The following is a 144,179-nucleotide window of genomic DNA, read 5'->3' on the forward strand; positions in this document are numbered from 1 at the left end:
CTAGGAGTTTGGCGACGGTGGGGATGTTAGAGATAGGGTGGAAGTTGTTGAGGTCAGTGCTGTCTGTGGTAGGTTTTTTAAATACGGGTGTTACCTGAGCTGCTTTTAGGCACTCCGGGATCATGCCTTGTGACAGAGACGCGTTGACAATCTTTGTCCAGATGGGAGAGACGACATCCTGGATTTCTTTGAAGTTGGAAGGTGGCAACGGGTCACTGAAATGATTAGAAGGGTTGATACTCTGAAGAACCTTTTTAATGTCTCTTTCACTGAGGGGGTAAAGGTGACCCAGGAGGCATTGTTCTTAATGCCCAGGCTCAACGGTTCGTTCGTGTCCGTTATGGCCGGGCGGGGAGTAGACCCATTGGATAGCAGTAGGGCCTACTTGGTATCCAGATCAATATTGATGAGTCTTGATTTCTCAGTAAAGAAAGCAGCCAGATCATCACATGAGGGGGGATGATTTCCGAATCAGGGTGGTTTGGTGCTTCCACCGATTGTTGTTTAACCAGTTCAAAAAGTTTATTTGGGCGGTTTGTGGATTCATTAAGTTGGGATCTGAAATAGTCCGCCTTAGCTCTCTTGATTTGCTTGAGCCCCTAACCGATCTAAGGATTTTTAGCTGGTCCGTGAATGGTTTGGATCTCAAGGATCATTCGATAGCCCTAAGGTTGCAAAGTTCCGAGTTTAAGTTGCAGTTGAATGATGGTTTGGATGTTTTTGTTGAGGCGTTTTTTTGTTGGAGAGGAGCAACGGAATCCATTGCGCTAAAGATAGTAGAGTTGTAGAAGTCGGTGAGTACATGAACCTCAGACATGTCGACTTGGGAAGAGAGGACAACTATACAGTGAGATGCTCGATTGGCTGTGTTGATATCTCTGAGGTCCCTTTTCCAGATCTTCGATTTCGTGGGTTGGCCCTTCTTTAGAGACACATCCAAGTTAATATGGAAGAAGATGCTGTGGTGGTCGGACCAATCACACGGGGTGGTGGTATCCATTGTGATGATGTGTCCTTTGGTGATGATGAGGTCCAGAGTTTCACCTTTATTATGGATTGGCCGGTCACAATGTTGAATCAGCTCGTGAACACTCAAGAAAGATTTGAGGCATGTTACAGCTTGGTCATTAGGGTTAGAACAGTGCAGGTTGAAGTCACCGAGGTTGATATGGGACAGAACGGAATCGACATTGGCAGAGATGATTTCCATTGATTGTTCGATGAAGGGGAGGTTGTCCCCAGGGCGGTGATAGAATGTGTGTAATTTGCATACTGGATGATTGTTCCTGGAGATGTTGAGACAAAGGTATTCGCAAGATGATAGCATTGAAGACTCCAAGAGGGAGACCGCGAGAGTGCTCCTATGTATGCAGGCTAAACCACCTCCCAGCTTTAAAGCTCTGTTTAGATGAATTATGTCATGAGTAGGGGGCACTAGGAGGTCTAGGATAGGAGTGGAAGAGGGATTGAGACCAAGTTTCAGTGAGGATGATGATGTCTATCTAGTTGTGTTGGATGAGGTCGAAGATATCAGAGGCGTGTTTGCTGGCTGACCTGCAGTTGAGTAGTATGCATTCAAGTTGTACTGGAGAAAGGGGGGGAGGAGTCTGTATGGTGTTCGCTCTCATGAGGTTGTCGTTGTTTATGACTCTAATGTTGTGGGGGGCTTCTCTTTTCGAGTTTGCGTGAATGACTTGGATTTGTCCTGTAGGGATCTTGTTGGTGTCTAGGATAAGCGAGTAAGAGTTGAGCAAGTTGATATCATTGGGCACAAGAGTGGCCAACGATCTTCTGGGGTGGGAGGGTGCGTTAGGTAGGGGTACGATTTTAGGGATATAGAGGGGAGAGATGTGGTCAAGGCGAGCTCTAACACTAGCACTAGCTGGGGCTCTGGGCCGATTCATACCAGTGAGGAGGGAGCTTATGCGGGGCAGGTGTTCCAATGAGAGGGATTTCAGATCATGAAGTTCGAGGGTGAGAAGGTGCAGCTGGAGGGATAGATCATCCTGGCGAAACACCATGTCTGGGTGCTGGGGTGGGGGTAGAAGTTGTGTAGGGAGAACTGGCGGGGAGGAAGGGTCTCGTTTAATGCCCGGTGGGTCAGGGGCGGTATTGAGAGGTTCCAGAGGGGGGAGTTTGTCTAACCATGCCATCAAGTCTGGGTGCTGGGGATGGGGTAGAAGTTGTGTGGGGAAAACTGGCTGGGAGGAAGGGTCTTGATGAGTGCCAGATGGATCAGTGGTGGTATTGAGGGGTTCCAGAGGGGAGAGTTGGTTACATGAGGATTTGCGGTGTACCAGGGTGCCTTGATAAAGAGGTTAGTAACGGTGAAAGGGTTACTGGTGGTGCAATGGAAGGAGAATTCGACCTGCCACCCATCAGGGACGAAGGTCGATAGGAGGGCGAAGAGGGAGGTATATCTGAAGAGGAACTGAGAACAACGCTTTGGGGTACCCTTGAGGTTGCTAGCGCTAGATCTTGTCGCAAAGATGTTGTATTGTTAGCTAATGAGTTTTTTATCTCCATAAAGAGTTTGTCGAACTGCTCTAGATTTCGATCCGATGATTGAGTCAGAACGATCCCATTGCTGTAAATGGTAATGGTGAGATCGTCTTTGAAGAATTGGGAGGAAGTAACGGAAATCCTGAAACCATGAGGTGTTTTCTTTGTCTGTTTGATCTGAAATAAAGATAAGAGGGATTTCCTCCATTGGGCTCTTCTGTTCGTGAAAAAGATTAAGTCGTTCAGGATGTTGCCATTAGATAGACAGAAATAAGTATCAGAAATAAGCAGTTCTGGGTTTCTTTTGATTATATTGTGTTTGAATTTTTTAGCGGCATTTTTAGTCAGGTTAGGGGGATAAGTAATCTTAAAACGCATTGAAACCGCCTGGGGAAATTGAGCCTTCAGTATAACTTGTGATAGATGTACCCATGGTGGGTGAAGGGCAGAGTGCTAGGGGAGGGTGAGATCTTGGGTCGGTTCTAGTACCTAATAGGGTAAGGTCTGTTAAGACTACTGAACTGTATGAGTAGACTGGGCCCAAAAGATTTGACCTATGTGTTGTAAATTGAAACGACGATGTGATTAAGCATTTACTAAAGACATTAATTCCCCTTTTATAGATCGTGTTTTCTCTGTTATGTTGACTGAAGCTTGGACTCCATTTTGTATTGTCATGCTTCCACGTGTTCCACACGAGAAGAGTCCAACCTCTGTGTTAGTTGCTCTTGCGATCTGCCTAGTAACAGTCTATAAAAAGCTCCTTTGTCCATCTGGCACATGCCCAGACCTGACCACATCTGTTATCAGTTAGCCTTGCTTGACCATGTTTTCGCGGGCTCAAGGAGTGCGTTAGCTCCGCCCACATATTGATTCAGTATCGAAAATGACCATAAATGGTAATGTTCCTCGACTTCATGTTGTATCCACCCACTTATGAGCCCCTCTATTGTGTATAAAAGGGGACCATGTACGTAAGTTCTTTGTGCTACTCTATGCAATACTGAAGAGTGTTGTGTGGATTGTAGGACCACCCTTAAGGGTTAATAAATGCTGTCTTTGTACTTTGCAGTTTCCGTGCCAACTTCCTTATAGATTCCATTACAGGAGAGCGAACCCTTGTGTCCTGCGGGCCTAGCTGGGGCCTGTATTCATCAATTGGCGCCCGTCACGTGGGGCTCATCGGCGACTCGGATGCTCGAAAGACTGGTCGCGACGAAGGTGAGGAATTTGGCCGGGGACGTGATCACTGCCAGCGGCGTCTTAGCCCTGGCATCCCGAGGTTTTTTCTTCCTTCCCTTCCGAGCTGACCGTCTGGGTGGCGCCGGTCCTCGACTGAGACCTCTTCTGTCGGTCTTGCCGTGAAAGCCGTTTGGGCGATTGTGGAGCTTGGCAGTTGGAATCTGGACTCTTGATTGGTAAGAACCGGTGTACGGTACTTGCTCCGAGTTTTTGAAGCCTGATCTGGCTATTTGAGTTTGATTTGTGATGACTAGTCATATTTTGTATTTGTCTTTGTGAATATATATGCGTTGCAACACATATAGGCAGGTAATGTGGAGAGATTTCTCCGGAGCTGTGTAACTTTGAACGGCGCAACGATTAAGTGCCATTTTTCTATAATATTGCATATTTTGCATTATTTCTGAGCATGCCTGCTTTCAGCGCACTCCGTAAGTGGTGTTGCTGTTTTGGGAACCGGTTGAACCTCGAGGAATCTGCTCCAGCTCCCCCAGAGGGGACTCCTAATAGGGATATGTATGTGAAGCATGGTCTTTCTTCCATAATGTACAGCACAGTATGGAGGAAATATACAAAAAAAGATCCTGAGTTGCGATGGCCTTTGTATGGATCGTTTGATATACGTAAGATTGAGTATGTGGAACAGTGTATGTGTAAGCGGCGTGCTCGTCAGGATATGTTTGAGTGTGTGCGGTTGTGGGTGAAGGAGGTGCGTGAGCGAGAGAAGCGTGAGAAAGCGCTGTTTGATAAAGAACAACGGAAGAATGATCATGTGCGAGCACAGGAAGCGAAGCGTCGGGAGGACAGAGAGCAGACGGACAGGCAAGAGAAGGAGCGTAGGCTACAAGTTTCGGGACAATACGCTGTTCGGCAGCCACTTTATCCTGTCCTTAATAATCTTGATGATGATTTTTATTTACTAGATCGCTCTCCGCCCCCTTATGTCGGCGCATCTGCTCCGAGGCCGCAAGATTCTGTCCCGGGTACGGGTAAGGTAGATACGCGGTCCATGTTATCAGCCGAGCAAATGGCTGAGCTTCGGCAAATTTCCTTCCGTGCACTTAACGGCAAGATATCCATAGAGGAATTATTCCATACTTGGGGGCCGTGGCAGGAGAGAGATAAATTGTATTTTCTGGGTCATTTTGCGGAGGAAGTGATTGATGCTTTCCGGAAACGTTCTGGTGTTTTTGAGCCCGACGAAGTGTCATCGGATGCTAAAACATTGCGTAATGGTGTTTTCTCTTTTTCTAAGGCTCCAGATACGGCTCGGCGGCTGTTCGCCTTGCGGGACGAGGTGCTGGTCTTTAAAGAGAAAGCGCGCCAGCGAGCAGGGGAGGAGAAGCAGTCGGATTCGTGCACAATAGAGGGCCACTCATCCACCTCCCAGTCAGATAAGGATGACATAGTGCATGTTAAACCAATGCGAGAGGCGGCGCCTTTGTATGTTCCTCCTAAAGGAGCGGGGACTAGCTCGGACATTACCTCCGCCGATGCTAAGGGATATTTTGTGTATAATTGGGTTTACACTCCATGGCATAGGGCTGATGTTATGGCATTGAAGAATGCGCTGCCCGACCCCCGCAAGAATCCAGCGGCCTTCTATGAAGAAGTCGAGGGGGCCTTGAATTCTTGCGTTATGACTTTAGCAGATATAGATTTGTTCTTTGGGCTTATTCTACCACCAGATATGTGGCGATCTGTGCGAAAGGTAGATGATGTTGCCACTTTTAAGGCTCGATGGTCTGAACTGGAAGATGAGGATAGGGAGAGGAAGCCTGCGCAGAAACCGCCCCAGAATATTTTAGATCTCCCTGCTGCTATTGTGGCTAAGTTGAAGACAATTATCCCCCCTAAAAAGATTGACTGGAATATGTTAGCTGCATGTAAACAGAAAGTTGACGAGTCAGTTGCGGACTTCTTTACGCGCTTTGAGGAGACGTTTCATGATTTTAGTGGACAGTCGCTTACCGACGATACGGGACGCCACCTTTTTGCGGATAAATATGTGGCTAATCTGCTGCCGGCAGTTGCGGCCCGTCTAAAAGCGAGTGAAAGTTCTTGGTCCTCCGCTACACCGACGGCCCTCCTGACTATCGCCCAGTATTATGAGCGTCAGGAGCAAGAAGCGAAGGGCCAGGAGGAAAAGAAATCGAAAGATTTGAAAACAAAGGTGATGTTGGCGCAAGTCAATGGCCCGCCTCGACGGGGTAGTAATAGAGGCAGGGGAGGATCTTATGGTCCTCCCTCGGGCCGGTCTGATTTGAATAGGAATCAATGTGCGTATTGTAAGCAATTGGGTCATTGGGCTAGGGACTGCCCGGTGTTGCATGCATCGCGTCAGGGGCATACCCACGGTGGCCCGCGAGGTAGAGGGGGTTTCTCGAACTTTCGAGGAAATTCTAACGAACAGGCTCGTTTTGATTCTGCTGGGCAGCACCGAGATAGATCAAATGTTTTTGATCGCCAGCATCAGTATCAAGCGTCAGGGGTTGACCGGTCGGGGTACCATGACTCTCAGCATGCATAGGAATGCGTTGGATGGGGGTTAGAATCAGTTGAGGTGCCGGTCGATCAGAAGGGCCCTTATGTATCGGCTGAGGTTTTGGGCTCTACTGATCAGTTCCTAGTGGATACTGGAGCGACACGTAGTGCGCTATCTAAGCAATTGGTTCCGGGGGCTCCCCCATCCGGCTTAATGGTCACATCAGTAGGGTTTGACGGTACACTCTCCCGAAGCCCTCTTTCACAGCCCCTTATGTTTAAGGTTGATTCTTTTTCTGCACCCTGTCCGTTTCTGCTTGCCCCGTACACACCGGACAATATTATGGGTCTTGATATGTTAAAGCATTTTAGGGCTACTATCCGCTGCTCCCCTGCTGGTGTGCGGGTAATATTGAATGACAATTACCCCCGATCTGAACGGATGTGTACGATGTCAGAGGATGCGCTGTTATCTACCCTCCCTCATGCTTTGTGGGCAACTTCGGATACTGATGTGGGACAAATGGTGATTCCACCGGTCCACATTAGCGTCCAGGAGGGGGCGGTGTTACCACGCCTCCCACAGTACCGTATTTCCCAGGAGGGTGAGGAGGCTCTCATACAGATAGTGCAGGATTTGATAGCGGTAGGGGTAGTGGAGGAAGTCCCCTATAACATTTGTAACAGTCCGATTCTTCCCATTCTGAAAAAGGATACGGATGCCAGAGTTTATCGGTTTATAATTGATTTGAGAGAAGTGAACAAGATCGTGATACCCCAATACCCAGTGGTTTCTGATATCACGACATTGCTTACCTTGGTCCCGCCTACGGCGACCATGTTCTCAGTGATTGATTTGAAAAATGCCTTCTTTTCCATTCCCATTCACCCTGATAGCCGATATCTTTTTGGGTTTACATTAAATAATAGATCTTATCGTTTCTGTAGGATTCCTCAGGGCTATACAGAAAGCCCTAGCATTTACAGTCAGGCTTTGAAACGACAATTGGATTCCTTTGTTCTGCTCGAGGGGGTCGCCCTCATTCAATATGTTGATGACATCTTGCTGGCGGCTGACACCCTGGAGTTGTGTGAAAAAAGTACGTTATCCTTACTTTCCTTTTTAGCGTCCCACAATCATAAGGTATCTAGGAAGAAATTGCAATTCTGTAGACCAAAGGTGACTTATTTGGGTCACCTTTTGTCTAAGGAGGGACGTGCACTCACACCGGATCGTATCCAAGTAATTTTGGATACACCGAGACCGTCCACATAGAAGGATGTGCGTGCATTTTTGGGCCTTGTTTCTTTTTGTAGACAGTGGATACTGGGGTTTTCGCACATAGCTAAGCCATTGTTAGCCCTCTTGACAAAGGACACGCCTATCCCAATCCCTTGGTCAGATGAGTGTGATACTGCTTTTCAGCAACTACGACAGGCCCTTTGTTCAGCACCAGTGTTAGGGACCCCTGATTATGCAAAACCCTTTTCGTTGTATGTGCATGAGAAAGATGGATGTGCATTGTCAGTTTTAGTGCAGATGCATGGCGATAAGCAGCGCCCATGTGCATATTTTTCGGCTGTACTGGATCCTGTCGCCCGAGCATTACCAGGGTGTTTTCGCTCGGTTGCGGCGACAGCTGTGTCAATACGCCAAAGCGAGGGAATTGTGTTATCTCATAAGCTGTTGGTATTAGTCCCCCATGCTGTCGATGCCCTGCTTAATCAAACAAAGACGCAGCATTTGACCAGTGCCCGTTTAACGGGATATGAGTTGACGCTTTTGGCTCCTCATATTACGTTGAAAAGGTGCGTAACGCTAAACCCGGCAACATTGTTGCCATACCCCGAAACCCAGCCTGAGGCGCGGAAAGCGCATGATTGTATTCTCGTGACTGAGGAACAAACAAAGGGTCGTATTGATCTCCAGGATACGCCCTTTCCAGATGTAGATGGAGAACTGTGGGTGGATGGATCCTGTCTGAAGCTACCAGATGGTACGACTTCAGCAGCATATGCAATTACCACATTACAAACGATAGTGGAGACAGCACGCATACCACAGAAATCAGCTCAAGCAGCGGAACTGATAGCATTAACACGAGCATGTGAGCTCAGTACAGGACTGTGTGTGAATGTTTATACAGATAGCCGCTATGCCTTCGGAGTAGCGCATGACTTCGGCCTACTCTGGAAGGAGAGAGGGTTTTTAACGTCACATGGAGTACAGATAATGCATGGAGAGTTAGTTCATAACCTTTTAACTGCATTGACATACCCAAAGAAAATTGCCATCGTTAAGTGTAGCGCCCATAGGAAAGTGGTTGATAAAGTTGGAGAAGGGAATGCGTTAGCGGATCGAGTAGCACGGGAGACTGCGATGCAGCCCGGTACTACTGCCATGTATGTAGTGAAGTCACAGGTGGAGAGATGGCATGATGCGAAGGAGGAAGTGCGAGAAATGCAAAGGACCGCTTCTGACAAAGAGCGGGAACAATGGGCTAGCGAGGGAGAACTGGATGACGAGGGTTGCTGGAGAAATAAACAGATGGATAGATGGAAATTACCCACGGCCTTTGTACAACCTATGGTTCAGATGGCACATGGGCTAGCACATGTTGGAGCTTCCGCAATTGTAAAATTGCTTACCCAAGTCTGGGAGCATCCAGAGATTGCTAGCACAGCGAAGAGGGTGGTGCAGACCTGTATGATCTGCCTGAGGTATAACCCAGGGAAAGGTACTCGAACTCCAGCAGGAGGATTTGTGACACCCACTGCACCCTTTGAGGTTTTGCAGATGGATTACATCCAGCTTGAGCGCTGTAACAATTTGAAGTATGTTCTAGTAGTGGTCTGCGCTTTCAGCAAATGGGATGAAGCGTACCCTACGAAAGACAATACTGCAATGACTACTGCGAAGATGCTGCTGAAAGAGTTCTTCCCTCGATATGGCGTTTGTAGACTTCTGTGGAGCGATAATGGCCCTCACTTTGTAGCGGATGTTATAAAGTATGTCTTGAAGGGTCTAGGCATCACCCAGAAGTTCCACGCCGTGTTTCACCCTCAGTCTGCAGGCCTAGTTGAGAAGTATAATGGTACACTGAAGCTTAAGATCGCCAAAATTCAAGCTTCGACGTCTTTGACTTGGCCAGACGCTCTGCCACTGGCGTTATTGTCAATTAGATCAGTACCACACTCTCGAACTGGCCTTACGCCATATGAGATTGTTTTTGGACGCCCAATGAATATTTGGGGTCCACCAAGACCTAAGGCTGTGTATGATGTACCTTGTGTAATGATGAGCGATTATCTGGCACAGTTAACGGATAACTTGGTTTCTATCCATCAACAGGTCCGAGAGGCGCTCCCTGATCGGTCTACTGGCGAAGGACATGGTCTCCGGCCTGGTGACCATGTCATGGTGAAAGTCTTCGACAGAACGAACAGTTTGGAGCCGAGATGGGTGGGCCCTGAGCAGGTCCTCCTCGCAACGAGGACGGCTGTGCGAGTCTCCAACCGAAAGAATTGGATCCACTCTCTGCACTGTAGGAAGGTGCCGCCCGGATTGGTGGAACCTGCCGTGCTGACCGATCAACGAGAAATTTTGGCTGCAGAGACAGGCCGTGCTGCGGAGCCAAATGCCACTGAGGAGCTCTTTCCGGACCACGCGACTCCTGGAGGAAGGCGATATCATCTTCGAGCAAGGAAGTGAGTTTTCCAGTACCGGGACATACTGTCAGAACGGCCCTTGGGTTAGTGAAACGGAGAGCCGATGAGGCAAGGGGGGGGGGGATCAGCCCTGCATTAGTGTAGCGACACCCGTCTTGGCCCGCTGGTGAAGAAATCAACCGCTGCCCAAGGGGAAGAGTTCTGACAGACTTTTAGTTTCAGGAAGATATTGGGTTTTATTTTGTTTTTGATATGGAGAAAAAGAAAATCCTTTGTGCATTAGGGTTCATGTTGACAGTAGCCATTGTTGGGATAACCACATGGTTCGTGGAGGATGTAACTCCCGCTCGGAAGATTCTTGTGTTGACAACTCCGGTGCCTGAGGAGCACTACTTTTATACATTACCGTATCAAGAGTTGAAGCATCGACAATCTTACTTGAATAACACTTTCATCCAGATGTTGCATCATACCCACGTTGCTACGAATGCTACGAACTGTTGGATATGTGGGATGATGCCAGCTCATCAGAAGAAAGGAGGAACGCCATTTATACCACTTCCTTTCTCTCATAATGGCTCTTGTAGAGCATGGTATACTTTGCTTTTTGCCACTCGGAAACCGACAGTGGGACGATTGCTTTTTAGACTTAATAAAGAATGCCATCAAGACAAAAATGGGTATCCACAAGCGAATGGGACAATTTGGGAGTGGGAAGAGTACCGACCAGACAATGAATCCATTCCCTACATCTTCACGAACACAAGAGACACTGTGGGAAAAGACAAATTTGTGATCCAAGTAGCACAAGCTCAAGCGGACCTGTGTGTCCAGAGTGTGGGTTTCATCCCTGTTGGTGTTAGTGATTGCATTACTGTTTTGAATATTGATGGGTTGAACAATAGTACCTTCTTAGCCTCCCATAATACGTACTTTGTGTGTGGAAATAAAGGTTATTACCGTCTGCCGGCTGGGTGGTCTGGGGTATGCTATGTATCATTTCTATTACCTCCTGTATTCCTAGCACCCGCATCATATCATAAGGATCTGAAATTATTGAATAATGTGACTGTAAATAGGTATAAACGTACTTTATCAATTGATGATGTAGATCAGACTGATACCAGTCTGCAGCAGTATATTGATTTTAACTTAGGACTGTTTTTCTTTGTTGGAGCTGCCCTGAACAGTAGGAAGATCCGAAGATTAACAAGAGTGGTAGAAGCTGTGACAAATCAGACTGCTGCTGCTCTTGGGAATCTTACGGAGGAATTGCAGATTACTAGAATTGTTGCATTGCAGAATCGTATGGTATTAGACGTTATGCTAGCTGACAGAGGAGGAGCATGTAAAATTATTGGAAGTAGCTGTTGTGTGTTTATTCCTGATCATACGCCATCAGTTTATAATGCCATCAATAAACTGCATAAAATTGCAGCTGAGATCCATACAGAAAACGGCACTTGGTCCTTTTCTGGATGGTTTTGGGCGTTAATTACCGCCTGGGGATGGAAGGTTCTAACTGGTCTCTGCATTATTGTAGCGGTTCTGTTTTCATGCTGTATCTGTATTCAATGTGGTCCCTTGCTCTGCTCATTATGTGTATCATTTTGTATCCCTGATAAGAAAGCTATTGCCGATGTTGCTCACCAGAAACGTTTAGCTAAAGAAGTTGAAGAAATGATGACAATTGACATATATGATGATTATCCTAACAAACCGGATGTCTTCAGTAAATGCTGAAAGGGTCGTCTGTTGTAAATTGAAACGACGATGTGATTAAGCATTTACTAAAGACATTAATTCCCCTTTTATAGATCGTGTTTTCTCTGTTATGTTGACTGAAGCTTGGACTCCATTTTGTATTGTCATGCTTCCACGTGTTCCACACGAGAAGAGTCCAACCTCTGTGTTAGTTGCTCTTGCGATCTGCCTAGTAACAGTCTATAAAAAGCTCCTTTGTCCATCTGGCACATGCCCAGACCTGACCACATCTGTTATCAGTTAGCCTTGCTTGACCATGTTTTCACGGGCTCAAGGAGTGCGTTAGCTCCGCCCACATATTGATTCAGTATCGAAAATGACCATAAATGGTAATGTTCCTCGACTTCATGTTGTATCCACCCACTTATGAGCCCCTCTATTGTGTATAAAAGGGGACCATGTACGTAAGTTCTTTGTGCTACTCTATGCAATACTGAAGAGTGTTGTGTGGATTGTAGGACCACCCTTAAGGGTTAATAAATGCTGTCTTTGTACTTTGCAGTTTCCGTGCCAACTTCCTTATAGATTCCATTACAGGAGAGCGAACCCTTGTGTCCTGCGGGCCTAGCTGGGGCCTGTATTCATCATATGGGCAAGGCCTACTAAAAGAAAGAGCTATAGCGCCATTGTAAATAGACCTTGAGATGTGGAAGATTTAAGTGGCGTCATTGCAATAGATGATGGCTTGCCCCCTCTTAAATGATCATCAATATAGCCATAGAAAATTAAAATCACTTCAAATAAAATTACGCCATCCAGTTGTACAGTGGGGATTATCGGGTCTCCTTCAGCCAAAACTATTTGAGAAGGTTGTCTCTATACAACAACATGGATTCATACCTGGGCGGGGTATGACGGACCACATCAGAAGGGTCATTTCACTTCTGGATGCTGCAAACATCTCTAAGGACCCAATCGCATTAATTTTGCTTGATGCAGAAAATGCCTTTGACAATGTCTCCTGGCCTTTCCTATGGGAGACCCTGTCAAGGGATGGAATTGGAAAGGGACTCTTACAGGCTTTTAAAATGCTTTATTATCACCCTACTGCAAGACTCTTTGTAAATGGTGTACTCACTGACACTTTTAAAATAACTAGAGGTACCCGACAGGGTTGCCCAAGTTCTCTGCTTCTATTTGAAATTTATATAGACCCCTTCTTACGCCAATTGGAAAACAACAAAGTTATTAGGACAATTGTAACTCATGGCTGGGAAACCAAAGTTCTTGCATATGCCGACGAAATCGCCCTAGTGACTCCCAACCCTGGAACCGCTATAGTTGAGATTGAGGTAGTGGCGGCAAGATTTGGGTCATTATCAGGTTATTCCCTTAATCGCAGTAAAACCCAAATCGTGTGCAATGAAAACTTAACGCTTAATGACACTCGAGCAGTCAAAAAGGTAACATACCTCGGATATTTCTGCTAATATCAACAACATTGTTAATGATAATATCGAGCCTTTAGTCGCAAAAACGAAACCGGAATTGGTGAGATTACATAACTTACATCTATCGATTATCGTCAGATGCAATATTATTAAAATTATGTTCTTCCCTAAATTTTTATACCTGCTGCTGGCAATCCGATTGGAGTTCACCCCTAACTGCCTAAAAGAATTGAAGATTTATTTTCCCGCTTTATCTGGGCATATGCGAAGCCGAGAAGGGCATGTAAATATCTATCTTTATCAAGGGAAAGGGGAGGACTGGCCCTACCAAATATAAGACTGTACTATTGGGCCACTACTCCACTATGTAATCTAGCTCTTATGCAAGAGAAGCCAAGAGACAGTGCTACTGAAGAAGTACCAACCCCGATAGACCTTATAATTGGGGGTAGAAGCGTGGGGTTGGGTTAGGCGATTCTTGTAAAATAATCTTTACAAGAAAGTTTGTTATAAAATTTGCAAGGGGGGCATAGAATTATGAAGGCAGTTCGTAAATTGATTGGTCTGGGCCGCCTGAACCATTATACACCACTCTGCAATAACCCCAACTTCCTGGAAATTTTCATTGATTCAGTCATTAATAGATGGGCGATGTGGGTCTGACTAAGCTCAGAGACTTCTTTTCTCCAACTGGCATGGCCTCTTTAAAAAATCTTAAAGAGTGGTACAAACTAGATCGGAGGGATTTTTATAAATATTTGCAAATTAGGGATTTTCTAAACAAGAAAGGAGGGGGTCCAATTGGATTTTCTAACAACAATATAATAAATACCTTAAGAAAGAAAAAATATATATCTATTGGAGTCGTGTATAATCTTATTAATTCACTAATGTTGGATGACATGGATGATCGGGCATTAAAATGGAAAGCAGAGACAGGAATCCCAGAAAGTCAAGTTTTTCATTCAGTTAAATTAGCATAAAATATTTTAATCCCGACCTGACTCCAGCCTAATATTATAAATCTTGTTTCTCGCTATACTACACCCCAAAAAAGATCGCCAAATTGGGGAGTGGGAGAGGAACCCTTTACCCCAGGTGTGCATTATTTCAGGCAGATCTAAGTCATATCTTTGCCTCCTGTGATGCGCTAAGTAAACTAAAACAAGAGATTACAAGCTTTCTCAAGGAGGTTCTAGAAGTTGACTGCTTCCTCTCTCCGACCCTGATCGGATATAGGGAAGACCAGGATATGCATGGGAAACCAGGAGAAGAATTTGTATTTATCGGCATGGCGATTCTTCATTTATGCCTTGCATCTGCCTGGTTGGATCCGAACCCCCACTGGGTTTCAGCAGTGACTTTCTCGTCTATTATCAAATTATAATCGTGAAAAAGCTATTTATGCAAGAAGGGGACTGCGCTCTCGAACTAAGGGCTTAAAAATCTGGGCACCATTGACTAGATGGATTGAGAGGAATGGGTAAGCTTTAAAGCCTATATAAATTTTAAAACTCAAACTTAAGATAACAGAGTGAGGCCAACTCTTAGGGGGTGGTTTGGGAGAGAGGGATGGGCTTTTTGGGTAGGTTGAAAAAAAGTGTGGAACAAAAAGTGCATAACTTTCCTTGCATTCTCCCTTTTGTTTTAATTTTGTTAGCTGTTTTGTGATAATGAATTGTAATTGTTCTATATATTATTGTTCTTTATGCATTAATAAAAAGAAGGGGAAAAAAGGAAGGAAGGGGTACTAGAAAGGGGTGCCCTCTCTCCCCATTGTTGTTCAATCTTTATATAGATCTTCTAGCAAATGCCTTCAGATCAAATCACCAGATAACCTCTGTCAAGTATAAGGAATTGGGTAAGAAGGTTGCACTCTATGCGGATGATTTAATGCTATTTAATTTTATGGATGACCTGACAGGTTCACTTCCAAGAATTATAGAGTGACTTGAGCAGTTCGAGAAAATCTCAGTTTATCAGAGAAACCAACAGAAGACTGAGATTACAGAGTGGAACACCCAGAGCAACAATCCTATGGTAAAGCAACAGATAAGGTAACTGGGTATCCAGATAGTGGGAGAAAAAGTGTAAATTGGCCAAGTACATTTCAACACAGTTCTAGCAGAAACCAGAAACCTCCTTAATGCATGGAAACGTCTCCCTTTATCTTTCCTGGGTCGCTACAATATAGCAAAGATGATGTTACTCCCTAAATGTACTTATATTTTCAACTCATACCTTTAGAATTTAGAAGAGAGTTATTTAATAGAGTTCATGGAGACATCAGCACTTTTATCTGGGCTTCAAGAGGGATCAGAATTGTTTGGAAGAAGATAAGGAGGAAGGAAGAACATGGCGAGATTGCCAGCCTGGACTTGTTCGAATTCTACAGGGCTTTTCACTTTAAATACATCAGAGTGTTATTCAAAGAACATTGGCTATACCCACTTTACTTACAAGCCATGACTGTCTCACAAGGAAGCTACTTTCTTTAAAAATGTGGCCATCCAAATTTATTTTTAAAGGTGAAATTAAAGATACCAGATTCTACTGCTAGACTATAGTATCAAATGAGGCGCTTGTGAAAAAATCCCTTATTACTGTGCCAAAGCCCCAATCAGGAATTCACCAGAAATGCCGGAATGTTTAGCAGATACATTATCGACTCCTCTGAGAGAAGGAGGGTTAACAAAGTGGGGTCAACTAATAACAGAGAATTTAATAGTCGGTTAGGACCATCTATTGTTACTAACCAACAGGGCACTCTCTAAGTTTAAATACTATCAACTGATAAGCTGGACAAGATCTCTAGGGAAGGATGGCATAGGAAACAGGGACTTAGAGAAGAAAATTCAAGTGTAAGCTTTGAAAATAGAAGTAGCACATTGGTATTGGTTGCTCATATCAGAAGGAGAGGAGGAAATTAGCCTTCCCAATTGAGATCTGGGGGAAAGACCTGCCGACCCTGGATGTGCCGAATTTATGGCAAGTATCAATGTCTACATGTTGGTATATAATCAAGTCTTCACCTCTCAAAAATAATCATTTGTTCAACCTCTTTAGAGCCTATAGGTCACCAAAGAAATTGTCCACATTGAAAAGAGGAGTGGTGAAAAAGTGTCCCAAATGTGGTGAGGCGAGAGCGGATGATATCCACATGTTTTGACGGTGCCCCCAACTACAGGTCTTTTGGGAAGATGTGGGTAAGATCTTCTCAGAAGTATTACATCACGAAATAGAGGTAAGCCTTCAGTTAGTCATGTTTGGGGTAGAGGTGGAAGTAACAATTGGGGAGGATCCAGGTTAAATAAAAAGCAGAACAATCTTCTCTTCCTTTTGATATTACTGTCCAGGCGGGAAGTCTGCATTAAATGGATTAATCATAATTCGCCGGCTCAAGCTGAATGGCTGGAATCAGTTCACAGGATAAACAAGTTAGACCAGGTGGGAACACGAAGTAAGAAGCAAGAGTTTTGGGATATATGGGAACAACATTAAGAGTGTAGAAATGTTAGAATGGAATGTGTTTACGAAAATCGAAAAGTCCAATGATTAAGCATAACAGCAATAAGAATAAGTGGGAAATCCTGATGCAGGTATTACTCCCAACAATGGAAGAGTGCGACTAGGTGCGCAAGGGGGGCCTAGTGGCCATTAGGATACCCTCATATACCAAGACTTCCAACTGAAGGTCTATGTTCCGGGCAAGGCCAGAGCAGTAAAGCATGGTGGTGATGGTCACCCAACCGCAAACACCTGTTATCTTATCTCAACCTGTTTATTACACAATGAGGACAAAAAAAACTTAAAATCTCATATTTTTCTCAGCTCAACTTCAAATGATTATGGTGCATCCCATAAATAACTCCATGTAGCAAGAACTGAAAAGGACACCATCTCATTGAGGATTTATATTTATTAGTAATGATTCTGCATAAGTGTAACAAGGGAAACCATGTTAGTTGATTTGCTGGACAAGCAAAATAAAGTACAGATTGCAGAGTGTAGGAGTAAGAAAGTCATCTTTTTTGCACTAATCACCCCCATTGTTTGACTAATACATGTAGTTACTGACTGATTATGCCCAGGGATCTGCTAACCAGCACTCTATTAAAAGGGTATATGGTAATTAGGTGTAATTACAATTGGTACTGATAACCTTCCTGTAAGTCCCTAGTATATGGAAGGGCATGTAGGTTTAAGGGCCCAGCAGACTTAATGCACTTAAGTGTGCACGGCTGTGGTGCCTGCTGTCATTTTAAAAGCTAGTTCTGCTTTGCAGGCTGCTTTTAAAATACCACTTTGTCCAAATCGTACATTAGCTCTATAGGCTAACATGGGAAGGCTTTATTTATTATTAATAAAGTTTTGTAGTGAAGGCAGCGATTTAGATACATACATTGCTATGTTAGCATAAGCGCGTTAGACGTAGAACGCCATCTTGCCACTCTTGCCACTTTTGCTGCTTTTGCACACGACACTGCAGATACATGTTATTATTTGAAAACTGCTTGCTTGCCTTTTCTTCGCATGAGAACTGTCTGTTGTTCACATCCCTAGACGTGCACTGCGACCTTGGTCTGAACATTGTGTGCAATAACAGTCTGAGCCACCAAACAATGTATGTTTTTGAGTTCAGGTTGATCGGCCCACTCTCTAGCCATAACACGCACACAGCTGCAAATACCTGAAAGTCGAGAGCCTTTAATAATGCAGTTTGCATGCATTAGAAACACATTCTGGAGAAGAACGTTTCCAGGCGCAGAGCAAAGCTGATCCTGTGATGTGATTCACCTAAGCTGATCTTTATGGTATGGGGTTCCCCATTCAAACCTAGAGACCTTCTATTAGTATAATAATACTAGCCTATTAGCGAAGGGAAGGTGGTTGTATTCCACTGTCATTTGTAACATGATTTCTCCCTTCATTTTCTATGGTATTGTAACAATGCTTAATCATTTGTCTGCTTATGTTAGCCAAAGTACTGCATCTTAGGACACGTAGTTTATAAAAATAAACATTTTAAACTTTACCGTGTCTCTGATTACTTTTGTTGTGGACTGATATGAGAATAATAACGAACAAGTATTTCAGATTCCCACCATTCCTGAGAGTACTCTAAGTCGCTTGTTCTGGGTTGTCTATACATTGGGAGCTCCGAGAGAATACGGATAACGAATGGGACACTGATTCTAGTCGGATTGGGGTTCTGGGTACTGAGGTGAGTTTTTGGTACACCGCAAGTCACTGAGGTCCTGGTTTCCTGCGCATAGTTCTGTGCATGAGCAGAATCCATGCAACATGGCGCACCTAACGTTTGGTCTTTCGATTTGAAACGCCTTAGTAGTGCTTGTATTAGTCTACGACACCCTCACTTTTGTTTCCGGATAACGGGAGTGACGGTTTTAGCCTACCTATTGGTTCAATAGGTTCTCTCAAGCTTGATTACTTAAAAAGGAATTTCTGACCCCTTGTGCTACTGTGTAATCCATTGTTGTTCTTCTCTGTGTCCTTATGGCGATCGACATTGCAGCGCATAGCCGTACGCCTCTGCGGCGTCATTTGACGCAGTATGGGATGCCGGACAATGGGATGGCCGTTATTTTTGTGGTGAGTGCTGATGCGTCTTACCCCTACGAGTTGTTTTACTCTTGGGTGACACTGCCGGCAGTGAATGCAGATGATAATACGTTTGACTCCTATACTCACACACGGGTCCCAGCAAATTATACGCCGTATAGGATGCAGGAGATTCCCCTTTCGGCCTGGCAGCATCGCATTTGGTTTATTGGCGCCCTTCCTCATGCAGTTACACCGGCTAGAATGGACACTTTGTCAATTCCAGGGGCCACATGGCCGGTGCTGGCTGGATTTATGCCTCATCCCCGCTATCTGACTGTTGAGGTGGATGAGTTGCGTGTACTCCATACAGCCCTTATTACAGTATATAGGGCTTTAGTGCAATACGTTTCACGCAACGTGCAGGTAGGGGCACCTGCTGTTGCGGGACAACCACCTGGCCAAGCCGCGGTTGTTATTAGTCCCGTCATGTTTAATTCGGTAATGGGCAAGCGCCCCCAGAATAAGGATGATTTGCCTTATTGGCTTGCTGAGAAATTTGACCAACTGGAAGTGGTATTTCCGCATTCTACCCCTGTGGAGAAACACAGGATCCTCAACATTAGTTTGCAGAAGGACTTAGTCCCAGAGGTGTCCGATTGTGACAACTGGGGTAAGGTCTTTGCCGCAGTCTACCCAAAGTGCTTTGGCACCCCGTCTATGGCTGTGCTTCCCTCCGTCATTAAACGTGTTCAAGATAACCACAGTGCGGAGGCGGCTGTAGAGTTGGGAATGCGGCTTGTCGGTGTGTTCGACGTAGTTGCCTCTCTCGTCCTTGGTAATCTCCAGGGAGATGCGGTGCAATTCCAAGTGGTTAATGGCTTAGCCCACGTCGGTGAGCTCGACAAGCCTAAAGAGTTGCCTAAAATTTTTGCGGAAGCTTATAGAACTATTGGCCGCAGTAGCTTAGGGATTGAACTGACTATAGTAATTCCTGACTTAATACAGCAAACTAAGGTGAGCTTGTCTGTTAAAGACGATCGTTCAACTTTTCCAAAGCAAAATTGGCGAACAAAGAAACAGGGGAAGCAGCAACAGAAACAGGGGTCTCGTCCTGCCTCTCACGTACAGGCGACTGGTGAACGCACATACGATTTGTGCGATCGCACCTCATTCTTCACAGGAAACATCGGCCTCACAGTCCGGTGGCGGAGAACGTGGCAAAGGTGGGGTGCCCAAGAAGGACGTGAGCAACCCCGTCAGACTGACGGTAAAGGCAAGCAGGACGAGTTTGCACGTCAACGTCCCCTGTTTCAGAAGAAGAAGGTTGCTGCGCTAACAGTAGTGCGGCAAGCACTGCGTCCATATCTGGAGGCGACAGCAACTGACACGCTCATTACTGTTGAAACTGCTGACACTAGAGTGGCTCCCCCTGACAGACTTTATGACATAGTCCTTTTAATTGAAGGTGACATACAACGTACAATACAAGGAATTTTTGGGGATAATCTGACCTCTTCCTATGACAGTGTCTTAGCTGAGGCGGACTGGCCCCCGACTTTCATTTGGATGCTCCGAGAGGGGAGGAGGTAATCCTCCTGTCCTTTGCACACACTGTGCCAAAGGAGCACGCTGAAAGGTTTGCCGAGGAGTGGGCTCAGGGGCTTGCTCCGGCGTTGTACTGTACTCAGGTTGGGTGGGATCAATTGTCTCCAAGATTCCTTTACGGTCCATGCTACAGCCACAGCCCCAGTATCCCTTGCGCCGCGAAGCTAGATCTCACATCGCGGAAATCCTTGATCAATTGGAATATCAGGGTGTTATTGAAACATGTGTGTCACCAATGAATAACCCTTTATTCACTGTAATGAAGCCTGATGGGTCGTACCGCCTAGTTTTGGATTACCGGCATTTGAACTATCATTGCCGGACGTGTGCGGTACAGAATACCCACAGTTCTGCTCTCGTTGATAGTCTCGTAAGAAAAAGGTTTAAAACACACTTGACATTTCCAATGGCTCCTATAGCCATAACCTGTCCTCTATTAGTAGTCAGTGAACAAATGCAGTTTAAGAGATTGGCCATGGGCTATAAAAACAGCCCTGGCGTCTTTGCCGCGCGTGTAGTCTCTCTGTTAGAGAGCATTGACCCTGATGTGTACTCGTATATTGATATCTATCTCATAGACGACGAGTTGTGGCCGCATCTGTGTCGCGTTGATCGCATCATTGTTATGTTTGCAGACTTCGGTTACAAATTCAACTTTGCGAAGTCTCACATTGCAGAGTATACAGTGCTGTTCTTGGGCTACGAGCTCAACAATGAAGGTCGAGGGTTAGCTCCTCACTTCCTAGAGAAGTGCGCATGTCTGCATGCTCCAACAACACTGAAAAAATGACAATCTTTGCTGGGCTTTCTGAATTTTGATCGTACTTACATTCCCGATTATGCCCAGCATATCAAGCCGCTTTATGCCTTGGTACAACGTACTTTTTCCAAATAGAGCTGGCTGCCAGAGCATTCAGCTAGTTTGCAATCTTTGCAGGCTGATCTTCTTGCTTCGAAATACTTACTGACACGTGATAACCACACCAACCTGGTAATAAGAATTGTGCCAGGCGCAGTGGGTTTCACGTACTTAAACGTTCAATGAGGGCGACACAGTCTGCTTTGCCTACAAATCACACCTGTACACTTCAGCTGAACTGCGCTTTTCCTCAGTCAAAAAAGTTTTGACTGCAGTACAGATGGCGATTCTTAAAGAACGGGCACTGTCGCAAGGAAAACGCATGTTGGTGGTCACACCGTATCCTGCCCTAGAGGCAGTGACGAAAGCCAGTGTACCCAATTCAAAAGCTTTGCATCCACGTTGGATACAATGGGCCACTTCTCTGACATCGCTAGATGTCACCTATATCTTTGATGCCTCATTGCAGATGCAGGAATACTTGCAATATGAATTCGTTCATCCTGCTCCTCTGTCTTTGCACCCGCTCAAAGATTACCATTGTGTCATTTATACTGACGGTTCGGCGCAACCGGCGACGGAATCGAAGCTTGCCTATTCGGCGGCCTGCGCAATTGTGGCGGGTACTTTCGTGAATGGTGAATTCCAATCTGATGTTGTGCATACGCAGTCATTAGGTGATTTAACCACACAGTTGGCAGAGCGCCGTGCTCTGGTGCTTGCACTGGAGTTTGCTGATCCTCGGGTTACTACTCTTATAGTGAGTGACTCATTTTACTGTGTTCAGTCTTTTAACGACAATCTATTCTTTTGGTCTCAAAATGAATATCGTGATTCCAAAGGTAGCACAATTAAGCATAAAATGCTTTGGGTTCGAGTGGCAGAGCTTAAAGAACATCTGCCTCTCGTGAATGAAATTCACACTCTTGGTCACCAGAGAGTTGGTGACCACGCAGTCGGCAACAGCTTGGCTGACGAGGCAGCGAAAACAGCAGTGGTGACATATCTAGTAGCAGCAGTTACAAGATCCAAAAGTAAGATCGATGATGACATCTTGGCAGCTATTGCTGCTACAGAGAAGGGAGGTAATTACCCGAGAGGTTTCCCTTCTCGTTACCATTATCACTTAAGTCCTGATAACGTCCCATAAGTGAGAATTAACGACGTTGGTGACAGATTGATTCCCAACGCGGACTGCAGACCATCCTTGATAACAGCGGCTCATGAGATTATGGCCTCTGCCCATGCCGGCGTTGCAGCAACTGTTACTCTGTTACAACAACGTTACTGGTGGCGCAGGTTATATGAACAGGCTCGCACCTATGTTCTTGATTGTGACATTTGCCAGCAGATTAAACCTTCAACTGCTGCGCGCCCACCACAAACTCAGTTGTACATATCTAATAAGCCACTTGTTTGTGTTTATCTAGATCACTGCAGTCCTTTCTCCTCTGATACTGCGTACAAGTATATCTTAGTTGCAGTGGATTCATGCACACATTTTCTTTGGGTATGGCCACAAAGAAGTGCTGATGCCCGTACTGTCATCAGGGATTTGCGTGTCTTTGTGGGAAGTTTTGCGTGTGGTACCCTTCATTCTGATCAGGGCCCTGCGTTTGCCTCTAAGGCGTACAAAGAAGCCATGAAATCATAGGGGGTCCAAGTCAAATTTTCGTCTCCATACCACCCTGAGGGTAATAGTGTAGTGGAGCGAATGAACCGTGACTTAAAGCAATCCTTGACAGCCAGGGTTTTAGGCACTGGCCGGAACTGGTTTGCCCATCTGTATAATGTTCAACGTGCACTTAATAATCTCCCTAGAAGGTCTCAGGGTGGGCGGACCCCATACATGATGCTCTTTTGCATAATGATGGTCTAGACATGGCGGCGTCTGCTGCACCCTTTGACGTAGATGATCACTGTGCTGTGTTACAGAGTCTACAAGAGACAGTCTTGCGAAGGATCACTTGCCCTCCACATGTGATGCTGCGCTTCAGATTCCGGTAGTCGGCTGGCTACCTCGAGTTGGTGAGCTGCTCCGTGAGAAGGTGGAGAACAAGAAGGAGTTTGGCCCTCTTATCATGCCCCGGTTCCAGTGCTTGGCGTGCAGGGTAGGTACAAGAACAGTCATTTTACCTCCACTTCCTGGTCGAAAGGATAACAGGTACATCTCCATTGACAATGTCAAACTACAGCGAGTGGCCGATTCTTCTTAGCATGACTCCAGCGGTCTCTTGCCCTGCGATGCTGAGAAATTCTGTTTTGGCTCCGGCTTCTACCACCATGCCTGATATTGCTATCGAGATGCATACAGTTACTGCTCCTTTGTTGCTACCACCAGCTGGGGATCTATCTAAAGATACTGAGTATGCTTATCCTGCAGATGTAACATTGCCTGTTTTACAATCAACCGCAGTTACCCAGTCACGTTTCTCCTTTGATACTAACTCTAAGACTTCCAAAGCCCCATCAAAGGTTTCTATTTTTGCTGTTTGGTTTAAAAGACATTTTTTGATTCCCCCTTGGACTTACATTTGGCTGATACTCATATGTGTTTTTTTGTTTACGTCCATCGGATTTGTGGTGGTATTTTCTCGTCTTGTGAATGGACACTACCTGAAAGAAAGATCGACAATTAGACTAATTGATGGAACTTTGGCCCCTCCCTCCTCATCACACATCATGAAGAGAGCCTGGCCTGTGTTTGATGGGATTGCGTGGGATGCTGTTAAATTTCAAATTCATGGACCCACTGAAGTTATTAATGTTCCGAATGTATTTCGTGTTTCTATGGGTGATGTGGTTAGACAAAACATCCACTCTGATGATTGGGACGTTCAGGCCATAGAAGCACTGTTTTCTGATTTGAAATATTATGCCGCTTTTGATGCTGAAGATTTGTATTCAGATACTGCTAATTACGGGGAGCTGTATTGCTATCAACATTATGGCAATCATTTCCTACATAAAGCCAATACATATCATAATTTTGTGAATTATACGCAATGGGAACATTGTCCAACGCCAATGCTGGGCAGCTCCAGCACATTGGTGAACAAATTTGCCTATTTTACTGATTTCAGTGTTTCAAAACCAGCCTCCTTTTATTTTAAAGTGGCAGCGGAGTCTGCCTCGAAGGTTAGGCTGACAAACACTAAATTATTGTATTCCAAATCCTTTATGGATGATTTGGCGGTCAGGGGTTATGATCTGTGGAAAGCTACTATTGATCTTAAATCTGTTTGGGGTTCTAAACCATGGCAGGTACAAGGAACAGAAGCTTTGCATCATGCCTGCCTCATCCCGAACCACATGTTATTTTTGAATTCAACTATTTTTCAGACCACCTGTTTTGGTTTGGCTACTTCTAAAAAGCTGAAATACCCCTCTATTCCAGATCTGGGTGCTTATCCAAATTGGGATAATCATACAGATCTGTCCCTTGATGCGTTGCAGTCATACATTAATAACACATCATTCAATATTTCCAAATTAAATTCGGAAGGATGGTTAACTTGGCAGACAAGCTCAGATTCCTGTCAACATCATTTTTTGGGTCTGCAGCCTGGGTATACGCAGGTTCGCGTAGACCTCCACTTTGCATCTTCTCATTCTGTTACTACCTACTGTGTTGGGAAGTTATGCCAATCTTGGCTGCAACATTCCACCTTGGCATCTGTTAAACTTAATTTATCTAAATTACATGACAAAATAGATTGAATGATTTTGTTAAGGGTCCTGTGGGTGGCAGGTCCAAAAGATGGGTGTATGCTATGTATAACGAGGTTTGGAAATTATCTCCAGATTGAGAGCCATTGACCAGGCCAATTTGGAAAAAGTTCTGGCTGTTATCGATAATAGCATTAACACCCTTTCTTCCAGAATTTACACATTAGATAATATTGTTTCATCTATTGTTGATATTGTGCAGGATGATATGTCTGTTTTATATCATGGTCAAAATCAATTACGTTCTATAATGCAGTTTACATGGACTTTGCAAACTTTAAAGGCTGGGAAGGTCCCCTGGGACTACATGAATACTTCATCTTTGTTCCTTCCCTTTAATCTCACTGCAAAACAACAATTCATGTCCATGAAAGATGCAACATATTCATTACTGCATATTGAAAAGTTAGAACCTTTGCCTTTCTCTGAGGCCGTATTGAACTCAGCTGTGTGGCTTATCCACGGCTTAACCACATTACCATTTCCTTTGTTTAAATTCGGTTCATGCATGAAACATTATGCCCTAGGCAGATATGAACTGTTGGGTACTGCTTTCCTGCATGAAGTTTGGTCACTCCCATTTACATACAGGTGCATGAGAGAAGGTAAAGAAGTTTATTTGAAGGGTGAGGAATGCTCTTCCACACCTGATCACTCTGTAGTCTGTAGGCACATCCAAATGCATGGCGCGTGCAATGTGCAAGCGCCTAATTTAGCATGCGTCCTGAAAGGTATTCCAGTGCCAGCTATTACACCCTCTTTCACGTTGCTAGCTAACGGCAGTTATTTGCTTTTAAATAACGAGGATTGCTGCGGGATGTTAGTGGGAATACCCTACATTGTGACTGTATCACAGAGAGTAGTCTGCTGCAAAAATGTCCTTTTCCCACCCCCGCATGGGCGGCTGGATGTATCCATCTGGCCTTCCATTGCAACCTTGAAAGCAGAGTTCAACAATATGAGCAGAATAAGGGCTCTATTGTCTCAAAAAGAAGTCACTCTGACTTTGTCCCGTGAAACATTTGTCCTTTACGTAGCCAACACCCGCACCGAGGTGCAGGCGCTTTTAAATACTGATCTCCCACTTCATTTTGGTGCACTGATTCAAACTATATTTAATGCCTTGTCAACTACTGGCTTGGCGTATTTTTTCAAAATTGTTGGCTCCGGCCTCGTGACCTCCTTCCAAACTATTTTTGGTGTGATACCGGCATTTTTTCATTCTATTTTTTCCAGCGTCTTTGGCGGGCTCCCATTGATTCTCGCCCTCACGGCTGGACTGCTGTTATTAATCTGCTTACTGCGCAATGGCTGCACAGTTTGTGTCACGCGACAGCCTGTCCCGGCTGCTCCATCTTCGTAACCGGAGGCTTGAATATTATGGAACTTTACCACTGGCAACCCTGAGCATAGCCTATGGATTGTCCTTCCGTTTTTTCTACTTTACATGCGTGCAACCTGTGTTTTATTGCCTAGATTGTCCTTTCTAATGGGCTCTGGATATGTGCTTGTCAAACTTGGTGTCTCCTGCCCCGGATTATGATCGACTGATGTGTGCATTAGTGGCTCATGAGTTGGACTGTTCTGGTGTCAGGATTATGGCCTGTGGAGCCGCACATGGAGTCCCAGGGAATTGGGGCATCGGAACGGCAGTGTATGACTTCTTGGCAGGAAGTTATCTTGAAGAACACGCCAGTTGTCCTCTGAATGTGCTAGAGGCTCCAGTGGTCGAAGAACATGTATGTTTGTTTACCTTATTAGACTGGATGGCGGACACTTTTGCAGAACGTTCTAATGACTTTCTCTTGGAAGCTGTCGCTACTTACTGTGTTTACACGTTAATGGATTGACTTGGGCGTCGTCACACACACTTTTTTATTCTTTTTGGTGATTCGACATTTGGGCTCATTGAGCCTTTTGCAAAATGTAACGATTGTCCATTTTTCTTTTTTTCTTTTTCATTTTTTTTTTTCCGGTTTTTTCTTTGAACTTTCACTCCCCTTTATTTGGATTTCCATTAAAGTTTTGTAGTGAAGGCAGTGATTTAGATACATACATTGCTATGTTAGCATAAGCGCGTTAGACGTAGAAACGCCATCTTGCCCCTCTTGCCACTTTTGCTGCTTTTGCACACGACACTGCAGATACATGTTAATATTTGAAAACTGCTTGCTTGCCTTTTCTTCGCATGAGAACTGTCTGTTGTTCACATCCCTAGACGTGCACTGCGACCTTGGTCTGAACATTGTGTGCGATAACAGTCTGAGCCACCAAACAATGTATGTTTTTGAGTTCAGGTTGATCGGCCCACTCTCTAGCCATAACACGCACACAGCTGCAAATACCTGAAAGTCGAGAGCCTTTAATATTGCAGTTTGCATGCATTAGAAACACATTCTGGAGAAGAACTTTTCCAGGCGCAGAGCAAAGCTGATCCTGTGATGTGATTCACCTAAGCTGATCTTTACGGTATGGGGTTCCCCATTCAAACCTAGAGACCTTCTATTAGTATAATAATACTAGCCTATTAGCGAAGGGAAGGTGGTTGTATTCCACTGTCATTTGTAACAGGATTTCTCCCTTCATTTTCTATGGTATTGTAACAATGCTGATGGTTTTAATCTTAATCATTTGTCTGCTTATGTTAGCCAAAGTACTGCATCTTAGGAAACGTAGTTTATAAAATAAACATTTTAAACTTTACCGTGTCTCTGATTACTCTTGCTGTGGACTGATATGAGAATTATAACGAACAGGTATTTCTGATTCCCACCATTCCTGAGAGTACTCTAAGTCGCTTGTTCTGGGTTGTCTATACATGGGAGCTCCGAGAGAATACAGATAACAAATGGGACACTGATGCTAGTCGGATTGGGGTTCTGGGTACTGAGGTGAGTTTTTGGCACACCGCAATTCACTGAGGTCCTGGTTTCCTGCGCCTAGTTCTGGGCATGAGCAGAATCCCTGCAACAGTTTATCTTTTGACAGGAGTGAGCTATAATAATACTTCAAAGTGTGGAAAATAAGTTATTGAACTGATTTCCTAAAATTACCCAATTCAGCTCTGTAGCTGCCTCTTCTGATTGGCCAGCCCTTGACAGGCTGATCCAAGCTGCTTTAATGAGATGTGAAGTCGCCTGAACTGAGAATAAGGAGACATATGGTGGGAGGAAATCTGCTGCTTACAGATGCCTGGACAGAAAAGGGGCTAGGTATTCAAACTGGTCTCCAAAGGGAGAAAGACAGTGAGGACAGGAACCATGCCTACCCCCACTTCCTGCACCCCAATCCAGACTAGAGCCACCGTAATTGATCAAGGAGAGAGGCTGGAAGGAGAGTGAAGGGGAAAGTTGTCCACACATGTTGGTGGGGTTAGCCAGACCTGATGCTCCAGGAGAGATTTTCTCCATTTTGATTTTTGTGGAACAGTGTTTTCTGTGATGAAAAATTGCCACAATTCAGGGGAAGTGGTAATCACAGAGGGTGGCACCTTGCACCCCATTTGTCAGGGGTACCCCCTTCTTACCAGCCAAGAAATGTAGATGAATATGGAAGAGATGCCTAGCAACTCCGATCCCTGCCTGTAAAGCAGAAGAAATGGACTGTCCTGCTAAACCCCTGGCCTGCACCAAGAAGGACTGCACTCATTACTACTGCACTGGTTGCACACTTGGGCTTCAAAAAAAGAGGGTTTTGCTTTGCTTTAAAGTTTGAGGAGTAGACTATCTGAAAGCAACAGGTACAAAAGAGCTTCAAGATGTCACCTGTATAATCTACATCAAGAAAACCCCAGCTGACTAGTGTTTAGAAGGACCTTCTGGAAGACGTTCCACAAGTTTTCAATCATTTGGTGAATTTGTAGTAAAAAGAATCATAAATTGACCTCCCCATAATCCAGGTTTGCCATGCTCAAAGCTCCGGAGCTCTTCACAGACAAGGACGAGAACCAAGACCTCCAGGAATCACTGAGGCACTGTGTGGAAGCAAGCCTTTCTTTGGAGAGGTATGTGGATTGACAGAGACACGGATGAGGGTTGACTGACGTCACACACTGAATGCACATGATGAACCTCATCTCCCGGCGGCCCCAGCTCATTGGTCCCCAGCCGTTAGTCTGAATTCCAATGATGGTGCGATGGCGGACAGACGGACTTTGGGGCAGTGCGGGGGCTGAGCAGAGGATGCTTTGGAAGCTTGGAGGATCGCAATGGGAACATTGTCCAACGCCAATGCTGGGCAGCTCCAGCACATTGGTGAACAAATTTGCCTATTTTACTGATTTCAGTGTTTCAAAACCAGCCTCCTTTTATTTTAAAGTGGCAGCGGAGTCTGCCTCGAAGGTTAGGCTGACAAACACTAAATTATTGTATTCCAAATCCTTTATGGATGATTTGGCGGTCAGGGGTTATGATCTGTGGAAAGCTACTATTGATCTTAAATCTGTTTGGGGTTCTAAACCATGGCAGGTACAAGGAACAGAAGCTTTGCATCATGCCTGCCTCATCCCGAACCACATGTTATTTTTGAATTCAACTATTTTTCAGACCACCTGTTTTGGTTTGGCTACTTCTAAAAAGCTGAAATACCCCTCTATTCCAGATCTGGGTGCTTATCCAAATTGGGATAATCATACAGATCTGTCCCTTGATGCGTTGCAGTCATACATTAATAACACATCATTCAATATTTCCAAATTAAATTCGGAAGGATGGTTAACTTGGCAGACAAGCTCAGATTCCTGTCAACATCATTTTTTGGGTCTGCAGCCTGGGTATACGCAGGTTCGCGTAGACCTCCACTTTGCATCTTCTCATTCTGTTACTACCTACTGTGTTGGGAAGTTATGCCAATCTTGGCTGCAACATTCCACCTTGGCATCTGTTAAACTTAATTTATCTAAATTACATGACAAAATAGATTGAATGATTTTGTTAAGGGTCCTGTGGGTGGCAGGTCCAAAAGATGGGTGTATGCTATGTATAACGAGGTTTGGAAATTATCTCCAGATTGAGAGCCATTGACCAGGCCAATTTGGAAAAAGTTCTGGCTGTTATCGATAATAGCATTAACACCCTTTCTTCCAGAATTTACACATTAGATAATATTGTTTCATCTATTGTTGATATTGTGCAGGATGATATGTCTGTTTTATATCATGGTCAAAATCAATTACGTTCTATAATGCAGTTTACATGGACTTTGCAAACTTTAAAGGCTGGGAAGGTCCCCTGGGACTACATGAATACTTCATCTTTGTTCCTTCCCTTTAATCTCACTGCAAAACAACAATTCATGTCCATGAAAGATGCAACATATTCATTACTGCATATTGAAAAGTTAGAACCTTTGCCTTTCTCTGAGGCCGTATTGAACTCAGCTGTGTGGCTTATCCACGGCTTAACCACATTACCATTTCCTTTGTTTAAATTCGGTTCATGCATGAAACATTATGCCCTAGGCAGATATGAACTGTTGGGTACTGCTTTCCTGCATGAAGTTTGGTCACTCCCATTTACATACAGGTGCATGAGAGAAGGTAAAGAAGTTTATTTGAAGGGTGAGGAATGCTCTTCCACACCTGATCACTCTGTAGTCTGTAGGCACATCCAAATGCATGGCGCGTGCAATGTGCAAGCGCCTAATTTAGCATGCGTCCTGAAAGGTATTCCAGTGCCAGCTATTACACCCTCTTTCACGTTGCTAGCTAACGGCAGTTATTTGCTTTTAAATAACGAGGATTGCTGCGGGATGTTAGTGGGAATACCCTACATTGTGACTGTATCACAGAGAGTAGTCTGCTGCAAAAATGTCCTTTTCCCACCCCCGCATGGGCGGCTGGATGTATCCATCTGGCCTTCCATTCCAACCTTGAAAGCAGAGTTCAACAATATGAGCAGAATAAGGGCTCTATTGTCTCAAAAAGAAGTCACTCTGACTTTGTCCCGTGAAACATTTGTCCTTTACGTAGCCAACACCCGCACCGAGGTGCAGGCGCTTTTAAATACTGATCTCCCACTTCATTTTGGTGCACTGATTCAAACTATATTTAATGCCTTGTCAACTACTGGCTTGGCGTATTTTTTCAAAATTGTTGGCTCCGGCCTCGTGACCTCCTTCCAAACTATTTTTGGTGTGATACCGGCATTTTTTCATTCTATTTTTTCCAGCGTCTTTGGCGGGCTCCCATTGATTCTCGCCCTCACGGCTGGACTGCTGTTATTAATCTGCTTACTGCGCAATGGCTGCACAGTTTGTGTCACGCGACAGCCTGTCCCGGCTGCTCCATCTTCGTAACCGGAGGCTTGAATATTATGGAACTTTACCACTGGCAACCCTGAGCATAGCCTATGGATTGTCCTTCCGTTTTTTCTACTTTACATGCGTGCAACCTGTGTTTTATTGCCTAGATTGTCCTTTCTAATGGGCTCTGGATATGTGCTTGTCAAACTTGGTGTCTCCTGCCCCGGATTATGATCGACTGATGTGTGCATTAGTGGCTCATGAGTTGGACTGTTCTGGTGTCAGGATTATGGCCTGTGGAGCCGCACATGGAGTCCCAGGGAATTGGGGCATCGGAACGGCAGTGTATGACTTCTTGGCAGGAAGTTATCTTGAAGAACACGCCAGTTGTCCTCTGAATGTGCTAGAGGCTCCAGTGGTCGAAGAACATGTATGTTTGTTTACCTTATTAGACTGGATGGCGGACACTTTTGCAGAACGTTCTAATGACTTTCTCTTGGAAGCTGTCGCTACTTACTGTGTTTACACGTTAATGGATTGACTTGGGCGTCGTCACACACACTTTTTTATTCTTTTTGGTGATTCGACATTTGGGCTCATTGAGCCTTTTGCAAAATGTAACGATTGTCCATTTTTCTTTTTTTCTTTTTCATTTTTTTTTTTCCGTTTTTTTCTTTGAACTTTCACTCCCCTTTATTTGGATTTCCATTAAAGTTTTGTAGTGAAGGCAGTGATTTAGATACATACATTGCTATGTTAGCATAAGCGCGTTAGACGTAGAAACGCCATCTTGCCCCTCTTGCCACTTTTGCTGCTTTTGCACACGACACTGCAGATACATGTTAATATTTGAAAACTGCTTGCTTGCCTTTTCTTCGCATGAGAACTGTCTGTTGTTCACATCCCTAGACGTGCACTGCAACCTTGGTCTGAACATTGTGTGCGATAACAGTCTGAGCCACCAAACAATGTATGTTTTTGAGTTCAGGTTGATCGGCCCACTCTCTAGCCATAACACGCACACAGCTGCAAATACCTGAAAGTCGAGAGCCTTTAATATTGCAGTTTGCATGCATTAGAAACACATTCTGGAGAAGAACTTTTCCAGGCGCAGAGCAAAGCTGATCCTGTGATGTGATTCACCTAAGCTGATCTTTACGGTATGGGGTTCCCCATTCAAACCTAGAGACCTTCTATTAGTATAATAATACTAGCCTATTAGCGAAGGGAAGGTGGTTGTATTCCACTGTCATTTGTAACAGGATTTCTCCCTTCATTTTCTATGGTATTGTAACAATGCTGATGGTTTTAATCTTAATCATTTGTCTGCTTATGTTAGCCAAAGTACTGCATCTTAGGAAACGTAGTTTATAAAATAAACATTTTAAACTTTACCGTGTCTCTGATTACTCTTGCTGTGGACTGATATGAGAATAATAACGAACAGGTATTTCTGATTCCCACCATTCCTGAGAGTACTCTAAGTCGCTTGTTCTGGGTTGTCTATACATGGGAGCTCCGAGAGAATACAGATAACAAATGGGACACTGATGCTAGTCGGATTGGGGTTCTGGGTACTGAGGTGAGTTTTTGGCACACCGCAATTCACTGAGGTCCTGGTTTCCTGCGCCTAGTTCTGGGCATGAGCAGAATCCCTGCAACAGTTTATCTTTTGACAGGAGTGAGCTATAATAATACTTCAAAGTGTGGAAAATAAGTTATTGAACTGATTTCCTAAAATTACCCAATTCAGCTCTGTAGCTGCCTCTTCTGATTGGCCAGCCCTTGACAGGCTGATCCAAGCTGCTTTAATGAGATGTGAAGTCGCCTGAACTGAGAATAAGGAGACATATGGTGGGAGGAAATCTGCTGCTTACAGATGCCTGGACAGAAAAGGGGCTAGGTATTCAAACTGGTCTCCAAAGGGAGAAAGACAGTGAGGACAGGAACCATGCCTACCCCCACTTCCTGCACCCCAATCCAGACTAGAGCCACCGTAATTGATCAAGGAGAGAGGCTGGAAGGAGAGTGAAGGGGAAAGTTGTCCACACATGTTGGTGGGGTTAGCCAGACCTGATGCTCCAGGAGAGATTTTCTCCATTTTGATTTTTGTGGAACAGTGTTTTCTGTGATGAAAAATTGCCACAATTCAGGGGAAGTGGTAATCACAGAGGGTGGCACCTTGCACCCCATTTGTCAGGGGTACCCCCTTCTTACCAGCCAAGAAATGTAGATGAATATGGAAGAGATGCCTAGCAACTCCGATCCCTGCCTGTAAAGCAGAAGAAATGGACTGTCCTGCTAAACCCCTGGCCTGCACCAAGAAGGACTGCACTCATTACTACTGCACTGGTTGCACACTTGGGCTTCAAAAAAAGAGGGTTTTGCTTTGCTTTAAAGTTTGAGGAGTAGACTATCTGAAAGCAACAGGTACAAAAGAGCTTCAAGATGTCACCTGTATAATCTACATCAAGAAAACCCCAGCTGACTAGTGTTTAGAAGGACCTTCTGGAAGACGTTCCACAAGTTTTCAATCATTTGGTGAATTTGTAGTAAAAAGAATCATAAATTGACCTCCCCATAATCCAGGTTTGCCATGCTCAAAGCTCCGGAGCTCTTCACAGACAAGGACGAGAACCAAGACCTCCAGGAATCACTGAGGCACTGTGTGGAAGCAAGCCTTTCTTTGGAGAGGTATGTGGATTGACAGAGACACGGATGAGGGTTGACTGACGTCACACACTGAATGCACATGATGAACCTCATCTCCCGGCGGCCCCAGCTCATTGGTCCCCAGCCGTTAGTCTGAATTCCAATGATGGTGCGATGGCGGACAGACGGACTTTGGGGCAGTGCGGGGGCTGAGCAGAGGATGCTTTGGAAGCTTGGAGGATCGGGGGAGGATAGGTCATAGGAGGGTGTGGGTGAGGCCCTAGGGCCACAGTTGTCTCCCAGCAAGGTGCGAAAGCAGCCAGCATTAGGCTGGTGCAGCTTGCTCCTCCTGGGGGGCCCCTCATGCCCTACTCCTTCACTTGTCTTCATTTGCATCATTCTGTTTGCAATTCCATGTCTGTTTTCATTGAAAAAGGATGCAAATTAATTTGGTGCTTTGAGTACAGGTGCCCCATACAGTTAAGAAGTAGAGTTGAAGTTTTATCCTTCCACCTTTTGCAATAAACCACTCACACAAAAGCAGCTTTAAAAAACATTGCAGTCTATTTGGTAATCATTAGAAGGTAACAGCCCCAAAGTGGTGTTAGGGGCAAGTCCACTGTTTTTTAGAGAGTGGTGTAAGTGGTTGTTGAAAAGCCAGTTGGAGTATGGGTATTCCTTATGCTGTGAAGGCTGGATTGAGCCAGATAGGCCCCTTATATCATATCACAGCTGTTGCTGTCTGAGTCCAATCTTGAATCCAGAGTAAGAGTGAATAATGACAGCAAGGAAGCTGTGATCGGGTCGCTTGCTCCAGGGCAGAGTCAGCACAAAGAGTAAATCAAGCCCTTTCAGGAACAAAAATGCTCCTGTTAAGATGCTGCACGGGAAAGATCTGATATTCAGCCTATGGGAAAGGGAAAGGGAAAAGGAGAAACCATCCCAAGTGCAACCAAATGCATTGATTGAATTAAATTTAGGGTCTAATGCTAATACCAATATTTTTTGCTAATGCTAATGTTACTGACAATCTGCATCCTGTGGAACCTGATGCTAAGGGGGGAGAATTGCCTATATGCAGAAGGATTCGGTTTGGGTTCTAGGGGTCCAAATAGTTCATCCCCCTCCTGACCTCACCAGGCCCACTTCTATCAGTGTCAGTGATGGTAATTGATAATCCACATATAATTATTCAAGAGGCACACTGCCCCTCAATAGCAGCAATTGTCCAAGGATGTGGCTCAGCATTTGTATTTTACCTTGCCAGATTAGGATGTCGACCTATGTAGGCGATATGACTTTAGCAATACTGTGGGTACCCCAGCTGCAATAGTTCCTATGGGAATGAAATTGTTTAGTAGTACGCCTCCAAATTATTCTTCCTTGATATCTCATATTTCTGATTTTGTTATAAGTGGTATCCAACCCAGTCCCCCACCAAATGAAGAGTTAAAAGTATCAGATTCCATAGTGTGCTTAGAAAGGTTATAATTTTCATTTTTAAAGCTATTACAAAACGTTGTTTGTAGTTTCAATTGTGTTTTGGAAGCAGTGACAAAAATATTAAGGGAGCTGATAGGCAAGGGAAATGAGACAGGACCCAGTGACTCAGTAGAAATGGAAGGGGTTTTGCCATCCTGTAAAGGGAATGCTCAGACAGATGTTGGTAGTCAAATTGATTTTTGCTCCCAGGCTGGTAAACCACAATGTAAGAAATTGGTTAAAAAAAGTTTCAAATTTAGAGAGTTTACTTGAACCCATGCAATCTATTTCTAATACTACGCCAAATAGAAAGAGTCTGGATGGTACATCCAGGGCAGGTTGAACAAGAAGTGTTTCCAATCTTTAAAACCCAGTCTAGATAGGAAATAAATGATGGTGATGTAGGTGATCCTCTGGTAGGAGAGCAATATCTTGATCACTCCCCTTGAAAGATATACTAGAGTGTTGTTATTAAAAAGGAGGAGTGATGGTTGAAGGTTTGTTTATGAAAAGAGGAGGTAGATAGATTTTGGATAAAACCTAGGAAACAGTATTCAAAGGCCAGACAGGGATTTTCTAGACTCTTGTTGTGGAGGGTTCTGTAGCCAGAGCTAGATTTGTCCCTGTTGCTATTAAAGAACTTAGCTGGGCCAATTTTATTCACAGTCTTTACCCAGCAAATGAGGGCATTTAAAAGTATTTTATAGTCAAGTAAGATTTCTCTCTGTATGGACCACCCCCGAAAAAGAGATAAAACTTGTAATTAGGGGAATGCGCACTTCAGTGGCAATGGGCCCTGGCAAAATACCAAAAACTGTTATAAGACAAAATGGCCCTCTTTGGAGTCAACTTCTTTGCCTGGTTTTTAAATGTTACTATGAAAGTAAAAGAGTTTTCCCCTCTTGGAAGAGGAGTATCATAATTGCTCTTTTTAAGAAGGACGATGGCAGCCTACCAGGAAATTATCGTCAGCTTGACGTTCTAGATTCTATGGGTAAAGTCTTTGCTAAATGTCTCTTCACCCTGATAAGTGAATCGGCAGAAGCCCATAAAATGAAACCTATGGAACAAACTTGGTCCAGGACTAAGCATGAAACAATTGATAATATGACTGCCCTTCAGAACATAAAGGAAAAACAATTTAAAGGTAGAGGGCCAAAGGTATACGCAGCTTTTATTGACTTCTCCACAGCATTTGATAAAGTAGATCATTCTTTGCTGTGGAGTGCGCTTTTACATTTGGTTATGCCAGGTACACTTTTAGAGTTAGTTTGTGCCCTTCATACCGATATTTGGTGTAGAGTTTTATTAGGTGGGGATAAGGGTTTATCACAAGCTATCCCTACATTAAATGGGTTCAAACAAGTGTGCTTGCTAGTCCCCGTTCTCTTTTCCCTTTATATTTCAGACCTCCCAAATCATTTGGACCAAAGTGAGGGTATTGCCCCGATAGTTTGGAGAAAGCACATTGTGTGCCTACTTTATGTAAACATAATAATCTTTGATTTACCCCAAAGGGTTTAAATAGCTGCCTGCAGGCACTCCAAACATATGCTGAAGCTCACTACTTAAAGATCAATGTATCTAAAAGTAAAATCATGCATGTGCATGGGAAGAAGACGCAGAAATATGGAAACTTTGTATTGTCTTTGGGTGGCCAAAAATTTAAAATTGTGAACTTGTATTCTTTTCTGGGGAAGATAGTATGTGGAAATTTAAGTATCAAAACTCACAAAGAAAATAATATGTCTAAAGCCGCAACCCAAGCTAAATGTCTGGGCTCCTTTATCGGGCTACTGGGAAAAGACATTTTGTACCTTTATTGGAGGTTTATCATGTTAAGATTCTTGCTTTCCCACTAGATGGCACAGAAGTGATTGATGTATCAAAATGGGGCTTTTTAAACACAATGGAAGGTCAAATACTTCCTGGCCTGGCCTCTGTTAAACCAGCTCTTTCTGTGGCCACCCTAAGGCTATAATTTGGGTTGAGAAGTGCTTTTGTGCAGGACCTTGCAGAGTAGTGCATTGGGCTGTAGGCCTAGCAAAGAGCAACAATGTACTCTAAGGTTCTGGCTACAAAAATACATTTTAGATGGCCCAAAGGAAAATTGATTCATTTATAGAAATTTCATGACTGCGTCAGATTTGCTGCAATTGTACACTTCTATGATTTGAGTTTACACGCCGCACCAATTAAAAGTTACCTTAATATAGGCCACCTGGTCCCTAAGCTTCAATATGGACAAGCAGGCATGCATTTTAAAGAGGGTTTATCATTTAGCTACTGATTCCTCTTATTTGTCCTGGTTTGCTAATATGTTGAGAGAAATAGCTGAGGCCAATATGTTTGCAGTTATCCATGCTCTCAGCATCAGCAGTATTACAATCACTTAATGCTCCTCCAAATTAAATATTTTGTAATATAATTTTTAACCTTTTTAAATGTTTCTTAAAATTATATTAAGTTGTATTAGTTGACCATTGTAGAGGCTGATAGTGTTTCCCGAGTGGGCACTTTTCATCTCTTTATGTATTAGCCATATGTATTGTTTTATTGACACTTTGTGGCATATAAATACATTTATCCTTTTTTATTTAATTCTCAAATATTTGCATTGATGTCACAAAAGACACTTTTTATCCTGTTATGTAGAATATGCTGCTGCTTGTTGGATTTTGTGTGAAATTAAAACTTTTAGAACCATGGATATCTTCTATAATTGTTAGATCTCTTGGTGGAGTGGTGTGTTTTATTATGTGTATTCAATTGTAAACTAGAATCCTATTGTATTTACACGTATGTAATTTTTTGATTTTACACGGTTCTCTTGGGAGTTCCGTCATCATAAATAAAATGAGCTTGAAACATGAACTTGTGAGCAAGCTGCCTTTGTTGAACTGCGCTAGGGTTGACGAGGAGTCTGTCTTGACGTTGAGAATAAAACTCCAAAAAAGTGATTAAGTCAGAAGATTAACACTTAACCGGGCCCAACAGCTCATTGTTTCTAACTTGCATCCTATTGCGGTCAGTCTGAAACTTTGACATTGTCCCAGTCAAGCGTGACCAGATGTTCCAGGTTAGTGTTTTTGGCTTTTAGGCACCAGAAAGCATATTTTTACATTTAGGTGCCGATTCTGATCCTGTGAAACCCGGGTACGAACCGTCGTACGGAGCGTTTTCTCCGTCCGACTCGTACCCGGGAAAACCACCTTACAAAGCCGCAAGTACGATTCGTTCAGAAATACCATTTCCGTACGATTCGTACAAAACACCGACCGGCCAAAATATACCAACAATTCCGATCCGGGACACCGCGTACGTGACGTCCGGACGGAGTCAGGCAGCATTTTACAAACCAGCAAGTACGATTCGTGCCTACGTCACTCCGCACATAGCATTTTTTACGGGAGCCAAAAACTACTGGGAAATTGAGGAGGACGTGAGGAAGGAGCACCTGAACGTGACGGACAGCCATGGACCCCATCCTACTGTGGAAATATGGATTTTTATGGTCGGTTATGTCCCCTATCTTGGACCCCAACGGTTTCATGTATAAGTCACAAGTACATGTATGTTCCCTCCAGTTCCAGTTATGAAGACGCAAACACATGTGCGTCCACCGTCAACATGTCCTCTTTCAGATTCGCCATGAATGGGCCGGATATTCTATTCCTAAGTATGAAAGGCCACTGGCTTTATATGGTTCATTTATCCCATTTTACAGTTCAGGCGAGTAGGCCCGAATTCTGTCACCAAGCCTTTTCCTGCCTTCTGCCTCTGAAAGCTCCAGTCTGAGCTCGCATCTGTATCCATGAACTTTGTCCTACTCCCTGCGCGGCTAACGGTGCCTGACTCGGCCTGTCTGCCTGCCAAAAACTGTATTTCACCTTCAAGATTATCTGCTCTGCTCCGCTCCTCATCCAATACATTCCTGTCTAGCAGTTTAGGTAAACATTCTTCCAGCTACCGTGCAAAGGGGCCCGGCTTCTCTGTCCTCATGCAAGTAATTCATAGCCCTGTTACCATGGAATATTCCTACCCCCTCGCATCTAGTGTAGACACTTAGACGCTTGTACACGCACTAACAGTCAGTATAGTCAGTATAGAATAAGATTCTACCCTAAGAGACCTCTCTTTTTGGATAACACAGTTCTTTAAACATAGGATGTTAGATATGATTTGGGATTAGGTTGACTTGACCCCCAGACTTTTGTCTCCACATGTAGAGCTAAATGTCAAGTCCCCTTCACCCTCTAGTTGCACGTCAATCACACGTCATGCTGCTGCGCGCGCATCTCTGCCAAGTATTTTTGCTGACATTGCGAAATTCTTTCATGGAACCACCCATTTGTGACATCATACCTAATGACGTTCTTTAGTTACGCCTAGTTACACCCATTTTAGTTACGCATGTATGTCTTTATCTCTGTTATCAACTGTTACGCCTCCTGCATCTGTTTCACTGTAATGCCTCTTCTATAAAAATGATTACCTGTCAATAAAGTAGAGTCCTTCACTTCCTGAACCTCCGTGGTGATGGAATATGAAGCCCACAAATTCGAATTGTGTTATTGGAATAAAGCCCGTTCCGAACCTCTAATACCACGGATTCTGCCTCTTATTTTACTGAGCTATTCTTATTAATTTTCCGCATCAAATTAAGTACCGGTAATTAAATTATTTACCACATATATGGCGCCCGAACAGGGACACTTTCTCATCTCACGCGCCGGAGGTGCGTTGCAGGCCCGGTCTCCTGCCACAGCTGGACGGACAACAACGCGTACCCACAGGATTTCCGGTATCTCCCTCCTGCCGAGCGGGGGTAACTGAGGCTGCGATCAACACCCAGACGAGGCGGTGAGAAGTGCGAAGTATCCCGACCAGAGCCTAGCTGAGAGAGCAAGATCCGAGGTATACAGAGGCCCACCAGGTTCCGAAGTTCCGAAGTTTCGAGTCGAGTCCAGTCCGGTCCAAGTCCAGTTCAGTTCAGTTCCGAGGCCTTCCGTTCCGAGCTACCCGGTGAGTACCATTGCCGGGGAGGCGTTCTGACGTGCACATAGGTTGTGCCGGTCAAGACGGGTTTGGGTACACAAATCCGGTCTGCACTGTTTCAGCAGTGTATCTGTACTGTTTAGCAGTATATCTAGTATGTCTAGTATATAATTCAGAATTACCTAGTTAGTGCCGAGTATTATGCTTAGTGACTAGTTCCCTAAATGGCCATCATTGTTGTTCATTAAATGTTAAATGTTAAATGTTTTTAAATACGTTCTGCATATCGTGGTGTGAATGACTGTTCATTATTGTGTTTTGTTGTATTAAACGTGTTCAAAATTAGGTATCAGATCAGTTCTCAATATGCCGCTCTTTTCGAAATTAAGACAGATCAAAACTAGAAAAGGGGTACTCGAAGAAGCTGTTCCCATTCCTCCTAGGGACACTCCAGGGTACTTCATGTATCATAAACATGGCCTAGACGCCATATTATTTCTTGATTTATGGGTAGACTACACCAAGGAATTACCAGAAAGTCAGAGGTGGCCCGCAGCTGGGACCTGGGATGCAGATTGCATCATGAAAGTAGAGGAAGAATTATGGAAAAAGAAAGCTAGACAATCACAGAAAGATGCCATTGAATTATGGCGTAAAGAATCATATAGACGTACAGAAAAAGCACTCAGGCAGGAAGAGAAAAGCAAGGAGAATTCAAATAAAGTCCGAGAAACTCTATTAATTGAAGAAGGTACCCGAGTAAAATCAGAACAAGTAGACAGACAAAGAAATGCCCTTATGAATGGTATGTATCCTCTTCTGGCCGAAGGGTTACCTAAGGCTACTCCGGAGATACCAAAAGACTTGCCACCTCCATTGTTTCCGATAAAAGCACATCCCAAAGGGCATCCCAGAACCGCAGAAGATGTTTTCCTTTCCTCTTATTTAGACGACGCAGCTCCCGAGTATGCTAATACTGCACCACATAGACCGCCTGCCGAGGGGGTTCAACGCCAAGACCCTCCGTCTGTACCTCCGCAACAACAAACTCCGACACAAGTTCCGGCAAGCACATCTGTTTCCACAGCTGTACCCACACCTATGGTTGCTATATCACGTTCAACGAATCCTTTCACATCCAGCACCCCAGGCGGTGCTACAGGAGGTACAACAAACATTTTTTCCACGCCACCCAGAGTAAATAAACTTTCCTTTCAAGAATTAGCCCACCAACGTACGCCCAAACTAGTAACTCCCGACATGCTTAAGGAACTTCTAGTAGATTGTAGATATGACCCTGTGCCCGGCAAAGAGGACGAAATGCTGCTGGCATCATTACGTATCCGACGAGCTGCAATATATTTAGGGAGGCTACCAGGAATGACTACACATTTAGAAAATATATATCACTTTGTCCAGTCAGGGCGAGATTCTGAAAGTATTAATAGAGCCATGGAGTACCAGAAAGTGGAGATACAGGGGGAACTGTTACGTTTCCTCATAAATTGTGTGATCAGAAATCAAGACCGACCAGGGGTAAATCCGGAAGAAATGCGAATTCTTACCACATGGAGTCGGAATATATCAGAGGGGAGACATGATAAACTATTAAGTATAGTAGCTATGTGCCGAAAGATCCGTAAAGAAGTAGAACGAATACACGAAGAAAGATTAGCGGTAGACCAGCCTGAACAAAACGAGGAGGAGGAAGAATTAGAACTACCCACAGGACAGTTAGAAACCATGGCCTATGTAGGTAGAGGAAGATCTTGTAATAATACTAGATGCTTTACTGATCCGATACGTCCGATACGTCCAGATAATAACAGAAATTTCCAAACCCCTATAATAAATATAAGGTCCCCCGAACATTCGTTCCAAGCCGCTGACAAATTACTCCGAGAACGAAGGGGTTATCATATACTCGATTCTATGGACGAACAAGAATTAGCCAGGTCAGCCGTTCACTGGGTTGACAGTCCCGAAAAATATAGTGATGATACACTAGCGCACACGTTTTTGAACCTCACCCCAGATGAACAGCGTTTAGCTGGTATCTACATGATTCAACAACTCCTTATATTATATAAAAGCCAACACTCCGATCCTGGTCCCTTACCTGATATATTGACTGAATTACTCACGAATAAATGGAGAGGTTCAGGTACTGAGTTAATTAGAGAAATACTAGAATCCAGAAAGCAGTACATTCTTTTTGTATGTCCCGAACATGTCTCACTGCCCATCAAGGAAAGAACGACGTATTATATGGATAGACAGAATCCCTTACGCGAAGTCCACCCGATAAAAGGTGATGACAATCAGTTTAAACGTGTGTTTGTATACACACCCATATCTAAAATGGAACTATTAGAAATGAAGAAAGTGGTACCCAGTCATGACAAAGACCCAGCGGGTTTCCACCGTGAAATTAAAGACATGTTGCTCATGGGAGAGTATACCTATCCCGACATTATGAAAATATTAAAGGTATTAATGCCTGCGGGCATTTACGAAAAGCTCAAAGAAAAGGATTGGGAGGTGGGAGACCAAAAGATAGATTGGACAGCATTAGAAAACGAAGAAACAGCTCGAGGTCCAGGTTTAGGGCTTGGGGAAAAGACCAAAATACTACCAGGTTTATTAGTACAGGTACTGCCACGTTTATTAACTACGAAAAAGGAAGACTGGGGTGCAATCTCAGCCTGTAAACAAAAGCAAGATGAAGACACTAGTGATTTTTATGCCCGATTCGAAAAATGTTTTGGTATAAATAGTGGAATAAAAGCAAGTAGCGAATCGTATCCACATCTGTTTGTGACAAAATTAGTTGAAAATTCCTTGCCCCAAGTTAAGAATAGAGTATTGAAATTCGAGAGTACCTGGCAAGGTAACACTCCGTCACAAATGTTACAAATGCTACAGTACCATCACAATAGAATTAGAGAGGAACAAGAACATGAACAAAGACGCATGAAAGACACGAAAATGAAAATGCTAGTTTCCCAGACAGTTCCAGCTGACGGTCATAAAAAGGGTATGACACAGTCCAGTGTTTCAGCAGGTTCTGTAAAAGGGACATGCAACTATTGTAAACAGCCAGGTCATTATGTACACGATTGTCCAGTTTTAAAACATAATATCGCCATAGGTAATACAAAAGAAAGACCACGGCCACTTAGACAGGATCAGAACCAACAAGGAGCCCCGCAGCATGCACAGTCCATGCCAGCTCCGCAACAGTCTATGCCCGCTCCACCACCGCAGCCTATTGCTGCCACACAAACAACGACACGACAGATGTACCAGACCGCACAGTATGACTATCCAGATTATCAATGATACTCATGAAACAGCCTAGAGAGGGAAGTTGGCTTACCCCTTATCGAGGTCCCTGTAGATCAAGAAGGACCTTATGTACACAGTGAACTATTAGGCCAAGATAGAAAATTTTTACTTGATACAGGGGCAAGCCGAACAACCATAAAACGTAGTGAAGTTCCAGGGGCACCCCTCTCAGGCTCACAGAATATTTCCCTTGGTTTTTCAGGAAAACCTATCATTAACGAAGTATCACAGCCTCTTCCACTTACGATTGGTCCCTTGACACGAACTACAGATTTATTGCTTACTAAATCATGTCCAGAAAACCTGTTAGGTATAAAAACATTGAAAGCTCTAGGAGCTATAATATGTTGTTCTCCGGAAGGAGTAAGATTGTTTTTACGTGATTTCAAAGGGCACTATGTGTCCCGAGACATGGATCACCGACTGCAGACTTTACCCACACATTTATGGGCACAAGGCCCTACAGATGTTGGTTGCATGAACATTACACCATATCGAGTCACACTAAAGACAGGAGTGGTACTACCACAAATGCGGCAATACAAGTTACCCCCAGATGCTGTAGTGGCTTTACTGCAGATCATTGACGAGCTTATTACCCAAGGAGTGGTTGTGGAAACAGACTCCAATGTATGTAATTCCCCGATAATTCCGATTCTTAAACGAACTGATCCAAAAGCCCCGCCAGTATATCGATTGGTTATTGATCTGCGCGAATTAAATAAATGTATTGTACCACAATACCCCGTAGTCCCAGACATTTCTTCATTACTGACAGCCATTGATTCCGAAGCAACATTCTTTACTGTAATTGATCTCAAGAATGCCTTTTTCAGCGTCCCAATAGATCCGGAAAGCCAATACTTGTTCGGATTTAGTTTAAATGGACGAAGCTTTAAATTCACACGCGCACCTCAAGGATTCACAGAAAGCCCCAGCATCTATAGCCAAGCACTGAAACGAGAACTTGACAGTATTCACATGCCAGTCAACACTGCCCTACTTCAATATGTCGATGATCTGCTGATCACCGCTAGAAGCGAAACTGAATGTGAAAAAGCTTCACTGACGGTTTTACAATTTTTGGCCGAAAAGGGGCACAAGGTGTCCCCTTCTAAGCTGCAATTCTGTGTCCAGCGAGTTGTTTACCTTGGGCACTCGCTGTCCAAGGAGGGAAGGCAGCTTACGTCAGATCGCATCCAGTTAATTGCTAACATGCCAATACCCAAGACACAAAAGGAGGTACGGGCTTTTATAGGCCTCACTTCATATTGTAGGCAGTGGATCCCTCAGTATGCATTTCTAGCAAAACCACTCATTCAGTTGACAACACAGGAGGCGGCCACATCGACTGTCCTCCCTTGGACTCAGGAACATACACAAGCTTTTGAAAGCCTAAAGAAAGCTTTATGTCAAGCACCTGTTTTAGCAACACCATGTTACAATAAACATTTTACACTCTTTGTTACAGAACGCGAAGGTACTGCCTTGTCAGTACTCACACAGGAACAAGCAGGATCACACAAACCATGTGCTTATTTTTCTAGTACATTAGATCCCGTAGCTCAGGCTCTGCCTGCGTGCCTGAAATCAGTGGCAGCGACAGCTTTAGCAATCAGACAAAGCGATGCCATAGTGTTAGGACATCCATTGACAGTACAAGTACCACACGCAGTAGAGGTTCTTGTGAACCGAACGCAAACACAACACTTGACCATAGCAAGACTTACCGGTTACGAATTGACATTGTTTCAGCCACACATAGAAATCAGACGTTGTAATACGTTAAATCCTGCCACACTGTTACCAGTAGACGGAACAGACCCACTAGCACATGATTGTATTGAAGTTATTACTATCACGACGAAACCCAGACAAGACTTGACAGACGTCCCATTGTCAAATCCAGACCTGACGTTGTATGTAGATGGTTCATGTATGAGAACAAGTACAGGAGAGCTAGTGGCCGCGTATGCAGTCACAACAGACACTGAAGTCATTGAAACATATTGCATAAATACCTTGTCAGCTCAAGCAGCAGAGCTCATCGCTCTGACACAAGCCTGTATTCAAGCCACAAATAAGAAAGTCAACATATACACTGATTCACGTTATGCATTCGGAGTTGTACATGACTTCGGCGTGCTGTGCCGAGAGAGAGGTTATTTAACTTCTCACGGTGCCCACATTCAGCACGGACCCCTCATTCATGCCTTATTAGATGCAATACATCTACCCACTGCAATATCAATTATGAAATGTAAAGCTCATACGAAAATTACTGATATCATTTCCCAAGGCAATGATCTAGCTGACAGAACAGCTAAACAGACTGCTCAAACTCACACATCTGACATGACAAAGACAATAGTTCCGACACCAACACATTGCATGACGGTTAAGGATCCCGCTCTTGACGTAATTGACATACAGACACATGCTACACCAGATGAAATAAAGAAATGGACTGAATTAGGAGGGATCCAAACGGATCAAGGATGGATGACGAAGGAAAAATCTGTATGGTTCCTTCCTGACTCTATGGTTCAAGTTATCATTAATACAATACATAGTCCAGCGCACCTAGGAGAAAAAGCTATGCTAGACAGCATTCAACACATTTGGTTCAACAAACATTTACGAGCAGCAGCTAAACAAAAAGTTCGTACCTGTATGATCTGTTGTCAGTTCAACCCAGGTAAAAGCATTCCCGTAGAACAGGGTGGATTTCAGCCTCCTGATCACCCTTTTGAAGTCCTCCAGATGGATTATATCCAGATGGAACGATGTCGAGGATTCAAATATGTTCTTGTAGTTGTCTGTGCTCTTTCCCGTTGGACAGAGGCATACCCGGTCTCAGATTACACTGCCCCGACTACTGCCAAACAGTTGGTTCGAGAATTCTTCCCACGGTACGGTTTACCACGTGTTGTCTACTCAGATAACGGCCAGCCGTTCTCATCCGAACTAATGAAACACGTTTCACTTTTGTTAGGCTATCAATGGAGATTTCACTGTGTCCGACACCCCGAGGCAGCAGGTCTCGTGGAACGACATAATCAAACTCTGAAAATTAGATTGTCCAAAATATGTAGAGAGAAAGGTGTCGATTGGGTAGTAGCCTTACCAGTTGCACTCTTTTACATGAGAATGGTAGCGCACTCTCGAACAGGGCTATCCCCTTATGAGGTGATCTTTGGCAGACCACCAAATATGTGGGGGACGCCTATACCACGCAAAATAACTGATGTTGACTGTAATATGCTGACAGATTACCTGGCTTCCTTGATGTCTGCACTACAATCTTGTCGTTCACAGGTAGCTGCAGCCTTTCCCGACAACACCGAGGTGAAACCCCATGACGTAGTTCCCGGGGACCTGGTGTTAGTGCGGAATTTTGACCGGAACACTCAGCTGGATCCTAGGTGGAAATCGCCTCAACTTGTACTACTCACCACGAGGACAGCCGTGAAGATCGAAGGTCGCAAAGGATGGTTACATTCAAGTCATATCAAGAAATTTCATGGACTACCGTCTGATGTAAACGTTACACCTCGCGTGTCTTCACCGATTGACTCAAAGCTTCCTTTGATTGAACAAAGCGATAAGGAACTATACAAACTAAAATTACGGTCTAATAAGTCAGACAATTTGATTGTTTAAGTCCTCTCCAAGGTGAATCGGTCGAATTTGTCTCTGACATGTATCCCCTAGACCTGAATAGAGAAAGAAACCGAAAGATGCAGTTGAAAAAGCATGCGTACTGTAAATCACTGCGTAGTCATTGCACAGTGACGTTATTAATTTTGTTTTTCTTATGTCTTTTAATAATCGCTGCAAGTATATTGTTGCACATATATTATCCTATTTCTAAACATGTTTACAATGTTACTGCTGAACATTCTTTTAGTGAATTACCCCCGCATGAGTTGTCCTATAGATTTGCGCTGCGCAATAACACTTTTATTAGTATGTTACATCATTCCCATCAGACTAGCAATGCCACCAATTGTTGGATATGTGGCCGACTCCCTCCCTATCAGAACTATAAGGGAGTTTTGCCTCTCTTTCCCTATCCGTTCACACACAATGGCTCCTGTGAAGCATGGTTTAGTTTAATTAATTCCTTAGATTCAAATTCCGCAGTTTATCAAGACAACTGGGTATGGGGAAACCTGAACTTAGTTTTGCTTAAAGTCTGCTACCCTAACAAGGAGGGACTTCCCAAAAGAACAGGAACTGATCTAGAAAATGAAGTATACGGATTAGGTAATTTTACGCTTAATCTCATGATCCTGAATGTTGAATCCGAAGCTGCACCAATCTTGCCCGCCATGTCCGTATTCCCAGTAAAAGGGGAACTATGTATAAGAAAGAATGGTTCCATACATATGGGCCATAGTAGATGCACCACTGTAATAGAATTCAGTGATCAAGGCAAGTCTACATTTAGAGCTTCTCGCCATTCCTACTTCGTATGTGGTCAGACTGCATATATACGCCTACCTCTAGATTGGGATGGTACCTGTTACATAGCATTCCTCCTACCACCTGTTTTCCTAGCTCCTCCTGATTATCATAGAAATACTCATTTAGTACACAATAGACAGCAGAGAGATCTCCCAATCGTCGATTATACTGAAACAGCATGGGAAAAATACACAGATTTCAATAAAGGTTTCTTCCCCTATATAGGTACAGTCACTAATAGTAAGTTGATACGTAGATTAACCAGAACCCTTGAAGCAGTAGTGAACGAAACTATTTCCGCCTTAGGCAATTTAACAGAAGAACAGTCTGCTATGCGGATTGTTGTGCTTCAAAATCGTCTTGTCCTTGACGTCATCCTGGCCGATAGGGGCGGAGCTTGTAGGGTCATCGGATCAAGTTGTTGCATTTTCATACCAGAAAATTCGCCGTCAGTATATAAAGCCATAACCCGCCTTCATAAGATTGTAAGCCAGATACACCAGAGTCCAGGCACCTGGACTTGGTCCGGTTGGTTCTGGGGAGTGTTGTCAGCCTGGGGATGGAGAATGCTCTCCTTCCTAGGTATTGGCTTTCTCATACTATTCAGTTGCTGCTTATGCCTACAATGTGGACCAGCGATTTGTGGTCTGTGTGCCACCTCGTGTATCCCACACCCAAGTTTTCGTTCGAGATCCCGGAAGAAGAAAGAAGAACAAATGATGTTATATGAACAGATCGATGGATTGATGAAGATTGAAATCTCCTAAGGGCCAGTAGGGGACAAGGAGGGAATGTGGAAATATGGATTTTTATGGTCGGTTATGTCCCCTATCTTGGACCCCAACGGTTTCATGTATAAGTCACAAGTACATGTATGTTCCCTCCAGTTCCAGTTATGAAGACGCAAACACATGTGCGTCCACCGTCAACATGTCCTCTTTCAGATTCGCCATGAATGGGCCGGATATTCTATTCCTAAGTATGAAAGGCCACCGGCTTTATATGGTTCATTTATCCCATTTTACAGTTCAGGCGAGTAGGCCCGAATTCTGTCACCAAGCCTTTTCCTGCCTTCTGCCTCTGAAAGCTCCAGTCTGAGCTCGCATCTGTATCCATGAACTTTGTCCTACTCCCTGCGCGGCTAACGGTGCCTGACTCGGCCTGTCTGCCTGCCAAAAACTGTATTTCACCTTCAAGATTATCTGCTCTGCTCCGCTCCTCATCCAATACATTCCTGTCTAGCAGTTTAGGTAAACATTCTTCCAGCTACCGTGCAAAGGGGCCCGGCTTCTCTGTCCTCATGCAAGTAATTCATAGCCCTGTTACCATGGAATATTCCTACCCCCTCGCATCTAGTGTAGACACTTAGACGCTTGTACACGCACTAACAGTCAGTATAGTCAGTATAGAATAAGATTCTACCCTAAGAGACCTCTCTTTTTGGATAACACAGTTCTTTAAACATAGGATGTTAGATATGATTTGGGATTAGGTTGACTTGACCCCCAGACTTTTGTCTCCACATGTAGAGCTAAATGTCAAGTCCCCTTCACCCTCTAGTTGCACGTCAATCACACGTCATGCTGCTGCGCGCGCATCTCTGCCAAGTATTTTTGCTGACATTGCGAAATTCTTTCATGGAACCACCCATTTGTGACATCATACCTAATGACGTTCTTTAGTTACGCCTAGTTACACCCATTTTAGTTACGCATGTATGTCTTTATCTCTGTTATCAACTGTTACGCCTCCTGCATCTGTTTCACTGTAATGCCTCTTCTATAAAAATGATTACCTGTCAATAAAGTAGAGTCCTTCACTTCCTGAACCTCCGTGGTGATGGAATATGAAGCCCACAAATTCGAATTGTGTTATTGGAATAAAGCCCGTTCCGAACCTCTAATACCACGGATTCTGCCTCTTATTTTACTGAGCTATTCTTATTAATTTTCCGCATCAAATTAAGTACCGGTAATTAAATTATTTACCACACTACGTGTCATCCCGGCCCTCATAGCCTACGACCTGGTGCACAAGAACCGACGCAGACGCCGCAGAAGGTCAGAACAACACCCAGGGGCAAAGGTGGGGGGCAGGGGCAGGAAACATAACCCCCACCCAAGGCAAAATGTATACATGCCCTGTACATACCGTACCTCCAGGGACTGGTCACTCCGGGGGTGGGGCGTGTCCACCAAGGCCTGCGTCCCGCCACAACGGAAGTGGACGTGGACGCGTCCCGTCACCACAACAATTGTGGTACGCACCGTACCCACGCCTTAAGAGCGTGGGTGCGGGTCGTACCACGCCTACCTCTACGTCACCCCAACATTGGGGGTACGGCCCGTACCCAGGCCTTAAGAGCGTGGGTACGGGTCGTACCACGCCTACCCCTACATCACCCCAACATTGGTGGTACGGCCTGTACCCACGTTCTGTAGGCCTGGGTACGGGCCGTACCCCTAGGGCACCCCAACAATGGTGGTACGGCTCGTACCCACGTTCTGTAGGCATGGGTACGGGCCGTACCCCTACGTCACCCCAACAATGGTGGTACGGCCCGTACCCACGCTCTTCAGGCCTGGGTACGGGCCGTACCACCATTCTTGGGGTGACTCAGGGGTACGCGTGGTGCGACCGTACCCACGCTCTTCATGCCTGGGTACGGGCTGTACCCCTACGTCACCTCCCAACAATGGTGGTACGGCCCGTACCCACGCTCCTCAGGCCTGCGTACGGGCTGTACCACCATTCTTGGGGTGACGTAGGGGTAGGCGTGGTGCGACCGTACCCATGCTCTGAAGGCCTGGGTATGGGCCGCACCCCTACGGCACCCCAACATAGGGGGTACAGCCCATACCCAGGCCTTAAGAGCGTGGGTACGGGTCGTACCACGCCTACCCCTACGTCACCCCAACAATTTTGGTACGGCCCGTACCCACGCTCTTAAGGCCTGGGTATGGGCCGTGCCCCTACGGCACCCCAACATAGGGGGTACGGCCCGTACCCAGGCCTTAAGAGCGTGGGTACGGGTCGTACCATGCTTACCCCTACGTCACCCCAACAATTTTGGTACGGCCTGTACCCACGCTCTGAAGGCCTGGGTACAGGCTGTACCCCTATGGCCAACATTAGGGGTACAGCCCGGAACCGGGCCTTAAGAGCGTGGGTACGGGTTGTACCATGCCTACCCCTACGTCACCCCAACAATGGTGGTACGGCCTGTACCCACGCTCTGAAGGCCTGGGTACGGGCCGTACCCCTACGTCACCCCAACAATGGTGGTACGGCCCGTACCCAGGCCTGAAGAGCATGGGTACAGGTCGCACCACGCGTACCCCTACATCACCCCAACAATGGTGGTACGGCCCGTACCCACGCTCTTAAGGCCTGGGTACGGGCCGTACCCCTACGGCACCCCAACATATGGGGTGCAGCCCGTACCCAGGCCTGAAGAGCGTGTGGGCGGGTGGGTGGGTGTCATGCTACGATCCACATCAGTGGACAGAGACATAGGGGTGGGTGCCTATCACTCCCAGCAGTGCCCAGACATATGAGGGGTGGGTGCCTATCACTCCCAGCAGTGCCCAGACATATGAGGGGTGGGTGACTATCACTCTCAGCAGTGCCCAGACATATGAGGGGTGGGTGCAGAGGACCCCCAGCAGTGCCCAGACATATGAGGGGTGGGTGCAGAGGACCCCCAGCAGTGCCCAGACATATGAGGGGTGGGTGCCTATCACTCCCAGCAGTGCCCAGACATATGAGGGGTGGGTGCCTATCACTCTCAGCAGTGCCCAGACATATGAGGGGTGGGTGCAGAGGACCCCCAGCAGTGCCCAGACATATGAAGGGTGGGTGCCTATCACTCTCAGCAGTGCCCAGACATATGAGGGGTGGGTGGCTATCACTCTCAGCAGTGCCCAGACATATGAGGGGTGGGTGCCTATCACTCTCAGCAGTGCCCAGACATATGAGGGGTGGGTGCCTATCACTCCCAGCAGTGTCCAGACATATGAGGGGTGGGTGCAGAGGACCCCCAGCAGTGCCCAGACATATGAGGGGTGGGTGCAGACATGGGACCCCCAGCAGTGGACAGAGACATGGGGGTGTGTACATCATCCTCCCATTAGCAAAACTCCATGGGTGCATGAAGGCATCCACAATATGTGACTATGTTGATAGTGCCATGACAACACATCACTGACAGCAGTGTCCCACTCCCATGAGGATGGATGTCCTTCCCCCACTGCATGACACACCACATGTGGGTGCGATGAAAAATTACACATGCATACCCACCCCTGGCGGTGGCAGCACAATACACACACTGAGATCATGCCACAAGACTGTATCCTCATGTTAAACCCCACTCAACTAAGAGAGCCTAAGAGAACACACACGGTCACCCACATTCCAGGACTGATAGGAATGTACAGGTGCTGGGGCTGCCAACAAGTTGCTGCCTCCCATGGAGGGAAAAGGGTGGAGTACCCACAGATACAATGCCCACAATTGTCAGTCAGGTGCCAAAATACCCTGCAGAACAAGTAACACTTATGTGCTAGGCTGGGAGTATACACATGCATAGTGCGGAAAAGGGACCATGTCCACATTAAGCCATGGCAACATACTCCATACACAAATACAGTGACTACCAAGGATGGCACAGACGATGCAGGCAGAGACATTGCTGAGCAGGCATGGCCAAAGTTGAAGGGATCCCTCACACAGCAAGAAAATGTAGACACAGGTCAGCACAACAATTGGGAAACACCCTGCAGGGAAGAAGTCAGGTGCCACAGAGGAAGGAACAGTCCTTGGGACAATGTCACCATACAGTAAGAGCTTTCATGACCAAAGATTATTTGCAGACACCTTGTGATGGCACGCAGATACCAGGCTCCTCCCCATGAGTAGCACACTACAACATTTCCCAGACACCTAACACATTATCACCACCCCAACTCAGGGAACAGCAGCACCAACAGCAATACCAAAAAAGCATTTGTGTGCAAATGAAAAACAAAATGCTTTATTCAGCATAAAAAAATGATTGGATTCAAAATGTACACTATATACAAGGCCCATAGGCCAGTCCATATGCGAATTCCAGGGGGGGGACACATTGGGACGCGTCTCCCCTAGCTTGCCTGCACAGTTCAGAGTTCCTTTTCATCCACGGGGGGGGGGCATCATGTGGGGGGGAAGGACCAGGCACCGCAGGGACAGGAGGGGCAAGGGTAGGTGTTGTGGGTGCAGGGACGGACGACTCCACCACAGGGGGTGGGGCAGCGCCAAAGGTGGTGGTTAGGATGGCGCTGCACACGGTCGCAAGGTCTTCCAGCGTCTCCCATGCACCCGAAGGAACCACAGGCCCCAAGGAGGGGGGGTCGGAGGGAATGGTTGCAGCGCTACTGGGGGAGGGTGTGGACAAGGGGGGGACTCAACTCCTCTGCCCGGGGACTTCCTCGACTGCTTGCGGGGTGGTGTCACACTGGGGCTGAGGGACAGACTGGCCATGAAGGACTCTTTGTCTGACTGTTGGGCAGGGGAGCTAAGGGGAGTGGTTTTGGAGGAAGTGGGTCGTGAGGACTGCGGACTCCCACTGTGGCTGCGTGTCTGCCGTTTCCCCCCTGACCCAGTGGGTGTGCCTAATTCCCCCTGTGTGTGCGTGACAGGAGGTGTGCACTTGGCCTTCCCTGTTGGTGTGCTGCCTGTGTCTGGTGGGGTGCGTGCATGGGGATGTCTGGGTGTGCTTGGGACAAGCATGGGAGTGGGAAGTGTGGATGGTGCAGGGTTAGGGGGGTACGGAGCGCTGCAGGAGACCCACTGATGCCGTCAGTGACAAGTCCATGGACCTCAGCAACATCCGTTGGTCAGACATCGCTGCTGACATGCCCTCCATGTACGAAACCATCTGTGTCAGCAGTCTGGTGTGGCCATGGAGGACATTAAGCAGCGATGTCTGACCAACCTGCAACTGCCGCAGGATGTCCACAGACTCGGCATTGACGGCAGCAGGGGAGACAGGGGCAGGGGGTGCGGTGCCTGGCACGAAGGAGACATGTTGTCGCCTAGCACGGATAGAAGGGACCCGAGCAAGTAGGAGGGCGGTGATGGGAATGGAGGGGGCGCCGAGAGATGGAGAACTGCTTTCAGCTGTGGGAGAAGCCTCCGCCCCCTCTGGGAGCTCATCCTCGGACCCATCAGCGTCATAGTTGGTGTTAGGACTGGACCGGTCCTCCGCCTGACTCCCCTCGCCCTCCGTGCCACTTGCTGCGCCAGACTCCCCAGCACTGGTGGCACCGGTGCTGGATCCCTCCTCCACGTCCGTGCCGGTGTCTCCCTCGGTGTCCCCCGACGATGCTGTGGGCAAGGTGAAGAGACAGGAAATAATCAGACACCTGTATACATATGACACATGAGTCCAAACTACATAGGTCGCAGTGCATAGCATAAAAAGCATCATGAGTAACATCTACAATACTATGTACATATGTAGGCCCTGCACTACACAGTTGGTTGACCCACCCTGCCACTTGGAAACAATGGAGAGCATGACACAACAGCAAATAACTTGATATCGCATATACAGAGAAGCAAGTGTCTGTGGACAGTCGAGCACAGCATCTGGACCACACACCGTTGCCAAAAAAGGATTGGCATGAACCATGTCTTTAAACTTTAGACACATGCTGCAAAGCACAAACATTAAACCCTGCACAACATGACTGGGTCCATACTTGTTGAGTGTCAGTTCAGACTGTCATCACACACAGGCCAGACCTGGAAAGGAGACATAAGATTTGGACATGTAGGACTTGTCCGCACAAACCCCCCCCTACCTGAGACTATGTGATTGAGACAGAGGAAGGACTTACACCTCTCCATCTGGGATCAAAAAATGTGCTTCATGAAATCCAAAGGGAACTCTAACTACCCCTCGTTGGGCTGACCACACATATTATCGACAAACAACCATCATCAGATAGTTGTACCGAGACACACAGGCACTGGCCACAGTGAGTATGCACACGCCACATTGGGTCACCCTGTACAGTGGACACATGTAGCACACCTTACATAAATACAAATGAGGCCAGGGTAAAATTCCACAGAGCCCAACCTATGCTGAAGACACAGAGAATGTCCACAGTGTTGGATGACACACATGATTCCTAGGAAAAGGTGTCTCAGGGGACTGTATTGGCCACACTGCTCCATGGTCCTGGATAGATCTGACTGCAACAGGAGCAACCGTCCCTGCACTAGACATATCTCCCCCTCGTGCACATCATGTCTGAGGCCACATCATCGGTCATGCATGCTGCAAGTCTGGTCATTTCAAGCCTCACACTCCTATGTTGAGACTCAGCATCAGTGCCAACAATCATGGACCCCAAAATGACTGAACTGGACAGGGCAGAGGTAAGGTACTAACACATGTCACAGACCACCCACACACATGATGCTGCAAGCTTTGGGCACTTGGATTAACTGGCAGCCTAGATTACCTTGTGCAAGAGTGACTACACACAGACCAGGGAACACATGTCAAGGAGGGGAAGGGAGGAAGAACAGCACCCGGTGACTTGGGGGAACAGGATATGCACTGCACATATAAACCCTGGCAGTGTATCCAGGAATGAGCACTTCCAAAAGCTGGTGACACACAACAAACACACATGTACCTACCCCCTTCCTGCTGCTGCTTCTCCTGTAGCCGCCTATCCATGTCAGGGAAGACCACCGCCAGGACACGCTTCATTTGGTGGGTCAGGCGCCGGCGCCCGCCGTGATTGCGTGGAGGTGAGTCCCCCAGCAGGACCCGGGCGTTCCTCCTGGTCCAGCACCGGATGTCCTGCCAGCGTTTCCACACCTGGGCCAGGCGCCGACTGCAACCCTCCACCAACCTCATGGCCCTGACGGCCCGCTTCCAGATCTCCCCCTTGGCATAGGTGGCTACCTGTGAGGATGACAAAGTGAGACAACATCAATACACCTGCTCCATGTCACAGAGACACACATTAGAACAATTTGGCTTGTTTGAACAGGGCATAGTATGCAGCCAACTCATTGCACCTTTGTCATAGGGACATTATCCTCTGGGGAAGGCCAAAAGCACTACGTGGCATTGACAGTACACAGGTGGCATGAGGGGTGCGACACAATCACTGATCATGGCTCACACTGTGCATCACAAGCAACACCAGGATTATGGACAGCACCTCAAAGCAGTCACATGCCCCAGGCCACTCACGGAACCTCAGTGGAGTACACAGACTCACACAGCCACAGGCCAATCATCTGCCATTGGCAACTGCGGGTAAAAACCTCACTCTGCACATGTGCCACTTGAATGGGGGGTGTCACAGGTGTGGGGCTAGCTCGCACGTCAGACACACAGCACGGCTCCCTGCTCACATCAGATGGGTAGGGCATATGCATCCTCCATGCAGCTGGGGTGCAACACTCCACATAGACACTCACCAGGGGACTTACACAAACACCAATGTCCATAGCCCGTACACATCATTTGGACACTCTCACCACAGGTACAGTCAACTCACACACATCTGTGGGTACAGTCACCTGTCACACTGGGGAGACCACAGAATCACATCAGGACTATAGAAACAACATTCCCAAGAGGATTAGCCAGGCTGAAAATGGCATGCACCATGCAGTGATAGTCACAGCAAGCACAATGCAAGTGAGGAGTGCTGATATGAACCACATCATGCTCTGCATGGGAGACATAAGGCATTCCCCACCCTGGGACCCACCATGAACAACATTGCATGTCTGTCACACCTGGACACAATGCCAGAAGTGACAGACACAAAAAAGGGGCACCGTCAAAGGTAGTGGAGTCAGCACTCACCTGCTCCCCTGGTCTCCTATACAGGCAGGGGTACTGTGGGAGGATGACGTCCAGCAACGCCTCATTCTCCTCTTGGGTGAAAGGCTGGGCCCTCTCCACACACCTGGACATGGTGCCAGAGGAATCACAAGCAGCAGCAGTGGTGTGGAATGAAAGGTTGTGCAGGCAAGTGCTCTCTCATGGGTCCTGGCTGCCTTATATCTGCCTTGCTGGGCTGTTTCATTTACAGGAGTACAGAGTGATTGGTCAATCTCATTTGCATCCTACGTTTCCTCCAATCCATTTAAACCTACCCCAGTGAGAGCCTTTGCATGGTTCAAAGTTTGAGCATGATGTCAAGTCAACAACCACTTTGCAACATAGTATATTGTCTCCAACCGACTTTTGCTGGCCACCTGATGAAAATTTTTGAACTGGAAACTCGGTCTCCATGACAACCAGCATGCATTCAGGCCCTTATACTTGTCCCTCATGTGTCCCCTATGTAATTTCACTATCCACACACAGGTACGGTGCGTTCCACATGTACCCCTAGGGCACCACTACTCCAGTGATACAGTCCGTACACGCGTGTGTAGGGTCCGCAGCACTATGGTAGTGTTGCCGTAGGCGTACGCCATAGTGCTATGGGCCGTACCCACGTGTGTAGGGCCCGTAGCTATGGGCCGTACCCACGTGTGTAGGGCCCGTAGCACTATGGTAGTGTTGCCGCAGGTGTACACCATGGTGCTACGGGCCGTACATATGTGGGTACGAGCCATATCTCTATGACGTACGCCTACGCCGACACTACCCTAGTGCTACGGGCTGTACCCGCGTGTGTAGGGCCCGTAGCACTATGGTAGTGTTGCCATAGGCGTACGCCATGGTGCTACGGGCCGTACATACGCGGGTACAAGCCGTATCTCTATGGTGTACGCCTATGCCGACACTACCCTAGTGCTACGGGCCGTACCCGCGTGTGTAGGGCCCGTAGCACTATGGTAGTGTTGCCATAGGCGTACGCCATGGTGCTACGGGCCGTACATACGCGGGTACGAGCCGTATCTCTATGGAGTACGCCTACGCCGACACTCCCCTAGTGCTATGGGCCGTACCCGCGTGTGTAGGGCCCGTAGCACTATGGTAGTGTTGCCGTAGGCGTACGCCATGGTGCTACAGGCCATACATACGCGGGTACGAGCCGTATCTCTATGGCGTATGCCTACGCCGACACCACCCTAGTGCTACGGGCCGTACCCGCGTGTGTAGGGCCCGTAGCACTATGGTAGTGTTGCCGTAGGCATACACCATGGTGCTACGGGCCGTACATACGCGAGTACGAGCCATATCTCTATGGCATACACCTACGCTGACACTACCCTAGTGCTACGGGCCGTACCCGCGTGTGTAGGGCCCGTAGCACTATGGTAGTGTTGCCGTAGGCATACGCCATGGTGTTACGGGCTGTACATACCCGGGTACGAGCCGTATCTCTATGGCGTACGCCTACGCCAACACTACCATGGGGATAGGACCAGTGTGTACACGTACGTCTGTACGGTCCTTGCACACACGCGTACTCCTACCCAAACCCCATATTGCGATACGACTGTACACACGCCCTCAGAGCGTGTGTACGGTGCGTTTCACAGCTTACACTGGTGATAGGAGGCGCACAGGAAAGGAATGGAGGTGTATGACTCGCACAAGGATAGACACCAAGTCATTGTCAGTGCAGTGCATCATGTGTAGGGCCTAGGTGTGTCAGGCAGTGAGCTGGCACATGTCTCCTCATGTTTTAACCCAATAGTTGTGTGATGACCTGTGTATACATGTCATGTGTGATGGGGAACCATTTGGCACACTTCCCCTTCACACCTTTTACATGTGTGCATGTAGTTCAAACTTGTCAAGCACTGCATCACTGGCATGGCATAGTCCCCAACACCCGCAACTGTCCCCTGATGCCAGGTACACGGATGATGACACCTGACATCTCACTACCAGCGTGCCACGATGTGACTATGTCATGTGTGTGTCATGTGTTCCCATGATCTTGCTGTTGGTGTTCCGTCAACGGCATCTGCTGTAGCTGCATCCAACATGTGTCTGTGTGTAGATGCCCATGTCACACAATTACGCACACCAGGACACATGTGGAATAACACGTGACGTGTGTCTGTATGCATCTAACAGGGACTTGCGAGCTTAGGACATATCTGCGTAGTCTCAATGTCTGTGTGATCATATTTGACATGTACCCCTTCATGTCAAGGTGTGTGGTCTGTCCTTTTTCCATGGCATGTGACCTGTGCGTCTAGCTTGCCGGCAGCTGTCTGTACGAGATGATATCCTTCAACTGCACATATGTGGATTTATGTCCCTCCTGTAATGTGTCTGGCTGTTAACTCACACTGGCCCACAGCTACTTCCATGCCATGTCATGTAGACCTTGACAATCCATGTTTGTAGCTGGCTCTTGGTAGGAGTATCACCTGGCTGGCATACGTGTGCAGGATGTATTGCACAGACCAGACTCTGTATGTGGCATATGTGTATTAGCTGTTGAACATGTGCTCAGTTTATTGACATTGGTGTAGTACTGTACTCAATCTTCGTTATTCCTTCCAATTTTCTGCAGGGCACCGCCTCTCCCCCGACCAATGCCAGACTTGGCTGCCATGAGGGAACGTGACTGCATACGTCGCTACAGATTTCCCCAACGGTTAATTGTGGACCTGACAAACAGGCTGGCCCCACACCTCGAACCGTGACACAGTTATCCGACTGCGCTGACCCCCAAGATGAAGGTGATGTCAGCCCTACATTTCTTTGCCACCGGTACGTTTCAATTGACCATAGCTGATGTGGGTGGCATGTCTCAGACCATGTTCAGCCGTGTCCTGCATGATGTTTTAGAAGCCATGTTGGAGCACCTGGATGAATTAATCCATTTTCCAACTTGTGAGTAGTTGACAGGTATCAAGGGTGAGTTATATGCCCTGGGAGGGATGCCCCATGTAATTGGGTCCATTGATGGGACACATGTGGCTTTGGTACTACCACAGGCACAGGAGGTAGCCTTCCGTAACCGTAAACATTACCACTCCATTAATGCCCTTGTGGTGTGTCTTGCTAACATGGTGATTTCCCATGTCTGTGCACGTTTTCCAGAGTCAGCACACGATGCCTACATCATGAGGCGTAGCAGGGTGCCAGAAATGATGCTGCAGCTGCACAACGAACGAGCATGTCTTGTTGGTGAGTAGACTCTGTTTGTACAGTATTCAGCGGTATCTTAGTATGTGACGGCATCTCCTGACCCACTTCTTTACATGATGTTTCCATGTAGGGGACTCTGGCTATCCCAACATGCCATGGCTGGTGACGCCTCTCCACAACCCGAGAACAGCTGCAGATCACCGTTACAACAACGCCCATGGGCAGACCAGGCGAGTGATTGAGAGGACGCTTGGCCTCCTGAAGAGCTGATTCCGGCGCCTCCACAAGACCGGCAGGTCCCTCCCATATGCACCGGTGAAGGTCTGCAAAATCTTCCTCGTGTGCTGCATGCTGCACAACATGGCAGTGGAGAAAGCTGTGCCACTCATCCTGGATCCCGATGAGCAGGAACATCCACCCATGGAGGATGATGGCCTTGGTCACGAGGCAAGTGAGGAGGAGCAGGAGGAGGACATCCGGAGTCAGCTCATACGCAACTTCTTCTCATAATGGTGAGCCCCTGGGTCTGAGTGTGCACGCTTGGAGGCTTGTGTGGCATGTGTTGCAATGTGTGTGTCCAGCTGACTGTATGCTAAGTGACTTTGAGGTGTGTGCTGATGTGTCACTCGAGTGCTGATGTCATTCCACACATTTTAGCTGACACACTCAATTGACAACTAGCATGGTGTCAACCTTATTCATGTAGAGTACATGACCATGCATGCGGATGACTATGTTTTTCCTGACTTCTTGTGTGTCTCTCATCCCCAGGTAGTTGCACATGCTGTCTGCTCGTGGCATCGTTGTGCTCCTGCTATTCCTCTTGAGTAATGCAACGTGTGCTGAATCAGCGTTACATGCACGGACTTGGTGAAAAGTCTGCTTTGGGTAAGGATTGCAGCAGGGCTTTTTGGGTGTGGTAGTTGTTTGTAATGTGTGGGCACTGCTCCTGTGCAGGTTGTGTTACTATGCATACATGTCGACTCACCATGGGGCACATGACATGTGGCATGACTTACATGAATTGATAGTCACACTTCGTGACAGTCATCTGTTATGGGATAGTGGTTTGTGATGAAGGCATCAATGTGTGTACAACTTCCCTCGGAAACATACGGGAGGCTACGGGTGGACATATTGCGGGACATCCCCATATGATGCTCAATGGGAAATTGCAACCTCTGCGTGCGTGTGCAGCAGGGGATGTTTGGCTCAACCCCTTCACTTGTGTGCCAGTACAATGGATTTACAGCATCTGTGGTGCAAAGGGGGTGTCCGGTGTAGGTCCCACATGTTAATCCAATAGACCTGTGAGTCTGTTAATGTTGATGCTTTTGCATAGGTGTGAGCCTGAGTAATAAAGGTGTTCCTCAGCCTCCAAGGTGCCTCATCTCTGTCAATGCAGGTCCCTTGCCACTGTCCATGCGCCATCTCTGGCATGGTTGTCAAGGATTGTGCATATGAGTCTATGTGTAGATTAGCAACCTGCATGCTGTTCTTCATGTATTTGATTCTCTATTGTGCATGATGTCCATGGCTGTGTATGTGTTTTGGCATATTAGTCCCCCCCACGGGCCGTCAACACCTTCCAAGCAAGGTCCATCCACACATCTCCCGCCTGCTCTCAGGCATGCACTGAGCGCACACACAACACCTTTGCATGATGAGTGTGCAACTCCGACTGCCTACACAGCGCTGCCACACCTTCCAGGACCTGTCACACCCACCAGTTCATGTCCCTCCTACTCCCCACCAGATCTGTACCCCTGCAAGGCCATGGGAGTGGAACTCAAGGCTTCGGCATATAGTATGCTTTCGTCGTGAGGCACATGGCACAGGTCTCATCTTTCAGCGTGTCAATCTACAATGTGTACAGGACCCCCCTATCCACCATCACATGCGCACACTACCTCATCATCAACTCGTATGCCATTGACAGCCAGGCGCTCCTCACCCTCACCAAGGACGCAGACATTTCCAGTTCCAATATTCAAGATTGCATGGGATCCATAGATGAATGGCAGAACAGCAGCCACCTGAGGCTGGACTTGTACAGGACTGAGGTCAACATCTGAGGATTGTCCCCTTAGAGCTGGCTCAACTGCTTGTGTCCCACCCACAGAAGCCCCGCACAGGCACCGAGTGTCCATGCACACAAGATGTTGTGCATCATGGATTGCTTGCTCTAATTTGCCATGGTAATCACCAGCATCTGTACCTCACACTGCAACACCCTGAGCATTATGCACATGATCCCCAGATAGATCCACTCCAAGGTAAGACGGACCATCCCCCAGGTCCACGACAACATCCGTGAAAAATACTGCCCTGCCCTCTACTGTGTGCTGCAGGATGACCTTCAGACTCCTCACCCACACTCAGGAGGCAGGCCACAACCCTGACCCAAAACCAACCTTGTACCACTGTCATCCGAGACCCCGTAGTGCCATCTCCGTGCATCCAAACTTGACCTGGCCACCATTCTACTGATCCACCGTACTCCTGCATGCAGGACATAATTCTCTCACCTGGGAACACATACCTGGGACTCCCTCCCCGGGAACCTCCAAATGAGGCATGACCTCTACGCCTTAATGTTACTCTTCCAAATAGGTGTGTCCTCACAGTTTCCCTAGCACCCCCTCAGCAGCTTGAGGCCATCACAGGTGAGTATTGTGCTCCATGTCTGCATTGAATGATACATTGTGACCCATGTGTGTCCTGTACCAGACTCCTATCCCAGGGTATGGATGTGTGGAGTTAGTTCAACACTTAGGCATAGTTTGACATTTACATACACAGATGTTGGGGAATAATGCCAAATGACAGCAACATCTCTTGACAAAATGAAGTATTTATTTTTGGTGGGGTGAGTCTTTTGGTGGATGAAGTAAGGTGCTCTACCGGGTGCATAGAATCCAAAGTTCACAGGGGAAGATGGCATCCTTGTCAGTTGGAGTCATCAGAGTCCATACCACAGTGTTGGTCATCATTGGTCAGACTGTGACCAGCAAGTCCATGTGGCAGAGAATGTCATTGGGTGAGGTGCTGCTGTTGCGCCAGAGGGCTAGGTGCCAGGCCAGGTGACCTGGGAGATGTGGATGGTCCGCTGACTCTCACGGTCTTTTCCGTGGACAACCCACCTTCCTCCGGGGACCCTCAGATGCAGGCCTTGATGATGTCTGTGATGCTCCGTCGGAGGAATCCTCCTCCTCCTCCCTCCCTGTAGCTGGTGCTGGTCTTCGCCTGGTGTCACAGGGAGGGCTCATGTCTGTTTGCACCGCCAGGAGCTCAGCCAGTCTTGCCTCCATCCGTCCTTGGTGTTGTTGCTGACTGGCATGTTGCTCGGCCTGCAGGTTCTTCATCTCGTCGAGGGTCCCCTTGAAGTCTGTGAGGCTCAACACAACCTGGCTAATGCCCCTGGTGTCACGCCGGTATGTGTCCAGGACGTGGCGCATGTGTGCCATACTGGTTCCCTCAACTGGCTGGTCAGGTTCTCGCCTCCGCCTGCCTCCACTCCCACCACCCCTGCCCACACGAGCCTGGCCTGCCGTTGTGGGCACATCGGGTCTACGGGACCCCTGAGGGATGGCATTAGCGTGGTCGTCTGCCTCCTCCTGGGTGCCCGGAGAACCTTGTCCCTCCTGGTCAGACTGGCTGTGTTGTTCAGTGCGAGCAGGGCTCCTTGGTGTCTCCTGGGATGTGGCAGGAATGGGGGTGGGGGTTGGCAGAGATGTACCTGACGCAGGTGCTGCAGGGGCTTGTGCACCAGAAGGCCAGGTTGGTCGGGGTCATCCACGGAGTGGTGAGAGTCGTCGCTGCCGGTGGGATCATCTTCACCCTGAGCCTGGGACTGTGATTGTTCCCCCCCATTGTTGAGGGGAGGTCGATGATGTTGCCCTGTGTGTAAGAGAGAGACAATGTTAATGCTGTTTCATGCCACATCCATGTTTAATACATATTCAAGTAGTCACAGTTCCTCCAGGTGGTTGGATGTGCCTAGCATTCCTCTCAATGTACACTTGGGGATGGGTATATTGCGGGGGACAGATTGGTATGTGCTCCTGAGTGTTTGCCAGTAGATTTTGGCTGGGATGCTTATTTGACTATGGATTGGTCTTGTTGTGTCACATGTCCATTGTGAGAGTGGGTAAATCCGTTGCCTGCCCCGGGGGTGTGTGCTTGTGTGAGGGGGGGGTGTGACGAGGCCTGCTGTTGTGTGTAATGTGATTTGTCATTGGGTCTCCCAGGTGATGTGTCTGTCCCCTCATGGTGCATGCTGGCATGACAGTGTGTGTGAGTTCCTGTGCTGGGTATGTGAGCTAGTGGAGTTGTTATTTGAGTGTACAGTGGTCACAGGAGGGCCTTGTGCTGCTTACAGCAGGGCCAAGTGTCAGCTACCTTGTCATTACTTTGCCAGTCCCTGTGCATTGGGCATGGTGCATGGGTATGTACCTAGGCCATATGGGCTGTGGGCATTGGTGTCTGGTTCTGAGTTGCACAATGTGTTGTGTGAGCCCCACCCTCCCAGCATCTCAGACATCCAGTCTTGGGTTTGTGGTTGGTGTGGCCTGGGACATGGCATTTCCTTTATTTGTGAATGGGGCATGGAGACGTTAGTGGCATGAGCGTGGTTTTTAGGGTGTGGTTGTGTGCGGAGAGGGCTTGGGGGTAGGTGAGTGCATTTGTTGTAGTTGGGGTGTGGATGCCATTCCCCCCATGTTACGTGAGTTGTTTGTGCACTCACCAGGCTCTGCGACTCCTTCGACTCCGTGTACTCCCACTGGCAGAAGCGTGGCCATCACCTTCTCCTCCCAGGGATGGTAATGTACAGGTCTGCGGGGCAGCCCGCCTCCAGTGATGTTACTCTGGGCGTATTCCTCGTTCATTTTCCTCTTGACTGCCCTGCGCAGATCGTACCACCTGGCTTGGCATTCATGCCTGGTCCTTCGGATGGGCGCAACAGCATTCACCTTATCGATGATCCTCTGCCACAGGCTGTTTTTTTGGGCTATGCTGGTCTGTCTGACCAATGTTCCAAACAGCTGTGGCTCGACTCTGATGACTTCGTTGACAAGGAGCTCCAGCTCCGCCGTTGTGAACTTTGGATTCTTGTCAGTGGGCATGGTGTGGGGTGTGGGTGTGGATGGTTGTGGGTGTGTGGGTGCTGTGAATGTGACGGTGTGTGTGAGAAGGTGAAGAGGGGGTGTTTGTGAAGGAGGTTGTGTGAAGGTGTGTAAGTGAAGGTGTAGTTGAGGTGTGAGTAAGGTGCAGTTGTTTGTCTGTGGTGTCTGTGAGCAGTGGGTATGTTGCAATGGCGCATGGGTTGTGTGTGTGGGCCCTTTTTATTGGTCCATTTGTGGGTGTGGCTGTGTTTGAATTTGTGGAGGGTGTGTTATAAGAGGTGGTTGTGATTTGGTCCTCTGTTTGCCTGTTTGGATGTAGCAGGTCAGTCATAGAGATGTCTTTTGTCATGTTGACGTGTTTTGTGGTATTGTGCGAGTCGAATTGACCCTCCTTGTGCTGTTTTACAGTGTCCTGGTTCTGTACGAGTCTTTTTCGCGTAGGTACGGTCCGTACATACGCGATGCTGGGTGAGGGTGCTGGGGTACGGTGTTGGGGTACGGCGCGTACAGGTGCGGTCTGTGCTACGGTGTTGGGGTGTGGCGTGTACACGTGCGGGCTGTGCTACGGTATTGGGGCACGGTGTGTACAGGTACGGGGCTGGGCTACGGTGTTGGGGTACGGTGCGTACAGGTGCGGGGCTGTGCTACGGTGTTGGGGTACGGTGCGTACAGGTACGGGGCTGGGCTAGGGTGTTGGGGTACGGTGCGTTCAGGTACGGGGCTGTGCTAAGGTGTTGGGGTGCGGTGCATACAGGTGCGGGCTGTGCTTCGGTGTTGGGGTACGGTGTGTACAGGTACGGGGCTGGGCTACGTGGTTGGGGTACGGTGCGTAGAGGTGCGGGGCAGTGCTATGTTGTTGGGGTACGGTGCATACAGGTATGGGGCTGGGCTACGGTGTTGGGGTACGGTGCGTACAGGTACGGGGCTGGGCTACGGTGTTGGGGTACGGTGCGTACGGGTACGGGGCTGGGAGACGGGCCTGATGTGCGGCGCGTTCAGGTGGGGGGCTGGGGTACGGTCCTGGGGTATGGGGCGTACAGGTGCGGGGCTGGGAGACGGGCCTGGGGTACGGCGCGTACAGGTGGGGGGCTGGGGTACGGTCCTGGGGTACGGGGCGTACAGGTGCGGGGCTGGGAGACGGGTCTGGGGTGTGGCCCGTACAGGTGCGGGGCTGTGCTACGGTATTGGGGTACGGTGCAGAGGGGGGTACAGTGCTGACATACGGGGGTATGGTGCGGACATGTGCAGGGGAGGGGGGCTGTACGACTCGTATTCGGGCACAAGTTAACCCGTGTACATGTAGGCTACAGCGTTCGCTCCGTACGGGGCCTTTTACATGCGGTTGTGTATTCGGACGGGCAGTACGGATCGTACTTGTGCGCTCGGACTTCTGTTTTACGATTTGCACGCTATTCGGACGTAAAAATTTCCGGCTCCCTCTCGTACCCTTTTCCCAACGCAATTCGTATGTATTTTTCACATACGAATCGTACTTCGCAGTTTGTACGGTACTTGTACGATTCGTACGTAAAAAAATACGGTCACGAGTCGGACGGTAATTTTTTTTCACGGATCGGAATCGGCACCTTAATCTTTAAAAATTCATATCTCCGGTTCCCCACATTGGATTTTTTGTTGTTTTGGTGTCATTTTAATCAGAAACCATTACCCATTTTAAAAAATTAATTTTGTATTTCTATTGTGTGTTGTGTCTTACTTATTTACTGCTATTTGTGTTTTTAAATGCTTTACGCTCCTGTCTCACAAGTTAAGCCTGACTGCTCATGAGTCATGCTACCAAGGGTTGAGCAAGGACCAATTTATTGAGACTTTACTGGACCTTATATGTGATTGTGGTGTTGTAACTAGCTGTAGTTACCCACCTGCACATACTAACAAATCACCTTCCAACAGTATGTTTTGGAGCCAAACCTTTATTGACTCCTATAGTGAGAGAATGATATGCTGAGTAAAATGTAAACAACTGAAAAAATTCTGGAATTAAAAGATCCATGCATGGAAACGGTCACTCCTACAATCTATGTAGGAGAATGGGGTGATAGTGTCAAAGACAGTGGATAAATCCAAAAGGATTCCAATTGTAGAGCCAACTGTGTCTTGTGGACAGTGCAAGCCATCCAGGGAGGCACGTAGAATTAATTCTTTACCATAACTCTGGTGTAGGCTATCTTGTTGGAACTCTAAGATTTGTGTGTTTCAAGGAAAGGAAGCTGAGATTTAGTAAGCAATTCTGTCACTTTTGTTTCCAGAGGAAGTAGTGATATAGCGGAGTAGTTGATTAAGACCACGGGATTGGATGATCCTTAATTCTAAGTAGGAGTCACTGTAACCTTTTGCCAAGAGAGTTTAAAAAATCTAGTAGTAACCTATTCTACTCATCAGAGTTCACTAACAAGATAGGCAAAATGTAAAAAAATTGCAAGAAAAATATCTGAAGTAAAGCAAGAGTTGAATAGTTGTAAATTAGAGGGGGATCCTGTATGTTTGTTTACACCTACAACAGCTGGGTTAGGTAATTATCTGACTACTAAAAAAGGAGGAACACATGGTTTCAATTACAGTAGAAAAATTCTGAGAGGTTAATGCAGATATTTTGTGTTGGAGACATCTGTGGAGAAGCACTAGCAGGAGCTCAACAGTTGCCATGTGTTTGCCAATACCACAATTTTAAATTATACATCAGTTAGATCTGTCGGAGAGACCAAGATATTTATGCCAATTGTTTTCAGCTTGCTTACAGCTTGGCTTCAGGTGCTTTTCTCTTCTGAATACCAGGGGCAGTTGGTCAAGTACATTTTTTGATCAAATTTATTTTCCGGGGGCTACCACAACTAATGCAGATCCAACCCAGATATTGAAGTGAGTGACTATTTCTAAAATATCTGATGATACTGTGGCTTGGACTCAAACACAGAAATGAAGGTATGAGCTGAGATAGTATGTTTGTACCAGAATAAGGCTGATATAGTGTTTTTACCTGCCAATATAAGAGCTTGGCAAGAGACCTCACAGTGGTAGAACATACAAGTTAGGTCCCTTTAAACGACCTTAAGAAATGGTCTAGCCAGAGTAACTTTGTGAATTCTATAATATATATATATCCAGTTTCACATCTCCACCACAGAGAAATGGAGATACACTCTCTTTTAATCAGCTTTAATCTGGGAGTAAGCAAGATTCCAATCACGGCCCAACGCGTTTTGGATTTCTCCAGTCCTTGATCACCGGCAGCTGGCAAAACAAACAATTCATATTGCAGTAACTGATTAAATAGTCACATGATCTTTTACATCTCGTTCTATGTGAACTTGGAATGATATCAATCAATCAATCAATCAAGAAATTTGTAAAGCGCACTACTCACCCGGAGGGTCTCAAGGCGCTAGGGGAAGGGGGGTCCGCTACTGCTCGAACAGCCAGGTCTTGAGATGCTTCCTGAAGGAGAGGTGGTCTTGGGTAAGACGGAGGTGGATGGGGAGGGAGTTCCATGTCTTGGCTGCCAGGTAGGAGAAGGATCTTCCTCCCATGGTGGCTCTTCGAATGCGTGAAACGGCGGCGAGGGCATGGCTGGACGATCGTAGCTGGCGGGTGGGAGTGTAGAAGGTCAGGTGGTTGTTGAGGTACCTGGGGCCCAGGTCGTGGAGGGCTTTTTGTGCGTGGGTGAGGAGTCGGAACGTGATTCTCTAGCTGATGGGGAGCCAGTGCAGGTCTTTCAGGTGTCTGGAAAGGGGCTGTGACGGGGGATGTCCAGGATGAGTTGTGCGGAGGTGTTCTGGATGCGTTTGAGTCTTTTCTGTAGTTTGGCTGCGGTTCCGGTGTAGAGGGTGTTACCATAGTCCAAGCGGCTGGTGACGAGAGCCTGGGTGACCGTCTTCCTGGTTTCGGTGGGGATCCATCGGAAGATCTTTCGGAGCATGCGTAGGATGTTGAAGCATGATGATGAGACGGCGTTGACTTGTCTGGTCATCGAGAGGGAGGAGTCCAGGATGAAGCCCAGGTCGCATGCATGGTCCGTTGGTTTGGGTGCGCTGCCCTGGGCAGGGGGCCACCAGGAGTCGTCCCAGGCAGAGGGTGATGGTCCAAGGATGAGGACTTCCGTCTTGTCTGAGTTCAGTTTCAGGCGGCTGTTCATCATCCACTCGGCTTCGTCTTTCATCCCTTCGTGTAGGTTGGTTCTGGCGGTGGCTGGGTCGTTGGTGAGGGAGAGGATCAGCTGGGTGTTATCAGCGTAGGAGATGATGTTGAGGTCGTGTTGGCATGCGATGGCTGCGAGGGGCCTATGTAGACGTTGAAGAGGGTGGGGCTGAGTGATGATCCTTGGTACGCCGCAGATGACTTCGGTGGCCTCGGATCTGAACGGGGGGAGGCGGACTCTCTGGGTTCTTCCGGCGAGGAATGAGATGATCCACTCTAAAGCCTTCTCTTGGATACCGATGTTGCTGAGGCGCTGCACTAGGGTGCGGTGGCAGACAGTATCGAACACTGCGGAGAGGTCTAGGAGGATGAGGGCTGCTGTTTGCCCGTTGTCGAGCCGGGCTCGGATGTCATCAGTGGCTGCGATGAGGGCGGTCTCGGTGCTGTGGTTGGCTTGGAAGCCAGACTGCCAGTGGTCGAGGGCTCAGTTCGTCTCAAGGAAGGCGGCGAGCTGTCTGTTGACGGTCTTCTCGATGACTTTGGCAGGAAACGGGAGGAGCGAGATGGGGCAGTAGTTCTTGAGGTCGGTGGGGTCTGCTGATGGTTTCTTCAGGAGGGCGCTGAGTTCGGCATGCTTCCAGCTCTCCGGGAAGGTGGCGGTGTTGAAGGAGCAGTTGATGATGTCTCGGAGTTGGGGTGCAATGACGGAGTCGGTCTTGTTGAAGACGTGGTGGGGGCATGGGTCGGTTGGTGATCCGGAGTGGATGGTGTTCATCGTGTGGATGGTGTCTGTGGTGCTGACCGGGGTCCAGGCGCGGAGGGTGGTGGTGGGGGGTGCCGGTTCGGTGTTTGGGTGCGTGGTCTGTGTGCCGAAGCTGTTGTGTATGTCGGCGATCTTGCGGTGAAGGAACGAGGCGAGTGAGTCACAGAGGTCTTGTGAGGGAGTGATGTTGTTGTTTCCGGCGCTGGGGTTGGAGAGCTCTTTGACGATGCTGAAGAGTTCCTTGCTGTTGTGTGCGTTGTTGTCTAGTCGTTCGTTGAATGCTGTCCTCTTGGTGGTGTGGATGAGCTGGTGGTGTTTGCGGGAGGCGTGCTTGAGGGCGTTCATGTTATCTGTAGTCGGGTTTTTTCGCCAGGCTTTCTCGAGGGTGCGGCAGTTCTTCTTGGAGTTCTTGAGGTCGTTGTTGAACCAGGGGGCTGTCTTGCCTTTGGGCCTGTTGGGATGGTATTTCAGAGGTGCGAGGTCGTTAGCGCAGTTGGTGATCCACTGTGTGAGGTTGTTGGCTGCTCGGTTGGGGTCTGTTGAGCTGGCGGGAGGGTTCTGGCTCAGTACTGTGGAGAGCTGGTCGGTGGTGATCTTGTTCCAGCTCCTGCGGGGAACCTGTTGCTGGTGGTGGTGAGTTATGGTCCTTCTGAAGCTGAAGTGGACGCAGCTGTGGTCTGTCCAGTGGGGTCCGGTGGAGTGGCTGAAGGATATGTGCTCGCTGGAGGAGAAGACTGGGTCAAGCGTGTGTCCGGCGTAGTGGGTGGGGGTGTTCACCAGTTGCTTGAGTCCGAGGTTGGCGAGGTTGTCCAGCAGGGTGGTGGTGTTGTTGTCGCTGTTGTTCTCCAGGTGGAAGTTGAGGTCCCCTAGGAGGATGTAGTCAGCGGAGGGGAGGGCGTGTGGGCTGATGAAGTCTGCGATGTCTTTGCTGAATTGTGTGCGGGGTCCTGGGGGTCTGTAGATGAGGGTGCCTCTGAGTGTGGTCTTGGGGTCGGTGTGAATCTGGAAGTGAAGATGTTCGGCGGCTGTGAGGGTGTCGTCGGAGTTGGTCGTGATGCAGATGGTGTTCTTGTGGACGATGGCGATACCTCCTCCTGTCTGGTTGGCGCGGTCCCTCCGGGTGATCTTGTATCCGTCCGGGATGGCGATGGCGATGTCGGGCACTGAGTAGGCGTTCATCCATGTTTCCGTGAGGAAGGCGACGTCTGGAGATGTGGGGTTGAGCAGGTTCCAGAGTTCCACGGCGTGTCTGTGGACGGAGCGGGTGTTGAGCAGGATGCACTTCAGGTGGTTGCTGCTGGTGCTTGGCTTGGCGGGTGCGGTACGGGTCCGGATTCAGGAGAACTTGCAGGATTGCCAGGTGAAGGGTCCGTGGGTGCATCTTGGGGCGGCACGGCAACAGCCGGGGATCCAGCCAGTGTTGAGTGCGATGAGAGTGGCGGCGTTGTAGGTCTGGCGGGTGGGCTGGCGTCTGCGGGGGCCAGGGGGTCTGGCGCTGGGCGCGGTCCAGGCGGGACGGGCGCAGACGGGCTTGCCTTAGGCGCGCATTCGGTGCGCCAGCGGCGCGCCCGCTGCGTGGCCGCTGCGCGGCCTCCATATGAGTGGAAGAGGGAGGGAGGAGCAGCTGGGAGGTGGGAGCGGGGCGGCCAATGGGGTGCGAGGGGACGGAGCTACTGGGACGCGGCGGCGGTAAACGGGCGGCGAGGGGGTGACGCGGCGAACACGGGAAATAGAAAGAAAAAAGGGATCACAATCAGGGCAAAAGGTGAAGGGAGCAAAATCCGGGCAACAAAATGACACAGGTACAAATGAAAAGTGGACACAGGCACTCACTCGGGGTACAGAAGAGAAGGAGGGCACTGGCACTCGGTCACAGGCAGTCAGGTCACAGCAGCGGGAAGCGGTCACACAGGGGGCTGTGTGGCGGTGAGGGGAGCGACCTGCCAGGTAAACAGGGTCAGAGGTCGCTCTCTCTACCGCTGCGCGGCCTCCATATGAGTGGAAGAGGGAGGGAGGAGCAGCTGGGAGGTGGGAGCGGGGTGGCCAATGGGGTGCGAGGGGGCGGAGCTACCGGGACGCGGTGGCGGGAAACGGGACGCGAGGGGGTGACGCGGCGAACACGGGAAACAGAAAGAAAAAAGGGATCACAATCAGGGCAAAAGATGAAGGGAGCAAAATACGGGCAACAAAATGACACAGGCACAAATGAAAAGGCGGACACAGGCACTCACTTGGGGTACAGAAGAGAAGGAGGGCACTGGCACTCGGTCACAGGCAGTCAGGTCACAGCAGCGGGAAGCGGTCACACAGGGGGCTGCATGGCGGTGAGGGGAGCCACCTGCCTGGTAAACAGGGTCAGAGGTCGCTCTCTCTACCGCTGCGCGGTCTCCATATGAGTGGAAGAGGGAGGGAGGAGCAGCTGGGGGGTGGGAGCGGGGCGGCCAATGGGGTGCGAGAGGGTGAAGCTACCGGGACGCGGTGGCGGGAAACGGGCGGCGAGGGGGTGATGCGGCGAAGACGGGAAACAGAAAGAAAAAAGGGATCACAATCAGGGCAAAAGGTGAAGGGAGCAAAATCCGGGCAACAAAATGACACAGGTACAAATGAAAAGGCGGACACAGGCCCTCACTCGGGGTACAGAAGAGAAGGAGGGCACTGGCACTCGGTCACAGGCAGTCAGGTCACAGCAGCGGGAAGCGGTCACACAGGGGGCTGTGTGGCGATGAGGGGAGCGACCTGCCTGGTATCTCCAATGCATTCTGTGATCAGTAGTCTGCACAACTTTTCATTGTTCCTGAAATAGGTAAATAGAAATCCAGCGCAATTATATCCATATTCTTGTTTGCTAAAATGCTTTGCAACGCTAAAAAGTTCCATATTGAGATACAATATTACAGTTCTCTTGGCCCCCCATATCGCGGTTGTGCAGTCTCCCGGTAGGCTACCATAATGTCCAGTTTCACATCTCCACCACAGAGAACTGGAGACACACTCTCTTTTAAGCAACTTTAATCTGACAGCAATTAAGAATCCAATCACGGCCCAACGCGTTTCAGACTTCTCCAGTCCATGATCACGGTCAACTGAAAAACAAACAATTCATATTGCAGTTACTGATTAAATAGTCACATGATCTTTTACATCTCGTTCTATATGAACTTGGCATGATAACCCCAATGCATTTTGTGATCAGTTATCTGCACAACATTTCATTGTTCCTGAAATAGGTAAATAGACATCCAGCACAATTATATCCATATTCTTGTTTGCCTAAAATGCTTTGCCATGCTAAAATGTTCCATATTGAGATCCAATATCACAGTTCTCTTGGCCCCGCATATCTAAATATGCACAAACATATGGCGGATTTGGACTTATTTTCCATAAGAAAAACATTTTTTGACTTGCCTCTAACTTGGCCGTAGTTTGACCAATCTTCTCGAAATTGGCCCAAAAAAGTGTCAAGGTAGGTTCTGTACATCATGGAAAGTTTGGGGGTGATCCGTGAAGTTGGGCTCCAGAAATAGGGGCGTGAAATAAGGGTGTATTGGTAATGTTAATTCCCATAGGAACGTGTTGTGTAGCCTACAGCCCGAACTGATGGATGGAGTTACACCAAATTTGGCAGAAAGGTAGAAGATGGTACCCAGATTGTGCTTTTTGTTATTTAATGCAAATCCATTCTGCAGTTTTTGATAAATTAAAACCAAACAACATTGTGATATTTTGGTTGTGGATATTTTGTGGTGGTTTTGCGATGGTCACAGATATGTTGCAACACTTATGCGGTATATCGTGAATGCGCATGCCAGCCAGAATGGTGTAATTGGGTGGGCTCAGCCTGAACAGAATGTTGCTGCCACCATTTTATCGATCGCGAACAGTTCCCGGGCCTGAAAATTTCTGCGAAAGCTAACATAAGAGGTTAGAGTGAAGGCACTATGATGACATGGTTGAGATATGGGGGTGTTAGTGACAAAAGTTATGTGTCCAAAATTGATTTTTGTAATCACACGATATTTGCGACAATGCTTCAAATGCCAGGGTGCTGCTCCGTGTACAATAACGGGGACTTTACGACTATAGCAGTAACAGTGGAAATATTAAAAAAATGTATATTTGTACACACTCACAGGTTACTATCACAGACTCATGTATGCACTCACACACTCACCCAGACACTTATATACCCATTCACATACCCACTCACACACTGTCACATATACTTAGTTTTAAATGCACAAATGCACTCATGCACCTACTGAAAGATAGACTGAGAGACTCATGCAACCAATCACAGATCCATTGAGACATTGATTCACCCAGTCATAGATGTACGGAGACAGTCATGCTGTTCGTTACAGAGACATTGATAGAATGATGCACTGTCTCACAGATCTACTGAAATACTTATAAAGTGAATGAGAGACTTACTGATACAGTGATGTATGCAGTCACAGGTTCCACTAAAAGAGTCATACACTATGTTGTAGAGATATTAAGTGCGTCATACATGCTATTATAGAGTCTTTTCAATATTAATGTGTTTAGTGTGTTGCTTATAATCCATTTTGCAGTTATAAGTTTTGTTTGTGGTGGTGGCTATTGAATGTCTGCTTTTAGTTTCTCATTTTGTGACTTGTTTGTGGTGATCGTGGCTACCCTTTATCATCACAAAGCCCGACATTATTACAAAAACGGAGAATCGGTCTAGAAGATTATAAGATTATTTTTATGCAAACTCCCTACAAAAATATGACTTTAAACAGTGCTGTAATAAACCCCTAGTGTCTCAAATACTGTAAAATGTGTGCATATCTGTGTTTTACACCTCTTGAAAAAAAAAAGATTTTTGCGGTTAACAAAGTCATGACGAATATCGGCGTCAACGCGAGGTTCAAATGAAGTTTTTTCAAAAAACATCCAAGAAAAATATGTGTACAAACATGTTTTTAGGCAGATATGTAGTTAGTAATGTGTGTATTGTAATTCCAAACAGTGCCAAAAAGTGAATTTTATTGCCTGCTCGGTCCTGACGCGTTTCGGCTTGGGATGAGCCTTGATCACATGACACAGGTACAGAGAGATTCTTCATTTTTAAAGTGACAGTGCAACAATTGAGTGTGTTCACGTAACACCAATCAGATAGACATGGTAGGCAGACTTTGGAAGTACAATGATTGTTGGAATTGTGCCACTAAGTAAAAGGATATATATATAAATAATCATACTAGTGACATAAATAATTGTATTTGCGATCTAAAACCATGCCTACTTTTGGTAAAATAAATATTGTATCATAGCAATTGCATAATAACGTAGCTCCCAAAATACAATGCACTATTAATGGCAGCATGTTGTTTCCACGATTTCAACAAAGAATGCTTGTCGTTATTGAGACATCATTGTGTGCATTTCTCACTGCCTGGTGTCCGTTTGCACGAACAATTACAAGATTATAAAATTATAAAATTAGTGTAGTGTCCGTGAATTAAAGTGCAAGTGCTTTTGTGTTGAGTCAGACTATTTCAAAAAAGTCCTTTGAACATCAATCTATAGAGTCCCAGAAAGGTGTTGGTATAATACAGTTTATGCGATACATATCAGTATATGGTTGCGCAATTGTATGCCTATTATGGTATATCTAGATCAACAGCAATTGTATTGTTGCCATGTGGTTATTGTCATTTCTATTTTTGTTTTTAGGTTACGGTCAAATACCGAATTGAAGACAACTTTCATGGTGATCTCTCCCTTGTTACATGGATATTGCTGTTGTCATATCTTAATGTGACACGCATACCAGAATATATGATATCTAATGTTTAAAATCGCAACTGTTTGTTTCCACCTATATTCTCTGTTACGCATATCATTTTTCAATTTTCCAATTTAGACAATCAATCAATAAATATTGAACTAAATTAAATATGATTAATTTATTAAATATCTAAAAATATTTAGTCATATAAAAATTCATTAGATTGTTACCTTAAAAGGGCTTTATTATGAAAACCTCCATTTATATACTAATATATTAGTTAAAAGACATATTACAATAAAATATTATATTATAAAAGTTGGTTTGTCCAAATAGGAAAAAATGTGTAAAAAATGTGTAAAGAATGTGTAAAAAAGATTTTTTTAAAGTTTTCATCTGTAATTAAAACTCCAAATACCATATTGCAATTCTGATAGAAAAGATTATAAAGTGTGTGAGCTTTTAGTTTATCTTTCATGGACTATATGTCAAGCAGCTATGAAGTTAATAAGAAAATAAGTACTAACGGTATTACTACTTTAAGGTCAGTCTATCACATGATATGTCAGTGTGAGTTAATCAGAAAGTAGGTTATCATGGGTTAACACATACTTATAAGCAAGTATATAAGTCTTCTGATATATTCAAGCCATTCGGCTGCATAGTATCAAGATCAATGATATAGCGTGTTTCTAGACATCTCAGGGCATATATATAGATATTCACTGAAAAAACCATAGGTTTCAGACACGTTATAGTTAGGAATTAGCATTTAAAAAACCTTCGAAATTCACTGAAAAAAACATAGGTTTCAGGGGTGTTATAGTTAGCTGGACATTTCACTAGTACAAAACCATAGAAATTCCTCCGTTATAGTTAGTTCTCCTAACTATAACTCGCGCGCCCGCAATGCACTGCTGATGATGTCACATATAACATCATTCATGACATGGTCAGTGACATCACTGATGACATCACTGATGACATCTCAAATGACATCACTGATGACATCACTGATGACTATAGCACCCCTGAAACCTATGGTTTTTTCAGTGAATTTCTCAGGTTTTTTAAATGCTAATTCCTAACTATAACGTGTCTGAAACCTATGGTTTTTTCAGTGAATTTCTAAGGTTTTTTTAAATGCTAATTCCTAACTATAACGTGTCTGAAACCTATGGTTTTTTCAGTGAATTTCAAAGGTTTTTAAATTCAAATTTTTAATTATAAAAGTAGTTATACCTATGTTTTTTTAACACAATTTAAAGATTTTTGTAAACTGTTAATTTGTTAATATATTTTCTATAATATTATATACTTTTCTGAAAATTGTTTAAAAATTTTTGTAAAAAAAATTCAAAATGAAATATACTGTAATTTCTTTTTTAATTTTTTAAAATATATTTATATTATTTTCTTTTTTTTTTAAAAAGACATTTTGGAGTCGCGCACCCTATGCGTACCTAACGCGATGGGTGTGCGTATTACAGCCGCCATATTGGAAAAGTTGTGAAGGATCCACGTATGGTGTGCAACTGGTGCGTGTTTTCCAGTTAAATGATATACGCATAATATTACGTGTTGTGCGCGATAGGTATGCGACTGATGCACGACTCCTGCTCCCGCTAATTTGCGACACATGCGCATTACTGTACTTAACGCTTGCACTATGGCGGGCCCCGCGTGACGTCATATGTGGTGCACGCTGTGTGCACGACTCCCGCAAAAACTGTTATGCTCTAAAATGATATATATGTGTCTCTAATATACATATTAGGGCTAGAGATTATCTAAGGTATTCATAAAAATAATATATTTCTATTTGTAATAAAGTTATATTACTTTTAAATATATTTTTGCGAAGTCGCGTCTGGTGCGTTCTTCGTGAGTGCAGGGTGCGCGACTCTCATGTGACCTTAAAAAAAAGGGTTTGATTGGTTCATAACATTTCCCAATGTAGCTATTGAAGGACTCCACCCATTTCAATTATTCTTCTTTGAGCATCTTTGGAGAGTCATCTCTGTGCATTGAAGAACCCTAATTTCCCCATTTTTATTTTGGTGTTTTTTTTTAAAAAAAAAGAACATGGCTTAAGGACAGCAGCAAGTGGAAGAGGAACATTCTTCTGAAGAAGAATTTTTGCCAGAAACTCCATGTCCTCAAAGGCCAGAGTCGGTGGTATTGAAATTCTTCAGTTTTCCAGAAGGGCAGAAGAAAGTAAATGCCACTAAGGTCACCTGCCGGATTTGTCAGTGAGGTAGTGCCGAAAAGAAATATTCTTGTGGTACTGCTTCCATGTACAAACACCTAAAGACCATACATCCGGTAAATCTGGCTCGGGAGGAGTGTAGAAGAGCAAAAATGAACCCTCCATCTGCAGTACCTAGTACTTCTGGAGCATCAACAGCTGCATCATCACCCAACATACGCCCTGAATTTGCTCTAATTAAACAGCAGTGCGTGAATTGCAACAAACTTATTTCTTTTGGGGGGCAGTTTATCAAAGCAGTTTGTGCTGCGCAACGGAAATATCATTGCTAGTTTTTTTGTTTGCTTTTTTTTTTGGAATGCCACAAAGTTCCTGAAGTTTCCTGTTTGTTTTCATTCTTTTTTTTTTAAAAACACGCAAAAAATTACAAAATTGTTCAGAAAAATACAAAAAAATTATAAAAGAAAAAAAGTTATTTTCAGAACTAACTTCTCTGGTAAAAAAAGAACTATATTTGTATGATAATGTGTGAAAGTTTGGTTGAATGTATGTGTAGAGCATAATTAACTGAAAGAATGTATTAGTGGTGTATGGTGAATGTATATTTACAGAACTATAAGGAAGTGCTGCAGCGTGACAGTGTAAGCTTTTTAGCTGCACTGTGCTGTGGTACTTCCGAAGCACAGGAATGCGACATTTGTACATAAATATGTTGCAACTCTATGCTTCCCTCTGCACTGCTGCACAAACTGCAGACATACAGCGACACAGGCATCCTTGCACCATGGTGCAAGCATGTCTGTGTCATGGGGAGATTGTTTTTGTGCAATCAGTAAAGGCATTTTCCTGTGCAATGTAGCATACATTGAAAGAGAAAAAATGAGGAGAAATGAAAACTATTCTCCTTGTTGTGCCTTGCTACACCAACTGGAGGATGGTGCAGCATTCACACTCATCTCCAGATTTATGATTTATGATAAATCTGGAGATGTGTCTTGTTCTATGAGTGTTGCGTAGGAACATCTACAGCAACACCTATGAAACGCCCTTTCAATGCAAAGTGCAGTGCATGAGGAGGTCATATTTACAAGTAGAAGAAAAGCTACGCTGGGTGCCTTTTGCTCTCCTTGTAAATATGAAGGAGTGTCTGGCGCCATGTATGTTACAAAAAGTGACATATTGTTGGTACAGGGTGCTTATAAATCTGCGCCATAAGTGCTTAGGTATTGGCAGACTGATAGAATAAGAACATATTGCTGGTTCAATAGGTACAATGGGAAATGTTATGAACCAATCAAATCTTTTTTTTTAAGGTCACATGGGATCCTATGACAGAGGGATTCCAACACTACATAGGTATTAACTGGTTATTTTGAAGAGTGTATTAATACTTTGTAGCTTGTTGCAGGTCTGCATGCATAGCATATAAAGAAATTCACTCGTACTAGGGTTAGTGGCTAGGCCAAACCTTAAGTATATAAGAAATAACTAGAATAATTTCAGTACTGGACATACCTAGTGGTTAGTTGCCCCCCAGGGAACCTCAGGATTGAAGGGGACTTTATCCCCTAACTTAAAACGCCCACAGAGTGTGTTTGCACACATGTCACTTCAGTCCCCCCCTTCTTCACCAGTGTGCAAATTCAGCCCATTGTGTGTTTTAATAGTTAGTTTTAATCCTTCTGTTTAATTTCACTGTTGTAAATAAAATACATGCTGAATTTATAAGTGCTTAGGTTTTGGCAGACTGATAGCATACATAGATAGTGCTGGTTGGGTAATTGAATAAATGCATGGGATAGACATGAGGATTCCTAGATTGCATAGGTACTACTTGACATAGTAGTTAGTTAGAGGTTATGTGTCAGCAAAGAGATTAGGTAACCACATGCATCTGTCACAATGGATGCACAAGTGGGCACAGACTCACAGTGTGATTCTAGACAAGCAATACTATTCCCTGGACTTTAGCAGCAGAGACTCAGTAGTCTGATTAAAAACAAAGCCACGACATACAACACCTCACAAATTAATAACTCACCTTTCAAATTGATTTGTAGATTATGAAGTATCTGAATCACACACCAGATTTTCTTATGCACACAGGTGCTGATTCTGATCCGGTAAAAAAAAATACCGTACGACTCGTATCCGTATGTTTTTTACGTACGAGTCGTACAAGTACCGTACAAATGGGCAAGTACGATCCGTACGCGAAAAATATCTACGATTAACGTCGGGAAAAGTCTACGATAGTGCGCCGGAAAGTTTTTTACGTCCGAATATCGTCTGGAAAAGTGTACGAGAGTAAGCCAGACATTTGTACGTGCAAATCGTAAAACACAAGTCCGAATGCGCAAGTACGATCCCGACCGTCCGTCCGAATCCACAATCGCACGGAAAAAGGCCCGTACGGAGCTAATGCAGTGGCACACATGTACACGGGTAAACCTATGCCCGTGTACGAGCCATACAGCCCCCACCCCCAATTCTGTCAGCACCGTACACCACCCTGTCCGCACTGTACCCCAGCCCCGCAACTGTATGTACCGTCCCCCCCTGTACGCGCATCACCGCCGCATGTACGCACCGTACCCCCTGCCCCCCACCGCATGTACGCACCGGACCCGAGCACCGCCTGTACTCACCTTACCCCCTGCCTCCCCCACCGCATGTACGCACCATACCCCCTGCCCCCCCACCGCATGTATGCACCGTACCCACTGCCCCTCACCGCATGTACGCACCGTGCCCCAGCACCGCATGTACGCACCGTACCCCAGCACCGCATGTACGCACCGAACCCCCTGCCCCCCCACGGCATGTATGCACCGTACCCCCTGCCCCTCACTGCATGTACGCACCGTACCCCAGCACTGCATGTACGCACCGTACCCCAGCACCGCATGTACGCACCGAACCCCCTGCCCCCCACTGCATGTACGCACCGTACCCCCTGCCCCTCACCGCATGTACACACCATACCCCAGCACCGCATGTACGCACCGTACCCCAGCACTGCATGTACGGACCGTACACCAGCACCGCATGTACGCACTGAACCCCTGCCCCCCCACCGCATGTACACATCTTCCCCCCTGCCCCCACCGCATGTACGCACCTACCCCAGCTCCGCATGTACGCACCGTACCCCCTGCCCCCCCACCGCATGTACGCACCGCACCCCCCATGTATGCGCTGTCCCCCCCGTACACGCAGTACCTCCGCATGCACGCGCCGTACCCCAGGTCCGCCCATGTACGCACCATACCCCCACCGCATGTACGCGCCGCACTCCAACACCGTACCCCAGCACCCACACCCAGCATCGCGTATGTACGGATCGCACCTACGCGAAAAAGACTCATACAGAACCAGGACACTGTGAAACAGCACAAGGAGGGTCAATTCGACTCGCACAACACCACCAAACACATCCACACTACAACATACATCTCAATGACTGACCTGGCACAGCCAAACAGCCAAACAGCCAAACAGAGGACCCAAATCACAACCACCTCTTATAACACACCCACCAAAATTCAAACACAGCCACACCCAAAAATGGACCAATAAAAAGGGCCCACACACACAACCCATGAGCCTTTGCAACAGACCCACTGCTGCCAGACCTCACACACAAACAACTCCACATTACTCATACCTTCACTACACCTTCACTCACACACCTTCACACAACCTCCACCAGAAACATCCCCCTCTTCACATTCACACACACACACACTCACATACACACCCACACACCCACAACCATCCACACCCACACCCACACCCCACACCATGCCCACAGACAAGAATCCAAAGTTCACTATGGCGGAGCTGGAGCTCCTTGTCAACGAAGGCATCAGAGTCGAGCCACAGCTGTTTGGAACATTGGTCAGACAGACCAGCATATCTGCAAAATCTGTATTGTCGACAAGGTGAATGCTGTTGCGCCTGTCCGAAGGACCAGGCATGATTGCCAAGCCAGGTGGTACGATCTGCGCTGGGCGGTCAAGAGGAAAATGAATGAAGAATATGCCCAGACTAACATCACTGGAGGTGGGCCGCCCCGCAGACCCGTACACTACCATCCCTGGGAGGAGAAGGTGATGGCCCTGCTACCGCCGGTGGGAGTACACGGAGTGGAAGGAGTCGCAGAGCCTGGTGAGTACACAAACAACTTACGTAACATGGGGGCAATGGGGTCCACACAACATATATACGAAATGCACGCAACTTCCCCCAAGCACTCACCGCACACAACCACACTCACAAACCATGCTCATGCCACTAGCGTCTCCATGCACCCTTCACAAATAAAGGCAAGGCCATGTCCAAGGCTACAACAACCACAAACACAAGACTGGATGTCCGGGAGGCTGGGAGGGTGGGCCCCACACAACACATTGTGTAAGTGAGACGCAGACAACAATGCCCTCAGCCCATATGGCATATGTACATACACATGCACAATGCACAGGGACTGGCAAACTACTGACAAGGTAGCTGACACTGGGCCCTGCTCACACTCCACACGACAGCACGCCCGGTCACCCCTCCCCCCCTAACACAAGCACACAACCCCGGGGCAGGCAACAGATTTACACACTCCCACAATGGACATGTGACACAACTACACCAATCCAGAGCCAAATAAGCATCAGAGCCACCAATCTACAGGTCAAACACTCAGGAGAACATCCCAATATGTCCCCCACAACATACCCATACCCAAGTGGACATTGAGAGGAATGCTAGGGACAACCAACTACCTGGAGGAACTGTGTCAACTTGAATATGTATGAAACATAGATGTGGCAGGACACACCATTGACAATGTCTCTCTCTCACACACAGGGCAACGTCGTCGATCTCCCCCCAACACTGGGGGGAAAGAATCACTGTCCCAGGCTCCGTGTGAAGACGATCCCACCGGCAGCGACGACTCTCACCACTCCGTGGATGACCCCGACCAACCTGGCCCCTCTGGTGCCCAAGCACCTGCAGCACTTGCGTCAGGTCCATCTGTGCCAACCACCACCCCCATTCCTGCCACATCCCAGGACACACCCAGGAGCCCTGCTCGCACTGAACAACAGAGCCAGTCTGACCAGGAGGGACAAGGTTCTCCGGGCACCCAGGAGGAGGCAGGCAACCCTGCAAATGCCATCCCTCAGGGGTCCCGTAGACCCGATGTGCCCACAAGGGCAGGCCAGGCTCAAGTGGGCAGGGGTGGTGGGAGTGGAGGCAGGCGGAGGCGCGAACCTGACTAGCCAGCTCAGGACACCGGTATGTCACACATACGCAACATTCTGGACTCATACCGGCGTGACACTAGAGACATCGACCAGGTCGTGTACAGACTTTCCGGGATGCAGGGGACCCTCGATGAGATTAAGAACCTGCAGGTCAAGCATCATGCCAGTCATCAACAACACCAAGGACGGATGGAGGCAAGACTGTCTGAGCTCCTGGCGGTGCACAGGGACGTGAGCCAATCACTCCGTCAGATCGCCCAAAGCCTGGCAAACCCTCACTGTACCACCAGGCGTAGACCAGCACCAGACACAGGGAGGCACGAGGAGGAGAAGGATTCGTCTGACGGAGCGTCTCTAACATCGTCAAGGCCTGCATCTGAGGGTCCCCGGAGGAAGGTGGGTCGTCCACGTAAAAGACCGTGAGCGTCAGCGGACCATCCCCATCTCCCAGGTCACCTGGCCTGGCACCTGGCCCTCTGGCGCAACAGCAGCACCTCACCCAATGACATTCTCTGCCATATGGACTTGCTGGTCACAGTCTGACCAATGATGACCAACACTGTGTTCTGGACTCTGATGACTCCAACTGACAAGGATGCCATCTCCCCCTGTGAACTTTGGATTCTATTCCCCCGGTAGTGCACCTTAGCACATCTACCAAAAGACTCACCCCAACAAAAATAAAATCTTATTTTTCTGCACATGAGATGTTGCTGTCATTTGGCATTATTGAACGACATATGTGTGTGGAAATGTCTAAATATGCCTGAGTGTTGAACTAACTCCAGCCATCCATACCCTGAGATCAGAGTCTGGTAAGGGACACACATGGGTCACAAGGAATCATACAATGTAGGCATGGAGCACAACATTCACCTGTGATGGCTTCTGGCTGCTGAGGGGGTGCTTGCTAAACTGTGCGGAGAGACCTATTTGGGAGATTATCATCAAGGCGTAGGGGTCATGGCTCATGTGGAGGTACCCGGGGAGGGAGTCCCAGGTATGTGTGGCCAGGTGGGAGAACAATGTCCTGTATGCTGGAGTACGGTGGATGTGAAGAACGGTGGCCAGGGCAAGGTTGGATGCACGGAGATGGCCCAACGGGATCTAGGATGACAGACGTACAAGGTTGGTGTGGGGTCGGGTTTGTGGACTGCCTCCTGAGTGTGGGTGGAGAGTGTGGAGGTCATCCTGCAGCGGACAGTGATCCATTGCAGCTATCTATGCTGGACGGTGAGGTGGCTGGGGCACAGGACGTTGAAGCTGAGGTGTGCAGATGCCCCCTGGAAGTGGACCAGTTTCCTGGTAGTTTGGATGTACTTGCTCCGTAGAGGGCAGGGCAGTATTTGACATGGATGTTGCCATGGACCTGGGGGATGGTCTGTCTTTACTTGGAGTGGATCCATCTGTGGATCAAGTGCATAATGCAGAGGGCGTTGCAGCAAGAGGTACAGATGATGTGGACTAGCATGGCATATGTGAGCCAGCCAAACATGATGCACACCATCTTGTGTGTGTGACCACTGGGTGCTTGTGCAGGGCCCGCAGCAGCAGGCACCATCTCCCTTCAATATGCCACATTTCGCACACAAAGACTAGGATGTCAGAAGGAGAACTGCAAAAGGAGTGGGTGTAAAGTAAGGAGTGTCCAGTGTCACATGGCACACCCAGCTTCAATGCATGCACAATCACCAAAGAGCCATTACACCGGATCAGGAAACTGAAGGCCGACCTGCGCACAGGAGACACACCCTCAGCAACTGTTGATGGCCCATTGTGTGGTCGACCTAGCAAAAAAACATACACGACCATGTACTACATGCCCAATCGGGAGCCTAATCTATGAGCAACAGCATGCATGTTGCTAAACTACACATGGACTCCTATGCATTATCTACAACAAGTATGCCAGATATCCCGCATGCTAAGTGGCAAGAGACCTGCATTGACAGAGATGAGGCACCTTGGAGTGTTACGAACACCTTTATTACTCAGCCTCACACTAATGGAAATGCAACCATTGGAACAGACTCACAGGTCATTTGGCTGAACATGTGTGACCTACACTGGACACCCCCTTCAACACACAGATGTGGTAAATCCTACAGAGCTAGCACAAAGGTGAAGGGGTTGAGCCTAACACCCCTTGCTTCACACGGAGAGTGTGCAATTCCCCATTGAGGCTGTCATGGGGATGTCCCACACCATTAGCATCCCGTATGTTCCTGAGGGAAGTTATACACACATTGATGCCTTCATCAGAATCCACAATCCATGACAGATGACTGTCAGGAAGGGTGACTATCAATTCATGGGAGCCATGCAACACGTCATGTGGCCCATGATGAGTCGACATGTATGCATGGTAACACAACATGCACAGGAGCAGTCCCCACAAATCACAAACACGTACCACCCACAAAACGCCTTGCTGCACTCAGGACCCCAAATGAATGTTCACCATGTCTGTGCATGTCACTCTGATCCAGCACACGTTGCAATACTCATGAGGAATAGCAGGACGGCAATGATGAAATGATCAGACGACAGCCGCAGGAACCTGGGGTGGACAGACACACAACAAGTCAGCTAAGAGCTAGTAATCCGCAGACATGTACATGTACTCTACAGGAATGATGTTGTCACCATGCTATTAATGATTTTTGTGTTCCCGCAAAAATGTGTGGATTGACATCATCACTTGAATGACACATCAGAACACACCTCCAAGTCACTCAGCACACAGTCAGCTCGACACACACATTGCAACACATGCCACACAAGGCTCTAAGCGTGCACACTCAGACACAGGGACTCACCATCATGAGAAGAAGTTGCGGATAAGCTGACTCCGGATGTCTTCATCCTCATCCTCCTCCTCATCCTCACTTGCCCCATGCCCAAGCCCTTCATCCTTTACGGGTGGATGATCCTGCTCATCGGGATCCAGGATGAGTGGCACGGCTTTCTCCACTGCCATGTTGTGCAGCATGCAGCACACAAGGAAGATTTTGCAGACCTTCACCGGGGCATATGGGAGGGCACCGCCAGTCTTGTGGAGGCACCGGAATCTGCTCTTCAGGAGGCCAAACGTCCTCCTAATAACGTGCCTCGTCTGCCCATGGGTGTCGTTGTACCGGTGTTCTGCGGCAGTTCTGGGGTTGCGGAGAGGCGTCATCAGCCATGGCATGTTGGGATAGCCAGAGTCCCCTACATGGAAACATCATGGGCAGAAGTGGGTCTGGAGAAGCAGTAAGATATTGAGATATCGCAAAACACTGGACTAACAGAGTATACCCACCAACAAGACATGCACGTTCGTTGCGCAGCTACAGCATCATTTTAGGCACCCTGCTACGCCTCATGATTAAGGGTGGGCGTAGTTCGCGAAGTAGCACTTCGCGAAGCTACGCAAAGTGAAGTTCGCACTACGCGAGCTTCGCGTAGCACTTCGCGAACTGCGTAGTAACATGTTCGCACTGTGCAAGATGTTGTTTTCAATGATTGCACAGTGCGGACAAGCAACCGGCACTGTGCAATCATTGAAAATGGCATCTTGCACAGTGCGAGCTGTAGTTTTCTGCTGCTCGAGTAGATTTTTACTCGAGCTGCAGCTTTCTCAACGCGAACTGGTAGTTTCTCATCGCGAGCGGTCGCGAGCATACGCGACCCCTCGCAATGAGAAACCTGACCTCCTCGCGTTGGGAATCTCGCCGGGAGGTTTATTTTCCATGCTCGCGATCTCCAACTTGATGTTGCTGATCGCGAACAAGGAAAAAGTCTCGCCGGGATGTCATTTTGCTTGCTCGTGGTCGCCAACTTGACGTTGAGGACCGCGAGCAAGCAAAAAATGACCGCAGCATTACGCAACACTACGCTACGCGTGTTCGCACTGTGCTACGTGCAGTTCGCGTAGTGCGAAGTAGCGCGAACTTCGCAAACTACGCGAGCGTAGCGTAGGTCTTCGCCCAGGCTTACTCATGATGTAGGCATCGTGTGCTGATCCTGGAAAAGGGGCACAGACATGAGATATCAGCATGTTAGCAAGACATACCACAAGGGCATTGATGGAGTGGTAATGCTTGCGGTTCCGAAAGGCTACCTCCTGTGCCTGTGGTGGTGCCAAAGCCACATGTGTCCCATCAATGGCCCCAATGACATGGGGCATCCATCCCAGGGCATAGAACTCACCCTTGACACCTGTCAACTGCTCACTAGTTGGAAAATGTATAAATTCATCCAGGTGTAACAACATGGCCTCTAACACATCATGCAGGACACGGCTGAACATGGTCTGGGACATGCCACCTACATCAGCTATGGTCAATTGAAACATACCCGTGGCAAAGAAATGTAGGGCTGCCATCACCTTCTTCTTGGGTGTCAGTGCAGTAGGATACCTGTGTAGCGGTTGGAGGTGTGGTGCCAGCATTGCGGTCAAGTTGTCAATCAACAGTTGTGAGAAGCGGTAGCGGCGTATACAGTCACGTTCCCTCATGGCAGCGAAGTCTGGCATTGATCGGGGGAGAGGCGGTGCCCTGCAGAAATTTGGAAGGAATAATGAAGATTGAGTAAATCACTACCAAATGTCAATGAACAGAGCACATGCCCAACAGCAAATACACATATGCTACATACAGAGTCTGTTCTGTGCAATGCATCCAGGCCACGTATGGCAGACAGGTGATACTCCTACCAAGAGTCAGCTACACACGTGGGTGCTCAAGGTCAACACGACATGCCATGTAACTAGCTGTGGGCCAGTGTAAGTGAAAAGCCAGACGCATTACAGGAGTGACAGACATCCACATATCAGCATTTGAAGGATGTCATCTCATACAGACTGCTGGCGGGAGTCTAGACGCACAGGTCACATGTAATCTTGAAAAGGACAGACAACACACATTACCATGAAGGGGTACATGTCAAAAACTGATGACACAGACATTGAGAGAATGCAGATATTGCCTCATGTCAGGGAGTCATCTTCGAACCATCATGACACATGTAAGGTGTGAGTCCACATGTGGCATGGTGTGCGTATATGTGTGTCATGCACATATGCACACAGACACATGTTGGATGCTGCAACAGCAGATGGATTTGACGGAACACCAACGGAAAGCTCATGGGAACACATGACACACACTTGACATAGTCACATCGTGGCATGCTGGGAGTCACATGTGAGGTGTAATTATCCATGTACCTGGCATCAGGGGACAGTTGTGGGTGTTGCTGACTGTGCCATACCAGTGATGCAGTGCTTGACATGTGTGTCCTACATGCACACATGTGCAAAGTGTGAATGGCAAGTGTGCCACGTAGTGCCCCATCACACATGACATGTGTAAACAGCTCATCACACATCTATTGTGCCACAACATGAGGAGACATGTGCCACATCACTGCCTGACACACCTAGGCCCTGCACATGAAGGACTGCACTGACAATGACTTGATGTACAGCCTTGTGCGAGTCTGATGCCTCCATTCCTTTCGTGTGCGCCTCCTATCACCAGTGTAAGCTGTGAAAGGCAGTACAGACGCTCTGAGGGCGTGTGTAGGGCCCGTACTCATGCGTGTACGGGCCGTACACGCGTGAGTACGTGCCTATCACTAGGACCTACGGTACCCCCAACTATAGTGATACGGGCCGTACTCACGCGTGTACGGGCCATACACGCGTGAGTACGTGCCTATCACTAGGACCTACGGTACCCCCAACTATAGTGATACGGGCCGTACTCACGCATGTACGGGCCGTATCACTGTAGTGATGGTGCCCTAGGGGTACGTGTGAAATGCGCCGTACCTGTGTGGGGAGTTAAGAATTACAATGGGGACACATGAGGGACAAGTATTAGGGCCTAAATGCATGCAGGTTGTCATGGATACCGAGTTTCACGTTCAAAATTGAACATCATGTGGTGTGGAAAAATCAGTTGGCCACATATAACAATGTTGCAAAGTGGTTGTTGACTTGACATCATGCTGCAAAGTCGAAAGATGCAAAGGCTGTCACTGGTGTCTGTTTAAAGGGATTGGAGGAAACATAGGATGCAAAAGAGTCTGACCAATCACTCTGTCCTCCTGTAAATGAAATAGGCCAGCAAGGCAGATATAAGGCAGCCAGAACCCATGAGAGGGCACTTGCCTGCACAACATGTCAGTCGATACCACTGCTGCTGTATTGTCTCCCTCTGGCACCATGTCAAGGACTGTGGAGAGGGCCCAGCCTTTCACCCAGGAGGAGAACGAGGCCCTGCTGGATGTGATCCTCCTACAGTACCCCATGCTGTATCGTCGACCAGGGGAGCAGGTGAGTGCTGACTCCACTACCTTTGCCTGTGCACCTTTCATGTGTCTGTCACTTCTGGCATTGTGGCCAGCTGTGGCAGACATGCAATGTTGGTTGGAGTGGGTCCCAGGGAGGAAGGGGGGCTTGTGTCTCTCATGCAGGGCTTGATGTAGTTCATGTGTGTACTCCTCACTTGCATTGTGCTTACTGTGACATTCACTGCATAGTGCATGGCACATTCCGCCAGCCTAATCCTCTTGGGCATTCTTGTTCTATTGTCCTTCGGTGATTCAGTGGTCACCCCGGTCTGACAGGTGACTGCACCCACAGATGTGTGTGAGAGTTGAGTGGAGCTGTGGTGATAGTGGTGAGTGTCCAAATGATGTGTACGCCCCCTGGACATTGATGTGTGTGAATGTTCCTTGTCATGTGGGTGAGTGTCCATGTGGAGTGGTGCACCACCGCTGCATGGAGGAGGCAACTGCTCAATCCATATGATGTGTGAAGTAAGCCGTGCTGTATGTAGGCCTGGGCAAAAATTTCGTTTCGTTCGCGGAAATTGCGATAATTTGACATTTTTGCGTTCCGCGGAGAGCGCGAAAATGTCAAAAATTCCGGTTTCCGCAGCTTGGCGATAATTTGTTTCTTGCTCGCGCTGTAAAATAATACATTCTCGCGCGCGCGCGATCGCCTTACCTGAATCCCTGCGTTCGCCGACAAGTTTTCTTGATCCGGTCGCGTTCTCCATGAGATGTTGTATTGTTTTTAGCCATTTGCGCTGTCTCGCGACAGTTCGCGCCCGCAGTGACGTCATGCGTCGCGCGATCACGTCTTTCTTCTCGCGATCATGCACCGCGAGAACAACTCAAAACAAGATGGCCGCGCCCGCAAGCAACCACATGGGTAAGTTGGCGACCCGCAACCATGCAGAAAATCTCGCGAACATGCCGGAAAAAAACTTCCGCATCTTCGCGATATTTCTGCTTGTTTGCGATAATTTTAAACATTCTCGCGATAATTTGCGAAGGTTAATTCCGCAAATTCCGCCCACCCCTAGCTGTGTGTCTGACTTGCTGAGGTAGCCCCACACCTGTGACCCCCCCTGGCAAGTGGCACATGTGCAGAGTGAAGTGTGCATCCGCAGTTGGCAATGGCAGGTGATTGAAGTGTGCCTGTGTGTGTCTGTGTACTCTGCTGAGGTTTTGTCAGTGGCCTGGGGCATGTGACTGATTTTCGGTGCTGTCCATCAGCCTTCTGTTGATTGGGATGCACAGTGTGTGCCATGATCAGGGATTGTTTCGCATCCCTCATGCCACCTGTGCACTTACTATGCCATGTTGTGCATTGGTGCGCCCACAGTGGAAAAAGTCCCTATGACTAAGGTGCTATTACTTGCCAGCATACTATGCCCTGTTCAACAGATCAAAGATGTTCAAATGTGTGTCTCTGTGACATCGTGCAGGTGTAGTGATGTTGTCCCACTTTATCATCCACACAGGTATCCACCTACCACAAGGGGAAGATCTGGAAGGATGCCGTCAAGGCCGTGCAATCGTTGGAGGGTCGCAGGCGGCGCCTGCCACAAGTGAGGAAGAGATGGCAGGACATCCGGTGCTGGACCCGGAGGATCGCCCGGGTCATGCTGAAGGAGGAGGAGCCTCGCAAGCATGGCGGGCGCCGGCACCTGACCCACCAGATGCGGCGTGTCTTGGCGGTGGTCTTCCCTGACCTGGATAGGCGGATACGGGAGTTACAGCAGCAGGAAGGGGGTAGGTACATGTGTGTTTGTTGTGTGTCACCAGCTTTTTGATCTGCTCAGTCGCCTGGATACACTGCCAGGCTATATATGTGCAGTGCATATCCAGTTCCCCAAAGTCAACCTGTGCTGTTCTTCCTCCCTTCCCCTCCTTGACATGTGTTACCTGGTCTGTGTGCCTTCACTATTGCACATGGTCATCTAGGCTGCCAGTTTATCAAGGTGCACACTGCTTTCAGCATCATGTGTGGGGGTGGTCTGCCTGTGCCCTGTCCTGTTTGGTCATTTTGGGGTGCTTAATTGTTGGCACTGATGCTGAGTCTCAACATAGGAGTGTGAGGGTTCAAATGAACAGACTTGCAACATGCATTAACAATGTTGTGGCCTCAGACATGATGTGGATGGGTGGGACATATGCTTAGTGCCAAGACAGTTGCTCCTGCGACAGTCAGCTCATTCCAGGACCATGGAGCAGTGTGCACACTACAGTCCCCTGACACAGCCTGCCCTCCTACTCATGTGTGTCATACAACACTGTGCACATTCACTGTGGGTACATCATTGCTCTGCCTCTGTGGCATTGTTCCCTGGCCTAGGTTGTATTTTTCACATGTGTGATACATTTGTCCACTGGACAGGGATACACCAGTTTGCTTGTGCATACTCACACTGGGCAGTGCCTGTGTGGCTATTCACAACAATCTGTTGATGTTTGTTTCAGACCAATATGTTTTGCCAGCCCTACAAGGTGATGTCGTGTTAATGACACTAGTTTTCAAGCACAGTTATTGTAACCCTGAATAAGAGGTGTCACTTCTTGATCGGTATCAGTCACATTGACTCAGGTATGGGTGGGTGTGTGCGGGAGGGGCATACATGTTCAACCCTGATGTTTCATTGCCAGTTCTGACTTGTGTGTGATGAGTCGTAGTACAGACAGTCATCGTGCAGTGCCCCCGTGATGTTGGCCAGTGCTTAATGTTCGTGCGTCATTGCCAGTGTCAGTTTTTGACAATCATGTATCCTGGTTGTACATTTTTGCCACCTGTGTGTGGTTCAGATGCTACACAGTTGTGACTTTGTGTGCTGACATCTGTGGGTACATTCTGGCTTGCCATGAGGAGGAACCCACAGTACAGCTAGGCTTTTTTGCTACACAATTGCTGGCCCATTAGCTTATGCATTGTCCTGGATGTAGACATGTGTGCCACTCCAGATGACAGTCAGTAGGTCATATGTGTAGCCAACTGTGTGATCAGGTGACGGATAGCCATGTGACGATTGACATGATTCAAGTTGTTACACAGAGAAAATGTCCATTGGCACTCACTACACCTGTCAACATGTCTCAATGTTTCATATGCGTAACATTGTTGTTTTGTTGTGAAGGACAATGATGTGCATGCATGCCAGATGTCTCCCAAGGAAGTGCACAAGACACCACCTTTACACTTTCCAGGGACACGCTGGCACATTTTGAAGTAAGGCACAGTTTGAACACAACTTGTTTGGAGTTCATACATATACATCTTCCCACAGTGTGCTAGCAATTGGGTTCGTCCTTGGTTGTTGCTGATACCAACTTACGAGTATCAAGTCATCCAGACCACCCTGGTGCCATGTATATGTACTTACTGATACGCCATTTCTGCCTAACAGTGGCTGATTTGAATGGGTCTGGCAGCTCAGACAATGACTGTGTACATGTAGTTTGGTGTGCACCTCCTTGTGTGACTTCTGCTATACAGACACATGTGTGTTGTGTTCACAGAGTGCCACATTCACAGATGCTAGACATGTCCATTATGTAAAGGGTTGTGAATCTCCAGGAGTCACAATGTATTGCTTTGGGGTATCAAAAGTACTCACAGGTCTCTCAGTGTGGGGACACCTTCTGCAGTGGCATGTGGTCTTTGGCCTTCGTTGCAACAATACTGTTTGTTTCACAGTGAACAAGAGGTGGCATGCCTTCTTAGTCTCGCTGTGCTCAACTGATCCCAGACACTAGCTTCTCATGATCTTGTGATTTTAAGTTATTTGCTGTTGTGTCCTAATTTTATTTTTATCCAAGTGGCATAGTGGGTCAACCAACTGGGGAGTGCAGGGCTTACATATGTGGGGAGTATCCTAGATGTTACTCATGATGCCTTTCCTGATATGCACTGTTGCCTATTTTGTTTGGACTCATGTGTCAGATGTATACAGGTGACTGATTTTTTCCTGTCTCTTCACCTTGCCCACAGCATCATCTGAGGACACCGAGGGAGACACCGGCACGGACGTCGAGGAGGGATCGAGCTGTGGTGCCACCAATGCTGAGGAGTCGGTTGAATCCAGTGGCACGGAGGGCAAGGGGAGTGAGGCGGAGGACCTGCCCAGTACCAACACAGACTACGAGGCAGATGGGTCTGAGGCTGAGCTCCCAGAGGGGGCAGAGGCTGCTCCCACAGCTGAAAGCAGCAGTACATCTCTCGCCACCCCCTCCATTTCCATCACTGCCCTCCCACTTGCTCGGGTCTCTTTTGTCCGTGCTAGGCGCCCACATGTCTCCTTAGTGCCAGGCACCGCACCCCCTACCCCTGTCCCCCCTACTGCAGAGTCTGTGAACATTCAGCGGCAGTTGCAAGTTGGGCAGACATCGATCCTGACTGTCCTCCATGGCCACACCAGACTGCTGACACAGATGGTGTCGTACATGGAGGGCATGTCATCAGCGACGTCTGACCAACGGAGGTTGCTGAGGTCCATGGACTCAACACTGACGGCAGTAGCAACTCACCTGCAGCGCTGCGTCCCCCCCCTACCCCTGCCCCATCCACAAGTCCCACAACCATGCCTGTCCCAGTCACACCAAGACATCCACACACGCACACCCCACCAGACAGTAGCAGCACACCACCACATAAGGGCAAGCGCACACCTCCTGACACGCACACTCAGGGGGAAGCAGGCACACCCACTGGGTCTAAGGCACACAGGCAGGCACGCAGCCACAGTCCTCGTCCACATGACTCACTCCCCAGTCCCTCCGATGTCATTCCCCTTGGCTCCCCTGCCTCAGATTTGGAGAAGGAGGCCTACTTTGCTGGTTTGGCCTCAGCCCCACTAGTTCACCTGTGCGGAAACGGTCAAGGCATTCCACGTGTAGGGGAGTTAAGTCCCCCAGCCTGTCCACCACCTCCCCCAGTAGCGCTGCAACCCATCCCTCCGACCACCACCCCTCCTTGGGGCCTGTTGTTTCTCCGGGTGCAGGGGAGACGCTTGAAGAACTGGCAGAAGTGTGCAGCGCCTCCACCTTTGGCGCTGCCCCACCCCCTGTAGTGGAGTCGTCCGTCCCTGCACCCACCAAACCTACCCTTTCCCCTCCTGTCCCTGCGGTGCCTGGTCCTTCCCCACATGATGACCCCCCAGTCGACGACACAGTCTTGTGATGTGCAGGCTAGCTAGGGGCCATGTGCCCCCCCCCCCAAGGACTGATGTACTGGACTGGCCATTGGCCTTTGTGAATAGTCTCGTTTACACATTATTATTTTGCTGCTGAATAAAGCCTTTTCTTTTTCGTTTGGAAAGTCTTGCATTTCAGGTATTGATGTTGCTGCTGATGCTACAGGAGTTGGGGTTGTGGGCATGTGTTATGTTTCAGGGACATGTTGTACTCTGCTGCTCATGGGGTGGAACCTGGTATCTGCGTGCCATCACAAGGTCTCTGCAAAGATTATTTGTTGTGTCTGCTCTTTATCTTTGGAGACATTGTCCCAAGGAGTGTTCTTTCCTCTGTGTCACCTGGCATCTCCCCTGCAGAGAGTTGCACAATTGTTGTGTTGCCCTGTGTCTACATATCCTTGGCTGGTGATGGATCCCTTCAACTCTGGCCATGCCTGCTCAGCAATGTGTCCGGCTGCATAGTCTGTGCCATCCTTGGTACTCACTGTACTTATGTATAGAGTGTTTTGCCATGCCTTCACAGAGACATTGTCCCTTTTCCGCACAATGCATGTGTGTAATCCCAGCCTAGTACACATATGGTACTTGCCCTGCTGGGTATTTGAACACCTGACTCACAATTGTGGCCTTTGTATCTGTGGGAACTCCACCCGATTCCTTCCGTGACAGACAACATCTTGGTGGCTAGGCCAGCACCTGAACATTCCTATCAGTCCTGGGATGTGCGTGTCAGTGTGTGTTCTCTTTGGCTCTCTTAGTTTATTAGGCAGTGGCATGACTATACAGTCTTGTGGCATGATCTCAGTGTGTGTATTGTGCTGCATCTGCCAGGGGTGGTTATGCATGTGTTATTTGTCCTCACACCCACATGTGGTGTGTCATGCAGTGGGGGAATGACATCCATCCTCCTGGGAGTGGGATTCTGCTGTCAGTGATGTGTTGCTATGGCACTATCATCATTGTCCTAAGTTTTGGATACGTACATTGACCCATGGAGCTGTGGTCATCTGATAATGATGTACACCCCCCATATCTCTGTCCACTGCTGGGAGTCCTCTGCACCCACCCCCATGGCTCTGTCCACTGCTGGGAGTCCTCTGCACCCACCCCTCATATGTCTGGGCACTGCTGGGAGTGATTGGCACCCACCCCTCATATGTCTGGGCACTGCTGGGAGTCATAGCCACCCACCCCTCACATGTCTGGGCACTACTGGGAGTGATAGGCACCCACCCCTCATATGTCTGCGCACTGCTGGGAGTGATATGCACCCACCCCTCATATGTCTGGGCACTGCTGGGAGTGATAGGCACCCACCCCTCATATGTCTGGGTACTGCTGGGAGTCATAGCCACCCACCCCTCATATGTCTGGGCACTGCTGGGAGTCATAGCCACCCACCCCTCATATGTCTGGGCACTGCTGGGAGTCATAGGCACCCACCCCTCAAATGTCTGGGCACTGCTGGGAGTGATAGGCACCCACCCCTCATATGTCTGGGCACTGCTGTGAGTGATAGGCACCCACCCCTCATATGTCTGGGCACTGCTGGGAGTCATAGGCACCCACTCCTCATATGTCTGGGCACTGCTGGGAGTGATAGGCACCCACCCCTCATATGTCTGGGCACTGCTGGGAGTGATAGGCACCCACCCCTCATATGTCTGGGCACTGCTGGGAGTAATAGCCACCCACCCACCCACTTGCGCCCTCGCTGTGGTACACTGCTGTCCTGGCCATACACCACCCCCAATTTACAGCTGATGTGCTGCACCAAGCCGTACGCCTGCATCCGTGGCGTGTGTACGCCTTGTGTCCATCATCTAATGGGGCTGTAGGGGTACGCATGTACGGACCGTAGCCACGCTCTGGGGGCGTGGGTACAGTCTGTACCACCATAGTAGTGGTGATGTAGGGGTACGCGTGTACGGACCGTACCCACGCTCTGGGGGCGTGGGTACGGTCCGTACACGCATACTTCTACATCACTACTACTATGGTGGTACAGACTGTACCCACGCTCTGGGGGCGTGGGTATGGTCCGTACACGCGTACCCCTACATCACCACTACTATGGTGGTACGGACAATACCCACGCTCTGGGGGCGTGGGTACGGTCCATACCACCATAGTAGTGCTGATGTAGGGGTACGCGTGTATGGACCGTACCCACGCTCTGGGGGGCGTGGGTAAGGTCCGTACACGCGTACCCCTACATCACCACTACTATGGTGGTACGGACCTTACCCACGCTCTGGGGGGGTGGGTACGGTCCGTACACGCATACCCCTACATCACCACTACTATGGTGGTACGGCCCGTACCCACGCTCTGGGGGCGTGGGTACGGTCCGTACCCGCGTACCCCTACATCACCACTACTATGGTGGTACGGACCGTACCCACGCTCTTGGGACGTGGGTACGGTCCATACCACCATAGTAGTGGTGATGTAGGGGTACACGTGTATGGACCGTGCCCACGCTCTGGGGGCGTGGGTACGGTCCGTACCGCCATTGTAGTGGTGATGTAGGGGTACCCGTGTACGGACCGTGCCCATGCTCTGGGGGCATGGGTACGGTCCGTACACGCGTACCCCTACATCACCACTACTATGGTGGTACGGACCGTACCCACGCTCTGGGGGTGTGGGTACGGTCCGTACCACCATAGTAGTGGTGATGTAGGGGTACGCATGTACGGACCGTACCCACGCTCTGGGGGCGTGGGTATGGTCCGTACATGCGTACCCCTACATCACCACTACTATGGTGGTACGGACCGTACCCACGCTCTGGGGGCGTGGGTACGGTCCGTACACGCGTACCCCTACATCACCACTACTATGGTGGTATGGACCGTACCCACGCTCTGGGGGCGTGGGTACGGTCCGTACACGCGTACCCCTACATCACCACTACTATGGTGGTACGGCCCGTACCCACGCTCTGGGGGCGTGGGTACGGTCCGTACACGCGTACCCCTACATCACCACTACTATGGTGGTACGGACCGTACTCACGCTCTGGGGGCGTGGGTACGGTCCGTACCACCATAGTAGTGGTGATGTAGGGGTACGCGTGTACGGACCGTACCCACGCTCTGGGGGTGTGGGTACGGTCCGTACACGCATACCCCTACATCACCACTACTATGGTGGTACGGACTGTACCCACGAACTGGGGGCGTGGGTACGGTCCGTACACGCGTACCCCTACATCACCACTACTATGGTGGTACGGACCGTACCCACGCTCTGGGGGCGTGGGTACGGTCCGTACACGTGTACCCCTACATCACCACTACTATGGTGGTATGGCGCATACCCACGCTCTGGGGGCGTGGGTACGGTCCGTACACGCGTACCCCTACATCACCACTACTATGGTGGTACGGACCGTACCCACGCTCTGGGGGCGTGGGTACGGTCCGTACCACCATAGTAGTGGTGATGTAGGGGTACGCATGTATGGACCGTACCCACGCTCTGGGGGCGTGGGTACGGTCTGTACCACCATTGTAGTGGTGATGTAGGGGTACGCTCTTGGGGCATGGGTATGTCCCGTAACACCATTATGGTGGTGACGGGTGCGCGTCCACGCCCACTTCTGTTGTGGCGGGACGTGGGATTGGTGGACACGCCCCCGAAGTGACCAGACCATGGAGATAATTATTGTGCAGGTTGTATTAGTATTTTGTGGGGTGTGGGTTATGTTTCCTGTCCCTTGCACCCCCCATTTGCCCCTGGGGGTTGTTCTGACCTTCTGCGGCGTCTGCGGCGGTTTCTGAACACGAGGTGGTAGGCTATGAGGGCCGGGATGACACGTAGGTTGGGGTCCATCGCTGTCCGTCGCGTACCGGTGCTCCTTGTTCGCGTCGTCCTCAATTTCCCGGCAGTTTTTGGCTCCCGTAAAAAATGCTACGTGCGGAGTGACGTAGGCATGAATCGTACTTGCTGGTCCGTGAATCGCTGCCTGACTCCGTCCGGACGTCGCGTCTGCGCCGTCCAGACTCAGATTTGTATGTATTTTTTTGCCGGTCGGTGTTTTTTACGACTCGTACAAAAATGGTGTTTCTGTACGATTCGTACTTGCGAGTTTGTAAGGTGTTTTTACTGGGAACGAGTCGGATGGAGAAAACGCTCCGTACGACTATTTGTAACCGGGTTTTACCGGATCGGAATCGGCACCACAATGTCTGTAGTGCACTGCTCTTAGTAAAGCCAAAACATTACAAACCTTCCCTCTCATTCTGCACACATATACATGCAAATATCAAATCACATTGCTTCCCACATTAATTCAAAAGCTAACACACATTTCTATTGGTTACACATTTCAACCCTTTCCAACTGACATAACTTTCAAACCTACCCCCATTCTGCTTAATGCCTGTTACCATAGTAACAGTTCATGGAACACTCAACTGAACACACAGGTCACAAGTTCTGCACACGATGTTGCAAATTCAAACAGCAAGTGTGCTTGACTTTTCAAAATATCAGCTTATCTTATCTAATGTACCTTTCAAAAACATTTTACTAACCAATAAGAAACATGCTTTTAAAACCAGAAACATGCACCCTATTTTTCAGTGTATAATGTTCTCAAACAGCCAATCATTTCTCTTCTCTTTTTAAAACTTCATTTTTTCCACCATCTTCTGAGTGCATCCCGACTTCCCTTCAAGATGCTTAGAGTGTGGATTGTGGGACACAGCTATATTTTCTGGTCCAAAAGGTATGCTGAAAACAGAGGTATTGTCAAAGACCTAGGTTTGCCAAATGTAGACATTAAATGGATTGGACAGAGAGGATTAAAGTGGCACCAATTAATGCCATTGGTTAAAACCTTTTTACATCTCCAACACCCTGACCTCATAATTGTGCACTGAGGTGGCAATGACGTAGGCACATTGACTGGAGTGGGTCTGGAAATTCTAATGAAGGACGCCTTTACAGAATTGATGTTACTTTTCCCCCAAACTGCCTTTGTCTATTCTAACATATGCCAAAGACAGAAATGGAACTGGTACAATCATTTTTGTCCACAGATTGAGAAAGCTAGGAAACATGTCAATAAAGCTGTTTCTGCTTATCTCAGACATTATAGGATGGGGTCCATTTACAACAGCAATCTGCGTTTTAATATGGATGGCATCTATAGAAGAGATGGTGTACATTTGACAGGAGAGGGTAACAGAGTCTTTCTCAACAACTTCAGACTCTGCATAGGTACTTACTTGTAGGTACCAAAATCTCACAATAAACACAAGGGCTCTTTTTAGAGCCACCCAAGATCCAAACACATAACATAGATTTATATTAAAAAAATATTACATATTTTTTTGCTAGGAGTCGCACACCCAGTGCGTTTACACCAGGGGGCCGCGCTGGGAGTCGCGCACCCAGCTCATTCACACCAGTGGGCCCGTGCTGAGCACCGCGCTGGAGTAGCGACTCCAAATTGTTCCGTAAAAAAAAATTGCCTCCTACCACTAATTTCTATTCTCTATACACTATGATGGGGACTGTGGGGGGATCCCCAAAGACCCCACAGTCCCGCTGGCTCCCCCTGTCCTTCGGGAGCCGGCATTGCTTTTCCACATGGGGAGCTGCTGACATGCATCTCCCTGTGTGGAAAAGCAATTTAGCTTTGGTATTTGGAAGAGAGAGCAGGTAGGAGCTGCGAGGCTCCTACCCTCCCATAGCAAACAGCATTGTCCCGGAGGTAGGCACCCCGGGACACTGCAGGAGTCGGCCCTGGGGGGTGGTGGTCCCCAGGGCCATCGGGGGTTCCAAGAGGGGGGCTGCACGGCCCCCTTCCCAACAATTACAAAGCCCTGGAGGGTGGCAGTCCCGGGGGCTTGAGGGGGGCTTGGATGCCCCCTATCTGAAAAATGAATGCGCCGGCAGGTGGCAGTCCCAGGAGCAGCGGGGTGGCGTGAGGCTCCCCAGAAATACTTAAATAAAAGCCCCGGGGAGTGGCGGTCCCCGGGGCTTGAGGGGGGGCTTAGATGCCCCCTATCTTAAAAATAAATGCTCCGGGGGTGGCAATCCCTGGGTCAGCGGGGGAGCCATGTGCCCCCCTGAAAATATTTAAATAAAAGCCCCGGGGGTGGCGGTCCCCGGGACTTGAGGGGGGGCTTGGATACCCCCCAACTTAAAAATCAATGCCCCGGGGGTGGCAGTCCCTGGGGCAGTGTGGGGGGTATTGGGCCCCCCACACACTTTTTGCTTTTCTGCCCCCGGGAAAGGCCCACCCGGGGATTTTATTTAAACAAAGCGCGGGAGTCCGCGCTTCATTTTTTTCATTTTTGCGGCTGCATCCGTGCACCCTGCGCGCATCACGGCATTTAAAACAAAATTAAAATCTTTTTGTATCCCTGGAAATTCCTTGTACGACCCCCTAAGCAGACCTACGGGGTCAGGGTGTTTCAACACTGCCCCCTCTTCTTGTTTTCCACCTTCATTTTACTGTGATCTTGTGCCTTGCTTCTACCGAGGCACAAGATGGCTGCCAACAGTTCCTGGTTTAGAGTGTTCATAACCAATTAGAATGCAGCTCGTGGTCGGCAGGGTGCGCGGATCCTAATCTACACGATACGCGGATCCTAATCTGCAGGGTGCGAGGATCCTCCGCGGCCATAGATATTGAAACTTTTTTGATTTTGATTTTCTCAGCAACTACTGAACAAATTTACACCATTTAACAAAAAGGGATCTTTCTGAACCAAGGGCTACCTTCTTGCCAAATTTGATGTAATTCCGTTCAGCAGTTCGGGCTGTAGCCGTGTCTAAAGTTTCCAATGGAAAATTGCATGGGGAAAACATGTTTGTTTTGGGACCCCCCTTTTTTCTCAGCCCCCGCTTGCCGAATCACCCTGAAACTGTCAAGATAGGAGTGGACCAGAGCGCTTCACGAGTTTTAACAATTTCGCAAAGATTCGTTGACCGGCGCCAAAGTTATGTGAATAGAATGTTGTGAATTTCCTATGGAGGACATATTTTGGACCTCTTGTTCGCAAACCAGGCAGAGACTGAAGTGGTTGACATACTGCCTCAGAACTGGACCGACCACTCCCTAATTCAATTTCATATTTCGATATCTAGCCTAGAGGATAACAACAATCAGCCGCTCTACCCCAAGGGAAGATGGTGGTCCAAGTTAGTGAAAAATAGGACATACCCGACCTTCCCGAAACAGAATCTCTTTGCCTCCTCTGCCTCCGCAGGTGAAAATTATCAAACATATTGTGAATATATAACGGGAACTCTCGATTTAATAGCTCCAGTTAAACAACTTAAAAATAGGAGAAAAAAATCTGCTCCATGGTACAATGATGAATTGAAACAACCACGAGCAATTTGTAAAAAGGCCAAGAGGAAATGGATGTGGGCATACTCAGAGCCAGCAAAGAAAGAACTGAAATTAATACAGGCCCAGTATAAGGAGTTAATTCTCAATGCCAAAGCAGACTTCTATGCCAACTCTATTTTGCAGGCACCAAACAGCACAAAAGCACTTTTTATTGTGTTTAGAGATCTTTCTAGTCCAGCCTGCATGGGCAGTAGGGTGGTCGCATCGCAGAAACTCTGCGATGAGATTGCCATTTACTTCGAAGAGAAAATAACTATAATTGTTGCCAATCTGCACCCCACTGTCACTGTTAGTAGTGGTCAGGATGGATCCACATGGAAGCCAGAGGTAGTACCCCTGGTGGAGTCTTCCCTGGAATACTTTCAGGCTCCCACAGAGAACTCTTTTAATCTCTTGGCCCACAGCGTGTCCTAAGGATCCCCTCTGGATCCCCTTCCACATGAAATCTGGAAAACATTTGGGCAAGAAACCTTTCCTTGGTTATGGAAGATCTGCTTCCAGTCTCTGGAGGAAGGAGAAGTACCAGAGGCATGGAAACAGGCAGTGGTGACTCCCCTGCTTAAAAAACCATCCTTGGACCCTACAATCCCAGCAAATTTTAGACCAATTTTCCTCCTGCCATATCCAATTAAAATCGTAGAAAAGGCAGTTAGCAAAATGTTATCAGGCTACTTGGAGGAAAATTCCGTGCTGGATAGGGACCAATTTGGCTTTCGCCCAGGACATGACACTGAGACTGCTTTGGCAACCGTAATGAACAATCTAAGAATGCGTGCTTACAATGGGAATTCATCTGTCCTTGTACTACTGGATATGTCAGCCGCATTTGACACGATGAGCCATGCAGTTTTAATGGAAAGGCTGAAAGGCATAGGAATCAAAGGACTGGCCTTGCAATGGTTACAATTCTATTTGTCGGGAAGACAACAGGCTGTATCTCTGGCCCCGTTCACCTCCGATAAGTCTTGGGTGCACCACGGGGTGCCACAGGGCTCGGCAATCAGCCCTGTTCTTTTCAACATCTATTTTCGCCCTCTATTCCCCATTTTTAAATCGTATGTAATTGACCTGGTCAACTATGCGGACGACACCCAACTGGTGTTTTCCCTTGAGGGGAAACAAGCGATACCCTGTTGAAACGGTGCATAATTTGGTAGTCATGGTGGACGACAATCTCCAAATGGAATCACAGGCCAAAAAAACTGTGATCTCTCTGCATTGCATACAAAGCAGTACACGACCTGGGCCCATCTTCTTTACAGAAGATGTTCATCTGGTATACTCCTGGGAGGCATCCTCTTTCCTCAAATAAAAATCTGATCACAACCACCAAATTAAAAAAATCTAAGATGGGGGCAGAGCTTTCAGCGTGGCCGCTGCGGGTCTGTGGAATGACTTACCACAGAACCTTAGTTCTTTGATCTGTTTTAGGAAGGAGCTGAAACAGATCTCTTCATTTGACAACGGGTCTTTACTGTTATAGTGAGTAATCCTTCAACCGAAGCGCCAGGATACCCGTAGGGTGACAGTTCGCACTATACAAATTTATTTTCCATTCAATTCAATTCAAAATAGGTCATAACTATAAGGTAATATATATATATATATATATATATATATATATATATATATATATATATATATATATATTCACTGAAAAAACCATGGGTTTCACACACGTTATAGTTAGGAATTAGCATTTAAAAAACCTTAGAAATTCACTGAAAAAACCATAGGTTTCACACACGTTATAGTTAGGAATTAGCATTTAAAAAACCTTAGAAATTCAGTGAAAAAACCATAGGTTTCACACATGTTATAGTTAGCTGGACATTTTACTCGTAAAAAACCAATGAAATTGCCCCGTTATAGTTAGTTCAGCTAACTATAACTTGCGCGCCCGCAATGCACTGCTGATGACGTCACATATTACATCACTCATGACATGGTCAGTGACATCACTCATGACATCACTGATGACATCTCAAATGACATCACTGATGACATCACTGATGACATCATCCAGTGAATGTGTGTTTTTCTGAAAATTAAATATGTTTTATATATGTATATCTCAAGGTTGATAGAAGAATAAATGGGTATATTACTGTCTAAATGGATGATTTCTTTTTGAAAAATTGATTGTGTAACTGACTGATTAAGTGTATCATGGTGAATACATGGCTTAGTGAGTAATATTTAAATATGTAAATATCTGTATCATTTTTTCACTTTGTGTATAAGTGGCTGCATGGGTTGGTGAGTAGCTACATGGGTGGCTATATAGGTTATTAGTTGGTTTTTTTGAGTATTAGTCTGAGTGTCTGCATGGTTCGGTGGGGGGTATGACGTAGTGCATAGGTGCATGAATGAGTGACTCACTGTTTGTATGTGTTGAACAGAGCATGTGTGCAGGACTGCATGGGTGGATGCGTGTGTGTATTGGTGTGTTAGTGAGTGAATGACTGTCTGAATAGTGTCTTTATGAGTAACTACATATGTTTTAAACTAGTATATGTGACTATTGGTGTATATATGTGAGTATATGTGAGAGGGAGAGATTGAAAGAGTTCCTGTATGAATAAGTATGTGTTTCTATAAGTGATTGTTTAAAAGACTAAGTATGTGTAAGTTTCCGTAGAAGTAAGTGTGGTGGTGTGTGTATAACTGTATATACAGGTGAATGTATGTTTGATTCTTTATTAGCATGAGTGACTATGTGTGTGAGTAACTCTATGGATGAGTGGCATTATGTAACAGGATGTATAGGTGTATGAGTACATATGATGAGTGAGTACATGTATGAGTGACTGTATAGGACTGTTGGTGAATGAGTGGATGTGTATGTTGATCTTAGAATTACTGAAGAGGTTGTTGTAACTGGTATTGGTATGTCCATTGTTTTGAAAATTTTAGTCTCTATTTTTGAATGTGTGTATCAAAGCTTATATTAAGGTGAGAGGAGGTCTGCCACTCTATCACAAGGATGATGTCATCAGTGATGTCATCAGTGATGTCATTTGAGATGTCATCAGTGATGTCATGAGTGATGTCACTGACCATGTCATGAGTGATGTAATATGTGACGTCATCAGCAGTGCATTGCGGGCGCGCGAGTTATAGTTAGCTGAACTAACTATAACGGGGCAATTTCATTGGTTTTTTACGAGTAAAATGTCCAGCTAACTATAACATGTGTGAAACCTATGGTTTTTTCACTGAATTTCTAAGGTTTTTTAAATGCTAATTCCTAACTATAACGTGTGTGAAACCTATGGTTTTTTCAGTGAATTTCTAAGGTTTTTTAAATGCTAATTCCTAACTATAACGTGTGTGAAACCCATGGTTTTTTCAGTGAATTTGCAAGGTTTTTTAAATGCTAATTCCTTACTATAACGTGTGTGTAACCCATGGTTTTTTCATTGAATTTGCAAGGTTTTTTAAATGCTAATTTTTTTTTTATTCTTCATTTTTTTCAAACATATTTTTAATTTAATTTTCTTTCATTTTATAAAGACTATGCTTAAATTTTTAAAATCCTTAAATATTTTTTTTTAATATATTTTTTAAAATAAACGTAAAATTTATTACCAGATTTTTTTTTTTTTTTATTTATTTTTTTTTAGTACGCGTACCGTAAGCTCACGGTAAGCGTACGGTTTACGCAACGTCCGTAATCTATCTACGCTGCTTGCGTATAGTTACGCAATTTGCGTAGCCGCGCGTACTGCGCGTGGGACGCGTGCGCGCTTACGCCACACGCGCACGTTACGCGGAAGTGCCGGGGAGTGACTATTATGCGCATGCGCGGAAGCGCGTGTCTTTTTTACGCGCACACGTACTTTTTGCCGTAAGCGTACCGTAAGCGTACCGTAAGCGTACGGTAGGTCATGTGATCATGAAACACAACTTTTGATTGGTTGAAAGTACTTTCAGTTCTAGAACTCTCCTACACCACACCCATTCCCCTCCTTTCTGCTTGTGATCCCTTGGGAGAAGGAGCTGGTTTGTCTTTGGGATACGATGGCAGAACAGCAGAGCTCTTCTGAGAGTGAGGCTAGCACCAGCAGCACTGTCTTGAGGCAGAGAGCGAGGAAAGTAAAGCCTTCTTATGTTTGGGATTATTTTACTTTTCCAGAAGGCCAGCAAAAGGTGAATGCACCCTTAGTTACTTGCAAGCTGTGTAAGCGTGTACTTTCTAGAGGTAATCCTAACAGGAAGTATTCCTTTGGGAATCACACCATGAAGAGACACCTCCAGGATGTACACAGAAGGACACATGGTCATCTTTTTGGAGGTAACTCTTCAGAAAGACGAGCCAGTACATCCACAGCAGCTCAGCCTGGACCATCACCTGCAGGGCTTACTCCTTCTTCTGCAGGTCAGGTGAGCCCTTCATCTGTGGGGGGAGAATCTCCTTTTGCTGGCCCTCTGGAAATGAACCTTCGATTTCGGAAGGTTGATATTCATTGCACATTTTGTAAAGGTCTAATTTGTCATAGGGAGACCAGTGTTTCCCTAGTGAACAACAAAATAGATCAGCACATTTGTAGCTTTGAATGATTTTCCCATGCTTCCTTTCCTCTGTCCCTGCATGAACACAACGGTTCTTTTAAGAGCCAACCTTATCTTCCATCTTTTTTTTACTTGTTTTTAAAAACTTTTTTTTTTTTTTTTTACCGTACGCGTACGGTAAGCGTACCTTTTTTTTATTTTTTTTAAAAAAACACTAAAAATCATTTATCACATTATAAAGTCCTTGAGAGACTACAATTTTTATTATTGACTTACCATACTCACTCAAAAAAATATTTATTCATTTGTTTTTTTAAAAAATAGTTTTTAAAATGGTTGTAGTTTCCGAAAATTTTCTATATCGATCTGAAAATAAAGAAAAAAGTATTAATATTTTTAAACCATTTAATAATACAGTACACATATTTACATTTTTTACCCAAAATATTTTTGCCTTATTTTTGCTGTTTTCAGAATAAATTGCATTTCACTATTAATTGTGAAAGCAATTGCATTCAGCCTTAGTGATGCTGAATGTATTTGCATTACAGACTTAAACCTGAAAACCCCACTGGCTTGTAAATACTGTGCATGACTATACACGGCAAGGACATGGGTGTGTGCTAAGCCTCTGCTTCTTCCCCAAAAAATTCGCTCCCCCTTTCCATCTAATGCAACTGTGAAATCACCAGAGCAAGACGCAATAAATCTCTGCCTATAATTCTTCTATGCACACAGAGTCATGTTTTCACATTAGTCCCACAACGAAATTTCTTTGCCAATTTGAAAGCACACTTACTGCTCTTTTTTTTTTCGGGCCAAGTGAAAATCTCTTTTTACAATTTGAAATCACTTTTACAGACTGACACATTATGAAACCACTATTTTTGATTTATTTAATTGCACGTGTCCAAGCTGTTTTTTTTTCAGACCACCACCATGTGCATTCTCTGTGACTGCCTACACTCCACCAAGGGCAACCAGCCTTAGTGATGCTGAATGTATTTGCATTACAGACTTAAACCTGAAAACCCCACTGGCTTGTAAATACTGTGCATGACTATACACGGCAAGGACATGGGTGTGTGCTAAGCCTCTGCTTCTTCCCCCAAAAATTCGCTCCCCCTTTCCATCTAATGCAACTGTGAAATCACCAGAGCAAGACGCAATAAATCTCTGCCTATAATTCTTCTATGCACACAGAGTCATGTTTTCACATTAGTGCCAAAACGAAATTTCTTTGCCATTTTTAAAGCACACTTACTGCTCTTTTTTTTTTCGGGGCAAGTGAAAATCACTTTTTACAATTGGAAATCACTTTTACAGACTGACACATTATGAAACCACTATTTTTGATTTATTTAATTGCACGTGTCCAAGCTGATTTTTTTTCAGACCACCACCATGTGCATTCTCTGTGACTGCCTACACTCCACCAAGGGCAACCAGCCTTAGTGATGCTGAATGTATTTGCATTACAGACTTAAACCTGAAAACCCCACTGGCTTGTAAATACTGTGCATGACTATACACGGCAAGGTCATGGGTGTGTGCTAAGCCTCTGCTTCTTCCCCCAAAAATTCGCTCCCCCTTTCCATCTAATGCAACTGTGAAATCACCAGAGCAAGACGCAATAAATCTCTGCCTATAATTCTTCTATGCACACAGAGTCATGTTTTCACATTAGTGCCAAAACGAAATTTCTTTGCCATTTTTAAAGCACACTTACTGCTCTTTTTTTTTTCGGGGCAAGTGAAAATCACTTTTTACAATTGGAAATCACTTTTACAGACTGACACATTATGAAACCACTATTTTTGATTTATTTAATTGCACGTGTCCAAGCTGATTTTTTTTCAGACCACCACCATGTGCATTCTCTGTGACTGCCTACACTCCACCAAGGGCAACCAGCCTTAGTGATGCTGAATGTATTTGCATTACAGACTTAAACCTGAAAACCCCACTGGCTTCTAAATACTGTGCATGACTATACACGGCAAGCACATGGGTGTGTGCTAAGACTCTGCTTCTTCCCCCAAAAATTCGCTCCCCCTTTCCATCTAATGCAACTGTGAAATCACCAGAGCAAGACGCAATAAATCTCTGCCTATAATTCTTCTATGCACACAGAGTCATGTTTTCACATTAGTGCCAAAACGAAATTTCTTTGCCAATTTGAAAGCACACTTACTGCTCTTTTTTTTTCGGGCCAAGTGAAAATCTCTTTTTACAATTTGAAATCACTTTTACAGACTGACACATTATGAAACCACTATTTTTGATTTATTTAATTGCACGTGTCCAAGCTGTTTTTTTTTAAGACCACCACCATGTGCATTCTCTGTGACTGCCTACACTCCACCAAGGGCAACCAGCCTTAGTGATGCTGAATGTATTTGCATTACAGACTGAAACCTGAAAACCCCACTCGCTTGTAAATACTGTGCATGACTATACACGGCAAGGACATGGGTGTGTGCTAAGCCTCTGCTTCTTCCCCCAAAAATTCGCTCCCCCTTTCCATCTAATGCAACTGTGAAATCACCAGAGCAAGACGCAATAAATCTCTGCCTATAATTCTTCTATGCACACAGAGTCATGTTTTCACATTAGTGCCAAAACGAAATTTCTTTGCCAATTTGAAAGCACACTTACTGCTCTTTTTTTTTTTCGGGGCAAGTGTAAATCACTTTTACACACTGACACATTATGAAACCACCATGTGTAACTACAACAAAAACAATTCCCATTTCTATTATTCATTTCTTAAGTTACCACATACATCCCCTCTCAAACTGTAAACTCACCTTTAAAATTAGTTAGTTGTGAAAGAAATGTGACACTCAAACAGCAGATTATCAGAGCCAGGATCTCTGTTCTGTTCACCTCTCTCCTCTCAGCAGAACCAGATAATGGCAAACTTTCCCTCTATTTTTCCACACATATACATGTAAGTTTCAAATCTCAGTGCTTCCCCCTTTTTTTCACATGTATTCACACATTTCTATTGGTTGTAAACCAACCCTTTTCCAAAAGTACCCTGCCCCCAACTTGACTTCTGCCTAGTACCCTTCCCCCAACTTGACTTCTGCCTGCTACCATAGCAACAGCTCATGGAACACTGCTGTGTGCAGTTAGGTCAGAAGTTCGACACACAATGTTTCAATTCCACAGAGCAAGAGTGCTTGACTTTTCAAACCTTACAGCAAATCCATAGTACTGTTCTTTGGTTACACATTTTTTTGTACCAATACAAAACATGCTTCTATTAATTTTCACATACAGCCTAGTTTTTATTCTAGAATGGTATGAAACAGCCAATCAGTTCTTTTTGTTTTAAAAAAATATGTATGCCTCCATTTCCAAACTGTCTTTCTTTTCTTATTGCCATTCTACTGAAAGACACCTCCTGAGTGCATCCAGTTCTCCTTTGAAGATGTTCACAGTGTGGATTGTAGGGCACAGCTATGTCTTCTGGAGTGAAAAGTTTGCAGAGAAAACAGATATGGTGAGAGACCTTGCTTTGCCAAATGTAGACATTAAATGGATTGGTCAGAGAGGGTTAAAGTGGCACCAATTGATGCCATTGGTGAAATCCTTCATTCAAATCCAACACCCTGACCTCATAATAGTGCACTGTGGTGGCAATGACCTAGGCACTTTGACTGGGGTAGGTCTGGAAATGCTTATGAAGGACACCTTTGCACAACTGTTTACACTTTTCCCTAAAACTGCCTTTGTGTTTTCCAACATATGCCAAAGGCAAAAATGGAACTGGTCCAATCATTTCTGTCCACAGATTGACAAAGCAAGAAAGCACGTCAACAAATCTGTTTCTGCTTTCCTCCGTGACTATGGTATGGGTGCCATTTACCACAACAACTTGCGTTATGACATGCAAGACATTTATAGAGGAGATGGTGTGCACTTCAATGATGAAGGGAACAGAGTCTTCCTCTTGAACCTTAGACTCTGCATCGGTACTTACTTGTAGGTACCACTAAAAAAATGACTTCATAAACACAACAGCTCTTTTTAGAGCTCCCTAATTTCTAAACTCTTAAATCTGCTTTTCATTTATCTATTTTTTTTTTTTTTTACCGTACGCTTACCGTAAGCTTACCGTACGCGTACCCCGTGATTTTTTTTTAAATCAATAAATGTTTTTTTTGTACTTTTCTGTCCTTCTTTGACCCCCTTACAAATGTTAGGGGGTCTGTAACTCTCCTCCTTGCCCCCTTTCCTTGTTTTCACTCTTTTTTTTCAGAGTGAAATACACAAAATGGCGGCCGCCGCTTCCTGGTTTCGACCGATTCGAATGTTTACTAAGATCTAAGAGCCAATCAGAATCGCGCTCGTGCACGCCGCCGTACGCTTACCGTAAGCGTACGGTAAGCGTACCGTAAGCGGGCTCAGATATATATATTGATTTAAAGGCTATTTTCTCAGAATCTACTGAACAGATTTACACCAAACCTACAAAAGGCACTTCCTTGACCTGAGGACTACCTCTCTGCCAAATTTCAAGTAATTCTGTTCAGCCGTTCGGGCTGTAGCTCGTTCTAAAGGTCCTATGGAAAAATGCATGGGAAAAACGCGTTTTGGGACCCCCCTTTTATCTCAGCCCCCGCTTGACGAATCCCCCCGAGACTTTCAGGGTAGGAGCGGAGCGTAGCGCCCCACCTATTTTGAGAAATTCGCGAGGATTCGTCGACCGGCGCCAAAGTTATTCAAAATAGAATGTTGAGGTTTTCCTATGGAAACGTGGTCCTAACTATAACTACCTACTGGCGACCGCCAGTAGGTAATATATATATATATATATATATATATATATATATACATACATAAATCTGCCGCGTGATTATTTGATCAATTTATTGATTGATTGAGCGATATGTATGCATTCTGTCGTAAAAGTAGCTGAACCTGTTTTATGGGCTAAAATCATTCCAATTTGTCCAAATACTCGAGGGACTGACAGCCTTTCAGTCTTTGACATTGACATAATCGCTACCACTGAGGGGTAATAAGACACCTTTTATTCAAACTCTCAAAGCACGATCGCATAGCTGATGTTGTCAAGGATTTCATTGCTTGTTCAAAGTTCTGCATCTGGCCCGAAAGAAAGAAAATATTAATAATTCCCAAATCCACTTTGTGTTTCTTTTTCACAAAGATTGTTACAGGCAGGGTTAGAATTTCTTTGATCAGAGCATAGAACACATGTGACGGATTGCCGTGTGCTGTTATTTCTCGAGGGAGGAAGAGAGATCTCAGACCTAGAAAAAGTCTCTTTGATAAGTTTTTCTTACACATATCTTTGATCAACTTTAATGCGTGTTGTTTGCCTTTATTCTTGCTAAGCAGGCCTGCCACATCAATTTAGCCTCCTCGCGTGCATGTAGTCAGCCATTCTTTGTTCTTTTCAATACACGTGGCTGCTCAGACAGCACTTGTGCATGTCTTAGGAACAGTACCCCTTAATAGTTGATGTACAGTAAAATGAATTAACCTACATGTCAGCTCTTAGCAGTGCTATTTGGTTTGAAAAGCTGGCTTCTGGAAAACATATATTGAATGGTGGCTACTTAGTTTGCAGTTGCCATGGATACAGCACACTGCACTGCATCTCCAATGTGGGTATTGATCATGTTTTGAAATCAGCTACATTGAATATATACGTTGTGCGTCACCATTAGGGTCCACAATCCTTATGTCCCTAGTTTGAGCTCTGCTTCACAAAGGTCTCTAACAGAATGTAACAAAATGCAGTAGGCAGAGCGCTATTTTGTTGTTGTTATTCTGACACAAATGTGGACCGTTTTTCAAGGCACGATGTTACCGTGAGAATCATTTATAAACAATCTTCTTATGTCGTGTATGTTGTATGTTTCTGTGCCATCAACAGATGCTGATTGCAATGACTTTTCACAAGAACCGTACATATTTTCACAAATGGCTCCTTCATACGACTCCACGATTCGACACTCACCCTTCCATTTGAACACTGTTTTAACAAATTATTATAACCTGTAGAAGCTAAAAATATTAACACCCGTAATTGTACAAGAGAATGCAGCTGCTATGACCTTTTGCGCGAGGAACAGATTCATGGTCGATTCTTCTGTGAGAGATTAAAAATACATTGGTTTACAATTAAAATTTATTTTGTCTTTAATATATTACAGATTGACTGCAAATATTCAATGCGTAAATGTCAGTATTAGTGATTATCATTGTTAATTTTGCAAGTAATGGAAGTTCATCCAAGGCATAGGTGCTGGTACTCGGTAGTTTAGTAAATGTAGTAGACCAGATAAAATACACCCCGCTTTCTCCACAACATGAAAGGCTGCATAAGCCTTCCAGCATTAGAAGAGGAGTTTATAGATGTTTAGAAGTCAGATGAAGAGAGATGGTTGCTTCTTCTTCAGTGTCATCCAGTTTTGATGAAAAAAATAGACTCATAGGGCCCGATTCACAGAACTAACTTAAGACAAAATCCTAAACTTACTACCATTTTGGTATTCACAGAAGGCACTTACTCATTTTGGTATTCACAGAAGGCACTTACTCATTGATGAGTAAGTGCCTCAGAAGGCACTTACTCATTGATGAGTAACACACCCACATACTCACCCCTACAATCACTCATACTTATGGTCACTCAGTACAGGACTATCATATGCACTCATACATCTATAAAGACACTCACACACCGCCACTCATCCATAGAGGTACTCACACACCTAGTCAGTCATGCAAATAATTAATCAAACTCCCATTTACTCACATATACAGTTATACACACACCAGATCACTTACTCATACAAATACTAGCACATTCTTATGCTCTTATGCAATCACTGATACAAGCACACACTCATCGATACAGCTATCTCATAATCACAAACTCTCACTTATAGCCATTTATATACTCTAACACACATATATACTGCCTTTCATATATGTAGTTACTCACACATGTACTACTGAGATATACATTCACTCGCTAACACACCCCTACACACACTCACCCACCCATACAGTCCATCACAGATGCACTCTTGAAATCATGCACCCAGTGAATCACCCACTCACACATCTATGCACACACACCCCACCCACACAAACACTCAGGCACCAATACAGAAAGTCAGACAACCAATCAATAACTCATATAGACACTCATGTAGCTATTCACAAACCCATGAAGTCTCTTACTCACCAACAGACAGACTGATACAGACATTCACACAGTTTAGTAACTAACCCATGCATTCAGTAAGATACGTTTAAACACTCACTTATAGAGTCAGTCATGCACCTACTAAATCATCCATTCAGACACTTATACACCCACTCATTCTTCTATACACCTTGGCCTATATATATTAACATATCTAAAGTTTTCAGGAACACACATTCACTGGATGACATCATCCACGTGACAACCTGATACATTCTTCTCAAACCATAATATAACCTTTGAGTCACACTGTCCAAAATACAAACTACCATTTTCAAAACCACAAACACACAAATACCAGTTGCTACGTAACAATTCAGTAATTCTTAGGTCTATACACAAATATGTACTTATTGAGCCATACAGTCAATCATACATGCAGTAACTCGTAAATACAGAACTATCATATGGACTCATATATCTATACAGACAGTCACACACAACAAGTCATCCAAAGAGTTACTCACACACCTACTCAGTCATACAAAGAATCAGTCACACTCCAATTTACTACCCTATACAGTCATAGAGACACTACTGAATTTATTTATAGAGATACTAACGCATACTTACTCTCTTCAACAATCACTCATATAAATAAACACACACATCCATCCAGCTACTCTTCAAAACACTCACTCTCACATCTACTCATGTATATACTCCAACACTCACATATACTGGCTTAAAACATATGTAGGTACTCACACATGCAACACTGAAACATCCATTCACTCACCAACACACCCTCAGTCATCCATACAGCCCTTCACAGATCCACTCTTAAACCCATACTGCCTCTGAATCACCCTCTTACGCATATATTCTCTGAGCCATACCCTCCACCCACCCACACAGACACTCAGGCTCCCATTCAAATACTCACACAACCAATTAATAACCAATAGAGACAGTTATGTAGCTACTCACCAACCCATGCAGCCACTTCTATACCAATAGACAACTTAATACACACATACACTCAGTTTACTCACTTACCTATGCATTCAGTAAGATATGCTTAATCAGTCAATTATACAATCAGTCACGCACCTACTAAATCATCCACTCAGATACTTCTACACCCACTCATTCTTCAATACACTTTGGCATATATATATATATATTCAGTAAAAAAACATAGGTTTCAGGGAAGTTATAGTTAGTTGAACATTTGACTTATATAAAACCAGAGAAATTCGCCTGTTATAGTTAGTTGAGCTAACTATAACTTGCGTGCCTGCAATGCACTGATAATGTCACATATTACATCACTCATGCCATGGTCAGTGACATCACTGATGACATCTCAAATGACATCATTGATGACATCACTCATGACATCATCCACGTTCTCGTTTTAACATGGGCTTCTATTTGAATTCTCTATGGCATATTATCAAGCCCATTATTGCCATTTTAGCGGCAGTTTTCTGCCGCTAAAGAGTCAATAATTCTAACGCCGTTCCTTGATAATATGCCCCTTAGATTCTAGTAGAATTACATACTAACATTCTACTATGACTTACAATGGACTACTACACAGAGCACATGACTTTACAGCAATGAGCTCATAGTTTCATCCACGAGGCTTGACACTGGTAGGTGTAAGACTTTCGCTTCACACTCCCTATATTGTATAAACGTAAACTAACACTTCTTCCACAAGAATGCTACTGCATCCAGAGCACATCACTTTACAGCGATGAGCTCACAATTTAGGCTCACGGTTTAATCCCCGAGTCTTCACACCAGTAGGGTTGAGTAGTTCGCTTCCCACTCCCTATATACTATAAATGCATACTAACACTACTTACACACTTATACTACAGCGGCTAGTATCCTACACCGCCCAGAGCCCATCACTTTACAGCAATCAGCTCAGTTTCATCTCCAAGTCTTCACACCGGTAGGTGTAACTACTTCGCTTCCCGCTTCCGGTACACTATCAACACACAGTAGCAGTCAGTAGTTCACTTCCCACTCCCTGTATGGTATAAATGTCTACTAACACTACTTGCACATGTATGCTACAAACCGCAGACCACATCACTTTACAGCAATGACCTCACGGTTTAGACTCTCGGTTTCATACCGAGTGTAGCACCATATCATATCACCAGCATGCCACTCTGAGCAACACCGCACTTTCAGACCATTAACAGTGATAACTACCTACTGTCGACCACCAGTAGGTAATCAAGAACAAATTACAATAGTTCCTTCATTCTTTTAGCTTTCAAAAATTCTCTCTATTACTGTCTCTCTACTTTTCCATATAAACAGTTTTTTTTATTATTCAAGTACACATCGAAGTCAGAAATGCAACAAATTCTATCAACACACTTTCTAGAACATTCTACAACACGTGGAGATTAAAGGTTCATCGATTTTTTAAAACCTAATGATATTTTTTTGCAACTTTTTCTCGAACATTTAGCGGCACATGCAGGTTAAAAGTTCACGATTGTTTTAAGTTCGAACAGTGCCTTCCAAATGCAAGTAGCAGGTGTGGTTGAGTTGAGCAAATTTTATCCTATATTATGTTCTATAATATGTACGTGCAAACTGCTTTTTCTTAACCGATCACAAACATACTTTTCCACAAAACAAATGTGCACCCTACTTTTAAAAAACAATGCTTTTCATCTCCCAATCAGCTACCGTTCTGTATGCAAAAAGAAACTAGTTCCCCATCTTTAAACATATCTCTTATTCTACGAAGGAACTGCATGAGATACAGGCATCTTTTCATACCTTCCAGCCATACCTTCAAAATGCTAGTGTGGATCGTAGGACATAGCTATGATTTCTGGTGCAAGAAGTATACAGAACAGAGACGTATTGACTTAGACCTAGGTTTACAAAACGTGGACATTAAATGGTTTGGACAGAGAGGATTGAAGTGGCCCCAATTGTTGCCTTTGGTTAAAACCTGTTTGCATCTCCAACACCCTGACCTCATGATTGTGCAAAGTGGTGGAAACGACCTCGGCACATTGACTGGGGTAGATTTGGAAATGCTTATGAAGGACACCTTTGGACAATTGATGTTACTTTTACCTCAAACTGTCTTTGTATATTCCAATATATGCCAAAGACAGAAGTGGAAATGGTCCAAACAATTTTGTCCTCAGATTGAAAAATCTCGGAAAAAAGTCAACAAAGCTGTCTCTGCCTACCTCAGAGACAACAAAATGGGGTCCATATATAACAACAACATATGTTTTGATATGGCGGATATATACAGAAGTGATGGAGTACACTTCACAGATCAGGGAAACCGAGTTTTCCTTAATAACTTGAAGTTGTGCAACCGCACTTATATGTAGCTCCAACTAATGAACACAAGGGCTCTTTTTAGAGCCACCCTATAACTTACAACGTAGGCCTCCTATTTTAGGGCCATATAACGCCAACGCCCGCACCCTCGCCAAAATGTATTCTCTACATAGCTGTGCGCAGCAGCCAGACCATCTCACTTTGCAGCACAGACCTCTTGCTTTGGGGTGAGTAGTTTGCGCTCTACAAATACCATATTGATTTACCTTCGCACTCCCCATGCTGGCAGCCGTGAAAACCGCCCCGCTGCAGCAAGCACCGTTCCATTTACAGCAGCAATAAATTGAATCTGGCATCAGCTATTTCTGTGTCTCTGATCCTGTTTGTGCAAGGTGACATTAGGGAAAAGTGAAGTGGATATATATATATATATATTCACTTAAAAGACCATAGGTTTCACACGTGTTATAGTTAGCTGGACATTTCACTCGTAAAAAAACAACGAAATTCCCCCGTTATAGTTAGTGCAGGCAACTATAACTCACGCGACCGCAATCCTCTGCTGATTACGTCAGATATTACATCACTGATGACATATGTGTCTTTATGAAAAATAAATATTTGTAATATATGTATAGCTAAAGATTCATGGAAGAAGACATGGGTAAATAAGTGTCTAAATACAGTGATGTAATATCTGACGTCATCAGCAGAGGATTGCGGTTGCTTGAGTTATAGTTGCCTGCACTAACTATAACGGGGGAATTTCATTGTTTTTTTACGAGTGAAATGTCCAGCTAACTATAACACGTGTGAAACCTATGGTCTTTTAAGTGAATATATATATAAATATATATATATATATATGTATATATATATATATATATTCACTGAAAAAACCATAGGTTTCACACATGTTATATTTAGCGGAAATTTTACTGATAAAAAACCAATGAAATTCCCCCGTTATAGTTAGTGCAGGCAACTATAACTCACGCGACCGCAATCCTCTGCTGATGCTAATACTGTATTTAGACACTTATTTGCCCATGTCTTCTTCCATACATTTTTAGCTATACATATATTACAAATATTTTTTTTTCATAAAGACACATATGTCATCAGCAGAAGATTGCGGTCGCGTGAGTTATAGTTGCCTGCACTAACTATAACGGGGGAATTTCATTGGTTTTTTATCAGTAAAATTTCCGCTAACTATAACATGTGTGAAACCTATGGTTTTTTCAGTGAATTTGCAAGGTTTTTTTAAATGCTAATTCCTAACTATAACGTGTGTGAAACCTATGGTTTTTTCAGTGAATTTGTACGGTTTTTTAAATGCTAAGTTACTTTACTCCATTCGTGGCGTGCGCGCCCACTTAACGCAGTTCGTTCCGTGCGCGCACGGTGCGCTTCGCGCACCGTGCGCGCACAGTGAGCACGCGGTGCGCTTCGCGCACCGCGCGCCCACTTTACGCAGTTAGTGCCGTGCACGCACGGTGGGCACGCGGTGCGATGACAAAGCAAGAAAGCACGTCAACAAATCTGTTTCTGCTTTCCTCCGTGACTATGGTATGGGTGCCATTTACCACAACAACTTGCGTTATGACATGCAAGACATTTATAGAGGAGATGGTGTGCACTTCAATGATGAAGGGAACAGAGTCTTCCTCTTGAACCTTAGACTCTGCATCGGTACTTACTTGTAGGTACCACTAAAAAATCATTTCATAAACACAACGGCTCTTTTTAGAGCCCCCTAATATCTAAACACTTAAATCTGATTTTCATTTTTTTTTTTTTTTTTTCTACCGTACGCTTACCGTAAGCTTACCGTACGCGTACCCCGTGATTTTTTTTAAAATCAATAAATGTTTTTTTTGTACTTTTCTGTCCTTCTTTGACCCCCTTACAAATGTTAGGGGGTCTGTAACTCTCCTCATTGCCCCCTTTCCTTGTTTTCACTCTTTTTTTTCAGAGTGAAATACACAAAATGGCGGCCGCCGCTTCCTGGTTTCGGCCGATTCGAATGTTTACTAAGATCTAAGAGCCAATCAGAATCGCGCTCGCGCACGCCACCGTACGCTTACCGTAAGCGTACGGTAAGCGTACCGTAAGCGGGCTCAGATATATATATTGATTTAAAGGCTATTTTCTCAGAATCTACTGAACAGATTTACACCAAACCTACAAAAGGCACTTCCTTGACCTAGGGACTACCTCTCTGCCAAATTTTGAGTAATTCTGTTCAGCCGTTCGGGCTGTAGCTCGTTCTAAAGGTCCTATGGAAAAATGCATGGGAAAAACGCGTTTTGGGACCCCCCTTTTATCTCAGCCCCCGCTTGACGGATCCCCCCGAGACTTTCAGGGTAGGAGCGGAGCGTAGCGCCCCACCTATTTTGAGAAATTCGCGAGGATTCGTCGACCGGCGCCAAAGTTATTCAAAATAGAATGTTGAGGTTTTCCTATGGAAACGTGGTCCTAACTATAACTACCTACTGGCGACCGCCAGTAGGTAATATATATATATATATATATATATATATATATATATATATATATATATATATATATATATTTTCACTGAAAAAACCATAGGTTTCAGGGGTGTTATAGTTAGCTGGACTTTTCACTTGTGCAAAACCATTGAAATTCCCCCGTTATAGTTAGTTCAGCTAACTATAACTCGCACGCCCGCAATGCACTGCTGATGACGTCACATATTACATCACTCATGACATTGTCAGTGACATCACTCATGACATCACTGATGACATCTCAAATGACATCACTGATGACATCATCCAGTGAATGTGTGTTTTTCTGAAAATTAAATACGTTTTACATATGTATATCTCAAGTTCGATGGAAGAATAAATGGGTATATAAGTGTCTAAATGGATGATTTGTTTTTGAAAAATTGATTGTGTAACTGACTGATTAAGTGTATCATAGTGAATACATGGCTTAGTGAGTAATGTTTAAATATGTAAATATCTGTATTAGTCTCTCACTTTGTGTATAAGTGGCTGCATGGGTTGGTGAGTAGCTACATGGGTGTCTATATAGGTTATTAGTTGGTTTTTTGAGTATCAGTCTGAGTGTCTGCATGGTTCGGTGGGGGGTATTACGTAGTGCATAGGTGCATGAATGAGTGACTCACTGTTTGTATGTGTTGAAGACAGCATGTGTGCAGGACTGTATGGGTGGATGAGTGTGTGTAAGGGTGTGTTAGTGAGTGAATGACTGTCTCAATAGTGTCTTTATGAGTAACTACATATGTTTTAAACTAGTATATGTGACTATTGGTGTATATAAGTGAGTATTTGTGAGAGTGAGAGATTGAAAGAGTTCCTGTATGAATAAGTATGTGTTTCTATAAGTGATTGTTTAAAAGACTAAGTATGTGTAAGTTTCCGTAGAAGTAAGTGTGGTGGTGTGTGTATGCAAGTAAATGTATGTTTGATTCTTTATTAGCATGAGTGACTATGTGTGTGAGTAACTCTATGGATGAGTGGCATTGTGTAACAGGATGTATAGGTGTATGAGTACATATGGTGAGTGAGTACATGTATGAGTGACTGTATAGGACTGTTGGTGAATGAGTGGATGTGTATGTGGATCTTAGAATTACTGAAGAGGTTGTTGTAACTGGTATTGGTATGTCCATTGTTTTGAAAATGTTAGTCTCTATTTTTGAATGTGTGTATCAAAGGTTATATCAGGGTGAGAGGAGGTCTGCCACTCTATCACAAGGATGATGTCATCAGTGATGTCATCAGTGATGTCATTTGAGATGTCATCAGTGATGTCATGAGTGATGTCACTGACCATGTCATGAGTGATGTAATATGTGACGTCATCAGCAGTGCATTGCGGGCGCGCGAGTTATAGTTAGCTGAACTAACTATAACGGGGGAATTTCAATGGTTTTGTACAAGTGAAAAGTCCAGCTAACTATAACACCCCTGAAACCTAAGGTTTTTTCAGTGAATTTCTGAGGTTTTTTAAATGCTAATTCCTAACTATAACGTGCCTGAAACCTATGGTTTTTTCTGTGAATTTCAAAGGTTTTTTAAATGCTAATTTCTAACTATGCCTACAGAGATAGGACATGTGAAGAAAGAAGAAAAAATGCACAGAAAGAAAAAAAAGAAGTGCAGAAAGAAGCAACAGAAGTCCTCAAAGACGAAGAAAAGTGCAGGAAGAAGGATAACGTGCAGAAAGAACAAAAAGAAGAGCAGAAAGAAGCCTTGTTGCAAAATCATCCTGTACCCTCAACTTTTTCAGACGGATACTGGTGGTAACTGAGTCTGACTAACCAGTCCTAGAGCCAGTGCTATGTTAAAAGACACTTAGAATACAGTGAAAACACCTACATACACTAGGGAACATTATGCGTTGGGGTCCCCCTGTGATTAGCATGACCTCCTCTGTAAGCCCCTAGTATATAATAGGGCAGGGGGATTAAAACTACCTCTTAAAACAGGCCGCAGGGCGTTTTTCCACACGTTAACTCAGGCCCCGTCCCCTCCCTTCACCACTGTGTAAACACGCCCTGTGTCCGTTTTTAGTTGGGAGTTAAGTTCATTTGAATCCTGAGGGTCCCTAGGGTCCAACTAGCCCACTAGGTACCTCCAGTAAGTGCCACAGAGCTGCGTTGCAGAGAGGTGTAAAAAGTGGGACAGCTTGGACCACCTCTCTGCAATGCAGCTCAGTGGCGCTTACTGGAAGCACTTGGTGGGCTAGTTAGCCCCCAGGGGCCCTCAGTATTGAAGGGAAATTATATCCCCAATTTAAAACGTGCCATAGTGCGTGTTTGCACACGTCACCTCAGGCCCCGTCCCCTCCCTTCACCACTGTGTAAACGCGCCCTGTGGCTGTTCTATGTTGAGAGATTAAGTCCCCTTGAATCCTAAGGGTCCCTAGGGTCAAACTAGACCACTAGGTACCTCCAGTAAGCGCCACAGAGCTGCATTGCAGAGAGGTGTAAAAAGGGGCTTGGCCTCAGAACACCTGTCTGCAGCGCAGATCCCTGGCGCATACTGGAGATGCCTGTTGGGCTAGTTGGCCCTCAGGGACCATCAGTATTGAAGAGGAATTAATTCCCCAACTTACAACTCGCCAGGTGGCGCGTTTGCAGAGTGCTGCAAAGAGGGGGCGTGGCCTCCGGCGCGATGCCAGTCTTTTATTTATTTTAATTTTTTAAGAAGGGGGGCTGTGTGGTTCCCCTTCTTATTCTAATTTATTGGCCCTGATGACCCCATCCCCCAGGGCCTGTCTCCTAATTATATTTTTTTGACCCTAGGGCCGGCCACTGTTTTTTATTATTTTAAAAAAAAATATATTTATAGACACACCTAGGACATGCTGGACAAACCGTACGTACCTATCACCATGACGATTTGCGTGATATTCATTAAAAGGCGACTATGCATACAATGAATCCACGTGGAATGTATTTACACCACTAGTGAAGCTCTGACATGTCTGATGCCCTACCGTGCCTAATCCCGGTAGACACCCTTGTCGTTTATTTATACAAACATGGGTAGCTATTGACGGGCACATTTAATACACATGCACACCAAGCCATTCAAAGGGGATTCGACAAAAATTCAACCAAAACTATGCAAGAAACCCCCCTCACGGTTAATAAAACACACATCCACTGCCGGATGTGTAATACTTTTTATTTTACTCTCTGGAAAGGGGACGAACATCACTTGAGAGTCACAGCGTGCTCCTGGCAGAGCCCAATGCTGTGTTACACCCACCAATGCCTGCTGAGTGCCACACACCTCTGTGTTGTATTCCACTAGCTAGTGCATATGCTATGACACTCTCTAGCCCATGTGCACTGTAACACCACCCCGTGAATATGTCATGCCACACTTGTCTTCGCACGGGTTATATTGCCCCATCTAACGTGCCTTCCTCGATGCCTATGTTATAACGCACAGTGCTATGCCATACATATTACAATCTGGGATCCATATCTTTGTCACAGTGCATATGCAAAGTTACACTCCCCAGCACATATTTTATATTACAACTTTAGAGACTAGTTAGGTTACACAACACTGCCCTGTGCATATTACACTCCAAGGCTCATATCGCATAGCACGCGCTAGGGCCTGTGCTATCTCGCGCTCTCCAATGAATCTGTCATTGCGCACAATGTATTGCATATTATATTTCACGCCCGGTTCATCCTATATCACAATTTTGGTGCATAGTTTATACCATACACTATATCTAGTTTTCATTTTCAATCGTGCTCTCAGGACTATGTTCTATATACCACTGTGTTCACCTACCCTTTTCACGGGCATTACATTTTGCGATAGGGGGTGGAGGGTCAGGGGGTGTTTCTGCCAAGTGAGCCCGGAATCACAGTCACAAACGTCCTCTTCTTCCTGAATAAAAGTGAGATTATGCTGCATACTTGTTCATATTTTAAGTAGTTCGCACAGACACACGTTTTAAAAACAATAAACTTCCTAATACCCGCCTTCTCTGAACAGTTAGCTTGCTGCCCCACCCCCCTCCTCCCTATCCTCTGTTGTGTGAATCCATGGACTAGCCTCCTCCCTCCTGCCATGCATGGTCTGATGTGCTGCCACTGCCCTCAATTTAGTATGATGTACCAGTCCACTCCTCCTGCCCTCCATTGCCCAATTCTATGCCCCATCATTGACCTCCTGCTTAAACTCTGTGCTTAGCTTGCTGCCCCTATTCTCCTTCCCCCTTCCCTCTGATGTCTTTGTGCATGTCCCTGCTCCATCCTTTTTGCCCACCATGTTCCATGGACCTGCCACTCCTATCTACTCTGAGTGTTCTGTTGAGCTGCCACTCCCCTCCCACCTGCCTAGCATTGTCAGATGACTGTAACCTGTCCCTGCCACCTCCACCCTGCCTGTCCACATGCCATGCCCCTATCCTCTTCCTCCTGTCCTACATGGTCCATTGTACTGCCACACCCTTCTGCCCTCCCTGGTCTGTTGTGCTGCAACTGCTCCTCCTGTCTGCCCCATGCGGTCTGTTGTGAGGCCCCTTCCCCTGAACTTTCTTGTCTGTGCACAGGTCCTGACCCTCCTTTCTATCCTCCATCGTCCTTTTTGCATGCCCCTGCACCCTCCTTCTTGCCCATCATAGCCATTGTGCTGCCACTAACCCTCCCACTTGCCATGCATGATCTTCTGTGCTGCCATGCCCCCTCCCACCTTTCCTGTGTGGTCAGTTAGCTGCCCCTGACCCCCTCCCACCTTCCCTCCATGGTCTGTGTGTATGCCATCACAGTCTCACTGTTGCTCTTCATGGTGTGTCTTGCTTCTAGTGCCCATCCTGCCTGACCTCCATGGCTATCTTGCTGCTCCTGACCTGCCCCCTTGCCCCCAGCCCTCTGTTTACATGTGCAGACCCCTACTCCCTCCCTCCTGGCTTGTCTGTTCCATTGTAATGCCCCTGATCCGTCCCTCCTGCCCTTTATGGTCTGTTATGCTGCAGCTTTCTCTCCTGTCTGTCCATTATGGTCAGCTAGCTACCATTGCCTCTTGCCCCTCTGTTCTCTGTTGTCCATGTGCATGGTCCTGTCCCCTCCCTCTTGCTTTCTATGGATTGTTGTGCTGCACTCCCGTCCCGCATGCCCTGTGTGGTGTATTGTGCTGCTGCAAACACTGATGCCTGCCCTGCAGGGTCAGTTTGGTGCACCTCTCCATGTCCCTCCTGTCCTCTGTTATCCAAGTCCATGTCCCTACCCCATTTCCTTCCATGATCCAATGTACCATACTTGCGAACATTTTGAACTTGGTAAGAGGGAGATTTTGAAAAAAACTGGGGCATTGATTTTCCCCTTTGAGTTACATTGAAAAAGAGGAGATTTTAGACAGGAGACTGATCAAATAAAGCCCATTGGAGCTTAAAAACATTGGACGTTTCCTGGCTGAATCGGGTCTGTTGGCATGTATGGTTGTACTACCGTTGCCTCTTCCTTCTGCCCACAATGGTCTATTACATTGCCACAGCCTCTCTTGCAAGTCCTGTATTGTTGGTTTGTTGCCCCTGCCCCTCTTTCCACTGCCCTCCATAGTCTGTTGTGCTGCCACGGCCCTTCCTGCCTGCTCAGTGTGGTTAAATTGTTGCCTTTGCACCCTCCTACCTGCCTTCAATTTTCAGAGTCCGTGCCCCTGGCCTCTGCCTCTGAACAGTATCCTAATGAACAACTAGATTGCTAACATTCTATATTTATTACAGAAGTGTGGAACGCCTGACGTCATCTTGATGTAATCGAAACTGTAATACCTAGAGCATTTCCTTTAGAAATTACATATATGAGAGGGTCTTATTGGCATCAAAATTATGGTAGTGCTCTAAAAGACTAAAATAAGGACATATTTTCTGAGTTTTCAAATAGCGACAAAGCACTTTTAAATTATTTGTTATCTTTATGTTTTTTTATCCAGTTGACCACTTGATTAAATGTTGCACTTAGGGGAGAGGATGTGGTGTTACTTCCAGAACTGCAGACTTTGCAACTGGGGAACCAGGTTGGAGTTTCTGCTTCAGCTCGACATTCTGTGATTCTGGTCAAATCACTTAGTCTCCCCATGTCTACAACCAAAATGAATTTGTTCTTGTGTGATGTGACCAATGCTCATGTAAAGCACTCCAATACCTGACAAGTCTGCACTATATAACACTGCAAAAACACAAAATAATAAGTGTTTTGCACGCTTCTGTCATTGGGCTATATTTGGGCTACATCTGGGTGATTTTGGGCTACATTTGGGCTCTTTTGTCTCCGGTGGCCATCTTGGGAGATTTATTTGTTATGAAGTTTCCTAATTTCCTCATGTACTGCAGTCTCCTCAGTAGGAAATGCTTTCAGTTTTTTACTTTGATTCCATCATGAAGGTATTCAGATATGTCACACATTTGCCATAAATTCTGAATGTTAGCACTCTAGTTGCTCAATAGATCACTGTAGTAAAACTACTGTTCACCATGGAAGTCTGCTCCTGGTATTAAAAGTGCATGTTTCAGTCTGCATGTCAGAATTTTTTAATGAAACAGAAGAGGATTTGAGAAGCCACTCAAAATGTGCCCTCATTTTCTTTCTTCAGCATTAATCATAATTTCTATGGCAAAATGAACCCCCTCATTGTGTTCCTTTTTAAATGAAATGTTTTAAGTGTTACCAGTTTATTCCAATCAAGATGGCTTCAGGTGTGCCATACTTTTGTCATAATGAAGACAGTAAGAGCTCTAGTTGTTTTTAAGAACACTCTGGGACATTCTGTCATTGGGCTATACTTGGGCTACAACTGGGTGATATTTGGGCTACATGTGGGCTCTTTTGTCTCTGGTGGCCATCTTGGGAGACTTATTTGTTATGAAGTTTCCTAATTTACTCATTTACTGCAGTCTCCTCAGTAGGAAATACTTTGAGTTTTTTACTTTGATTCCATCAAGAAGGCATTCAGATGTGTCACACATTTGCCAGAAATTCAGAATGTTAGCACTCTTTTTGCTCATTAGATCACTGTAGTAAAGCTACTGCTCACCAGGGAAAACTGCTGCTGGTATTGAAAGTGCATGTTTCAGTCTGCATGTCAGAATATTTTAATGAAATAGAAGAGGATTTGAGAAGTCACTCAAAATTTGCCCTAGTTTTTCTTTCTGCAGTAATAATCATACTTTCTATGGCTAAATGAACCCCTTCATGTTGTTCCTTTTTAAATTAAATGTTTTAAGAGTTACCACTTTAATCCAAGCAAGATGGCTTCAGGTGTGCCATACGTTTATCATAAGTAGGACTGTTAGCGCTCTAGTTGTTCTTTGGAACACTCTGGGAAGCTGCAGAAGAACACAAAGGAATCAACTGACAGTCTCTGCCCTTGTTGGATGTACATGTTTTACTGAGAATGTCAGACTTCATTCTCACATGACTGAGAAAGATAATGTGAATTTACAGAAAATAAGCTCTCAGTTTAGCTTATAGATCACCTTCTAAACCTCTGTGGGAAAAGCAGGAGAAAATATTTTTCTCTCAATCATGATATCCCAGCAGAAGGCTTTTTCACATGGTGAAAGCACCTTAGAACATACCACAATTCCTAAAATGAGTATGGTACCATCAACAAATGATTTATAATGTAACTAAAGTCTTAAAACCTTCTATTAACTGCAATGCTTTTTAATGAGGTGCTATCATGTATATTGGTACCAAGATGGCTGCCAACACTTCTTGGATGAAGTGCTGACAGCCAATCAGATCTCAGGATAAGATGTGTGGTTAGGCTCCGCCCACATATATATATGATTTTACTTTTGGTTTTCTCAGGAAATACTGAACAGATTGACTCCATATATTCAAAAGGCACATCCCTGAGCTGAGGACTACCTCTCTGCCAAATTTCAAGTAATTCTGTTCAGCCGTTCGGGCTGTACCTTGGACTAAAGGTCCCTATGGAAAATTGCAGGGGGAAAACATGTTTTGGGACCCCCCTTTTTTCTCAGCCGTCGCTTGATGAATCCCCCCGAGACTTTCACGGTAGGAGCGGAGCGGAGCGCCCCACTTATTTTGAAAATTTTGCGAGGATTCGTCAACCGGCGCCAAAGTTATTCCAAATAGAATGTTGCGGATTTCCTATGGAAACACGGTCCTAACTATAACTATCTACTGGTGACCGCCAGTAGATAATATATATATATATATATTCACTGAAAAAACCATAGGTTTCACACACGTTGTAATTAGGAATTAGCATTTAAAAAACCTTGCAAATTCACTGAAAAAACCGTAGGTTTCACACATGTTATAGTTAGCTGGACATTTCACTCGTACAAAACCATTGAAATTCCCCCGTTATAGTTAGTTCAGCTAACTATAACTCGCGCGACCGCAATCCACTGCTGATGACGTCACATATTACATCACTCATGACATGGTCAGTGACATCACTCATGACATCACTGATGACATCTCAAATGACAACACGGTGCGCGCACGGCAAGTCATGTGATTACGAAACAACACTTTTCATTGGTTCATAGTAGTTTCTGTTCCAGAATCTTCAAACACAACACCCACTCCACTCACTATTTCTTCTTATTTCCTGGGAGAAGGTTGCTGAACAGCTACTCGAGTGAAATCTAATGGCAGAACAGCAGTCAACTTCAGGGAGTGAGGAAGAGACCTTTGTGGAACCACCAAGGGAGAGCAAACAAAAACACTCTTTCATCTGGAATTATTTCACCTTTCCAGAGGGCCAAAAGAAGGTGAATGCACCGAAGGTGACATGCACTATTTGCGGAAGGGTCTTATCTAGAGGAGATCCGAGCAAGAAATACTCCTTTAGTATTTATTCAATGCTGAGGCAATTCAAAACAGTGCATCCTACACGCTATGCGCGAGAAACAACTAGAGACCTAAGGGACAACCCTCCACCTGCTCAGCCGAGCACATCATCTGCGGCCTCAGATTCACCGTGCACCAGGCCACTGGACATCCGCCCCCTTTTCCAGAAGGTGCACATACATTGCAATGTGTGCAATGCTGTTATTTGCTACGGTGAGAGCAGCATAAACTTGATTGAAAACAGAATACAGCAGCACACATGCTCCAGCCCATAATTTTTTTCATTTTTTTTTTTTTTTTCCTGTTGAACAGTTTTTCATTACCAGTTTTCTTTTGGTGCTCGAAAAAAATATACAAAAAAAAAAAAAAATTAAAAAAAAAAAAAAAAATACAAAACAAAAAAGACAAAAAAAACAGTTATTTTCAGAACTCACTTCACTTCTCCAAGAAGAGCTATATTCCTAATACACGGTGTTGTAATTTTATTGAATGAATGTGTAGTGTATACATGAATGATTGAAATGACTGAAATGACTGAGTGAAGAGGAGGAAAGGACAGACAGAATGAGTGAGAAAAGGAAAGTATGATCAGTCATGAAAGGGAAGTGAAAGACTGACTGCAACAAAAGGACTAAGGGTAGAGTATACAGGTAAGAAGAGTGAATGGGTAAGGGAATGGCAGTGAGTAATGGAGAGTGATGGAGGGGAAGTGAAAAAAGGGGAGTAAGGGACGGAGATAGGAAAAGGGAGTAACAGGTGAAGTGGATGAAGTATAGCAGGGTAAAGGGATTGAAAGTAAGAGAAGTGGAGTGATGGTGAGATAAGGGGTATGAGGATTAGAAAAGGGGGAAAGGGAAAGTGAGAGATGGGGAGTGAGGGGATGGAGGGATTTAGGAAACTGGAGGGAGAGAAAGGGAGTCAGGATTTCAATGAGCAAAGGAGGCAGACAGGAGGAAGTGAAGTAGGAGAATAGGAGTGACTATGAGTAAAGGATAGTGACAGTTAGGGAAGGTGAGGGAAGGAGAAAGACGGAGAAGGTTAAAAAACTTAACATAGATGGAAAATGAGTGATGTAGAGAGGAGGAGTGGTAGAAACGAAGGGGCAGATTTATGTTAGACTTGCGCCACTTTTACCCCGCCGTTGCGTCACTTTTGTGACACAACGGCGGCATAAACCCTGCGCCACGTTGCGCCCTATTTACATCGTGACGCATCTATGGAGATGCGTCACGGTGTAAAGCCCTGCACCACATGAAACCTGCGTCAGGTTTCATGTATGCAGGGTGGGCGTTCCAGCGGAAAAAGCCTCGGAAAAGTGACGTAGTGAAATCTACAAGATTTCACTCAGTCACATTTCCGACGCTGCTGCGTCAAAACCTTGCACCTGCTTGAAGCAGGCGTAAGGCATGACGCAGCATGTTAGGTATGGGCAGCCCCTAAACATTGCTTGCGACACGACTCCAGCAATGCGCTGCCCTTACGCCATCAGATGCATCACGCATCTGTTTATCCTTGCGCCACGATGCGCTGCATTGTAAATGCGGCGCATCTGTGGTGGCGCAAGGGTAAACTTCCTTGACGCATCTTTCCTGGCGCATCCCTGCAGATTTGCAGGGATGCGCCAGGAAACATAAATCTGCCCCAGAGATGTTAAGAAAATTAAGGGTAAGACAGACAAAGGGAGAGAGACAGAAACAGAGACAGAGAGCAAGGAACTGAGAAGGAGTAAGGCAGTTAGAATGACTGAGACATATGGAGACAGGGAGAGAAACATGGTTGAAAAAATAGTGATGGAGGCAGTAAACCTAGGGGAGTAGTAGAGAAGGAGTGAGGGAGTTATGAAAGAGCAGTAAAGGAAGAAGAGAGAGGGAAGGGGAATGAGAAAAGCAGAGGAAGAGAAGTGAAGAAAAGGGAGCATGAAAGTGAAGGGGTGAGAAATACAGATATTTTAAACTTACCTGACCAACAAAATAACTTAATTAGAAATAAATGTTTTTTTTAATTACAAGAAAAATTGATTCAATTTCCTACATTTTCTTTCTCGATCTGAAAAAAAAGAAAAAATTAGTAATATTTAACAATACATTTTAGAATACAGTACACATATTTTCATATTTAACAAAGTAATTTTTTGCCCTTTTTTTGCTGTTTTCAGAATATATTGAATTTCACTGAAAATAGTGATATCAATTGCATTCATCACTTAACAGCGGCAAAAAAATAAACAATCTGAAAGATTGTTTAAAAAAGCCCTGAATCTATCCTCAGTAAAACATACCTTGATAGAAATGTAACATATATATTAAAAATATCTTCTAAGAACAATAACTATTTGCAATAAATAACGTCTGTAAATCTTGTTGCTTAAGCACATACACCAAAATAATATCTGTCAAAGAAGTACACAATATAAACATTTACCTTTCCATGAGGCCAAATGGTAATTTTAAAATCCTTTTTTGGTGAAATATCCAATGATAATCCTATAAAATCGAAATAATGGTTTCTTCAGATGCTGCAATTTGTATCTAAAATATTGGTTTTAGAAAAATTAATTTGGAATTTGGTAATTCTGCAGGCAAACGTTGCTTGAAAATCAATTGAGAATCATTACACAGTGTCCAGCCTTTTTCACATTTTAGATAAAGTGTGTAATGACCAGAAGTTATAGAAGGTCCATCATGGAAAATTATTGCAACTGCAACAAAAGTCTTTCCTGATATTGATAATTGATTTCCTACAAACTTCTTTTTTAAAGTGTCCAATTTTGTTCCATCAGCTCTACAACGTTGTATCATTAAAATTATATACTGTCCATATTTCTTTAAAAATAACGTTGATAACATTTCTGATTTACATTGAGAACATTCCATGTTGTGATTTGCATCTTTAACTAATTTACTAAAAGTCACTGCTTTACTCTCTGGTAATGTTAAATGTATGAACCTTTCAGAATCAACATTAGTGCTGCATGTGTTCATACAGTTTTCACAACAATGTTCCCATTTATAAGAGAGACCAAACATATTTTCTATTTCTACCCCTTCATCTTCCAGTACCATAAGCATATACATTAAGAATTCCTGTGCATCTTGCTGGACATTTTGAGTAAACTGTGGGGACGCGCGCACCTTTTACCTGACGTCACTGCCTTGAAGCTGCTATCCTGCCGTGAGGGGAACGGCGTTTCCGAAGTGTTTTCTCGGCCGGAGGGCTGACATTGGAATTGCATAGCCGTGAGGGGAACGGCGCACGAAAACACCATCACCCAGAATCCTCTGCTACGGGCGCTCGCCGTCTGCATCATCAGGCAGCGCCCGGGGGGTCAAAAGGCGGTCACCGAACCCACAGCGTGGGACGCGCGCACCTTTTACCTGACATCACTGCCTTGAAGCTGCTATCCCGCCGTGAGGGGAACGGCGTTTCCGAAGTGTTTTCTCAGCCGGAGGGCTGCCATTGGAATCGCATAGCCGTGAGGGGAACGGCGCACGAAAACACCATCACCCAGAATCCTCTGCTACGGGCGCTCGCCGTCTGCATCATCAGGCAGCGCCCGGGGGGGTCAAAAGGCGGTCACCGAACCCGCAGCGTGGGACGCGTGCACCTTTTACCTGACATCACTGCCTTGAAGCTGCTATCCTGCCGTGAGGGGAACGGCGTTTCCGAAGTGTTTTCTCGGCCGGAGGGCTGCCATTGGAATTGCATAGCCATGAGGGGAACAGCGCACAAAAACACCATCACCCAGAATCCTCTGCTACAGGCGCTCGCCGTCTGCATCATCAGGCAGCGCCCGGGGGGTCAAAAGGCGGTCACCGAACCCGAAGCGTGGGACGCACGCAGGCCGTGCCCGGGCAAAGCACGGGCCAATGGCGGGCCCGTCCTTGCCCGTCACTGACCGGAACGGACTGGACTGGGTGCCCCCCCCTAACGCTGCATCTCTTGCACATATCTTAAGGTACTGTAGTTATCTCCCCCCTTTTGTGAGAGCTTTGTAAAAGCTATTTTGTGGGAGCCAACTGGATTATTGGTCTCAATCGTTCTGCTCACTTCTTGCCTGACTTGTAAAGCTCACTGTGTCTAATTACGTTTTCGTGATCCATTGTCTCCATTATGCCAGCTAAAGATATCAAGGGCAGAGTGCCAAACATCCATCGCTCTGGAACTATGGATCAATTTATTACTAAGGTTAATTGTGTGATCGACCAGGAAATTACGTTGTTAGAACGCCGTGTCTCACAGGACCTTGCGGCAGCTAGAAGGTCCTCTATGGGCCATATAGCCAATGTGTGCTCCCCTGTACAACAAGCTTCTAAAGGTCTTGATATTCTACGCCCCAATATTGATTCTCCGACTATGGATTTGCTTCCCAGCGGGACAGTAGCTGTTACTATGGAAGAACAATCAACGGTCTATGACTCATTGTTGACTTCCCCCTGTCCATTGCCGTCTGCTCATAGCACAGTGCCGGAGACAAGCACCAGGCAATTGCGCGAGAGGCATCCTGAGGCTGTCCCTAAAAATAAGCAAGGGTGTACCCCCATGAATGGCGGGAAGGGTAAGATAAGGAAAAAAAAGCAAAAACCTGTGAGCCTTCCGAGAAATTCCAGAATGCCCTCCGCCCCCTCGGAGCAGCTTTCTTTGATTGTACCAGCAAATAAAGATGCACCCCTAGCTTATCCATCACCCGTTAGTACGGTGCGCCAAGAAGCTAGTGGGGGGTCTAATGTAATAGATGGGGACGAGGGAAGGATCCCTGATCTATCTATTATTTACGCTGCAATCAGGTCTCTCCTTCACCCTATAGAAGAAAGAATACTTATGATCGAACTTCACCTACTTAGGATCGAACAAGGGCTTCGGGGTCATATTGATCTTATAAATAACACTGACCAACTCGGGGCCTCTAAACCATCGAATAATACCAGAGCAGAAAATGCCCCGGCTGCCCCTCATGATCAGCCAGCATTATCTTTAAATAACCAGGTGCTAATTGCAACCAATAAACCCTTAGTAGTGCCCGACCATATACAACCTGCTCAGTCTAATATAACCCAGCCCAAACAGGATGCCAGGCATCATATATCCCAGTCTCCAAGGAGAGAAAACATACCAAATTTGCCCCCCGAAGTTTCCCCATTTGTTGTAATCCTAACAGGGGTCCCTGAATTGGGTAAACACGAAGTTGAATCCCCCATAACTTTAAGAAACAGGGTTGTGCATTGGCTTAACAAAAACAGACCACTTCCATTGCACAAAACCTGCAAGATACTCATGGTTAGGAGGGTGCCATGGGTTGGCCATTTGGCAAAAATATAAGGGGGGATTGTATTCTAATCAACTTTGAGGACCCCCAAATAGTTGATTACATATGCAATTGGAGTAATTCTAACTCAGGTGCATCTATTTATGCCCTTCCCCTGACCTATTTCTATCCCCCTGGCCACTTCGCCAAAAATTAGGATGGATGGACAACTGTCCATAGGAATGGGAGGGGACTGCCACAAGGGTGTTGGTCTAGACCCCCTCCCTACCTAGACCCTATTCCTACGCAAAACCGGTTTAGCAGTTTAGAGGCTGTTGATTGACTTGGAGACAGAGAAGGGGAATTAAGTAGTTCCCTGCCCTTCCTAGGTTGCTGTATATAAGATAATACATTTATTTTACCAAGGGCAACTGGCGTCCATAATAGTTCTATCACTAACAGGGAAGCACTATTAGGGGTTAGAATGAGTGCAACTTTCAGAAAACCCCATATAGAACAAAGCATCCCTGTGGCGGAGGCCACTGAAATACCCCTGAGGTTATTAGTAGTAGAACTAGACATTCCTGAGGTAGGTGTTGTCAATGCGACAACTAGTCAAATCATATCTTAGAATGCTATATTACCAGAGGCAGGGCTTACCATCACGACCTGGAATATAGCCGGTCTCAGTGCGAAGTTGAATACCCCTTTTTGGAACGATTTTATTTTGCAAGGGTCCGACATTATATGTCTTCAAGAGACTTGGTATAAAGAGCCAATTTATGTGGAAGGTTATACAACCCATTGGGTATTGGCAACGAACTCAGCAGTTGGAAGGGCGAAAGGTGGCCTTTTAATTTTAACATCAACCAAGTTAATTAAGTTCAAATTAAGCACTTATCATGAGGTGGCCCCCTATGCCCAGTTATTACGCCTGGAGCATGTTATGGGCAAGGACTTAATTATAATTAATTATTATAATAATATCTTCGATGCACGCAGGGGTCCTATAGTATATGAAATTGGGAGAGAGATTGATAAGATGCTGGCCCTATCTGGGAGCCAACCGGTCCTCTTATTGGCAGGAGATTTTAATATTCAGACCTGCCCACATGCAAAATACAGGACATGTGTTTTTTTAGGGGAACCAGACCTTAACGTTAGTATTCCATATATTCATTTTCCACATAATGATTATGGAACTGCACTTAATAACTTGATAGCCAAACTGGACCTAGAACTACTTGACTGCTCCATGAAAAAGGACAATATTAATTGCCCAACCTTCAAAGGTAGGGATGCCCACTCTAACATCGATCATATTCTTGTCTCCTGTAATACTGCGTATTCCGATCTATGGATAACAGAGCAGGCAGCAAGCGACCACAACAGTATCTCTGTAACATTACTAACCTGGGGGTATATACATTTAGACCCCAGCAGCTGTGTCAGAGATATCGTTGCAGTGAGACCTAATGGGGCAAGAATCAAGTGGGCCAATGTTAATCCTGTTGTGCTTTTGAATGAGATTATAACTAAATGCACAACAGAAATTGATTATTGTTTAAGTAACGAGATAGTACCTGCCACACTGCTCTCTAAATTTTATAAAATTAACACTGTTATTGAGGGCTTATTGACAGGCAGAAGTAGGCCAATGAAAACTAGGCTAGTTGGCTGGTTTGATAGTAATTGTACTCAGGCCTTGTCTAAATTAAAGGCCGTCTTGGCCGCTAAACCCAGGGATACCATACGTATTAAGGCTGAACGCCTTAATTATAAGACTTCCCTGCTAGTTCGGAAAAAAGAAATACAAGAGGAGTTATGGCATAAACTTAGTCTGGCGGCAGATACAAACAACACTAGATTATTTTGGGAGACCATTAACTGCACCTTCCTAAAGAATGAAAGCATTCCTGAACTAACATCGCACGTAAACTGCAATGCATGGATAGACCATTTTACTAATATTTTTAACCCAGATAGTTTGGTTTTAGATTTTGTAATGAATCACAACTCTGTATGGCTATCGTCACCTCTATTCATTAGCTTGGAAGAGGTTTATCTGGGGCTGTCTAAGAGTAGCGGGGGTAAAGCCCCGGGTCCTGACGGTGTTCCCGTGGACCTGTATAAACAGGAGATGAACTTATGGGCACCAATCTTAACTCGTATTTTTAATGCTGCTATAGAAGGCAACCTTCCCTTGACCTGGGGACAATCTATAATTGTCCCCTTATTTAAAAAGGGGTCCAGGTCAGAGGCACGTAACTATCGCCCGATCTCCCTCTTGGACTCATCAATTAAAATCCTGAGCAGAATCCTCCTAACCAGACTAGAAATATGGGCAGAGGACAATACCATTCTATCGCCAGTTCAGTATGGGTTCAGGAGGGGACTAGGTACAATGGAGCAGTGCCTGAATCTCGACCTTATTATAAATAAATATACTACGGTCAAAAAAGGGAACCTATTTTTATGTTTTGCTGACCTTAGCAGCGCTTTCGATTTGGTCGAACACTCAATCTTATGGCCTATATTACTAGAGATGGGTGCACCAAAAGACATCATACACTTCCTGGCCAGATTATATGAAAGGCTATCCAGTAAACAACGTTTCGGGTCTAATGGGGAATCTACACCCTTTTTCAGAGTGTCTAGAGGTATTAGACAAGGTTGCGTTTTAGCCCCTTTGTTATTCTCCTTATTTATCAACCATATTGACACAATTCTTAGACAGGTCCCAGCAGATGCCCCCAGAGTGGATGGTGATCCAATCCCAATACTGTTGTACGCGGACGATGCCGTCCTTTTGTCACAAACACAAATCGGCCTCCAACGCTTGATTGACAGCTTTCTGCGGTTTATCGACAGCAGGAAGCTGCTAATCAATAAAGAAAATACATTTGTAATGTCTTGTGGGAAGAAGATCGGGGTAAAAAGGACCTTTTATCTGGATGAGGCAAAAATTCAAACCACTAACACATTTTGCTATCTTGGTGTCACATTTTCTGGTGATGGGAGATGGGACAATGAGTGCGAGAATGTGCGCCTTAAAATGGTAAGGAATAGTAGTGGCGTATTTAGATTTAGAAACTACCTCACCCATTGCAGGAGTGGAAGGAAAATCTACCCTGTTGTTTTCAAATGTGTTAGCATTTGCCTCTCATCTGTGAGATGGTGATGTGTGCTGTATGCTAACCATCACAGTTCAAGAAAACAAGCTGCCCCTTTCCTACGAGTGCAAGTCTTACAGAACAAGAGTAACACAAAATAAATCTCTGACAACAATTCTTGTGTGCACACAGACTCTTGGTGTGATTCTAGGCAGAAAACGATATTTGATTGGCAATTTCAAAGCACATTCACTACTGTGGTAGAGCAAGTCATAATTACTGTAACAGCCTGACACATTTTCCTTATAGTTTAGAGAGGCAGAAAAGAGCACATGTCCTAACAGCTACTTGAGACCATGAGCATGTGGAACCTGGGTGAGTGATTAGACTAGAAAAAAGGAAATGAGCCTTGGTGATGTTGAATGTGTTAGCGTTACACACTGCTCTCTGAAATACCACACAGTGCTGAATAGTAAGCATGGGAGTGCAGGAGAAGCAGCTGCCTGTGTGCTAAGAGTGTTTTTCTGGAGACTGTGTATTGTCAGGTGCAATAGAGATCTGCATGGAAGCTTGCACAACTGCATGAAGACTGCAGAGATGTATGTAAGATCACCTGTGGTAAGGGTTAATTGGAGTTTTGAACATATAGGAACTACCTCACCCATTGCAGGAGTGGAAGGAAAATCTACCCTGTTGTTTTCAAATGTGTTAGCATTTGCCTCTCATCTGTGAGATGGTGATGTGTGCTGTATGCTAACCATCACAGTTCAAGAAAACAAGCTGCCCCTTTCCTGTGAGTGCAAGTCTTACAGAACAAGAGCAACACGAAATAAATCTCTGACAACAATTCCTGTGTGCACACAGACTCATGGTGTGATTCTAGGCAGAAAACAATATTTGATTGGCAATTTCAAAGCACATTTACTACTGTGGTAGAGCAAGTGATAATTACTGTAACAGCCTGACATATTTTCCTTATAGTTTAGAGAGGCAGAAAAGAGCACATGTCCTAACAGCTACTTGAGACCATGAGCATGTGGATTCTGGGTGAGTGATTAGACTAGAGCAAAGGAAATGAGCCTTGGTGATGTTGAATGTGTTAGCGTTACACACTGCTATCTGAAATACCACACAGTGCTGAATAGTAAGCATTGGAGTGCAGGAGAAGCAGCTGCCTGTGTGCTAAGAGTGTGTTTCTGGAGACTGTGTATTGTCAGATGCAAGAGAGATCTGCATGGACGCTTGTACAACTGCATGAAGACTGCAGAGATGTATGTAAGATCACCTGTGGTAAGGGTTAATTGGAGTTTTGAACATGTAGGAACTACCTCGCCCATTGCAGGAGTGGAAGGAACATCTACCCTGTTGTTTTCAAATGTGTTACCATTTGCCTCTCATCTGTGAGATAGTGATTTGTGCTGAATGCTAACCATCACAGTTGAAGAAAACAAGCTGCCCCTTTCCTACGAGTGCAAGTCTTACAGAACAAGAGCAACACGAATTAAATCTCTGACAACAGTTCCTGTGTGCACACAGACTCATGGTGTGATTCTAGGCAGAAAACGATATTTGATTGGCAATTTCAAAGCACATTTACTACTGTGGTAGAGCAAGTCATAATTACTGTAACAGCCTGACACATTTTCCTTATAGTTTAGAGAGGCAGAAAAGAGCACATGTCCTAACAGCTACTTGAGACCATGAGCATGTGGAACCTGGGTGAGTGATTAGACTAGAGCAAAGGAAATGAGCCTTGGTGATGTTGAATGTGTTAGCCTTACACACTGCTATCTGAAATACTACACAGTACTGAATAGTAAGCATGGGAGTGCAGGAGAAACAGCTGCCTGTGTGCTAAGAGTGTGTTTCTGGAGACTGTGTATTGTCAGGTGCAAGAGAGATCTGCATGGACGCTTACACAACTGCATGAAGACTGCAGAGATATATGTAAGATCACCTGTGGTACGGGTTAATTGGAGTTTTGAACATGTAGGAACTACCTCACCCATTGCACACAGACTCATGGTGTGATTCTAGGCACAAAACAGTATTCCTGGGTGATACCAGTACACCTTAACTTATGGTGAAGACATACTCCATAATATCTTACAAGTTCAAGGCAGTTAAATATCTTCCAAAACATAAAATGTAAAACACAACTTTAAAAGAAGATACAAATTTCTATTATTTATATCAAAATACACCACATACATCCCGTCTCAAATTCATAACTCACCTTTAAAAGTAGTTAGTTGAGAAAGAAATGTGCCACTCACACAGCAGATTATCAGAGCCAGAATCTGTGAGCTGTACTCCTCTCACCAAAACCACTAAATGGCAAAATGTCCCCCTCTTTTTTCACACATATACATGTTAACTTCAAATCACATTGCTTCCCACATTTTTTTAAATGGAAACACACATTTCTATTGGTTGCAAATTTCAACCCTTTTCCAAATGATTCCTACCCCCAACATGACTTCTGCCTGCTACCATAGCAACAGATCATGGGACAATGGTGTGAGCAGAGAGGTCAGAAGTTCAGCACACAATGTTTCTAATCCAAAGAGCAAGAGTGCTTGACTTTTCAAACCTAACAGCATATCCAAAGTCATCTTCTGTGGGAACACATTTTTCTGAACCAATACAAAATATGCTTTTATAAATTTAAACATACAGCCTAGATTTTAGGGTTGAATGGTCTGAAACAGCCAATGAGCTCTTTTTATTAAAAAAAAGTATGTAAGCCTCCAGTGTACAACTATCTTTCTTTTCATATTGCCATTCTACTGAAAGACAACTTCTGAGTGCATCCAGATCTCCTTGAAAGATGTTCACAGTGTGGATTGTAGGTCATAGCTATGTCTACTGGAGTGTAAAGTATGCAGAAAAAAGAGGTATTGTGAAAGACCTTGCTTTGCCAAATGTAGACATTAAATGGATTGTTCAGAGAGGGTTAAAGTGGCACCAATTAATGCCTTTGGTGAAATCCTTTCTACATCTCCCACAGCCTGACCTTATAAGTGTGCACTGTGCTGGAAATGACCTAGGTACTTTAACTGGGGTAGGTCTGGAAATGCTTGTTAAGGACAATTGATGTCACTTTTTTCACAAACTACCTTTGTATATTCTAATATATGCCAAAGGCAAAAGTGGAACTGGTCCAACCAATATTGTCCGCAGTTTGAGAAAGCAAAAAAGAACGTCAATAAGTCTGTTTCTGCTTTCTTCAGAGACTATGGTATGGGTTCTATATACCACAACAACTTGCGTTACAACATGCAAGGCATTTATAGAGGAGACGGTGTTCATTTCACAGATGAAGGGAACAGAGTCTTCCTCTTGAACTTTAGACGCTGCATCGGTACTTACTTGTAGGTACAAAAAAACACTCAATGAACACAACAGCTCTTTTTAGAGCCAACCAACATCTAAACACTTAAACTTGATTTTTGATTCTAGTTTTTTTAATGAATTTTTTGCCGCCGTGCGCGCACCGTGTGCGCACCGCGCAATATTCATAATTTTTATTTTTTTGGGGACCTTAGGGGTCTTTCATGGTCCCCCAGAGAAGGCCTAGGGGGTCAGGGACTCTCTACCCTGCCCCCTTTTCACGTTCTCCACTTGTGTTTTTACCTCTCTTCTGCCTCTAAAACTCAAAATGGCGGCCGCGATTTTTTGAAAAAAACTAAAATGGATTTTTCACCCTTCGGGGTGCTTCAGGGACCCCCTGACAAAGGCTAGGGGGTCAGGAACTCTCTACCCCGCCCCCTTTTCACATTCTCCACCTTTCTTTTTCACTGCCACACACAAAATGGCGTCCAACACTTCCTGATTTCGACCGATTCGAATGTTGACTGACATCTAACCACCAATCAAAATTACGCTCGCGCACGGCACTGTGCGTGCACGGTGCACGCATATAGATATTTATGTACTTTTAACTGCAATTTTCTCAGGAACTACTGAACAGATTGACACCATATATGCAAAAGGCACATCCCTGACCTGAGGACTACCTCTTTGCCAAATTTCAAGTAATTCTGTTCATCCATTCGAGCTGTACCTTCGACTAAAGGTCCTATGGGAAAATGCATGGGTAAAACGTGTTTTGGGACCCCCCTTTTTTCTCAGCCCCCGCTTGACGAATCACCCCGAGACTTTCAGTGTAGGAGCTGAGCGGAGTGCCCCATTCGTTTTGAAAATTTCACGAAGATAAGTCAATTTTGCCAAAGTTATTCAAAATAGAATTTTCAGATTTCCTATGGGAACTCGGTCCTAACTATAGCTATCTACTGGCGACCGCCAGTAGATAATATATAAATATATATATATATATATATATATATATATTCGCTGAAAAAACCATAGGTTTCAAGCACGTTATAGTTAGGAATTAGCATTTAAAAAAACATTAGGAATTCACTGAAAAAACCATAGGTTTCAGGGGCGTTATAGTTAGCTGGACTTTTCACTCATACAAAACCATTGAAATTCCCCCGTTATAGTTAGTTCAGCTAACTATAACTCACGCGCCCGCAATGCACTGCTGATGACGTCACATATTATATCACTCATGACATGGTCAGTGACATCACTCATGACATCACTGATGACATCTCAAATGACATCACTCATGACATCACTGATGACGTCATCCAGTGAATGTGTGTTTTTCTGAAAATTACATATGTTTTATATATGTATATCTCAAGGTCGATGGAAGAATAAATGGGTATATAAGTGACTAAATGGATGATTTGTTTTTGAAAAATTGATTGTATAACTGACTGATTAAGTGTATCTTAGTGAATACATGGCTTAGTGAGTAATGTTTAAATATGTAAATATCGGTATCAGTCTCTCACTTTGTGTATAAGTGGCTGCATGGGTTGGTGAGTAGCTACATGAGTGTCTATATAGGTTATTAGTTGGTTTTTTGAGTATCAGTATGAGTGTCTGAGTGTCTGTATGGTTCGGTGGGGGGTATTACATAGTGCATAGGTACATGAATGAGTGACTTACTGTTTATATGTGTTGAAGACAGCATGTGTGCAGGACTGTATGGGTGGATGAGTGTGTGCATAGGTGTGGTAGTGAGTGAATGACTGTCTCAATAGTGTCTTTATGAATAACTACATATGCTTTAACCTAGTATATGTGACTATTGGTGTATATAAGTGAGAATATCTGAGAGTGAGAGATTGAAAGAGTTCCTGTATGAATAAGTATGTGTTTCTATAAGTGATTGTTTAAAAGACTAAGCATGTGTAAGTTTCTGTAGAAGTAAGTGTGGTGGTGTGTGCATAACTGTATATGCAAGTAAATGGATGTTTGATTCTTTATTAGCATGAGTGACTATGTGTGTGAGTAACTCTATGGATGAGTGGCGTTGTGTAACAGTATGTATAGGTGTATGAGTACATATGATGAGTGAGTATATGTATGAGTGACTGTATAGGACTGTTGGTGAATGAGTGGATGTGCATGTGGATCTTAGAATTACTGAATAGGTTGTTGTAACTGATATTGGTATGTCCATTGTTTTGAAAATGTTAATTTCTATTTTTGAATGTGTGTATCAAAGGTTATATTAGGGGGAGAGGAGGTCTGCCACTCTATCACAAGGATGATGTCATCAGTGATGTCATGAGTGATGTCACTGACCATGTCATGAGTGATGTAATATGTGACGTTATCAGCAGTGCATTGTGGGCGCGCGAGTTATAGTTAGCTGAACTAACTATAACGGGGGAATTTCAATGCTTTTGTACGAGTGAAAAGTTCAGCTAACTATAACGCCCCTGAAACCAATGGTTTTTTAAATGCTAATTCCTAACTATGCCTACAGAGATAGGACATGTGAAGAAAGAAGAAAAAACGCACAGAAAGAAAAATAAGTAATGCAGAAAGAAGCAACAGAAGTCCTCAAAGATGAAGAAAAGTGCAGGAAGAAGGATAACGTGCTGAAAGAGCAGAAAGAAGCCTTGTTGCAAAATCATCCTGTACCCTCAACTTTTTCAGACGGATACTGGTGGTAACTGAGTCTGACTAACCAGTCCTAGAGCCAGTGCTATGTTAAAAGACACTCGGAATACAGTGAAAACATCTACATACACTAGGGAACACTATGCATTGGGGTCCCCCTGTGATCAGCATGACCTCCTCTGTAAGCCCCTAGTATGTAATAGAGCAGGGGATTAAAACTACCTCTTAAAACACGCCACAGGGCGTGTTTGCACACATCACCTCAGGCCCCGTCCCCTCACTTCCCCACTGTGTAAACACGCCCTGTGGCCGTTTTAAGTTAGGAGAGTCCCCTTGAATCCTGAGGTTCCCTAGGGTCCAACTAGACCACTAGGTACCTCCAGTAAGCGCCACAGATCTGCGTTGCAGAGAGATGTAAAAAGGGGCACGGCCTAGACCACCTCTCTGCAACGCAGCGCAGTGGCGCTTACTGGAAGCACCTGGTGGGCTAGTTGGGCCCCAGGGTCCCTCAGGATTGAAGGGGAATTATTTCCCCAACTTAAAACGCGCCACAGGGCTTGTTTGCACACGTTAAGTCAGGCCCCGTCCCCTCCCTTCACCACTGTGTAAACACGCCCTGCGGCCGTTTTTAGTTGGGAGATTAAGTTCATTTGAATCCTGAGGGTCCCTAGGGTCCAACTTGCCCACTAGGTGCCTCCAGTAAGCGCCAGAGAGCTGCGTTGCAGAGAGGTGTAAAAAGTGGCACGGCCTGGACCACCTCTCTGCAACGCAGCTCAGTGGCGCATACTGGAGATACCTGTTGGGCCCTGTGGACGTTTTTTAAGTTGGGAGATTAAGTCCCCTTGAATCCTGAGGAACCCTAGGGGCAAAATAGCCCACTAGGTACATCCAGTAAGCGCCATTGCAGAGAGGTGTAAAAAGGGGCACGGCCTGCACCACCTCTCTGCAACGCAGAGCAGTGGCGCTTACTGGAAGCACCTGGTGGGCTAGTTGGCCCCCAGGGTCCCTCAGAATTGAAAGGGAATTATTTCCCCAACTTAAAACGCGCCACAGGGCGTGTTTGCACATGTCACCTCAGGCCCCGTCCCTTCCCTTCACCACTGTGTAAACGCACCCTGTGGCCGTTCTAAGTTGAGAGATTAAGTCCCCTTGAATCCTAAGGATCCCTAGGGTC

The sequence above is a fragment of the Triturus cristatus genome, chromosome 1_2 (genome assembly GCF_964204655.1).
Source record: "Triturus cristatus chromosome 1_2, aTriCri1.1, whole genome shotgun sequence".
Classification (NCBI taxonomy): domain Eukaryota; kingdom Metazoa; phylum Chordata; class Amphibia; order Caudata; family Salamandridae; genus Triturus; species Triturus cristatus.